The 144179-nt window shown below is 38.2% G+C and overlaps 8 protein-coding genes across 20 annotated transcripts in view; 5 read left to right on the top strand and 3 right to left on the bottom strand.

Annotated features, from left to right (window-relative positions):
• aplp1 (amyloid beta (A4) precursor-like protein 1) overlaps positions 1-5271 on the top strand; it is a 120882-nt gene extending 115611 nt beyond the window's left edge. For 4 of the 6 annotated variants that reach the window (XM_062063177.1, XM_062063180.1, XM_062063178.1 and 1 more), the window contains exon 17: positions 917-5271. In XM_062063177.1, the coding sequence (XP_061919161.1) occupies positions 917-1018 (102 nt within the window). In that variant the 3' untranslated portion in view covers positions 1019-5271. The remainder of the gene's footprint in view (positions 1-916) is intronic. The other 2 variants (XM_062063179.1, XM_062063181.1) reach the window with 1 other exon arrangement.
• A 22508-nt stretch (positions 5272-27779) lies between these two features.
• Positions 27780-55209, top strand: zbtb32 (zinc finger and BTB domain containing 32). The gene is made up of 4 exons (XM_062062235.1): positions 27780-28636; positions 37350-37438; positions 45155-45304; positions 54672-55209. Exons 1-4 carry the CDS (start codon positions 27780-27782, stop codon positions 54932-54934), a joined length of 1359 nt encoding a protein of 452 aa, XP_061918219.1. The 3' UTR covers positions 54935-55209.
• Positions 55210-55369: 160 nt separating this feature from the next.
• On the bottom strand, positions 55370-89763 carry kmt2bb (lysine (K)-specific methyltransferase 2Bb). Of its 3 annotated transcripts, none has more exons than XM_062063184.1 (36): positions 89396-89763; positions 86988-87066; positions 83338-86862; positions 83039-83220; positions 82833-82952; positions 82396-82582; positions 80735-80972; positions 80581-80648; positions 78645-78890; positions 78384-78490; positions 76853-76978; positions 75938-76051; positions 75671-75817; positions 75498-75590; positions 75298-75415; positions 75084-75197; positions 74653-74837; positions 74437-74538; positions 74216-74326; positions 73979-74055; positions 73632-73855; positions 72745-72848; positions 72499-72636; positions 72040-72198; positions 71834-71951; positions 71678-71756; positions 71433-71593; positions 66812-66979; positions 63740-66725; positions 60938-61038; positions 60654-60791; positions 60309-60561; positions 60006-60113; positions 59807-59890; positions 57880-58009; positions 55370-57788 (listed from the first exon to the last, which is right to left on the bottom strand). In XM_062063184.1, exons 1-36 carry the CDS (start codon positions 89699-89701, stop codon positions 57513-57515), a joined length of 11472 nt encoding a protein of 3823 aa, XP_061919168.1. In that variant the 5' UTR covers positions 89702-89763; the 3' UTR covers positions 55370-57512. The 3 variants fall into 3 exon arrangements, with proteins under 3 accessions (XP_061919168.1, XP_061919170.1, XP_061919167.1); XM_062063186.1 differs by having other exon boundaries at positions 78669-78890; positions 89372-89763; XM_062063183.1 differs by having other exon boundaries at positions 89372-89763.
• Positions 89764-98052: 8289 nt separating this feature from the next.
• Positions 98053-100451, top strand: psenen (presenilin enhancer, gamma-secretase subunit). 2 transcript variants are annotated; one of them, XM_062064228.1, is made up of 4 exons: positions 98053-98167; positions 98471-98550; positions 98785-98889; positions 100010-100451. In XM_062064228.1, exons 2-4 carry the CDS (start codon positions 98490-98492, stop codon positions 100147-100149), a joined length of 306 nt encoding a protein of 101 aa, XP_061920212.1. In that variant the 5' UTR covers positions 98053-98167; positions 98471-98489; the 3' UTR covers positions 100150-100451. The 2 variants fall into 2 exon arrangements, with proteins under 2 accessions (XP_061920212.1, XP_061920211.1); XM_062064227.1 differs by having other exon boundaries at positions 98077-98223.
• A 7148-nt stretch (positions 100452-107599) lies between these two features.
• Positions 107600-108923, top strand: hspb6 (heat shock protein, alpha-crystallin-related, b6). Its single transcript, XM_062063194.1, has 4 exons — positions 107600-107753; positions 107842-108004; positions 108177-108299; positions 108374-108923. The coding sequence occupies exons 2-4, from the start codon at positions 107849-107851 to the stop codon at positions 108530-108532; spliced, it is 438 nt and encodes a 145-aa protein (XP_061919178.1). The 5' UTR covers positions 107600-107753; positions 107842-107848; the 3' UTR covers positions 108533-108923.
• proser3 (proline and serine rich 3) lies at positions 108738-122354 on the bottom strand. Of its 5 annotated transcripts, none has more exons than XM_062063190.1 (13): positions 121979-122354; positions 121073-121184; positions 120762-120976; positions 120535-120686; positions 118100-118197; positions 117812-117897; positions 117597-117730; positions 113619-113821; positions 110289-110932; positions 110029-110206; positions 109322-109475; positions 109022-109103; positions 108738-108875 (listed from the first exon to the last, which is right to left on the bottom strand). In XM_062063190.1, exons 1-13 carry the CDS (start codon positions 121987-121989, stop codon positions 108818-108820), a joined length of 2127 nt encoding a protein of 708 aa, XP_061919174.1. In that variant the 5' UTR covers positions 121990-122354; the 3' UTR covers positions 108738-108817. The 5 variants fall into 5 exon arrangements, with proteins under 5 accessions (XP_061919174.1, XP_061919171.1, XP_061919172.1 ...); XM_062063187.1 differs by having other exon boundaries at positions 120762-121003; XM_062063188.1 differs by having other exon boundaries at positions 120762-121003; positions 122202-122350.
• Positions 122355-122417: 63 nt separating this feature from the next.
• Positions 122418-138523, top strand: lin37 (lin-37 DREAM MuvB core complex component). The gene is made up of 9 exons (XM_062063193.1): positions 122418-122800; positions 122971-123046; positions 123117-123167; positions 134997-135026; positions 135140-135225; positions 136346-136506; positions 136834-136965; positions 137056-137129; positions 138220-138523. Exons 1-9 carry the CDS (start codon positions 122767-122769, stop codon positions 138305-138307), a joined length of 732 nt encoding a protein of 243 aa, XP_061919177.1. The 5' UTR covers positions 122418-122766; the 3' UTR covers positions 138308-138523.
• Positions 138524-139531: 1008 nt separating this feature from the next.
• LOC133660077 (chymotrypsin-like protease CTRL-1) overlaps positions 139532-144179 on the bottom strand; it is a 4881-nt gene continuing 233 nt past the window's right edge. Inside the window, exons 2-7 of the mRNA XM_062063192.1 lie at positions 144020-144123; positions 143866-143945; positions 141867-141948; positions 141512-141692; positions 141280-141410; positions 139532-139869 (exon numbers count right to left, since the gene is read on the bottom strand). Coding sequence (XP_061919176.1) covers positions 139708-139869; positions 141280-141410; positions 141512-141692; positions 141867-141948; positions 143866-143945; positions 144020-144123 — 740 coding nt within the window. The 3' untranslated portion in view covers positions 139532-139707. The remainder of the gene's footprint in view (positions 139870-141279; positions 141411-141511; positions 141693-141866; positions 141949-143865; positions 143946-144019; positions 144124-144179) is intronic.

Genomic DNA, 144179 nt, shown 5'->3' on the forward strand with positions numbered 1-144179 from the left:
GGATGGATGGATGTTTGCTTACTTACTACTAAAAGACAAGTTGTCTAGTATGTTCATTATTTTATTGAAGGACAAACTTGCAATAAGAAACATATGTTTAATGTACCCTCAGATTTTTTTTGTTAAAATAAAGCCAATAGTGCAATTTTTTGTGGTCCTCTTTATTTAGAAAAATATCGAAAAGTATTGAAATAATTTGAGTACCGGTGCCAAAATATTGGTATCGGGACAACACTACTGTAGCGACATTGTTATTGTAAGAGCGAACACTGAAGAACTCTTTTTCTAGCGTAGTAACACATCAGCGTGCTTCGGTATCAGCCGTAAAAGCTAACTACGGCAAGAGATAAGCTAGCTTTCACAACAACACGAAACGCGTTTTGAGTTTGTAACGCACAACACTGCCATAAGACAACAATCTGTAGTTACTAAAAAACATGAACCATCATATTACAGTTTCTGTAATGTATATTATCCCACATTTCATGTTCTGTTTGTGACAACGCATGCAGTCTGTCACGATACACGCAGCATGTCAATATAAAATGTGACTCACTCTGACCATCAGCACATTTGCATATTAATGAAGACAGAGATGCAAAATGGACTGCACGCCTTATACTGCTCACTTAACAAACCTTTAGTAAGCCAGGCCCCAAGACGTTTTGCAGTGGGACCATAATGGGCCAAGCGCACTGTGAAAGCCAGAGAAGAGATCGGGCTCACCAAAAATTGATCCTTGAGGCCCCCCACAGGTTAAAGGGGCTTCTTAAATGCTGGCAACCCTTCCTAGTTTGACTGCAAAAGACTTGTCTGTCAGATAACATAATGAGGTGAAAATGTATATAATGTACCATTAATGCGTTGTTACAGTCCTCCTGGTGTGCGATTACTGAGCTTCTTGGTTTGTCCCCAGCAGGTCGACCCCATGTTGACCCCTGAAGAACGACAGCTCACCAAAATGCAAAACCACGGCTACGAAAACCCTACTTACAAATTCTTCGAGCAGATGAACTGAAGGGGGTTGCATCCCGTCGTCACGGCGATGGTGCGCCAACGTCTCCAACCGCCTGTGATGGATCTACAACATTGAGAAAATATCAATCATCTGGATAAGCTCGCTCCTCCCCCCCCCCCCCATAAAATATTGTGACCGGCAGTCGCCATTAGCAAAATGTGAATAGTAGATGAACAATCTCATCTTCATTAGATTAGATCCTGCTGTAGCGTAGAAAATACTCCCATCCAAGCTGAATGGTGCGTAATGCTTTATAATATTTATTTTTACACTTAGATAATCGTGTGTAGGCGGCCTGTTTGTCCTCATTTGAACACCAAACGACTAAGAATAAAATACATTTCACTCTACAAAATGACAAAAAGAACCTACCCTTAATAGCTGCTGTGAAAAAATTGGTAAACCCACCAGATATTCCATCTACCTTACAGTAGGGAAGGGATTCATATGGCCCCATCCCTGGGTGGAAGAGGGGAGGGTTAATCATTTTGCAATGCAGTCTGCTGAAAACGATGGAAAGCACCAGTCTGTATAGCAACTGACGCTGTGGTCAAAGTTGGAATTGCACACAAAACACATTTTAAGATTATTTAACACTCTACTGCCATCTGATGCTGAAGTTTTGTCACGTTTCATGTGTCAGGTAAAGCACGACAAATGGGGCCGAATGAATCCCCTTCCTAGTGTAGTTCCGTTGATTTGTACCGCTAGAAGCTGCAAGAAGCTACTTTTACGTAAAAGCATGACGAGTCGCTGTATGAAGCCGCTGTAATTCTTTGCGTCATTCCCATCACGTCGACACTGTAAATAACGTGGGAAGTACATCCTCCTCGTCGTTGGTGTGTAACAGAGTTTAGCCCATCCACCTCCTTTAGTAGTTCATTGTGCTGTAACGAGAAGGAGAAACATTTTCCTTACATGGCTGATTGAAAACGGACTGTTGTTAAAAAAAAAAAAAAAAATTATAAAATTTAAAAAAAAAAACAGCACAAGACGACACGGTAACTTCTTTCTGAATGTATTTAAGGTAGATGTTGAGATTCCATTTCTTTCTTTCTTTATTATTTATGTCGTTTCCCCGAGTAATAAGGCCAGGTGAGGTCATCCCAAAGGAGGTGTAAAATACTGTAGAGTGCAGAATATTTGTGTCAGTGTGTGTATTCAAGCCTAAAACACAGTACACTTAGATTTAAGTGGTGATAGTTTATCTTTAAGTATTGCCATTTTTGGACTGAGCAACACAGCATTAGCACTCTATAGACGCTTTAATACCTTTTCCTCTTGTTAGCCGCCTGCGTCGTTTTATTATAAAAGACACTTCTTGAGTAGTTTGAAGAAAGCAGGATGTAAAAATAATGCATCTTTTTTTTTTTGTGCAAAAACACTATATGTTGGAGTTTGTGTTTTGAGAGGCGGGCTATGGTTGTGTCACACTGGGTCACAGCTTTTGTATAATTTGTACAGCTATGTTAGTGAATGACAGTGAAGTACTTGCCATGATACTACCACTGAAATCATAGATGAGAATAAGCTTGCCTGTTTATGTTTTTTATTTGTATCGCAAAAACACTGAGGGTCCCCGACTGTAAGACGGAGTGTTAGGGCCACACTAAAAAGAGCAAAGTAGTGCAATAAAATTTGTATTTCATTTAATAGGATGTCTTTACTCTCGCAAAAACCATTTTCTTAGAAAAAGGTTGAATTTTTCACAAGAAAAATAGGGTTGTACTGTTACTACAAAAAAGTCGTAATCATTAAAGAACGTATTACAATTATTAGTACTGTCAATTTTTGATTTTTCCAATGAATGTATTGCTAAATTGGAAATAACTTACAATACTAATAAATTGGAAAAAAAAGTTACAAGAAAAAGTGGTGAATGTAAAAATTCCCACACGCACTTAAACACAACATTCTGAATTACTCTCTCTCTAGCAACCTGCCATATATTTTTTGACTGATTATTTGTTAAAAAAAAGATGGCATTTTATTTTATTTTATTCTTATTATTGCTATGAAACATCCATCCATCCATTTTCTACCGCTTTGTTTAAATCAAATTAATCATACATTTGTATTTTGATTAATCGCAGAAAATTACTTGCGGGCTAAATTTAAATTACTAAAAAAAAAGACCCCAATATTTTCACACAAATGCATAATTGTCAGAATGTTATACAGGAAGATTGTTGAAATGTTTTACTCACAGGTGAAACTCAAAATATTTGAATATATATGTTTGTTTATTCCAACAATATAATATATGACATAGGACCTTAACATGCAACTCAAGATATTGTATGCGTTTGTTTGATACAATTTTGATGATTATGGCTTACAGCTTATGAAAACCTTGAATTGCACATTTCAGAAAATGGGGAGGTTTTCCAAAACTGCAGTCATGATCATCAAAATTATAAAAAATAAAAGCTACACATATCTCACTTTGCATGTAATGAGTTAATATCATATATTAGTTTCAGTTGAATTGCTGACAGGAATTAACTTTTGCACAATATTAAAACAATTATAATAATTTTACCTGTAAATGCACTATATTCATTTGTTTCAAACAAAGTTGCATTTTTCTTGGTACCTAAACGCAACATTCTAAATTACCGTACTCGCTGTCCTCTCAAGCAACCTGCCATGCATTTTTTACCTAATGGTAGTGAATATTTGTTTACAAAATATTTTATTACATTATATTTTGAATAGTGCTGTCAAACAATTACTTTTTATTTTTTTAAATCAGATTAATCAGACATTTGCCTTTTGATTAATCATGATTTATTGCAGTAAATTCCTTTAAATTAGTGCTAAGTTTAAATGAACCCCAATATTTGGACACAAAAGCAATTTTATTTTCAGAATGTCATAGAGGAACATTTTTAAAGTGTTTTACTTGAATGCACATCATTTATTTGTTCAAAACTTGATAACAGTTTTATTTTCGGTACCGTTGGCGTTTATTTTTAAGTGAAATTTGCACCCATGTATGCATTGATTGACGTGATCACTGATTGTAAAGCAACCTGCTCCGCCTTTCAGGAACCATCCATTGTTAAGACAGGTAAAGTGTGGACAAAATAAATTGTGTGATTCATCTGCATTCATACATGATTAATGAGATAATTAAAAACATGAGTAAACGTGTTTACTTTGACAGCCCTAATTATAAAGATATCATATTCAGAATGTGTCTGATTCCCTTTGGATTTATGCTTGAAAAATACTACAATTTCATACAAGTCTGATTTTTTGGGGGGGAGAAAAAATTTTAACTTTTTATTCTCCAAGTAATGACTTAATTCTAGTACTATTTTATTCTTGCTGTGTCCCTAACACTCTTTCATTCCCTACCAGCATTTAGCAGATGTAGAAAGGTATATAACACTGTAGTATTCACATTTATACGTACGTTCAATTCTTCATCAGTCTGTCCCTTATTAAAAAAAAAACACCCCTTGGAATTATAACAAAAAAATAGAGATTTGAATTGCTGCATTATTGCCTTTTACAATGCTGTGTTTTGGATGTAATTATATTGTATTTTTTATTTATACTGTACGTAATAATCAGTTGGATCAAGGGTCATATGCTTTTCACGTGTAACTTTAGGAGCTTGTATAGTACAACAATGACATGTTTAATAGAAATGTGAACTCTGGTCAAGTGTATATACAACCAATTGGCAGCGTCTGGCATTAAGCACAATACAAGCAAATGACTGTGTGAGCTAGGGACGGGCTTTTCACTTAACCCAATAATCAATTATTATTTTTTTAAATACATGTTTAATGGAATGGGAGGATGTCTCTATGAATGTTCTGAACTCCTGTGTTGACTGAGCAGAAGAATGTTGTGAGAATGTAGCTCAACTTCCCATAGTTGACGTAAACAGTGCAGACCGGATCAACAGCGCCTCTGCTGGTCACAGTCATGTACTACACCACCTTTTGCCTCAATTGCTTCAAGACACAATCAATGATTAAACAATCTTTATCTTGCCCCTCCCTGGCTTGCACAGATTTTAAAATGTAAGACACTGATTGTGAACCACCTCTGATAGTAGTAGATTTTTGTTTTTCCATCTGGGCAATTACCAAACACCATGTACCAAAAAGAAGTTGAAAATCTAATTGGAGAAGAGTTGTTCTCTGTTGTGTAAATGTACTTGCAAGCAATCTGAGGCTGTAAAACCCACCACGCTAATTGATGGTATAATAAAAAAAAAATGATTGACCCATAAATTGGTGTCCTTTGTTTTATTTTTTTTACTTTACATTGAGGAAAAGGTGTTTTTTTCTTTTTCAGTGATGCGACATGAACGATGAAGTCGCGGTATAAAATCACTTTGATCTCAGTGCAGTTTAGGCAACTGGAAAATGGCTTACATAAAAAAAAACTGCAAGTCAACTGGAAAAAGATACGTAAAGAATGAGAGAATATTTGTGTTTGAACTACGTACAGAATAAATACTTTCTTGGGTTGGTTGGAAATCAATTGATTAACTTCCATTGTTTAAAAAAAAGGAGCAGAACTAGATATTTACAAGTAATGTACAATGGCAAACATGAAGTCATACCATTCAGAATTGGTCAAATTACTTTAAAAACAAGTCATTAGTAGGCCTGTCAAAAAAAATATGTGTTGAAGGCAGTAACTCATTTACAATGTTGATGTCATTAACAAACTCATGATAAGCCACACTTGGTAAATGGGTTATACTTGTGTAGCGTTTTTCTACCTTTAAAATACTCAAACCCCTTTAACACTATTTCCACATTCACCCATTCACACACTGATGGCGGGGGCTGCCATGCAAGGCCCTACCTACGACCCGTCAGGAGCAAGGGTGAAGTGTCTTACTCAAGGACGGAGGCTGCCATGCAAGGCCCTAACTACGACCCATCAGGAGCAGGGGTGAAGTGTCTTGCTCAAGGACACAACGAACGTGACTAGGATGACGGAAGCTGGGGATCGAACCAGAAACCCACAAGTTGCTGGCACGGCCGCTCTACCAATCCAATACCAAGTAGTTACAGGGGCACTATTGGTCATACCAATGGGATACTGATAATTCAAATGTTTAAATCATTGAATGATTCCAGTTATTGATCACAATTATGATCAGGTAAACCACAGAATGGTGGTATTACACCATGAATTAAATATTTAAATTATTTACTTCTACTGGCTCTGGTTTAAATCAGTTGGTTTTGCCCTGGAAGTCCTCCAGTGTCCAGGGACTGATTTCCTCAATTTGTAAACAATTAAATAAACAACTTTTGGAATCATAAAAAATATAAATCTAATCACTCGAGTAACGACCTTATACTGATATGATACTTGGTATCGTTACTGTCTATATTTGTATCGATCCGCCCACCTTTGCTTACACTCAAGAGCTCTAGCTTGCAGTTATAGCATATTCATGCTACCCATAGGGTGTCCTCCAGTGACAATGATATTTATGAAAAAAATGTAGTTTATTTGCTGCCAATGGAGGCCATTATTACTGACTTAGAAGTAGCTTTGCACTGTGAAGGGACATTGTCGCTGTCAAATTTGGAGGATGCAGCTAGAATGTGTCAACATGCATTATCACGTAATAACAATAGTATTAAAAACTCTATTGCTGAAACTGCCAGATTGATAAAAAGTTATTGTCTATATTGCGCAACCCTACTTTGTGATCATATTTTTTACTCCCAATTTGTGTTACTCTTTTTGTATTCTATTTGTTGGTGGCTTTCAAAACACCCAAAGTCGCCTTACTTGCATTAAAAAAGCATTCACGCCAAAACAAGGCATTAATAATAAGCTAAAACCGTCCAAAATAAAAAAATCTAAGAAAAAATTATATAGTCAAAATAGAAATAGTGTTTAACTTTAGAGATGTTATTGCCTTTTGGGGATGTTTCATTACTTTTCCTCTCACTGTAAATTCACGTATATAAGCACACAATGACAATTTGGTCCATAAACAGTATGTCTATATTCAAAGCTTAATATCATAAAACTGAAGAAAAAACTTTTTTTATCAAAATATTTTAAAATTATGCTTCTTTTTTTCCATCACTGCAAGGAATGCTGAAAAAAGTGCACGCATTTGTCATGTGTTCCCAATCTATTTCCTCAGAACAAAAACTGGTGTCACTGCAAATGACTTCTTGTTGTTGATCTTAAAAAAAACATCTGCAAACATCAAATATGCGCCGAAACCAAGCAGAGCCCAGCACTAACAGTAACACAGGTGAGTAGGCGGCCCCACACACTTCCTCCACAAATTACAAAGAAGTTTAGAAAAAAGCCCAGCAGAGTAGTGGCATTACTGTGAAACAGACGTGTGTGGTTGTACAGTGACACGTTAACATTGTTGCCTCCGGTGGGCATCCGTCATGTCGCTTTGTGGTTCCTCTGAACTTGACAGCTCACAAACGTCCACTGTGGTGAAGTGACTCATATTTACCACGAAGTTGTTCACGCAAGCTTCTCATTTAGCTCACCGCCTCTTTGATTCATTCAAGAAAACAGCTTGAAACCTAGTTTGCATGTTGGGTGTGGCATCTGTTGGGTCAGCATATTTAGTACTTTCAAGGGGAACTGCACTTTTTGGCGGAATTCTACCTATCACCCTTAATCCTTATGTGAGACAAGAACACTAGTATTTCCCTTTTCTGTGCGTTCTAAATAGTGAAAAGGCTGCTAGTAAGAGGCGGCTAAAAATACAGGTAATGGGGATACAATATAAAGCCCTCTAAAAAACTCTTAACAACGTTGTAAATATGTATATAATGTAGTAGCATTCATGATAACGTAATATTTATGGTATTTTTCTCATTTTAAGCATTATTGCAACTTCTTTCCTGGGCACATTGATTTCGCATGGTACATAGTGTAATGTCAAAATTAATATTTTAGTAATCTCTTGTCTAAAACCACAATTTGTGTCTAAGTGTTTGTATATTCCCTGCATTGGTCTGTTTTTTTGTGCTAAGATAACACACTTTAATGACCCTTCATGCATTCTTGGGGCTTGCAGGGGATGTCTCCAAACCCCTACTTTCTCTGTGAATAGGACAAAGATTGTTGTGATGTTGGGAGATAACTAATTTATGTTGTATTTGTCCTTCGTCAAAGGTTACTCTTCAAATGAGTTTATTTTGTGATTAAAAATGCTTGTCCAATGTTTAATCGAAATAATACTGGTTTTCAGGATAAGACACTTTGCCCAACCCCCTCTTGTTCCTCCCCTCTCATTCCTAAAAGCTATAAAGTTCTGGAAGAGTTTTTTGTCTGACTTTTGTCTCATTCTCTCTCGCTTTCTCCTTTGTAATCTGATGTTGAGATCTCAAATAAATACCTAATCAATCAATCATCAATCAACATGTATTTATATAGCCCTTTATCACAGGTGCTTTGATGGGCTGCAGAAAACACAATCACTACGTTTTCATGCACTAAATTAGTCTGATTTCTCAAATAGTTTGTTTTTTTGTATTTTCACACCTACATGTGAAGTCCAAGTGTCCATGTACTCTCTCTAATGCGACTATTGGTCATACGCCATTAGGGATGATGTTTGATAAGGAATTATCGAGTTCGAGCCTATTATCGAATCCTCTTATCGAACCGATTCCTTATCGATTCTCTTATCGAGTCCAGATAGGTTGTTGTATATGGAAAAAAACACACAATATTTGGTTTAACAAAAGCTCACTTTTATTATATAATAAAAAAATTAAATCTAATAAATAAATAAATATTGACTGTTACCCACCTAAAAAAATAAAATAAAATAAATAAATATTGACTGTTGTTACCAAAAGTATATTAAGTGGGATTTTTCAGAGAAACAAATATATACAGTAACACAAAAACAACCTGTCTCTGTGATCACTATAGGTGTATAAATAATAATATAGTGTTAAATAAAATCAGTCCCTCGGGCACAAAACTGAAAATAATACAGCTCTCCAAAAAGTGCACTTCTGCTGCTATTTGACATAACTGTTTGTTATGATGCTTTGACATTTTTGCACTTTATTTCTTTATTGAAAGAAAATTCTATGAAGAGAAAAGTTGTTTGTAAATGTGGTTACAATGCTAATAAATGAAAAGTTAAAGCTAAAAAAAAAGAAATACACTTTATTGAGTTAACATTATTTCTTTATGGGGGAAAAATGTTATGAGCTAGAGAAATAACAACTACACTACCCAGCATGCAACGGGAGTTACGAGCATGCGCGGTAGCCCCGAAAAGTGTTGCATGTTGCCACGCTGTGAAAGTAAATGTCAAGAACTCAGCCAACACGCCTCGTCTGCATTATTTATAATTAGACAGACAACACATATACAGTGTGATTTTGTTTTGTTTACAAGGAAAGAAAAACAAAAGTTAAAAAAGGGAGATATGTTGTATATATATACTGCGGTTGTTTTAAGAACGTTGCGACAGCTGCCGTAAAGGAGGTGCGTTGCTATGTTTCCGGTTGGTCGTAAAAGTGTTCGTCATGTGTTTTACCCTGCTAAAATCTCTCAGTAAAGTTATTCGATGGATTATAGCTTTTGTTTTGAACTTTATTACACCTTGGAGCGCTTTTTCCCGTCCATTATTTTCCTGCTTTCGCTATCTGCGCCTAATGACTGAGCTACGTGACGTCATTTATTGTGATGTCCCACGGAGCATTTTTGGTCGGGACGGGATTCGAATAAAGAATCAACTCTTTTCCTTTACTGTAGTGGTCTCGATAACGGGTACCGGTTCTAAAAAAGGGATTCGAGTCCGAGGACTCGTTTCTTTTCTTATCAAACAACCGGTAAAACCGGTTTCGAGTATCATCCCTATACGCCATGTGCCTCACGTACTTTGGGGGGCGCTTATTTTCTTTTAGCGCGGATAAATGTATTGCTTTTCCGGTTGACCTATGATGTCACACTAGGCATTGGCGGCTCCATACAAGTAAACAGCTGTGCTCTGTAGTAGCTGATGTCAGCTGTAATATCGACACAGATGACAAATATTACGTCTCTAATGGCTATGCTGATTTGAAATAGCAGACAGCATCAAGAAATTATCTTAGCTTGCACTACAAACATGACGACGCTACTACGAAGAGTGTATCGGAGCGGATGCAGGTCCTGTCAAGCTTGTCACTGACAGTTTGGTTATGTTTGGGTTTGCCTCTCTGTTTGTGTTTTATTTCCTGTCAGCGCTCTTATTTTGGTTCCGGTTCCTGCACGTCTCTCTGAGCGCCTGTTTCCCTCACCTGTTCCTGATTGGCAGCCAGGTACACCTGGTGGCAATTGCCAATCAGGCTAATATTTATACCTGCCTCGCCCTCCAGTCAGTTCTTGAGGATTGTTAGCTGTTTGCTGTCTCCTGGTTCCTCGTATCTTGTTTCCTATTTGCTGGTTCCTGTTTGCCGTCTCCAGTTTGCCTGTTTCCTGGTTCCTGATTCCTGTTTTCCTGCATTTTCTTTGAACATTAAAATTATGTTTTCCTGCAACAAGCCTGCTATTTCTGCATCTTGGGGTTCGTCACCAACACTTCCTGACAGGTCCGAAGCAAAAAAAGGCAGAGTTTTTTAGAAAATAAATTTCAGTTGGAGAATCATGAAAACAAAACTTGCGAATGTCTCAGAGTTCATTCAAAAGGCTCCGAGGATTGATGGAAGGAGTTTTAAATCCGAAAGCAGACCGTTTGTGCCACGATCAATACTGTTCTAGATGAGGGTTGCTATCGTTCTGGACTATCTTACCAGTTGTGTGGAATACAGAGTTAATGATAATCAGTTTGGAGTGCACAAATGCAGCGTGAGGTTTGTGTACACTTTATTATTCGCCTTTAAAATACCTGCTTCAAGCCTTCATCTCATTTGTATTTCGTTCTGGAGTTCGAATGAAGCATTCTACATTTCCCGAGCTACCTTCTTAAATAAATCTGTTTTTTTTCTCTCTAATCGATGCACTTCAACATGTTTTGTTCTTTTAATTTGTCAATTAAACAATCTCTTTATTACAAATGTTGCTATGTTTTTTTTTAATGGTGTCTGCTTCCAGGTTATATCCCGCGGGTTGAGACTGGCACATGTGCGATACAAAGGGTCCATGTTGATGATTGTTCTACTCTTATTTTGATCTGGAAATGTGCAACCAAACCAGTCCCGAATTGAAATGTGTCCAGACCCCTGCTGATTTCAAATCAATACATGGGTTAAAATGTGTCCATCTTAATGTGCGCATCTTATTACCCAAGATGGACATGGTCAGAATTTGGGTGAAATCCACAGATGCAGATATTTCTCATTTCTGACACATGGCTATCCAAATCTATTTCTAATGATGACATCAACATACTTGCATACAACGTTCATCGTACGGATAGGCCCAAGAAAGGCGGTGTCGAAGCCATTTATGTAAAATCAAGATTTGATGTAGCAATTGTTTTATCTGAATCTATTTCTAAGCAAATCGAGTTTTCAGCTTTGAATGTGGAAATAATTAGGTCCCTCTCTATAACTGTTGTGGGGTGCTACAGGCCTCCATCTGCCACCAGGGAATCATTATCTTATTTAGAGCATCTTTCAACCAAATTAAACTTTAATGAACTTTTATTGGCCGGAGACTTAAACTGGGACTGGCTGAATGCAGTTTCTGGTCAATTTAAATCCTTCTGTGACTCTATTAATCTTAGCCAGTTGGTCAACCCAACTACCAGGCCAAATGTAAATATTTCTGATAAGTCTACTTTGATTGACTTAAGCCCAACAAATGTCCCTCAAAAATTCCCATCATTGGGTGTGTTCTGCAATGATTTAGCGATTATTGTGTTGTTGCTACCTGCAGGAACACTAAAATCCACAAATGCAATCCGCGTATTACTTGTAAGAGAAATGTTAAATATTTAATGAACAAGCTTATCACCATGATTTGTCTTTGGTTAATTGGGGGCAATTGAGTCTGTTGCCAGATGTCGAGCTGGCTAGGGCATATTTTAAGGAAAGTTTTAATAAGATTGTAAATAAACATGATCCTATCAGGAAATTTAGAGTTAAGGGACGAGAGAACCCTTGGTATTCTCCAGAACTGTCAGAGTCCATCCATCATTGCAATGTGGCAAAGGCCAAAGCCAGGAAAGACAATTCTCCTTCTGATTGGTCTAACTTTAGACATTTAAGAAGTAAATGTACTTTCCTTATCAAGAAGGCTAAATCAGAATATTATTAACAGTCACAACTGAAAACTTCAACAATCCACAGAAATTTTGGGAAGTGATAAAGCCTCTATCTGTAAATAGAAGATCTCAGGCTCTTCCAAAATATGTTTTAAAAGACTCTGTCCCTGTCTATAATAGGACCGAGGTCCTCAATAGCTTTACCAAGCATTGTGTAGCTTCTGGTTCCTTGTTTGACTCCACACAAGCAGCCCCTGTGACTCCCTGCACAGAACCTCCAATGTCTTCTGGAGAGCTTTTTAACGTTGTTCCTTTCACTGTGCAGGGAGCGCATGAAGCGCTCAAAGCTTTAAATCACAGGAAACCCCCTGGACCAGACTTGATAGAGCCATACTTATTGAAAATAGCAGCTGATTATGTTGTACAACTTCTTACGATTCTTTTTAATCTTTCAATCCAAAAGAAATCCAACTTGTTTGGAAGTCAGCTTTTGCTACCCCTTTATTAAAAGGTGGTGATCAAGCTGTTTTAACTAACTACAGGCCAATATCAAATTTGTGTGTTTTGTCAACAGTTCTTGAATCTCTTGTCTGTGATCAACTAAAAGAGTTCCTGTACTCTAACAAACTTATTTCTAAACTTCAATCCGGCTTCAGGAAAAAGTACAGTACCAATATGGCTTCTACAAAAGTGATACATGATATACTTGTTACTCTTGATAAAAAACAATATTGTGCTTCCCTTTTTATTGATCTGTCAAAAGTTTTTGACACTGTGGATCATGCTATTTTAAAGAGTAGGCTTCTTTGTTCGGGACTATCTAATCATGTTGTTTCCTGGTTCACAAATAATTTGAGTGACAGGAGCCAGTGTATTAAATGTGACGGTCTGTGTTCCGAATATTTAAATGTCCACAAGGGGGTGCCTCATGGTTCAATATTAGGACCCCTCCTGTTCATCATGTATATTAATTAATGAATTAGGACAAAATGTGTCTGATGCTAATATACATTTTTACACTGATGACAGAATAATTCACTGTTTTGTTTTGAACCCTGCTAAAGCTGTAGAATCTCTGCAGAAAGCTTTTGATGTCGTCCAGCACACACTTCTGCAGCTAAAACTAGTCCTCAATGCTGGAAAGATAAAACTAATGTTGTTTTCAAACACTAAAAATGTTCCTCAAACTATCCCCATATCCCACTCTTCAGGGAAATGTCATAGAGGCGGTAAAACATGTAAAAATACCTCGGTATTTTGCTGGATGACTGCCTGACTTTCAAGCCCCATACAGACAATCTTGTGAAAAAAGTTATCATGTGGCAATTTTGACAGTGACTTTCCAATGTATGCTCTCACTGGGGCCCCACATTGGGGCCTGTGCACGTTAACACTGGAGTCTGATAAAGATCACATGTGATTTGTAATCCAAACAGTCAGCTGTAAAAACCAGTTTAAAAAACCTGATTTGGCCCACTTTGGCCTGCAGTGTTAACGTAGTCTTTGACCTCCAGGTCTAGAGTTAGCCTTCCTTTGCTCCCTGGCCGATAAATCGTTGATGACTTCAAACTTTCCTTTTTCCTTTCTTTACTTATTTATTTTGTATTCCTTCTTCAAATATTGTTTGGTGTTAACTGGTTCAGCCTTCACTCTTTCTCTGTATTCTCCCAACCTTTCGTTATCAATTTTTTGTTTGTTTTGGCATGTTGGTGTCTTGATTCTTTCTCTTTGAACTCCACAATTACATATAGAAACCAGCATTACATTAAAAACATGATTATTTGCTTTAAATAGATGATTTACACTACCCTGCGATGAGGTGGCGACTTGTCCAGGGTGTACCCCGCCTTCCGCCCGAATGCAGCTGAGATAGGCTCCAGCACCCCCCGCAACCCCAAAAGGGACAAGCGGTAGAAAATGGATGGATGAATGGATGATTTACACAATGATTCTTGAAGAGAATCTCTTATTTCAAGACTTTGTGTACCCATTATTTCAAAATGGTAGGATTAAACTACTTTCCATTTCATTTTATCACAACCGAAATGATCATGTCACCATATATAGAGAACATACAAACTCTCTATTCATTGAATCTAAAATACTGAAATTCCACGACATAGTGAATTTGCAAACAGCTAAAATTATACACATAGCAAACTATAACCTGCTACCCAAGAACATACAGCAATTATTTTCAACTAAAGAGGAGAAATAAAATCTTAGAGAAAAATGTAATTGAAAACATTTGTACGCATGTACAACACTTACGACCTTCAGTATATCTGTATGTGGAATTAAATTATGGAATGGATTAAGCAAAGAAATTAAACAATGTACTAATATGATCCACTCCAAGAAACTCTTCAACGTTAAAGTGTTTACAAAGTACAAAGAAGAAGAACCATGATAAACATTCTGAATTTATCTCATCCATCCATTCATTTTCTCGATAATCTTATTTATCTCACCATATGAAATATAACTTACTTCACCAATTATTATTTATTTATTTATTTTTATTGTTATTACTTATGAAGTATATTGTGAATACATTGCGAACAGGAGGTGAACAAAAGTTTTAGCAACTGCTATGCAAAAGAAAAGGGGTAGGATTAAATAAGCTCTGCTTCTTCCTACTCCTTTTCGAACATGTTGAATAGAGAAACTGGAAATTGTGATGTATCATGTTGTATGCTTGCATGTTCGAAATAAACTCAAACTCAAACTCAAACCACCAAAACGTTATATTTCAATGTGACAATTCTAGCTAATATGGCCCATAAGTTATGGGCCATAACTAAATAATGCTAGCAAGCAAATGGATAGCAAACACATCTTTAAAGAGTTGAACACTCATAAAAACGTAATATTTAGCATAAAAGCTGAAAAAGTTTACATAATTGAAGACAATATATGTTCGGCCGTGACAGTTTTTAAAGATACACACTGATTTTGGAACACACTTACTTAAAAACTATAGTATTAAGTGACTTACCATTCAGCCATGAGGAGTAGAAAACTAATGTCACTTCCTGGTAAAAAAAAATCAATAATTAGGGGTGTGGCCTAAATTTAGAATCAACCACGCCTCTAAAATTATTGAGTTTCGGTAGTGACATAAAAACTGAGGACATTTTTGAGCAAAGTTTTTAATTAAAAAATTAAACCTACAATAAATCTGTCTTTCAACCTCCGTTTAAACTTACTCATAAAGATATTTTAAAGCATACCATTGAAACAAATCTAAAAAAAGGTTTTAGGCGGTATTTTCATAAATTGAAATTTAGCGGTCACGATATGGGGGAGCTACTTCTCAATACAAAGTACCCTATAAAAGATCCATCGATCCATCCATTTTCTACCGCTTGTCCTTTATGGGGACGCGGGGCGTGCTGGAGCCTATCCCAGCTGCACACGAGCGGAAGGCGGGGTACACCCAGGACAAGTCGCCACCTCAATTTTGTATTTATTTCTGTTATCACTATCTCAATTAATGTCCTGGGTTTGAAACAAATCAAACTATAAAGTAGTGTTGTCTCAATACCAATATTTTGGTACCTGTACTAAAATTATTTCGATACTTTTTGGTACTTTTCAAAATAAAGGGGACCACAAAAAATGGCATTATTGGCTTTATTTTAACAAAAAATCTTAGGGTACATTAAACATATGTTTCTTATTGCAATTTAGTCCTTAAATGAAATAGTGAACATAGTAGACAACTTATCTTTTAGTAGTAAGTAAACAAACAAAGGCTCCTAATTAGTCTGCTGATGTATGCAGTAACATATTGTGTCATTTATCATTCTATTATTTTGTCAACATTATTAAGGACAAGTGGTAGAAAATTAACTATTAATCTACTTGTTCATTTACTGTTAATATCTGCTTACTTTCTCTTTTAACATGTTATATCTACACTTCTGTTAAAACGTAATAATCACTTATTCTTCTGTTGTTTGATACTTTACATTAGTTTTGGATGATACCACAAATTTAGGTATCAATCCGATTCCAAGTAGTTACAGGATCATACATTGGTCATATTCACAGTCCTCATGTGTCCAGGGACATATTTCCTGAGTTTATAAACATAATATAATTTTTTTTTTAAACGAAAGATGTGGTAATGCCAAAAAATATCGACGTAATCATAGTAGTATCGACTAAATACGTGCTTGTACTTGGTATCATTACAGTGGATGTCAGGTGTAGATCCACCAATGGCGTTTGTTTACATTTTGACGTGGTGAGCTACGGTGTGTAGTGAAGCATGTTTAGCTATTCCTCGTCCTGCAGGGATGATACTTGTAAGAAACGTACTTTATTTGTCGCCATGGAGGCGAGGATTTGTGATTTAGAAGTAGCTAAAACACTGCCGACGGCGGATGGACTTTAGCCACTAGCTAGCTAGCTATGTCCTAAAGCACCTCTTCCTGAGGGCGTTTCAGTGTTATAACTTCACCTTTATTGTTAGTTTTTAAGCTAAAATGCGTCCGTTCTCCCTTTTCTGTCTACGCACTGTGTCTGCTTGTAAGTACTCCGTGATTGTGTGCTGCCGAACATGCTCGTCTGCTCGTAAACCAGCAATGACACGACGTGACGACGATGCGGGCGCGGGGGGTGGGGTGGTTTTTCCGGTACGTTTCAGAGGCGGTATAGTACTGAAAATGATTCATTAGTATCGCGGTACTATACTAATACCGGTATACTGTACAACCCTCCTATAAGGTAAGTAAAAATGCATGTGGTTTATTAAACCCTTTTTTTGGTTGAGGGACAACCAAAATATTGCCCAATATACGACTGTACTTGACTGTAAATGTAGTGTTCAACATAGAGGAGTGACCTACATACTAGAGTGGCTGCCTTCCCTAGTATAACATACTGTACCTCTACTGTGCATTATACATCTTTTCTTTTTCCATCTGCTGAGAAACTTAATTTCATTTGATTTGTGTTTGAACAAATAAACAACTATTGAGCAAAGAAAAAGTGCACCAAAAACAGTATTTGCTCATTAAAATGTTTAAAAGTACCATTTGTCCTAGTATTTACAGCGATGTTCACATATCCATTTGTTCTTACATGATTAAACAACTTTCCGGCTGCAGTATGAATGAATGAGGTTATTTTATTTTTAAAATGTCTACGTTCGACACAAAGAGAGAGGCACAACGTGTTCTGCCATCCAGATTCTAAGAAGACTGAGCATCTCAACAACACCTTTTTACCTCAATATGTAACATATGGAAAAGATGTTGCAGCCTCTTCTATTTTTAGGCATGGAGTGACGCTTAACCCGACGTATAGAACCCCCCCCACCCGCCATAAACTCATGTGTGCGTGTTTCCTGTCACAGATTAGCATCTTTCAAGTGGTTAGGTGTGACAGCACAGACTGTTCATGTAGTGACCAACAAGTGATGCTCCACAGGATAAGGTTTCTCACTTTGGACTAATTGGGTCACTTGATCAAAGAAGCCATTTTGCTTCGCTCTAAAAGTGAATATTTGCCATATGAATTGTATTATTTCCTCAAATAGTCTCAACTGTGGAGTGAACACACTGCAAAAAGTCAGTGTTCAAAAACAAGAATAAAAAATACAAAAATTAGAGGTATTTTATTTGAACTAAGCAAAATTATCTACCAATAGAACAAGAACATTTGGCTTGTCAAGACTTTCCAAAACAAGTAAAATTAGCTAACCTCAATGAACCCAAAAATACCTTAAAATAAGTATATTCTCACTAATAACAACTGTACTACTATATGAGTACGTATTTTCTATTGTTTCATTGAAAATAAAACAGCAAAGCACCATTTGGCGATCATCTGTTTTAATATGAGACACAATTGTGTCAAAGTCATGATTTTTTTTTTCATGCTTGAAATAAGAAATTATTACCGGTACTTTAAAAAAAAGTAGTTTTAAACTTGAGAGTGTTGATGACAGGCTTTGCAACAGTTGCTATTCTAGTTTCAAGCATGTTTTATTCAATATAGGTCATAAAATCTCAGCAACAAGCTATAATATCTTACTGAGATCATTTAGGACCAAAACCCTTAAAACAAGTAAAACACTCTAACATAAAATCTGCCTTGTGAGAAGAATTATCTTATCAGACAGAAAATAAGCAAATATCACCCTTATTTGAGATATTTAATCTTACTTAGGTTTTAGTTTTTGCAGTGCAAGGCATGTATTTTGAGGAAGGAATTTATCCAAAAGTAGATAATTGTGCAAATGCAGCTGGCCATGCTTTTTTGGGCTCTTTGTTTATTATTGGTTTCTATCAGTAATGCAGTGCAGTTGTCAGGGGCATACTTAATCATTTATGGGGCCCTCCACATACCAAAAGCAACATGGTAATTTACAATTTTGTTAGAAACTACCATGGAAGCTGCACATTAAAGCTTGCACAATGAGCATCACAGATCCTAATGCTTTTAATGTAATTTATAGGCAGTTAGGAACATCAATCAACATTTACTTAAATGCAAGCCATTTTTAGGAATTTAGTATTTTGTGAGAACAACTGGATCAGATGTGGCGAATCGTGCTATTATTGTGAAGGCTGGAAGTGTGTGACTGGTGTGAAAAAGACAGCCGTGTTTGAACGAGATGAGACTTTTAAAAAGTCTCTTTTGAGTTCCTACCAGCCAAACTTACACTGCATTCTACCCGAAGGGATGTAATGGTATCAAAGCTCACGGTAGGATATTATCACGGTATTAAGGGGAAAAAAAGGCTTAAAAATGTTAAAGTGTGTAAAATGTGAGAGTAATGTTTAGGATAAACACACCTACTGTAATTGAAGACAGGCATATTTAAATGTTCTAATCATATTTATTACTACTTACATGTTTGTTGAAGTGCGGATAATTGTGCAGGGACATACACTGTTTCAAGCAAATAATAAATACAACCTACAGTTGAGTGTTTTTAAAGTGACAAGGTAAACATCCAGTGTAAAGCAATAATGTTTACTTTTACTTTCTGAGCAGCAGTGTCCTCCACAGTGGACATGTTTACATCAGTCTGGGAAATGCTGTTTCTTAGAAAAGTTAACTAACAAATTAACTTTGAATAATGTAAATACCTCACAGACTATTGTTTTAGCTTTGCTGGCTTTAAATATATTTTCTGGTTGACAGTTTATGAGGAGGCGACTTGTCCAGGGTGTGGGCTGCCTTTCGCCCGGGTGCAGCTCGAGAGGCTCCAGGCCGTCCGCGACATCGAGAGAAACAAACATGGGTGGATTGAGGATACATCAAGTAGTTTTTCAGTTTCATGGAAGGATGTTTGGGTACATTTTTAGTATATATAGATAATCCGCTCAAGTCACACTTGAACAAAACGTCACATTTGAGCAAAATTCCAAACGGAACGTTTGGAGGAAGTAGGAAGGAAGGCAGGATTATTTTATAAATATCTTTGCATTGCCTCCACAGTTTGTTTTCAAATTCTCGGGACTTATGTAGATCCCAAATACACATAAGCAGGTACCATCAGGCATAGGCGCCGATCCGGAGCACCCACGTGGGATTGATGGCAATTTTCAATCTTTAAAATCATTTTTGAAAAATCAATCTTGTTGTTGTTAATTTTGTGGCGAGTTTGGTTCGTTTTACATAATAAAAAAGTCACAAATCATCCATCCATCCATCCATTTTCTAACGCTTATCCCTTTCGGGGTCGCTGGAGCCTATCTCAGCTGCATTCTGGCGGAAGGCGGGGTACACCCTGGACAAGTCACCACCTCATCGCAGGGCCAACACAGATAGACAGACAGCATTCACACACTAGGGACCATTTAGTGTTGCCAATCAACCTATCCCCAGGTGCATGTCTTTGGAGGTGGGAGGAAGCCAGAGTACCCGGAGGGAACCCACACAGTCACAGGGAGAACATGCAACATGCAAACTCCGCATATATAATTAACAAAGTCTAACCAAGACTTCGCTGTGCCCAGTAATGTACTAATGATACGATCGTCTTGACTTGGATCACACTATGCATGAGCGAATGAAGTGCATACTTATACAACAGCCATACATGTCACACTAAGGGTGGCCGTATGAACAACGCCAACACTGTCATAAATATGTGCCATATAGTGAAACAACACTAAACAACAACTACAAACACATTTTGGAAGAATATTTGCACCGCAACACAACATAAACACTACAGAACAAATTCCCAGAATTCCCTGCAGCACCAACTCTTCTGTGACTACAATATAAACAAACGCCATTAGTGGATCTACACATGACATCCACTGTAATGATACCAAGTACAGGAGCGTATTTAGTCGATACTACTATGATTACATCAATATTTTTTAACATCACAAAATCTTCTTTCGTATTTTTAAGATGTATATTATGTTTATAAACTCAGGAAATATGTCCCTGGACACATGAGGACTTTGAAAATAACCAATGTATGATCCTGTAACTACTTGGTATCGGATCGATACATAAATTTGTGGTATCATCCAAAACTAATGTAAAGTATCAAACAACAGAAGAATAAGTGATTATTACATTTTAACAGAAGTGTAGATAGAACATGTTGAAACAGAAAGTAAGCAGATATTAACAGTAAATGAACAAGTAGATTAATAATTCATTTTCTACCGCTTGTCCTTAATAATTTGACAAAATAATAGAATGGAAAATGACACAAAATGTTACTGCATGTGTCAGCAGCTAAATTAAGAGCCTTTGTTTGCTTACTTAGTAATAAAAGACAAGTTGTCTTGTATGTTCACTATTTTATTTAAGGACAAACTTGCAATAAGAAACATATGTTTAATGTACCCTAACATTTGTTGTTAAAATAAAGCCAATCATGCAACTTTTTGTGGTCCCCTTTATTTAGAAAAGTTTAAAAATTATTTTGGTACCGGTACCAAAATATTGGTATCGGGACAACACTAGTTTCAACCCAATTTTATTGGTTTGTTGTTAGCCGTTAATGAACCAGTGAGAGAGAACAAGAACAATTAAGAGGAGGGACTAGGACAAGCCAGAGGAAACTCCTCTCACAAAACACTGCATCCACCTTGCAGTCACAGACGTGATGCAAGACTGCCAGAGCGAAGAGACTCACCTCAAGTAAGTGCCAACCTTCACACACATATTGTCACCATGCTGGTCTCATAAGCGCCTATGCTATGTTCATGTCTTGAGACAAGACCTTAGCTCCACCTGCACAATCAACTGAGATACAATGCAAGAAATGTCCTTTTTTTGCCTTAACTCTCAGTATGATACAGTGCAGCTACTCCAATGAAATTAGTTTTTCTAAAATCATGTCTATTTTTGCAAAGGCACAATGTTTGATAAAACTGAGTATAAATGAAGTACATGCTGAAAATGTGTCAACTAGAAAGCAATGTCAGCAAAATCACTCGACTATAGAGTTGTGGTCGCAAGTTATTTCCTGCGGCAGAATAAAATACAATACAAAAAGGGGGGAAGTTCGTGCTTGTTTTTGTGTTGACGTGACCCCAAAAGTAAATAAATTCAAAGCAAACTCAATATTTCATAGGGATTTATCAACAAAGTATTTAGAAGGGGCTATTTGCAACTTGCTCAATCAATGTTTTTTAAACTAGAAAATATAACAACAACACCACCAGGTAGTTTGTCACTTTCACTGGTTTAACAGAACAACTGTTTCACTATTACTATTTGAATTAGATAAAAATTGCTTGTCGGCCCAAGAAATTTGTCTGGCGTTCTGACTCGTCACTCACCGCTGTCCCATACACACGTAATCGCAGCGAGCGTGTGCACAAAAGCAGTCCAAAAAAAGTCATGTTGCAATCTTCTTGTTGCTATTATAGAGCAGTGGTTCTCAAATGGGGGTACGCGTACCCCTGGGGGTACGTGAAGGTATGCCAAGGTGTACGTGAGATTTTTTTTAAAAGTCTGTCAAAAAGAACTGTGAAAAGAAATGCAACAATGCAATATTCAGTGTTGACAGCTAGATTTGTTGTGGACATGTTCCATAAATATTGATGTTAAAGATTTCTTTTTTTTGTGAATAAATGTTTAGAATTAATTTCATGAATCCAGATGGATCTCTATTACAATCCCCAAAGAGGGCACTTTAAGTTGACAATTACTTCTGTGTGTAGAAATCTTTATTTATAATTTAATCACTTGTTTATTTTTCAGCCAGTTTTTAGTTATTTTTATATCTTTTTTTCCAAATAGTTCAAGAAAGACCACAACAAATGAGCAATATTTTGCACTGTTATACAATTTAATAAATCAGAAACTGATGACATAGTGCTGTATTTTACTTTTTTATCTTTTTTTTTTTCAACCAAGAATGCTTTGCTCTGATTAGGGGGTACTTGAATTTAAAAAAAAATCACAGGGGGTACATCACTGAAAAAAGATTGAGAATCACTGTTATAGACAATACACTCAGTGCCGCACCTACACTGATCACGCAGTCCGTGTCGGGACCCACTATCCGTGGGTAGCCCCGTTTTGCATATAGAAATGCATGTAAAAAAATCAATAAATGAATGACAATGACAATGCAGTGTTACTGCAAACCTATTCCTCATCATTTCCTGCTCCGTCACTGATAATAATATAATGGCAAATTTCCCCACAAATTCCCATTGGCCCCTGCGGTGCGCAGCATTAATGCTTGTATTAAAAGGCAGGGTAACACTTTAGTATGGGGAACACATTCACCATTAATTAGTTGCTTATTAACATGCAAATTAGTAATATTGGCTCTTAATTAGTCATTATTAAGTACTTATTAATGCCTTATTCTGCATGGCCTTATTATACAACCAGTAAGCCATTAACCAAGAGTCTTCCCTCAATAACGTCAGAATTATTGCTTATTAGTAACCCTAACCCTAACCCTTAAATGTTCCCCTAGTGTCCAAATAACTCCAAATTAAGTCTTAGAATATGTTCTCCATACTAAAGTGTTACCAAAGGCAGTATTACTGGCTTCAGAACTTCAGATCCCAGTCGGAGATTAGTGAGAAAGGTTTGAAAAATTATGATTATAAAATATTTTGAAGGATTTATTTCCCAAGAATTAGTTTTACCACAAAACATGCATCAAATTAAATTGAAGTTTGCTTAAAAACAAATATAACAATTGTTTCACATACGTAAAAAAGGTGTGAACATTTTTTATAACTTCTTCTTAGGGCCCCAAGTCGTGCATACACTTAATGATAACCAATGTTAGCTAGCCAAATCACTATCATTAGTTAATAACACACACATCTAATGCTCATGTATTATACTGTATACGAGTGTAGTTTGCAGAATTATGTGCTAAAAGTTGGAAAAGGCCAGGATATAATGTTTACAACATGTTGATAAGTTAGCACCACAGATTTGAATATGCATGATAATGTTAGAATACAAATCTGCAGAAAAGTGTGGTTGTACAATATAACAAATATCTCTAGTATATAAAGTAGACGAGTAAAAGGTGTGAAATGTAAAGGGCAGATTTTTGATACATTTTTTTAAAATAATCTATCAAAATATATTCATACATACTGTGTAATGAGTTTACTCATGTGATTAATCACAAAATCATATTGCATTAATCATGTATAAATGCAGATTAATTACAAAATGTATTTAAACCGCACATGCACTTCTACCTTCACCACACATGCTTACCTGAAAGTCAAAGTTAAATTAGGCAACCAGGTAAACCTGTAACTAACTATGATTAATCCGAATTCAATAGTGTGATTAATCTGATTTTTTTTAAAATAATTTGACATACATATTATTTACACACACATATATATATATAACTGTATACATATGAAAATATAACACTACAAAAAACTTTCCATCGCTACATATTTTTACAGCAATGCCAATTTCAAATATTATTATTCCAATTATATACTATTTTTATATTATTTTTGTACTAACAGTGTTAGGCTTAAATCAAATCTCAAACATGATACATTTGCATTTACATTGTGCACCAAAATGTTTGAGACACCTCGCAAAAAAAGTTGGGTGAAGTTTATTTATTTAAGTACATGACGGTTCCATTTGCACAATTTAGAATGCCTGAAAAGGAGTAGGAGGAAGCAGAGCTCATTTATATATATCATAGTGGCATTTTAAGGTGCATTTTGAAAGGTATTAATTTGATCAGGAATGGAGGAATACACTACAAGAGAGCGATTTTAAAAACCGGTGCAATAAATTGCAGTAGGGGGGCAGCTAAATGTCATGTTGTTTCACATTTACTTTTCATTAGAAGTCTGAAAGGCGCTTGCTTAAAGAGTGTGACCCATCACAAACTGTATCATCATCATAAACGCTCATGAGGCTCACAACTTTGCAAGTACATTTTACATGCACACTCTTACAATAAAGGGCACCGTAAATGACCACAAAGTATGGTAGTGTCTCATGATTCATTCTACATTGATGCTCTGCAAATGTTCTACTGTCCTTGGGTTGAGTCACACTTTAGTACACTGTAAGGGTTTTGTGGCTTTACAGCACGTATGTGAGCACAGAATATGAAATCTCCACACATTGAAATGTGATATCAGATATACAGTAAGTGGCAGTGAGACCAGCACACGTATTCACAATGCTGGATGAAGGTTTCAAACCCAACATCAAATGCTTGGTCTTCAGACGTAGCTATAATATTACATTATAGTTATTTATTTGTATTTATTACAACAAATATATTCACATTTTTAAACCATCATTTCTAGTAATGCAGTTATTCCAAATTATTTACAACATTAAATAACTATTTGAAAAACTGTCTTTCGTGGGTTCAGAATTTGCAAGTTGTTGTTTTTTTAATAGATTTTTATATTTAATACAGAGTTGTGATACAGCACGCATATAGGAGTGACTGGCATGTGTATCCCGATTTTTGGCCTAGCAACATATCACTTTTGTACTCGTATTTATTTTTGTAATGTTTTAAAACAAATCCCAATTTATTTGTGTTGAGAATAATAACAATGAATAATAATATAATGGTCAGTTGAAGTTTCTTTCGAACATGTATAACATCTTAATATGTTGCCTGCTTACACTGTTTATTATTATATACAAGTACTGATATAGTCTATATGTATTATGTTATTATAATGAAGTGTAATATAATATTTAAATGTAGGGTGCAGAGAGTATTCAAGATTCATTAGCTTTAGTATGAATTAAAAAATATTTATTTATTTATATTGTTCTATACATATGTATATATATATAAATATATATATATATATATATATATATATATATATATATATACACACACATATATATATACACACACATATATATATATATATAAATATATATATATATATATATATATATATATATATATATATATATATATATATACACACACATATATATATACACACACATATATATATATATATATTATACATATGTATATATATATATATATTAATAATATATATATGTATATATATATATTTATATATATATATATATATGTATATATATATATATATGTATATATATATACACACACATATATATTTTTTATTTTTTTGATAGTTTTTTTGTTTTTTTTGTTATTATTTTAACAAAAAGGTCTGTGTCCAAACTTATCCATAGTTTTTCTCCATTCAATCATGATTTGTCTCCAGATATATAATTAATAGATCATATTTAAAAGATTTTAATCTGCGCACACACACACACACACGCACGCACGCACGCACGCACGCACGCACACACACACACACACACACACACACACACACACACACACTCACACGCACATACACACACACACACACACACACACACACACACACACACACACACACACACACACACACACACACACACACACACACACACACACACACCCACACACACTTTTTTCCCTTTCAATAGACTTTTGCCATCATTTTGTTGTGGTAGTCAATTATAGATTATTTTTCCTAAAAAGTTGTTTTCATGTTAAATAACATGAAAATAAATCATTATCTTCATTATTATTTTACCAAAAAGTTATATGTCCATAATTATCCATGTTTATATACATATATATATATATACACATTTATATATGTATACATATATGTGTATATATATATATATATATATATATATATATATATATATATATATATATATACATATATATATATATATATATATATATATATATATATATATATATACACACATATATACACACACACATATATATATACACACACACACACACATATATATATATATACACGCACACAAAAAATATCGAGAGAGACAGAGAGAGAGAGAGAGACTTTTTTTTCCCTTTTCAGTAGACTTTTGCCATATTTTCGTTGTGGTAGTCAATTATAGATGATTTTTCTTAAAGAGGAAAAATATATATTGTGACAAAAGATTTTTTGTCCTTTCAGTAAATGTATGTATTTTGGCCATCATTTTTGTTGTGTTACTCCATTATACATGATTTTTCCAAAGAAGGATTATTCATGTTAAATATTAAAATTTAAATGTCCATTTCATTCACAGGTGTACAATATACTGGCATATTCAACAGTACTCCAAAACCAAACAGGTCGTAAAAGTCCTTCATTTTTTAAAGGGCATAAAAACATTTGTTGAATATTTCTTTTTTTGCTAAACTCTCTTAATCAACTTCAGTCTTTAACAAAAATAACAAACTTGTTATGTCTTTTTTTCAATTGTTTTCTAGCTGTCGCTGTCAAATTAGTATTTTTTTTTAAACCAAATTAATCACACTTTTGAATTTGGATTAATCATAATTTATGACAGGTTGTAACTCACTTGCATAATTTAACTTAAAGAAAGACCACAATAGTTTGACACAAATGCAATTATTATTGTCAGAATGTCATCAAGAAACATTTATTTTAAATACTTGACTTAAATGTACGTATTTATTAGCTCAAAACTTGATAACAGTTTTTTAAAGTCCAGTCAGGGTCTATTTTGGAGCGAAATTTGTCAGGGAGTCTCTTGACTAATTTTTGCACTCCCGTGATTTATCTGCGTACTGTATATACATGAATACCACAATCATTTTGACTGATTAGTAACATGAATTAACACGCTATTTTTGACAGGCCTCATTTTAACCCTTTGACGGCTTTTTGATCAGGTTTTTAAATTAGTATACCTTTGCATAACATGAGTTAGTTGACCTATTTTAAACCTGTGACATTATCTGATCAAAAGGCCTTCAAAAAGGGTCAACATTGAAAAAAGAAAAAATACAAATACATTACATATTTGATATTTTTGTTTAGGAATGAAGTTTATCGAGAAATATGAACAAAAAAAGAAAAGAAAAGAAAAAAAAGTGTTCCTAAATGTTTTTGCACCCTTTATAATCTTAAAGACTTTTTATATCCTGTTTGACTTTGAAGATAATTATGATCGAATGTCTTTAAAGGGTTAACCATGTAATAGAAAAAACACATGGAAAACAACAGAACATATTTTTCTTGCTTCTTTGTGTTCTCAGATGCCTAAGAACATTTACAACTCACTTCAGAAATGATCCGACTCAACAACACCCAATTTTTCCACTTCCTGCACCGGGCCGATGCCTTACGTCGCTCGGGTTCACTGTGTGACGCCGTCATAACTGTAAACCATCACACTTTTCGGGCTCACCGTCTGGTGCTGGCTTGTGCCAGCACCAGACTTGCACGGAAACTCGATCAAGAAGAGACTGACCACCAGGTCCAATGCACACTGGAGGACATCTCACCCAGAACCTTCCAGCAGGTCCTGGACTTTGTATACATGCAGACTTTGGAGGTGTCTGTGGACGACCTGCGCCGGCTACTCGCAGCTGCTCGGACGTTGGAGATGTGGCCGCTGGAGGAAGAGTGTCAGCATCACTTGGACGCGCTCCTGCGCGAGACAGAAGAGGAAGGCCAAAGACTACAAAAGGGAAGGGGCAGCCATGATGAAGCAGATGTAAAGAAGAAGAGAAGAGAGGAGGACAAACTCCAAGACGAAAGAAAAAAGTCAGCCACCACTTTGAGCAGAGACAGCGTCATCACCAGCTCAGTGTCCCACATGATGCCTTCCTCTTCTTGGACGTTCCCAAGCCACATGTGGAGCTCGGTGAGCACCCTGAGGCGCATAGCAGAAAACTACTCCAACTTCATAGCAGCTCAGCCCTCTGCAGCGCACGCCATCACGCTCCCTGACCACGTCATACACATGCAGGACCCCCGATACACCAACGCAGCAGCTGCTCACTGCTCTGCCGTGGCGAGCTTGCACGCACGCTACACACAACATCACTACACTGCCTCCGCAGGGATGGCGAGCAGCACCAAGCAAGAGCTACACGCAGGAAAGAAGGCCAGACTGAAGGCAGACAAGAACATTGAGTTGAGGTATGTCTCCTTTCAAAAACTGACTACTATCTTAGAGGGAGGTAACATTAGGAACATTTCATATAATCCTGACCAAAATGATCAGGTTATCATTAATATTGCGATATTTATTGTTGCTTAAAAAGTACTTAAACAGACACTGAAATATTTTAAAGTTAAAAAGTTAAAGTACCACTGATAGTCACACACACACTAGGTGTGGTGAAATTTGTCCTCTGCATTTGACCCATGCCCTTGCTCCACCCCCTGGGAGGTGAGGGGAGCAGTGAGCAGCAGCGGTGGCCACACTCTGGAATCATTTTTGGTGATTTAACCCCCAATTACAACCCTTGATGATGAGTGCCAAGCAAGGAGGTAATAGGTCACATTTTTATAATCTTTGGTATGACTCAGCCGGGGTTTAAACTCACGACCTACCGATCTCAGGGTGGACACTCTAACCACAAGGCCACTGAGCAGGCAAAGACCAAGTTATTATTTTTAAAATAACTAAAATAAATAGACACTGCTAGAAAAAAACACTTTTTTGTATGTTTTGTATTTCTAATGCTTCACTGATAGTGTTTTAGGCCTCGTTCACACTACATGTCAATTCCGATCTATTTTCCCATATGCAATGGAAATAAATCGGATATATATGCAATGTGTCCTTAATGTCGCATTCATCCGACCAGAACGTCAACAAAAAGTGATAAGCGTTAAAATTATTCGCTAAAATAGATGGGGACAAAATAAATCGGTGACTACGGAGCAGAAAACAGGTGAACATAATACTGTGTAGGAATTCATGTGAAAGTTCCATCCCTCCTGTCTCCGACTGCTCGCCCACAGACACGTTCTTCAAGCAGACATTGAAGGAAAATATCCCATAAAACTGCCAGAGCCAAAATACTTGTCCTCTTAATATTCTAGGTGTTGACTTTGATTGCACAAAATCTTTGAAATTGCCATAAATTGCCATAAATGCGCCAGTGCTAGAGCGGAAGACACGTTTACTTCCGTAAACACTGCAGTGCATGCGACGTCATGTCCGCATGCTGGTCAGATTGCATTCACATTAGAAATCGCATTTTTCTATATTAATTCCTTTTTCTGCTAATATCCCATGTCTTGCTAGGTAGACTTTTTGCAGCATTATCACACATGCCCCATATGCCCAACAAACACCTTATCAAACATCACAAACAGATAAAAATACGCCTTCAAACACAACTTTTTAGGATTATATAGTTTTATTGCAACTATTTTGTTTTTTCCATAGGTTTGGCTCATTTCTTTAAACATAAATTACATTCTTAAAACCCTAATGGCCTAATCTACTAAAGTGTTGTGTGTTTTAAAACTAGGGGTGTCAAAATAACGAGTTAACTCATTTGGTGTATCACACAAAATTATCGTGTTAATCATTTGTGAACGCAGATTAATCAAATAAATGATTTTGAGTGTTCATGTTCCTTTTTTAACTGGATGGTTACATGAAGGAAGACAGGTTTTGTATGGTCAGTCATCAGATTTAAGCAAATAAATGATGTGTTTTCAAATAAAACATTTAAAAAATGTTCCGGTAGGACATACTGACAAAATTGCATTTGTGACCAAATATTGGGTTCTTTATTTGGCAGCAGCTTCTGGAGAAAACCTTCACCATGCTAAAAATAGGTTCTGTTGTCGACATCAGTGTTGCTTAACCATAGAGTTGGGGCCCATTTTTGGGCCGCGAGCGCCCCTCTAGAAATATGTGCTTCTCAACTGTGGTCTGTGTGGTCCACAACCGTACACGTTTGTAATACACTTTTCCACCACTTGTGGCAGTAATGACAATTTCAGACAAAAATAAGAAGTCTGGGGCTAAAGCCATAAAGAAAATTCTTAGAGGGGAACTGCACTTTTTTTTTTAAAACTTGGCCTATCGTACACACATCTTTTTTTTTAGGGTCAGAAAAATGATAAAACAGGGTTGCAAAATGCGGTTAATTGGAGTCACCGTTAGTCTTCAAAGCACTCTAAAATAACATCATAACCCTCCATCAAAGTTTTATATACACACTACAAGTATATGTATAATGTAGTAACGTTCATAACAATATGTAATTTGTTCAATATTTACCATATGTTGGTCATTTTATGAATTACCGGAACTTCTTTCTTCAGCGCATTTATTTCTGTTTCCGTAGCAGATAACTTCCGACCTCCGGCAACAAATGTGTGTTCCTACTTCCCGAAAAAAACGAGAGTGTTTTTTTAGTCATGGCAGACTTTGTAACAGACGACAAAGACGACTATTTTTTTAGACAAATGAGGATTCACAACCTTATCTTTATGAAGCTGAATATACGGACGATGAACTGCTGCTTATAGAAGTGAGCACGAACAGAGGCTGAAATGTTGGAGCAGATGGAAGCCAAGAGAGTGTGGTGGCATGCTTTGCCGGTATAATTGTGGAACTTGGAGCAACATAAATGGAGTGCTTACCCAAAGTCAACATGAAAAAACTTCCCTGGCCCGCTGGACCAAACAGACAACTGTCCATCTACACTGCAAAAACTAAAATCTAAGTAAGATTAAATATCTCAAATAAGGGTGATATTTGCTTATTTTTTGTCTGATAAGATAACTCTTCTCACTAAGCAGATTTTATGTTAGTGTTTTAGTTGTTTTAAGGGTTTTGGTCCTAAATTATCTCAGTAAGATATTACAGCTTGGTGCTGAGATTTTATATTGAGTAAAACATGCTTGAAACTAGAATATCAACTGTTTCATAGCTGTGTCATCAACACTCACAAGTATAAAACTACTTTTTTAAAGTAACAATTTCTTATTTCGGCATGGAAAAAAAAATTTATGACTTTGACACAATTGTGTCTCATATTAAAACAGATGACAGCCAAATGGACTTTGCTGTTTTATTTTCAATGAAACAATAGAAAATATAGTAGTACAGTTGTTATTAGTTATTAGAATATACTTATTTTAAGGTATTTTTGGGTTAATTGAGGTTAGCTAATTTTACTTGTTTTGGAAAGTCTTGACAAGCCAAATTTTCTTGTTCTATTGGCAGATCATTTTGCTGAGTTCAAATAAAATACCTCAAATTTTTGTATTTTTTATTCTTGTTTTTGAACACTGACTTTTTGCAGTGTAGAGACTCACTTTAATATTGATCATGATACATGCAACACGTCATGTTTGCTATTACAACTACAGTACATATGCTGTCGAGCGAGCTGTGTACAAACAAAACATGAAATGTGGGCTAATACTATACAGATATTTTAATATGATTGTTCATTTTTTTCACTCAGTACAGATTGGTGTCGTATCGCAGTGTTGTGCATTACAAACTCAAAATGGATTCAGATGCTGAAGTAAAAGCCATCTTACTTCTTGCCGTGGCTATCTTGCGGGTAATCCCGTAATATGCCGCCCCAAGACGATGTGATACTACGCTAGAAAAAAAGTTCTTCAGTGTTCGCTCTTACAAAAACAATGTCGCTGCAGCTTGGTTATCATACAGGTTATGCATTGTAAATGAAGTATTTTTGGATGCATTTTTAAAGTGATTTACAGGCAGAATAGATTGCAACCATTAGCTGCATTGCCAGCCACCCAGAACGAGATGATGTTTACAAGTTAGAATGCAAAAATGAAGCGCAATAATTATGACTAAAGAGAAAATGGATGGATGGGTTGTGAAGCTGTATTCTCATTGAAACTTAAATCGTATGGACAGTTTATTTAAGAAACAACAATTTTTAAATTATTATTTATTTAGATATAATTTATTTTAGCACTGTGTGATTGTATGTAATGTATATTTATTTTTCATTGTTTTATATGACTCCCTTCCTATGCAGTATATTTGATTAGTATTTATTTTTGTAAAATCTATGCCTTCATAATAACCTTTGTGATTAATACATGGTTTTATATCATTTGACAAGGTTTATCCTGTTAAACTGTAAGCAGGTTAGAAATAATTGTATAACATTTAAAATAAATAATAAAATCATTAATCCAGTGTTAAAAATTGTAGTGGGCCCCGGGCCCTGACGTCAATAAGGTTAAGAACCCTGGTCGAGCTCACACTTCATTTGAGCCCAAAAAAGTTTTTACATATACTTGTGTGCTGAATGCCAACATGACAAAATGCCACAGATTGGACCATATGATGCCATAAATGTGACGGGAAATTAAGTGTCTCCATGGTGACAGCCAGTATACGTGCAAAATCCTCATTTAATTAGGGCGGTCTGCACCACTTTTGTACTTGTTGTCAAATGTACACACAGTCTTAGCAGACCACATGCAACACGCCCACCAACATTACGCACAATTTTTGCTTTTTGTCGAGCTAAGAGAACACGGAAGAGTAGCCTCAAATTTAAACATCACACTTGTTCCTTAAACAGCCAAAAAAATTGCAACTATTCTTTTTTTACAGACATAAATTAACTGTGAACTGTAGCTGTAAATATAGCTGAAGTTTCACCACCAATGCTTCTTCAGTATTAGGAGAAATATAATCTTAGAGATTTAATTTAAAACGTTTGTATGCAAGTACAACACTTAAGACCTTCAGTATATCAGTATGTGGAATTCAATTATGGAATGGCTTAAGCAAAGAAATTAAGCAATATACTAAAATGATCCACTTCAAGAAACTCTTCAAACTTAAAGTGTTTACAAAGTACAAAGAAGAAGAACCATGATAAACATTCAGAATTTATCTCATCCATCCATTCATTTTCTAGATAATCTTACTCATCTCACCATATGAAATATAACTTACTTCACCAATTATTATTTATTTTTAGTGTTATTACTTATGGAGTATATTGTGAATAAATTGAGAACAGGAAGTGAACAAAAGTTTTAGCAACTGCTATGTAAAGGAAAAGGGGTAGGATTAAATAAGCTCTGCTTCTTCCTACTCCTTTTCGAACATGTTGAATAGAGAAACAGGAAATTGTGATGTATCATGTTGTATGCTTGCATGTTTGAAATAAACACAAACTCAAACTCAGTGGTTGCAATCATGGACAGCACCTGTCAGGTAACTAATTAAACTGTTTGATTGATTATACTATGGGTGTGAAATGCTTCCTTCGTTACAGTTCAGGTTTCACCCGACTGTCAATCACTGTTATTAGTTTGTCAAATGTTTCAAGAGATTGATAAATGGCATTCATGTTGTTATGTTCCTTTGTGCATGTGATGACTTATACAATGTGACGCTGACAGGATTTGGAGAGAACAACGGTTTGGATCAGGGGTGTCCAATGCCGCACATAATAAAATTACCAGTACAAAAAAACACATACAAAGTGGAATAAGAGCGCAAATAGTTGTAAAGTTATAGGAAAAGTTGAAATCTTACTAAAAACTAAGGATGCAGAATGTAATTATTCTCAAACCAATAATGATACAGATGACTTACTGCTTCTCAACGATACAGATAAATTAATTGTTCGTGGGTTTTTTTAAATGTCAATTTAAATGTAGTTTGTGTACACCTATCTTTGGACCTTGCTTTGGGGAAACTCCTATTGCATCAGGTGTGTTCGTAGGCTTTCAAAACACCGTCATAGTGATGCTGGTGTTTTAGGTGGCTGGTATGTTTTTTTTAAATTTCTCAGATTTATCGGTGTGATGTCATAATTCCTCTCATCAGCATGATATTTATCAGCCCAATATTTATCATGCACGCTTTTTAATAACCTAAGTAATAAAAGCTGACATGCACCCTGTGTTTTCTCTCTTGAAATATATATATATATTGTATTTGCTTTAAAAATAAAACATTCATTTATTTATGTGTTTATTTGACAGAGACAGTACAACTAAACAACGCTACCCATAGATAACCAATGTCAAAGAACACTAGACTTACAGCCACAGGCTAATTTGCAACCCTCGTCCCTGGTTAGGCTTTTAAAGAAAAGTTGAGAAAAGTGACAATCACATACAAAAAGATTAAGACAAAAACACATTGAAAATAATTGGCCCCATTTGTCCACACTACATTCAGTTCTAGTGCTCACACTTCTGATTTTCCTTGAGCCACTTTTTCAGTTTTGTGGAGAAAAGTTTAATGTCCGACTGTGACTTCAACTCCAGTGGCAAAGAGTTCCACAGAGTTGAGGCCCTCATTGAGAACGCAGACTGACCCAGGGTCTTCCGTCCTCTTTTCACTTTACAGCTCCCACCGACTGCAGCTGGAGTCTGCACACCTTCACTACTGTATCTTTGTCTTTCTTGACACATCACATCAGGGGCTAATCCATTAAGACACTTAAAAATAGCTTTTAAAAATGAGAAATGTATAAAATTATCAAAACTCATCATGTTATATTTTGAGTAATAAGGCAGTGATGATGCTTCATTGGTTTTTGATCAAATGTCTTTAGTGTAACGACAACGGAGGCTTCACTACACATTTCGTGGCCTGTCCCCAGACCATGGCACAGTAACACACATGGGATAAAATCATTGCATGCATGTAAACTTGTGCAGCTTAAACAGATAAATACAGTCTTATAAGCCTGAAACAGTTTATATTTATTTTTATAATACGGCCATTAAATTTTAGCTTAGGGTCCAAAATAACACCCAGATATTTAAATTCCTTTACCAAAATGGCCCCCATATCTTGTAATTTTTCAGTGTGCGGCCCACAGTGGAAAATGTTTTGACACTCTTGTTTTAGATCAACAAGATCTATTCACTTGGAAATTGTGTTGAATGTATGTTAACTATCGCGCACCTGTACTTAATCATTTGCAAGTACGTACAAATACATTTGCAATTTGCTTAAATTATTGTGAAAGTTGATTCCCTTGTGAACAATTGCCAAGTGGTTTGGGGTTTGTTTGTGTTATTTTCAAAAGGTTCTGTTTCAGGAAATGAGCCAAACCAATGGGGACAAAAATGTAACGGTACAATTATAATGTACACACAATCAGTGGTCTTTTTTTTTGGAAACTATTGCTTTTCAAACTTTTCAGCTAATTGTTTTGTAAGACACTAAAATACTATCATTATGACAATAACTTTCTTTAATTGTACACACAATAAGCTGTAATTTTTTTTGGAACTATTACTTTTCAAACTTTGCAGTTAGTTGTTTTGTAAGGCACTAAAATATGATGACAGTCACTTTCTTTGGAGCAGAAGGGTTCTGAAAACAGCAGGATAAGAACAGGACTTTTTTTTAACATAAACTACATGATCATTATCAAATTATTATTATTACAATCGTAATTATTATAATTACAATCTGGGTCATGTGGATCAAGAAAATCCATATTGCGCAAAGTTTTTTCATACATGAGATATATTATTACAATAGACCTCTATATAAAAAAAACGATCACCATTATAAAAAGAAAACGCCAGCAGCACCAAAATGAATCAATTTCATTTGTTTTAATTAGACCCTTAAGTCATGTAGCGCTTATTGGCCATCCTTTCCATTGCCTTCGGTTTCATTTAAAACATTTGATTCATTATTAGCTTATTTTCCTTGCACAGTTCTTCATCTTTCCCCTAATTTGGTTGTATTCAAAGAGATACCTGACTCATCAACATGTGCTGGTGCCCCCGTTCATGTTGCGCCATTTGTCAGAAGGAACAAAATAATATTATTGAAAGATGTTGATTTTACCAACAAATTTAAATCTCTTAGTATATGGCATTCAAAATATGTCTCTTTGATGTGAATAATTTCTTTGTTTTGATGCAAAGTGCAATGTGTATTGTTCTGCACAGTGCAACGTAATAGCGTTGTGTGTGCATGTGTGTGTGTGTGTGTAGAGGGGAGTCCCCCATATTTCTCCCCTCCTTTCTGCAAATCAAGTTTTCCAACCACTGAAACTTTGTTTCAGTTAAAACCGGCCATTTCTACACTCTATAACAGTGGTTCTCAAATGGGGGTACGCGTACCCCTGGAGGTACTTGAAGGTATGCCAAGGGGTACGTGAGATTTTTTTTAAATGTCTGTCAAAAAGAACTGTGAAAAGAAATGCAACAATGAAATATTCAGTGTTGACAGCTAGATTTTTTGTGGACATGTTCCATAAATATTGATGTTAAAGATTTCTTTTTTTGTGAAGAAATGTTTAGAATTAAGTTCATGAATCCAGATGGATCTCTATTACAATCCCCAAAGAGGGCACTTTAAGTTGATGATTACTTCTATGTGTAGAAATCTGTATTTATAATTGAATCACTTGTTTATTTTTCAACAAGTTTTTAGTTATTTTTATATATTTTTTTCCAAATAGTTCAAGAAAGACCACAACAAATGAGCAATATTTTGCACTGTTATACAATTTAATAAATCAGAAACGGATGACATAGTGCTGTATTTTACTTCTTTATCTCTTTTTTTCCAACCAAAAATGCTTTGCTCTGATTAGGGGGTACTTGAATTAAAAAAATGTTCACAGGGGGTACATCACTGAAAAAAGGTTGAGAACCACTGCTCTATGATACTGTTGTTGAACATTATGGGGTGAAATATTCCTATAAATGTGATTTTAGGATCTGTATTACAGACCTGGGCAATTATTTTGACTCCGGGGCCAATTATAAATATACATAACCGTGATTAAGAAATTAAGAAATCTTTAACATCAATATCATTTATCATTAATATTTTTCACAGATAAAAATGTACAATGACAATATTTTTCAAAGCATATCTTCTTCACAGTTACCCGAATGTGCTGCGAGTTGACACAGTTAAAGCCTGCACACACCGCAGAGATGCGGTGCAGCCGGAGTCAGCCTCCTCACCAGCAGGTAACATTGTAATAACAGATACTCATGGATTGTGAAGACTCATCAATAATATAAATGTAACGCTTTCAACAACAACAAAAAAGACAGCACTTATCGTGACCTCTAACCTCAGCGTTTACACGCTATATGCAATGGAAAGTGTTAAAGAGAGTTGTGTTTAGAGAGCAAGGATGCAACATGTGGTTTATAGCGAGACAGCTAAAGTACAGTATGTCCTGCTTGTATTTGTTGTTCGGAACCAAAAAAGAACAATACACAATCATGCAGCCCTGCGGTATCATTATAACTAATGCTTGTTCTATATGTTACTAAGACACTCCACCTTCCACATTGTTGAAATATTTGTTTAGACTAGCATACTTGCCAACCTTTGACCTCCGAATTCGGGAGAATGGGGGGGGTTTGGTGGTAGCGGGGGTGTATATTGTAGCCCGGAAGAGTTAGGGTTGCAAGGGATTCTGGGTATTTGTTCTGTTGTGTTTATGTTGTGTTACGGTGCGGATGTTCTCCCGAGATGTGTTTGTCATTCTTGTTTGGTGTGGGTTCACAGTGTGGCGCATATTTGTAACAGAGTTTAAGTTGTTTATACGGCTACCCTCAGTGGGACCTGTATGGCTGTTGACCAAGTATGCCTTGCAGTCACTTACGTGTGTCAGCAGAAGCCGCATACAAAATGTGGCCGGCATGCTGTTTGTATGGTGAAGTTGTACAGGACGCTAAAGGCAGTGCCATCACGGCACGCCCTCAATATTGTTGTCCGGGTGAAAATCGGGAGAAATTCGGGACAATGGTTGCCCTGGGAGATTTTCGGGAGGGGCACTGAAATTCGGGAGTCTCCCGGAAAAATTGGGAGGGTTGGCAAGTATGGTTTAGAGACAATCACATTTTTCTCTAACATCTCTGCTGAGCGCAACATGGCGCTTATCTCAAGAGAGAAGTCCTGCTGCTTTAATTTGAACAACTTTGTGATACAGTTTGACACATTGTGTATGATTATATGATTACTGTACTCTTTTATTTATTGAGGCACCCACATTTTGGGGGAAATGTGAATAGAATTAGAATAGAACTAATGCAATGTTTCAATGTTTTATTTTGAAAAGAAAAACAGGAAATAACAAAAAAGCTTAGCTTAGTCTCTGCACTTGTCCAATCTAACAGATACCCTATACCAGCGGTCCAATAATTTAGTACCGGTACCAAAATGTATATCGATACTTTTCCAAATAAAGGGAACTAGGAAAAATGTCAATATTGGCTTTATTTTAACAGAAAATCTTACAATACATTAAACACTCACAGTCAAAAAACTATTTTACAAGGTTAAAATATATATTAAAAGGCATTAAATACATTGGGCTTTTCTTGTTGCACTCAAAGAGCAAATTACAATTTTCCATATTACATATAGTCTATCATAATCAAGGATTAGGTTAGAATAGAACAGAAAGTTTTACTGACATTATATAGACTTAGACTTCCTTTTTATTGTCATTCAAATTTGAACTTTACAGTACATAAATCAATTGCTTCATGATTTATGGTTGCCATTCTTGGTCTGTGCTTTAAGAAAAATACAATTATTAATTAAGTACTAAAACAAAACTATGAAGAAATGTACACAGTTAAGCCATATAGCACAGTGGTCCCCAACCACCGGGCCGCGCAAGAAATAAAATTAAAAAAAACAACTAACTAAAATCAACATAAAAAACACAATATATACATTATATATCAATATAAATCAATACAGTCTGCAAAGATACAGTCCGTAAGCACACACCCCCCAGGTCCGTGGGAAAAAATTTCAAGCATTGACCGGTCCCCAGCTACAAAAAGGTTATATAGCAGGTAAAACATTTATCAAAGACAAAACAGAAATTGTAGGAATTTGTTACAACATTTTTTCATTTCACTTGCATTAGTTGGACGCTAATTGGGTGGTCTTAACTCTGCTAATATTTGGCTTTAAGTCAAACAGCTGTGTGCACGTCTACGTATCTACATATTATGTATCTACATGTGAAGTATGTACATATTATGTATATACATGTGATGTATCTACATATTATGCACTACATGTGATGTATCTACATATTATGTATCTACATGTGATGTATCAACATATTATGTATCTACATATTATGTATATATGTGATGTATCTACATATTATGTATATACATGTGATGTATCTACATATTATGTATCTACATGTGATGTATCTACATATTATGTATCTACATGTGATGTATCTACATATTATGTATCTACATGTGATGTATCTACATATTATGTATCTACATATTATGTATATACATGTGATGTATCTACATATGTATCTACATGTGATGTATCTACATATTATGTATATACATGTGATGTATCTACATATTATGTATCTACATGTGATGTATCTACATATTATGTATCCACATGTGATGTATCTACATATTATGTATATACATGTGATGTATCTACATATTATGTATCTACATGTGCACAACAGAGGAGCTGGTTAACTTATGAGTAGCGTATTTGTATTTGTGAGAATGGCAAGGTGTTTGCTAAGTGACGTCAGTGAGTGAGTGGGCGAGTAAAGAGAGAGAGAGAGAGAGAGAGGTAGCGGTGCACGGTGCAGTACAGTGATGAACGGGTTCAGTTGTATCCTGCAAAACTAATAATAAAGCTACCAGATTGCCACGAATCGGTGGCCTCGAATTCTGACCAGAAAGCAGAGCTTAGCAGACCTATCGACTGGTAAGGTGAAGGGTGTTACCCCCGACGAAAACATCGACTCTGGAAGTAATTTTTGTTTCATCTGACCACAGAACTTTCCTCCAGAAGGTCTTATTTTTGTCCATGTGATGTCAGATGAAACAAAAAGTGAGCTGTTTGGCCACAATACCCAGCAATATGTTTGGAGGAGAAAAGGTGAGGCCTTTAATCCCAGGAACACCATTCCTACTGTCAAGCATAGTGGTGTTAGTATTATGCTCTGGGCCTGTTTTACTGCCAATGGAACTAGTGGAGTAAATGGGACAATGAAAAAAAAGGATTACCTCCAAATTCTTCAGGACAACCTAAAATCATCAGCCCGGAGGTTGGATCTTGGGCGCAGTTGGGTGTTCCAACAGGACAATGACCCCAAACACACGTCAAAAGTGGTAAATGAATGGCTAAATCAGGCTAAAATTAAGGTTTTAGAATGGCCTTTCCAAAGTCCTGACTTAAACGTGTGGACAATGATGAAGAAACAAGTACATATAAGAAAACCAACAAATTTAGCTGAAATGCACCAATTTTGTCAAGAGGAATGGTCAAAAATTCAACCAGAAGCTACCAAAAGCGCCTTGTTGCAGTGAAACTTGCCAAGGGACATATAACCAAATATTAACATTGCTATATGTATACTTTCGACCAAGCAGATTTGGTCACATTTTCAGTAGACCCATAATATATTTAAAAAAGAACCAAACTTTATGAATGTTTTTTGCGACCAACAAGTATGTGCTCCAATCACTCTATCACAAAAAAATAAGAGTTGTAGAAAGTTTAGGAAACTCAAGACAGCCATGACATTACACACACACACACACACACACACACACACACACACACACACACACACACACACACACACGTATACACACTATATGTACATACACATACATACAGTATATGTACATACACATATACTTACATACTGTATGTATATTTATACATACATACAGTATATACATACGGTATATACATATATATATATATATATATATATATATATATATATATATATATATATATATATATATATATATATATATATATATATATATATATATATATATATATATATATATATATATATATATATATACACACACACACACACACACACACACACAAACATACATACACATATATATACATACATATACTGTATGTATACTGTATACCGGGTATAAATATACATACATACATATACTGTATATATATATATCCATCCATCCATCCATCCATCCATCCATCCATCCATCTTCTTCCGCTTATCCGAGGTCGGGTCGCGGGGGCAGCAGCTTAAGCAGGGAAGCCCAGACTTCCCTCTCCCCAGCCACTTCGTCCAGCTCCTCCCGGGGGATCCCGAGGCGTTCCCAGGCCAGCCGGGAGACATAGTCTTCCCAACGTGTCCTGGGTCTTCCTCGTGGCCTCCTACCGGTCGGATGTGCCCTAAACACCTCCCTAGGGAGGCGTTCGGGTGGCATCCTGACCAGATGCCCGAACCACCTCATCTGGCTCCTCTCGATGTGGAGGAGCAGCGGCTTTACTTTGAGCTCCCCCCGGATGGCAGAGCTTCTCACCCTATCTCTAAGGTAGAGCCCCGCCACCCGGCGGAGGAAACTCATTTCGGCCGCTTGTACCCGTGATCTTGTCCTTTCGGTCATAACCCAAAGCTCATGACCATAGGTGAGGATGGGAACGTAGATCGACCGGTAAATTGAGAGCTTTGCCTTCCGGCTCAGCTCCTTCTTCACCACAACGGATCGATACAGCGTCCGCATTACTGAAGACGCCGCACCGATCCGCCTGTCGATCTCACGATCCACTCTTCCCTCACTCGTGAACAAGACTCCGAGGTACTTGAACTCCTCCACTTGGGGCAGGGTCTCCTCCGCAACCCGGAGATGGCACTCCACCCTTTTCAGGGCGAGAACCATGGATTCGGACTTGGAGGTGCTGATTCTCATCCCAGTCGCTTCACACTCAGCTGCGAACCGATCCAGCGAGAGCTGAAGATCCTGGCCAGATGAAGCCATCAGGGCCACATCATCTGCAAAAAGCAGAGACCTAATCCTGCAGCCACCAAACCAGATCCCCTCAACACCTTGACTGCGCCTAGAAATTCTGTCCATAAAAGTTATGAACAGAATCTGTAACAAAGGGCAGCCTTGGCGGAGTCCAACCCTCACTGGAAACGTGTCCGACTTACTGCCGGCAATGCGGACCAAACTCTGGCACTGATCATACAGGGAGCGGACCGCCACAATCAGACAGTCCGATACCCCATACTCTCTGAGCACTCCCCACAGGACTTCCCGAGGGACACGGTCGAATGCCTTCTCCAAGTCCACAAAACACATGTAGACTGGTTGGGCAAACTCCCATGCACCCTCAAGGACCCTGCCGAGAGTATAGAGCTGGTCCACAGTTCCACGACCAGGACGAAAACCACACTGTTCCTCCTGAATCCGAGGTTCGACTATCCGGCGTAGCCTCCTCTCCAGCACACCCGCATAGACCTTACCGGGAAGGCTGAGGAGTGTGATCCCACGATAGTTAGAACACACCCTCCGGTTCCCCTTCTTAAAGAGAGGAACCACCACCCCGGTCTGCCAATCCAGAGGTACAGCCCCCGATGTCCACGCGATGCTGCAGAGTCTTGTCAACCAAGACAGCCCCACAGCATCCAGAGCCTTAAGGAACTCCGGGCAGATCTCATCCATCCCCGGGGCCTTGCCACCGAGGAGCTTTTTAACTACCTCAGCAACCTCAGCCCCAGAAATAGGAGAGCCCACCACAGATTCCCTAGGCACTGCTTCCTCATAGGAAGACGTGTTGGTGGGATTGAGGAGGTCTTCGAAGTATTCCCTCCACCGATCCACAACATCCGCAGTCGAGGTCAGCAGAACACCATCCTCACCATACACGGTGTTGATAGTGCACTGCTTCCCCTTCCTGAGGCGGCGGATGGTGGTCCATAATCGCTTCGAAGCCGTCCGGAAGTCCTTTTCCATGGCTTCCCCGAACTCCTCCCATGTCCGAGTTTTTGCCTCCGCGACCGCCGAATCCGCACACCGCTTGGCCTGTCGGTACCTGTCCGCTGCCTCAGGAGTCCTATGAGCCAAAAGAACCCGATAGGACTCCTTCTTCAGCTTGACGGCATCCCTCACCGCCGGTGTCCACCAACGGGTTCTAGGATTACCGCCCCGACAGGCACCAACTACCTTGCGGCCACAGCTCCAATCAGCCGCCTCGACAATAGAGGTGCGGAACATGGTCCATTCGAACTCAATGTCCAGCACCTCCCTCGTGACATGTTCAAAGTTCTTCCGGAGGTGGGAATTGAAACTCTCTCTGACAGGAGACTCTGCCAGACGTTCCCAGCAAACCCTCAAAATGCGTTTGGGCCTGCCAGGTCTGTCCGGCATCCTCCCCCACCATCGCAGCCAACTCACCACCAGGTGGTGATCGGTAGAAAGCTCCGCCCCTCTCTTCACCCGAGTGTCCAAAACATGAGGCCGCAAATCCAACGGCACAACTACAAAGTCGATCATGGAACTGCGGCCTAGGGTGTCCTGGTGCCAAGTGCACATATAGACACCCTTATGTTTGAACATGGTGTTTGTTATGGACAATCTGTGATGGGCACAAAAGTCCAATAACAAAACACCGCTCGGGTTCAGATCCGGGCAGCCATTCTTCCCAATCACGCCTCTCCAGGTATCACTGTCGCTGCCAACATGAGCGTTGAAGTCCCCCAGTAGAACGAGGGAATCACCCGGGGGAGCACTCTCAAGTACTCCCTCGAGTGAATCCAAAAAGGGTGGGTACTCTGAGCTGCGGTTTGGCGCGTAAGCGCAAACCACAGTCAGGACCCGTTCCCCCACCCGAAGGCGGAGGGAAGCTACCCTCTCGTCCACCGGGTTGAACTCCAACATGCAGGCTCTGAGCCGGGGGGCAACAAGAATTGCCACCCCAGCCCGTCGCCTCTCACTGCCGGCAACGCCAGAGTAGAAGAGAGTCCAGCCCCTCTGGAGAGACATACATATACTGTATATATATATATATATATATATATATATATATATATATACTGTATATATACCGGTATATATATATATATATATATATATGAATATATATATATATATATATATATATATATATATATATATATATATATATATATATATATACATATATATATATATATATATATACATACATATACTGTATATATATATATATATATATATACATACATATACTGTATATATATATATACTGTATACATATATATATATATATATTTATATATATATATATATATATACATATATATATATATATATATATATATATACATACATATACTGTGTATATATATATATGTATATATATATATATGTATATATATATATATATGTATATATATATATATATACTGTGTATATATATATATATATATATACTGTGTATATATATATATATATATATATATATATATATATATATATATATATATATATATGTATATATATATATATATATATATATATATATATATATATATATATATATATATATATATGTATATATATATATGTCAATTTCCATGATATTCCGCATTGAACAGTCAATGCTGTTTTTATTGGCCAATGCCGTGATGCCGTCAATGCGGAAATCCAAAAGTTGTATGGCACAATGGTAACTTAATATAAATAAAATAAAATTTTCTCACCTACATCATTTTAAAACTAAGATATGCAGTGTCAGGAAAGTAAACACAGTGTGCTGCAACAGGATGCTGACTCAAATCAGCTTCATGCATCACAGCTGGTTTACCTGTGGCAATATATTACCGGTATTTACTACATTAATAATTATGATGTGTTCCCCCTAAATATTTTACATGTGCAACTTTTTTTTTGCCTGAACAGGGGAATCATGTGCAAGGTGTCGACTCTTTGGGAAAGATCCCCAATCCAATGCACAAGACCACAGAGGAGAAAGACAATACCAGTGCCAACACTGTCCCAAAAAGTTTAGTCTAAAACATCAACTAGACACACACCATCGAGTTCACACAGGTAGGTGATGCTTTAAAAAGGCAAGTAAAAATCCAGCAAAAAAAAAAAAGTGCATGTTGGGGGATGTTTTGCACGGATTTTGATGATTGATTGATTGATGTCAGTTTATTTTGAACATGAACACACTTACAGAATAATAAATCAAACATAATTTCATATAATTTCTCTTTACATCATGTACAAATTTACACTACTGCGCGCGCTCTGACGTCCCAGAGCCAGCTCCAGCTTGTGGTGCCCAAGACGAGACTTAAAACCAGGGGAGACAGGGCCTTCTCTGTGGGCGGCCCTAAGCTCTGGAACACTCTGCCCCTCCATGTTCGACTGCTCCCACAGTGCAGAGTTTTAAGTCTCGTCTTAAGACCCACTTTTATTCTCTGGCTTTTAACACTACGTGAGTTGTGTGGTCCTCTGTGTTTTTAAATTTAGATTTTTATTTATTGTTTTAATTGGTTTGACCCTTTAAAATCGTTTTTTAATCATCAGAATCAGAAATACTTTATTAATCCCCAAGGGGAAATTAAACCATATTTATTTTTATATTGTTTTTATATTGATTTTATATTTATTTATTTTTTGTTTTTATTCAGTCATTGGTGGAGCTAAGGATAATATTTGAATATTGTTTTTAATATTGTTGTGCAGCACTTTGGAAACATTTTTGTTGTTTAAATGTGCTATACAAATAAAGTGGATTGGATTGGATTGTACGAAAAGGAGCTGGAAGACGCAAAGCTTATTTAATCCTAGCCCTTTCCCACTTCAGAGCGTTTACAAATACATATGTTCATTTACTGTCTTCTTTTTGTAACACAATGATATCAGTGAATGATTAATACAGCAGTTCTTGCAATAGATAATTAAGCCATTCATGATTAACAGACTGAAATGGAGAATATCCTGTTTTCAATAAGGTTGAAGGTATTTCTCATAATTCTGATCCTTGTACTTAAAGCACTTTTCATTTGGACAGCATCTTAAACTGGATCATATCAGTACATTGTTTACCTTCTTTGCTTAATCCATCCCATAGTTTAATTCCACATACTGATATGCTAAAGGTCTTAAGTCTTTTATGTGCATACAAATGTTTTAAGTTTTTTTTTCCCTCTAAGGTTATAGTTCTCCCCTTTAGTTGAGAAGAATTGTTGTACATTCTTGGGTTGCAGGTTATAGTTTGCTTTGTACATCATTTTAGCTGTTTGCAATTTTACCAAATCATCGAATTTCAATATTTTTGATTAAATAAATAGTAATCTCTATATCCAACACTATGTATCAATCTAACTTATCTTTTTTATAACACAGTTAGTGAGTGAAGTGCACATTTGTAGTTGTTTCCCCATATTTCTGCACAATAACAGCAGTAGAGAATATGGAGTGATTTTTGGTCTAGAACATGTTTTGCTTTGTTCATTATTGAAATATTTATTGCCACCTTATGTTGCATATTTTTATATGAGATTTCCAGTTAATTTTATAGTCTATTATTACACCCAGAAATCAGATTTATTTTACCCTTTCAATGTGTACTCCGTCTATTTGTATTTGTGTATGATTCTCTTTTGTACTGTTACCAAATATCATTATTTTAGTTTTACTGAGATTCAAAGATAGTCTGTTTTTGTCAAACCATATTTTTAGTTTGTTATTTTTTTCTGTTATTATTTGTATTAGCTTCTGTGTGATCTCTCCTGAACAAAAAGCAGTTTTGTCTTCTGCAAACAATACTAACTTTAAGTCCTTTGTAACTTTACAAATGTCTTTTATATAAAAAATAAACAATTTTGGTCCCAGTATTGATCCCTAGGGTACACCACAAGATATATCTACCGGTAGCTGTGTTGACATATTTTCACCTATGGCCTCCTGTTGATTAAATAGCTTCTTACCCAGTTCAATACCAATCCTCTGACGCCATATCGTTCACATTTTTTTTAAATCAAAATATCATGATGAATTGTGTCAAATGCTTTTGTTGGATCCATGAATACTGCAGCTGCACATTCTTTAGCATATTTTGCATTGGTCATTTCCTCTGTTAATTTGAATAATGCTATCGATGATGGGTCAACTCAACTGAGCAAGATCTAAAATTGAGGAAGGCACTTGCATGGAGGGCCCTGAACGGCATGACCAGTGTATGGAACTCCAACCTCCCCCGCCAAATCAAACTCAGCTTCTTCTATGCGACAGTTGAGTCCGTTCTCCTCTATGGCAGCGAATGCTGGACCCTAAAGCCAATCCTGGAGAAGTCTCTGGATGGATGCTACACCAGGATGCTGCGTGCAGTGCTTAGCATCAACAAGAGTGCGCACGTAACCAACAGAATCCTCTACAAGGGAATACCAAGGGTGAGCGAGAAGATTGCTGTAAGGAGAATGAGACTAGCAGAACACTGCCAAAGGCATCAGGAGCTGCCAGCCAGCAAATTGGTGCTGTGAGAACCAACACATGGGCATCGGTCAAGAGGACGTCCCACACTAACATACGTGGACATACTCAAGAAGGATGCAGGAGCTCAGAGTACCAAGGAACTGGCGAAATGTATGGAGAATCGGGATGACTGGAAGCAACGATGGAAGGCTTGTCTGAGGACGACCTAGAGATGTTGAGATATTTGCTTGAAATCCATTATGGTTCTCGGCGAGCGTTCCACTTTGGTTGAGAAATTTGTCTTATATGTTATTGAATAGTTTTCCATGATTTTGGAAAATTGTGGCAGCAGGGAAACAGGTTTGTAGTTGGTAAACTGATATTTGTCTCCATTCTTCTAAATTGGTACAACTTTCGCTATTTTAATTTTGTCTGGGAATTTGCCTGTTAGTAATGATAGGTTGCTAATAAATGCTAGAGTTTGTGAAATGTCTTCGATCACTGTTTTTGTCGGTATCATATCTATTCCGTGACAGTCGGTTGAGGTCTTGGATTTACATTATTTTTTACAATTTTGATAATTTCTTCTTTTGTCGCATTCTTAAGGAACATCGAGTCTATGGTCTCACTCAAGTCCTCAACTGAACCATCATCTACATTTTGATTTTTTTTGTTCCAGATTTGTTCCGATATTTACGAAGTAATCATTAAATCGTTCTATTTGGTTCATATTGTAATTTTTTGTATTTCCATCTGGAAATTATTGGGGGTTATTTTTCTTAGCACCATTTTAATGAGGATGCTCCATGTTGCTTTCATGTTGTTTCTGTACTTGTTTAATAATTGACTGTAGTATTCTTTCCTACATGTTCGTAGTATGCTAATTAGCATGTTTATATATTTCTTATACTTATTTTCTGCGTCTATAGATCTTTGTGGTATAAATATTCGATAAAATGTATTTTTTTTGTTACAAGCATTTTTCAGTCCTTTTTCATGGTTGGTTGTTTTTCTTGTGCTTCTTACTAAGTTCTTTCCATGGACAATGTTTATCATTAAGTTTTAGAAAAGTGTTGAAAAAATTCCCATATGCATCATATACATTATCTTCATTGTACACATTGTCCCAACTTTGTTTTCTCAGATCCTTCTCTGTGCATAGTGTTTGAAATGTCTTTTTGCCAATGTTCTTCTTCCTGTAGTTCCCATCGTAAATTGTAAAAACTGGCAGATGGTTGCTGATGTCAGTTGTTAGCAGTCCACTTGCTGTCTTATTATCGAAGACATTAGTAAAGATATTGTCAATAAGCATAAGCACTGTGACTCGTTATTCTGCTTGGCATTGTGATTTGGGGATACAAACTCATACTATACATTGCGTCTGTGAAGTCATCAATGTACTTTTGCTTATTAGGGTTCAAGAGATCAATATTGAAGTCTCCACATAAGAAAATTACTTTTTGACTGATTTCATTGAAAGTTCCCTTAATCCAGTCTTCAAATCCTTCAATACTTGAGTTAGGTGACCTATATATACACAACTGATCAATAAATTGTTGCTTCTATCGTGGTCATACATTCTGAAATACTGCCAAAAGCCAGTGACATGTTTTTTACCACCTTGTAGTGAATGTCCATCACATACACCGCAACTCCGCTTCCATTCTTATTGACTCTATTAATGTAATGGAGTTTGTATCCTTCTAGTTCAAAGTCCATTCCTTTTTTGTATCCACCCATGTCTCTGATACAGCGATAACTTTGAAGGTTCTTTAAATTGTTCCAAAAATGATTTCATATTGTTGAAATTATCATACAAGCTTCTGCAGTTAATATATATAGTTTGTTGTTGGAATTAATGTTGGCGTTGTACTGTACTTATGTATACAAACCCCGTTTCCATATGAGTTGGTAAATTGCGTTAGATGTAAATATAAACGGAATACAATGATTTGTAAATCCTTTTCAACCCATATTCAATTGAATGCACTACAAAGACAAGATATTTGATGTTCAAACTCATAAACTTTATTTTTTTTTTGCAAATAATAATTAACTTAGAATTTCATGGCTGCAACACGTGCCAAAGCAGTTGGGAAAGGGCATGTTCACCACTGTGTTACATGGCCTTTCCATTTAACAACACTCAGTAAACGTTTGGGAACTGAGGAGACACATTTTTTAAGCTTCTCAGGTGGAATTCTTTCCCATTCTTGCTTGATGTACAGCTTAAGTTGTTCAACAGTCCGGGGGTCTCCGTTGTGGTATTTTAGGCTTCATAATGCGCCACACATTTTCAATGGGAGACAGGTCTGGACTACAGGCAGGCCAGTCTAGTATCCGCACTCTTTTACTATGAAGCCACGTTGATGTAACACGTGGCTTGGCATTGTCTTGCTGAAATAAGCAGGGGCATCCATGGTAACGTTGCTTGGATGGCAACATATGTTGCTCCAAAACCTGTATGTACCTTTCAGCATTAAAGGCGCCTTCACAGATGTGTAAGTTACCCATGTCTTGGGCACTAATACACCCCCATACCATCACAGATGCTGGCTTTTCAACTTTGCGCCTATAACAATCCGGATGGTTCTTTTTCTCTTTGGTCCGGAGGACACGATGTCCACAGTTTCCAAAAACTATTTGAAATGTGGACTCGTCAGACCACAGAACACTTTTCCACTTTGTATCAGTCCATCTTAGATGAGTTCAGGCCCAGCGAAGCCGACGGCGTTTCTGGGTGTTGTTGATAAACGGTTTTCGCCTTGCATAGGAGAGTTTTAACTTGAACTTACAGATGTAGCGACCAACTGTAGTTACTGACAGTGGGTTTCTGAAGTGTTCCTGAGCCCATGTGGTGATATCCCTTACACACTGATGTCGCTTGTTGATGCAGTACAGCCTGAGGGATCGAAGGTCACAGGCTTAGCTGCTTACGTGCAGGGATTTCTCCAGATTTTCTGAACCCTTTGATGACATTACGGACCGTAGATGGTGAAATCCCTAAATTCCTTGCAATAGCTGGTTGAGAAAGGTTTTTCTTAAACTGTTAAACAATTTGCTCACGCATTTGTTGACAAAGTGGTGACCCTCGCCCCATCCTTGTTTGTGAATGACTGAGCATTTCATGGAATCTACTTTTATACCCAATCATGGCATATCAGTATGATCAGTTAGAATGCTAACTGTTAAAACATATTGGTAGAATGTGGGGATGTAACGGTATCGTAGGTGTTGCAGTTTCTTCACGCGTGACGGCAAACAAAAACTTGGTGTATGGTTTTTTTTCTGGCGCTTCAGCTTTTATAATTCTTTTTTTTTTTTTTTATCATTCCAAATGTATGCTTTGATGTGACTATGGGGAAAACTAAAACTAAACACATATTTAATTAAATTTCTCTTTGGTCCTTAATAAAAACAAAATGAATAATTTCCATATTAAGAAAACATCATTAATAATGTTAAATAAAGAAAATCAGTATATTATTATTATTATTACAATTATTATTATTAATACACAACAATTAATGAATAAATATTACAAATAATTAATTGGATATTTTACCAAAAAAATGCAACTAAAATGAATAGGACATGTTCTCTGCATGTACAAAGTAAAGGGCAATTTACAACTTTATATCCAGGGCAGCCACTGGCTAAATTGGGGCCCTGAGCAGGATTTTATTTGAAGGCCACCCCAACCCCAACCCCGTTACATGATGTGTTCACTTTTTATTTATGTGAAACATATGAAGGTTAATTTGTTTTTACGAAAACTTTTTTTGACACTGAATTTATGTAACTGAATATTTTTGTGTTTTAATTTTGTTAAGTTTTAATTCTTATTCAATGAAAATTGTAAGAAAAATTCTGTTAACACACAATCGATCGAACTTAATTTCCCGGAATTGGGTCTTGAGTTTTCAAGCAACAAATATTTGTGCACTACATTTTTAATACACTATATTTCTAGAGATGGCCGATAATATCGGCCTGCTGATATTATCGGCCGATAAATGCATTAAAATGTTATATCCGAAATTATCGGTATCTGTTTCAAAAAGTAAAATTAATGACTTTTTAAAACGCCGCTGTACGGAGCGGTACATATCCGGTAAAACGCGGACGTTGCGTCTCCCAGTCAGCTGCGTCTCCCCTCTCCCCTATCCCCTCTCCCACACACAACACAGGAGTTGCAGCACGACTGCAGCATGAGAGTTTACTGGCGACTTTTGATTATCTTATCAAACCGCCGCGAGCGTAGCATAACAACAACAAGAGAGTGTTGTTGCTGGTGCTGTAGCCGTGGCTAACAAGTGAGCTCGCTCGGTGACTGACTAACGACACCATGTCTATGGTTTGGGATTATTTTAAAGTGTGTCTGACGGATAAAAAACTGGCAATTTGCAATGACTGCAAAAAGTTGGTTATGCGAGGAGGAACCAAGATGTCTTCCTTTAATACGAGCAATTTGATCTAACACCTCTACAAGAATCATAAGGAGATACACGATGAATATAAGCGGAAGATGGATGAAAAGCAAACACCGAAAAAAAGTAGTACCACACAGTTGTCGCTTAAAGACTCCACCGAGAAAAAACAAAAATACAACAAAAAACACCCCAGGGCGAAAGCCCACGTTGTGGTCAGGGACAACGCATGCAGTATGGCAAAAGCTACGATGGAGTTTGGTGTGGCCAGTCTGCCCTGCATGGCGCACACTTTGCAGCTTGCAGTGAACGGAGGAGCATTTCAGAAGCTCTGACTGACTGATAGGCCACTTCAAGCACTCACCACTAGCTTGCAGCACATTTAAATGATAAATGGGTTATACTTGTATAGCGCTTTTCTACCTTCAAGGTACTCAAAGCGCTTTGACAATATTTCCACATTCACACGCACATTCACACACTGATGGCGGGAGCTGCCATGCAAGGTGCTAACCAGCACCCATCAGGAGCAAGGGTGAAGTGTCTTGCCCAAGGACACAACGTGACTAGGCTGGTAGAAGGTGGGGATCGAACCCCAGTAACCAGCAACCCTCCGATTGCTGGCACGGCCACTCTACCAACTTCGCCACGCCGTCCCGTGTTACTCATACAAATACCTTAGAGCAGGGCAGGTTGAGCCCAGTTTATAATTTCCTGTTATACAGTATGCCAGGCAGTCTTGCACTAAAGGAGGACTATGTTATTGTTTACTTTATTAATCTAGTATACTCTGGACTGAAGCTGTGTGCCTTCATTGTTTTTGTAGCTGTTGTTTTGAGGCATGTTTAAAAAAAATATAAATAATAATGCACTTTGTGAAAGTCAAAGTATAGTATTTCTCATAGTTGTAGTGGGTATCAGGATTATCTCAGTGAGAGCATGTCCCAAATTCCAAGCTGCTGTTTTGAGGCATGTTAAGAAAAATAATGCACTTTGTGACTTCAATAATAAATATGGCAGTGCCATGTTGGCACTTTTTTCCATAACTTAAGTTGAAGTTGTTCTCTTATTTTGGAAAACCTTGTTACACTGTTTAATGCATCCAGCGGGGCATCACAACTAAATTAGGCATAATAATGTGTTAATTCCACAACTGTATACTGTATATCGGTATCGGTTGATATCGGAATCGGTAATTACGAGTTGGACCATTTTGGATATCGGCAAAAATGCCATTATCGGACATATCTATATTTCCATCAACTAAAGTTTAACAAACTCACGTATATACGCTGATTTCACTCACAATTTTGTATTTAATGAAATTGTTAGCATAACAATACAGTATACAAAATAGAAATGCAAAGAATTCAGTTAGTTACATACTGTAACTTGAGTCAAAAAAAAGAAGCTTTGGCAATAAAGACACAAATTAACCTGCATAAAACGATTTAAAAACGTTTAAAATTCAAGCCCATGTGGTGATATCCTTTACACACTGATGTCGCTTTTTGATGCAGTACCGCCTGAGGGATTGAAGGTCCGTAATATCATCGCTTACGTGCAGTTATTTCTCCAGATTCTCTGAACATTTTGATATTACAGACCTTAGATGGTGAAATCCTTAAATTCCTTGTTATTGCTCGTTGAAAAATGTTGTTCTTAAACTGTTCGACAATTTGCTCACGCATTTGTTCACAAAGTGGTGACCCTCGCCCCATCCTTGTTTGTGAATGACTGAACATTTCATGGAAGTTGCTTTTATACCCAATCACGGCACCTACCCATTCCCAATTAGCCTGTTCACCTGTGGGATGTTTTAAATAAGTGTTTGTTAAGTTAAAAGTTAAAGTACCAATGATTGTCACACACACACTAGGTGTGGTGAGATTATCCTCTGCATTTGACCCATCACCCTCACCCCCTGGGAGGTGATGGGAGGAGTAAGCAGCAGCGATGGCCGCGCCCAGGAATCATTATGGTGATTTAACCCCAAATTCCAAACCTTGATGCTTAGTGCCAAGCAGGGAGGTAATGGGTCCCATTTTTATAGTCTTTGGTATGACTCGGCCGGGGTTTGAACTCATGACCTACCAATCTCAGGGTGGACACTCTAACCACTAGGCCACTGAGCAGGTTACTAGGCCAAAGAGCAGGTTTGATGAGCATTCCTCAACTTTCTCAGTCTTTTTTGCCACTTCTGCCAGCTTTTTTAAAGCATGTTGCAGTCATCAAATTCCAAATGCACTAATATTTGCAAAATAATAAAGTTTTACAGTTCAAACATAAGTATCTTGTCTTTGCAAATATTCAAATTAATATAGGTTGAATAGGATTTGCTAATCATTGTATTTTGTTTTTACTTACGATTTACACGTGCCAACTTCACTGGTTTTGCGGTTTGTAGATGATCTGTATAAAGGGAAGGGCAGCCCTGATTATATCACATTAGGTCATCCAGACACATTAACCTCTAAACCCCTATTGGAAATATTTGTTTTGAGCTGCCATTTTAAAAATTAACACACCTCTTGCATTCTGCATCTTTTATTTGCTCCAAGGTGAAAAACCCTTTGAGTGTCGTCTGTGTGGTCAGCGCTCTCGGGACTTCTCGGCCATGATCAAGCATCTGCGGACTCACGGTGGTGCATCTCCATACCAATGCACCTTGTGTCTGGAGTTCTGCAGCAGCCTGGTCGCCATGCAGAGGCACGTCAGGAGCCACCCGTTGCACGACTTCCCCCAGGACTGGAGCATCAGCAGCACCTACCTGTACACATCACATGCGAGTCAACACAGCAGGAATAATGCGGGAGAGTGTTAAAAAGACTCTTACCTTTTTATTCTTCTTGGGACAAATGTTTTACACACACCTCACAACACAGTGAAAATAAACATTTAAACAGCCTTATGTATAAACATAAGGTCACAGTATTGCACTGAAATCAGCTTTCTATTATATATCCTTCATGTTTCAGTCTTAAATAACAAAAGGGTTAGTAATTTTACTTTAATTTAGTTGTATTAAACAGTGATTAACACCTCTTTATACTTGATGTATATATTTCAATGTGCCTGTGAAGTAAACAAAAAGTTTTTGGATGGATGAAATTATTCACTGAACATTATTCCTTGTGCAAAACAGTCAAACAGTGTCACTCAACTTTGAAGTACAAGGTGCACATGATATGACTTGAAATACCACATTAGCCATGGATTAAAAAAAACAATAAAAAAAACATACATAAATGTGATGAAACATTTCAACATCTTTATTTAGGCAAATAACATTATAAATAAAAAAAAGTGCATAGAAAAAATTAAACCGGTTTAGAAATACGTATACAAATATTTACAAACTCAGGGTTTATTTGTACATGGTAACAAAGACATAAATTTAAAGATCACATTTTTTCTCATTTTTGTCTTTAACACTTACTTTAAAATAACCCTACTATATATATATATATAGATATATATATATATTTATATATTTTTGTGTATAATATAACATAGCTTTCTGAACAGATTTGGGCAATATCCACTGGATTTTTTTTTTTTTTTTTTTTTTTTTACAGGTTTGACCAGAGCTTTGCATCCTTCATTGCAAACACACACGCACCTAAAACAACACAAACAGACATACTCGCAAACATACACCAGCTCTGCAGACATTAAAACAGAGTTATCCTCTGTTTTTGCATCAGTATTCCCAAACATCTGTTTAAACAGCTGAGGTAGAATCCTTGCAATGAGTTGGGAGTGACTCTGTTTTTTGTTGTTGTTGCCAGCCAGGTGATTGACACTAAATAATCTGGGCTCCATCCCAGTGATTGGACATGCAAAATGACAGATTTCAAAAGTAGAAACAAATATGATCCCATTGAAAATATGTTTGGAGAGATAAGGTACAAGGGGAGGGAAATATCATCACGAGTTTAAAGAGGCAAACAGTGCTTGCTTTTAATTCTAAGACCGTCAGTTATTTACCGTGACATCAAAAAAAATTAAATTAAAATAAAAAATATTTAAAAATACCTAATTCCAAACAATTCCGGTCACAAAAAAGGCCATGAATGTATGACACGATTGCTTCAAAGGAAAAATTCAAGTAGATCGGTGAAACAAAGGACATCACTTGTAAACAAAAGGGCACTACAAATGAAGCTGTACATCCGCCACCATTTATACAAAGAGCAAACTTTCCACCAATAAATGTAAAAATCAAAAATTTGAATAAATATCACGACTCATTTCTTAACAGTGTGAATTCAATTAACCGTATTAATGACAGTACTTAACATCGACTAAGAACAACAATTCAATATAATTTTTGACTTAACGAAGGCTTGTGATCCCAAGTGCTGCATCTAGTGCGCTGTTCACAACAAGCCTGGTGCAGGAGCTAAATGCACACGCTCAGTGGCAATTTATACCAGCACTCTCCCTGATTTAGAATTCAACAGTAGCAGGAAATTTGCAAGCTGATAATTTACGAGGGCCACCAAAAAGTCCTATTGGAATCGGCAACCAGCAGCAACCACGGGCGGAATAAAACATTAACTTTAAAAATTGGGATTCATTTCTCTTACTTTTTGGTATGGATGGGTTGCTACATATTCTATGCATCAAAAAATATAGTTCTCAAAGATGCATTTTTTGTTTTCAATTTTGAACCTAAAACAGAAGGCGATGACTAAAACAAAAGTTAAGTACTGCTAGAGTGCATTAGTTTTAACATAGCAGGGCAGCCAAACAAACCCTGATCTGGTAGGACATCTCAGTCAAAGATGTTAAATAGACAGCAATGTTAGCACCATGGTTAGCTTCTGATTCTGAAAAAAATAATATAAAATCGATAAAAGAAAGTGTCCACCATAAGAGAATGTAAAATAAGGTTAAGGTGAATATATGGCTCAAGAACTGACCTCACCACAACACAAATGGGGCAATAATGTGATTACACAGGTGCTAAAGAAAGATAACCCCTCCTCCAGAAATTACTAAATTATAAGGAATCTGTCAAAGCAGAGTATTACAATTTCAGCAACAGATAAGGCTTGACATATGTCGAAGAAATGTGGTTGGGGTCATCCACAATGAACTTGGAGCCCCTGCCCGAACATCATACTGCTTTAGAAATCATTGTGTTCTCTCGTGTGGCGACCCTGCTGAACCAGGTGTATATGACAAGGCAGCCTTAAGGGGAGCTTTCAAACACGTGTCAGAGTCAGATATGCTCTTCTGGTTGCCCGCACATCGAACACTGTCAACTAGTCTCCGTAGTGGCTAATTCCTATGCTGTGCTTAGTGCCTTCCACATTTTGGAGCTCCATCCAGTGCCACCTTAATTAAAGGCTTTCTAGTTAACGAGATTAATTCCGTATCAAACGAGCGATCTCTCAGTTGAGGAAGCGCCGACATCGCCGCGCCCCACAGTTACAATTGAGCTTGTTGCTGGCGTCCTCGATGGGAAACTTGTAATCATACGTGAGCTCCTCTCCCCTGTAGATCTTCCTCAAAGCGAAGATGACGATATGCTTGCGGCCCTCAACATTGATTACTCGCGAGTAGCAGTTGGGCTCACACGAGTGGTTGATGAATCTTGCCGCGTTGCCGTGCATGGTTGCGTCCACCACGTCAAAATCGTCGATGCGAAACATGTAACAGCCAATACCCTGACAAAACAGAGCAAAACATAAGGATTTGGTCTTTTTCCCTTATTTACTATACATAAAGTGAAACAAAAAAAAGTAATGGAAGACCGACCTTGCCATCGTAGTACTTCTCCCTTTTGTCAGTGAGCACAGCTCGAATGACAGTGCCAGCGTACTCAATCACCATCTCGCCTGCTTCAATGTTTCTCTTGCAGAAGAGTCCACGCCCATGGATAGCAGACCTATACCATAGGAGGGTGGGGGTGTCAGGGATCAGATGATCTCACCGTAAAACAGTCTGTTGGAGGTAGGACTTTCAACGCCTAAGAAATATGTAGCCAAAATGTCCACTAGAGGTCACTGTGGCTTAAAAGGGTTTAACTCATTATTTGCATGGGTTTGAGCAAGTCAAAACATTTATTTGAATAATGTTTCAACAATAATGGCAACAGTGCCAATAGAGCCAGGCAGCCTCAAGTATATACACCCACCACTTTAGGGAGGGCAGTGTTTTAAAAAAGCAGATTTTATCATTTTGTCTTGGCAAAACAGATAATCTTGCTGATAAATAAACATTGATTGATTGATTGAAGTGTAATGTTAGCACTTTAACTCACGTTGCTAAGCTAGTGTTAATGTTTGTATCCTCCCGTTCCACTCCTAATGTTATGTTGTTGTTTTTGATTTATGGCATTCATTATGTTTCACTAGGCATGAGAAAACTGGCTAAAACTGCACTGATTGCATCATTACCTTTGCTCAGAAAATTGTGTTTTTGTTACCTTAAGCTAGCCTGTTTATTGATTAGTATCCGGGCAACGTTTTTCAAATTATTTTTAAATATCCATCCAACCATTTTCTATAATACATCTTGGATTTTTTTTTTAAATGACAGGTAGGTAAGGTTAATTTTTTTTTAATAGGGATGTGCCAATTGATAGGCAACCGATCAGTATCGGCCGATTTACGTGAAAAAGTATACGAACGCCATTGCGGATTAATGCCTTTTAACGTCGACCACAAATGCAGATGCTCTCTGGCTGACATAGTTTTTTTTAAAGTCCCTGCACCGACAAGTAGCAAGCAGCTAATTACGCATCTCCATTCAGTGTGGAGCCGTCGAAACATTACTAGACAAAAATATTAATGTAGATCGGACTGCCGATATTATCGGCTGATAAATGCTTTAAAATGAAATTTCGGAAGTTATCGGTATCGGTTTCAAAAAGTAAAATTTTAACTTTTTAAAACGCCGCTGTACGGAGTGGTACACGGACGTAGGGAGAAGTACGAGCAGTTGCGTCTCCCAGTCATACTTGCCAACCCTCCCGATATTCCCGGGAGACTCCCGAATTTCAGCGCCCCTCCCGAAAATCTCCCGGGGCAACCATTCTCCCAAATTCCACCCAGACAACAATATTGGGGGCGTGCCTTAAAGGCACTGCATTTGCGTGCCCGCCCAATCACATAATATCTACGGCTTTTCACACACACAAGTGAATGCCAAGCATACTTGGTCAACAGCCATACATGTCACACTGAGGCTGACCGTATAAACAACTTTAACACTGTTACAAATATGCGCCACACTGTGAACCCACATGTCCCAAATTCCAAGCTGCTGTTTTGAGGCATGTTAAAAAAAATAATGCACTTTGTGACTTCAATAATAAATATGGCAGTGACATGTTGGCATTATTTTCCATAACTTGAGTTGATTTATTTTGGAAAACCTTGTTACATTGTTTAATGCATCCAGCGGGGCATCACAACAAAATTAGGCATAATAATGTGTTAATTCCACGACTGTATATATCGGCATCGGTTGATATCATAATCGCTAATTAAGAGTTGGACAATATCGGAATATCGGATATCGGCAAAAAAGCCATTATCGGACATCTCTAAGTAAAACCAAACTAAATATTAATACATTAAAAAAATTAAATACAAACGATCAATAAAAAATACAAACAAATATCAAACAATAATCATTCTAAAAGATTAACATTATTTCGCAGATTAAATTCAGAGCTGACCTGTACACGCCGACAGCTTCTTTCGATGTCCTTTCCAAGTGTCTGAAGCGCATAGCCATTGGCAACTCCAAACTAGTGGCCCGTCTAAACAAAAGCCAAAAATAAAATCAAGTCCTTTTTTCAGCAAAAATATCAAGTACATTTCCAGTTATAAGCATTGTCAAGGAAAGTCAGGCTAATGTTTTAAACGTAATCTGACCTTGTGGACTTTAAAAGAACATCGTCTTCCTCATCGTCATAAGGCCCAATGTCGGGAAGCTGCCTATGCTGAGATGCCAGGAAGTTGAACATGTCAAATGTAGACTTCCTGTTGAAATAAAGTGTTTGAGACTTGAGTTAGTATTTTATTTAACTCATACTCGAATCTCAAAACCAGCGCTTTGATGTGGTTATTTTTAAAATACTGCCATTGATCGGCACGTAGGCTACGCCAAAACTTGTGCACACACAACTTTTGTCCTGTTGAATTCTGTAGTTCATAAGCAGCTTCTTGTGCACAAACCTAAGGTATAGCTCCGACCGGGCACAGCCAGTGGAATTGACAGGCAAGTCATCTTCCGGGCTGAACTGCTTGAAGAAACGGAAGAAGTGAGGTTGACAGTGTTGTGCTCCTTGAAGTTGCTCCAGCAAGAAGACCACAGCATCGTGGACCAGACCAAGCATTCGGGCGCCGGTCATTCTCTGAAAAGCCAGAGGTCTCAACTTTGCCATTGCTCGCGCTTCCTGAACCCCATCTATTACTGCTTTCCAAGCCACTAGAGGTAAGGATGAGAATGTAGTGTGTCAAATAACAATCCAACTAATGGGTAAGTTGATTACAAAAATCAACACACTCTATGAGACTCACCCTCAATAGTGTCTGCCTCGACACTGAAGCCATCATCACTGCTTATCTCGAATCGCAAGTGTGGCTGATCTTTGTTTTGTAAACATTCTTTGTCATCATCAGATGTTGATGATTCATCATCTGAGGTGGAGGTAGAGCCTAACAAAGGACAATTGACTTATTCTTCTCGCTTAACAACAAACTATAAGTTTACAAAAAGTTATTAAAAACTAATTGTGCATACAAAAAGGAACACATACAGTAACATAGCAAAATATGAAAAAATTAACAAATAAAAAAGGTACCAGAATATTTCTTCCAGTCAATGAGAGTGCTGTGTCCCACTGAATCCCAAGCCTGCTGCTTGCCATGTTCACCCCAAGGCAGACCATCCCACGGTTCAGAACTGAAAGAAAGGACATGAGTGACTGGACTGTACTGGACATGTCATCTCTTTGCATTAATTAAAACCAAATTTCATATAAATAATGTGCATGGTAGGCACATAGTCCTAAAATGTGCTTTTTAACAGATTTTTCCCATGCTATTGATGCTGTTCATCATTTACACTGTATTTCCTTATTAGAAGAATTGCAGTTTATGTACTTAGCTGCAGAGACTACTTGACATCTAACAAGGCAATTATTAGAAGACAGGTAACAGAGCAAATGTAGCGAAACCTCACGAAATTTGGCAAGCTGGAGTGGGGTAGATTAATCAAAACCATACATAAAAGTAAATACTGTGAAGCAATCACAAGGGATATGTGTTTTGGTAGGTACTGCTGTATTGGTTAGCAGATTTTCGTGTTATCATTTCTCTAAGCACTAACCTAATGATTGCTAAATGTAATTGTATAGGGAAATCCGGTTTTGTATATATGGTAGATTATCAAAATTAATGCTTGTTTGCCCCAGAGGAGAAAAACAAAGAGGTCTTTTTGGGGTGACAGTGGATGACATGAATGGCCATTAAGTAAGACGTTGATTATACCTGAAAAAATACAGTGTACAGCAGAGGTGGGACCAAGTCATTGCTTTGCAAGTCACAAGTAAGTCTCAAGTCTTTGCCCTCAAGTCTCGAGTCAAGTCCCGAGTCAAGACAGGCAAGTCCCGAGTCAAGTCCAAAGTCAAGACTAGAAAGTCTCAAGTCAAGTCCCATGTCCTGCATTTTGAGTTTCGAGTCCTTTCAAGTCCTTTTAACCACAGACTAATATTTTTACACAGATTGTGTATGCTTTTAAGACGCTGTATTTATTTATTAAAACAAGTGCATTTGAAATTGCAGGAAAAAAAATAGTGCTGACATTGCAATTCATAATAGCACTATTAACCAGTCATTTTAATAGTTTAAACAATTTTAAACATTTAACTCATTCCTTTACAGAATAAACACATTTGCAAAAACCAACATTAACATACTATTGGTTGTATTTTATGACAATAACATTACCACAAAGTTGAGAAGGAGCAAAGATCTTTAATATTTGTATGTGAGAATCACAAAGAAATCTTCTGGGGGAGGATGACGCCCCTAAAGGGGTTTGGTTTACAAACTTTCAGCCCCACCTAAAACAAAATTCACCAGCCGCCACTGATTATGATGCATTCTCATTTTAGGCAAAGTATAAGACAATACTTTCTTAACAGTATAATTGTAACCAGGAATAAGTCTTCAAGTAACAATATTCAAATACTAACATTGTTGGGTAAGACAGCATTTGGTTTTATTCTGAATCCAGTGAAACAGATTGGTGGTTTTAGCTGATATAAAGACTTTCAGGTGTTTATATATGTTTAAGTATTTGGCAGACGCTTTTATCCAAAGTGACATACATAAAAAAATAGATATAAAACAATGACTGTAAACATGATCATTTAAGGGAAGAATGTAATACAAAATATCAATACAAAGTGTCAAGACAGAATAAACTCTCTGCTGCTGCAGCAACAGAGTTACAGTCTATAGGTCCCTAAAATATATAGATATCTAATGTATTCATACATTGTTTATGTAGGATATACGCATGTATATATAATCTAATCATATTGTTTCTTCAACTTAAAAATAGCTGACCGTTTTTTTCCCCCTTCTCTGGGATTATATTCCCAGTTTTGATCTCGGACGTCTGGTCACTTATAGCGTATAAGAATATTATATTACTGTTAAGCAAACTATGAATAATAAAAACGCCAAAACATTTGTCCGTTATCATAGCTACACGTATGACAAAAAAACGTGTGAAAATCAGTGGTATTCAGTGAGGTAAGATGAATTAAATTTGCTGACAGTTCATTGCTCCTGCCAAATGAATTGCACTGAGTGGAGCGGATCACCACTCCAAGATGGCGGCTCCGCGTCTCGTCTGCGCCAGTAGGCAGTAGCGCTCAATGCTGCGTACCCTTATAAGATGTCTATGGTTATAACGTTAGCAGTGAGTTTGCAGCCTCACTGATTTAACTACACAGCAAATAAAAGTCATGTTACTTAGCCAATAAACGTTATCTTACATTCAAAACTTACCCTTCTTTGTGCAACTTCAAATGTCGAACGAAGTTGGAAGTTGTTGCGTCTCCGTCTGTAATATTCGAACTGCGTGATTTGCATACGGCAATTCGTTTTTTGTTGACCAAGTCGTAGTTTTTATACCCGAACGAAACCAACTTTGGCATAATTGTTTCTCACTGCCGCATTGTTTGACAACTCATGTTCGGTGGTTGTCCTGCAATTGGATTGGATGAGAGCTGTGTGATGAAAACAACATAGATTTAATTTGATTGGCTGTTGTACTGACAGCACACACGCTGACACGCAGCACACACGCTTACAGACACAGACGTATAAAATGAAAGATACGGAGCGCTCCCAAATAACTTTTTAAGGTTTGGGTTTTGGGGAAAGTAGCAAGTCATGTCAAGTCAAAAGCCTCAAGTCCAAGTGAAGTCACAAGTCATTGATGTTAAAGTCTAAGTCGAGTTGCAAGTCTCTTTACATTTTGTCAAGTCGAGTCTAAAGTCATCAAATTCATGACTCGAGTCTGACTCGAGTCCAAGTCATGTGACTCGAGTCCACACCTCTGGTATACAGTACATGAAAAATAACCTTACTCTGAGCTTTCAAAATCGCTTAGATGCTCCTGCTTCAACTCATCCAAGTTGAGTACTCCTTTGACAGTTGGAGCCTTGATGCGAACTCCAGAGGCCCTGCTGGACGCACTCGGAACGTTTGGCCGGTGGTTCTCGTCCTCACTGGTCAGTTCAGAAGGAAGGAAATCCACTTTAGACTTCTTGGTAACAATACGGTCTGAAAGCGAAGATACTCGCTTCATGCGGACATGAGTGCGAGGGCAGGAAGCAGGATGAGGTGCTGGTTTGGGACATGGTGCTGGAGATTCAGGTTCAATGAATAGGCCAAGGGGCAAAACCACAGAGGAGGGGCTAAGCGCCCGAAGCCCGCTCAACTTGGGGGTGTAGTTGCTTGCCATTGCTTGGTTGATAATTGCTTCGGCGCTCTCTGCAGGAGATATGTTAGAACTCTTAGGTGACAAAGTAGACTGCCCAACAGTCTTGGATGACTTGGATTTTTTCGACGCACTGGATTCCTTTTTCTTCTTTGGCTTGTTCTTTTCTGGAGCGGTTTCATCTTTGGGTGTTTTTGCAGTTTTCCTTGGCTTTTTTACATTAACCGATGACAATGCCCCATTGGTATTGTGAGTAAGCAGCTGGGTAATTGTGGTGGGATTCTGATCTGGAGGAGTAGCTTGCCCGGATGTGGTTGACATCATGTTTGTAGCAGGAGTTGGAGAAGACAGGTTACCAGCTGCTGCTAGCGTGGCTGATAGTGCATTGCTTTGCAAAAGACTGGCAATCTGAGTGACGCAGTTAAAGGATGAGGAATTTGGATTAGGCAGCTGAAATGTGTTGCTCTCTGGGTTCTTCACAAAAATCTGCCCAAGACGGTTCACCAACAGGACATGCGGAGTAGGGTCAACATTTGGACCTCCCACTTCCTTCACAGTAAGAATGGCGTGGCCAGGCAGAGCCTGTGACAAGACTGGATGCTGAGGTTCTAAAGTGGGTCTTGGTGTACAAAAGTTAATTGAGATTGTGTGACCAGATGAAGCATTCTTCTGTGTGGATGAAGTGCTGTAGCCATTTAACATTATTGGGGCTGAGGTGGTTTGGATTGAAGCAGGGACAGTTGTAGTGAGTCCAGGTGGAAAAGTTACTGAAGCATTAGAAGAAAGAATGGTGACCGCTGTTGAACGTAATGGCTGTGTTTGTGTGGAGTGCATGGGTATTGAGATGTTACCAAAGATTTCTGGTTGAACACATGTTTCTGATAGCAATGGATTATTTTGAGGTGACTCATTTAACAGAGTCTGTGTCAGGTCTCCAACAGGACTTGGGGTGGTTAGTTTGGTAGATAAAGAATCCACTTGAACAAAAGCTGAGTCCTGTGATGAGGTTACTGGATGTAGTGTAATACTTGAGACTGTAGGTTGGGTGAAACCAGGCAAACAGGAATACATCTGCACAGATTCTGAAAGTCCATGAGAAGGGCATTGCACATCTGTTGATATTAAGGGGGAGGATTGAAGAAAACCCTGCAGCGAACCCTGAGCATTGTCAGCTGAATCTGCTAAGGAAGGTTCCACCGAGTTACCAGTTAGATGATTAACTAACACAGTACAGGCCTCAGCTGAAGACACGTGACTGCTGTCAGATTTTGGAGGTTTTGAATGTTCAGCCTGCTGGGACTGGATTTGTGTGGCCTCTAAAATAGCAACCATCCCTCTCAAATGTGGGGCTGTGTCATGCGTCTCAAGAACAATTGGTATTCCAGAGGCAGGTTCTAGACAGGAACTCTGTAAACTCCCTTCAGAAGAGGACTTTTTAGTCATCTTTGTCAGTAAGTCCGGCAGACCTTCATTTGTAGGATGCATATTTTCCTGCTTTGTGTCAGAGCATTCCGCGTTGAGTGGAGGGACCAAACCCATGCCATTAGGGTTATGGACTGCAGATAAGATGCTCACAGAAGAGGACTCTTTGTGAATGTCTTTGGGTGACAATTTGGGGGTCTGATTAAGGATTTTAGGGACTACACTGTTAGTTAGGTTCTTGGCTGGGATCAGAGATTTACCGGAAGCCCGGACTTTCTGGGAATCATCACTTGTTGAGATGCTTGCATCACTCTCTGTTCCGTCATCTACACCATCAAGTTGAGCCACGCTCCGGGAGGAGGCAGATGTGGGAGACTTGGAAAGATCTTTAGACCCTGGACAGCTAACAATAGTGCGTGAGAAGTCAAAATAATGCTCCATATCATCATCAGAGGAGGTGTTCTCCAAGTCAGCCCTGCCTGAGGCTGCTGACCGTGGCAAACTGGCAACAAGGGACTTTCTTTTCTGTACTTCTTGGGCTCTTCCCCAAAATTCCTCTTGATCGTCTCCTTCCACCACTATTTGTCCGCCACAGTTCATAGCCACAACTTCATTTAGGAGTGTCTCTTCAATCTCCTGGCCAAGAGCCACACTGGAATCCTTGTGGAATGGATTGTAGGGAAATTCCCCTTCATCCTTCTGTTCACCACCCTGGGGTGAAGTGCCATTTGCTGGAGAGACATCTTCCGGCTCTGGAGATGCTAAGAAGTTGTGCGGTACCTCAACAGAATCGGATTGGCCTAGATCGAAAGACAATCTAGTCCTGGGTAAATTCTGTATTGATGAAGACAGCGACAGACTTGGAGGTGGAAATGTTTCTGTACTGTCCTGCCAGGGAGACTGAGGAAAGAATGACGAGGCACAATGGGTCTTTGCGTTAACAGTGCAACGAACTGAGGAAGCACTTCTGCCCCCAACTGGACGGGCTGAATTTATCAGGTTGTCTGAACTAGCACTTGGAAACAGCGGGGAAGTGGAAATGGAAGCTTTCCCCGCACGGTTTGTGACTGGTCCAGTTGGGGGGCCCAGAGGAGGAGACATGCTACCACGCAGGCCTGCTGTCTGTGAGTGAGGGTTGTGGCGCCTAGCCCTGCGGGTCTCCTCCAGATCGCTTACTGTTAGTATGTGGTGAGGTTTTGTTGGGATTGCTCCTAGAAAGAAAAACAGAACTAATCAACACATTCAAACCGGACTTTATACTATTCTCATCAAAAGTACATAAAAATCAACACTTTACCTGGCGATGGCAAAGGTCTGGACATGCCTCCAGCTGGTCTCCTGGTTTGAGGATAGCTGGGAATCTTTGGCTTTATCCCATGGTCTGATTTTGTGGATGGAACCCTGACAGGCAGTTCCTCAGGTTGAGGATGTGATTCTGATGCATCGGTCTTTTGAGACTCAGATTCTAATTGGGAAATGCAATACATTAATTGTGGTATTCAAATATTTACAGTGAGACCAAAGATTTTGACAAAAAATATTGCAAAAAATGTGTCTCGGTTTTCCTACACTGTCTTGAATATTATCTATTCGTCCACATATCATTCTGCTAAATGAGAGCCCAAAAAAGGCATCCATGCGTTGGTGACCAAGTCTCTGTGAAGAATAGATAGCTGTTCTTGTAGCGTTGGGACACTATAGACAGATTTAATTCAGGGAATCTTTTAATCATCCTTACTAGGTGCATGTGGCTGGTTTATATGTTCATAGCACTCACACAGAACAATTTAAAACTCTATATCATTCACCTTTTTTCCTCATAATAAGCACTGGGCGCAGTGCACTGACGGGACGTTCAAGTGTGCTGCATATTTCTGGTTTTGGGGCAACCTGTGCTTTTTTCTATTGAATATGGCTTTAAAATAACGTTCCGGTACTCAAAAGTTGCAAAAGCCATAACTTTTAAAAAAGGTGGAGTAACACTACTGAATCCAAAAAAGAACTCGAGCAAAGTACAAGGGCATCATCTGTTACAATATGATTGCCATGTAAAAGTTCTTAGCTAACACAGATTGCAGGAGTAATTTGTAGGGATGATGTTCGAAACCGGTTCTCCCGGTTGTTCGATAAGAAAAGAACCGATTCCATGGACTCGAATCCCTTTTTGAGAACCGGTTTCCGTTATCGAGGCCACTATATTAAAGAAAAAGAGTTGGTTCTTTATTCAAATCCCTGGGAACGAATCCTGTCCCACAGGAAATGCCCTGTGGCACGTCCCAGGAAATGACGTAGCTCAGTCATTAGGCGGCAGATACAGAAAGCAGCAACAGCAATGGACCGGAAAAAACGCCTCAAGGCATGGCTTCATTTTACAAAAAAATACGACGAGGAAACGGCTATCTGCAATTATTGCCAGGCTTCGCTCTCATGTAAGGGAAGAAGTACAACAAGCATGTTGAAACATGTTCAGGCTGCACATAACTTGGAGGTTAGAGAAAGGTGTCATGGAGAAGCAGCGACAAAGCACGCCCCTCTTCAACCTGCAGCGCCAATTCCAGTGATAGTGCTATTGAGTAACTAACGGTAACTGTTGCCGGTTAATTTCCATATCTGCTCCCTCGTAGCCTTTAGGCTAAAATAACGTTACCTCGTACGTCAATCCAGGATTGCAGTAATGTTAGCTAGACTAACGTTACCTAAGCATAGTCAGTGGCCTTTTTGTATGCGTCTGATAACGTTAACGTTATCTTGTAGCCTACACCAGTGGTCCCCAACCACCGGGCCATGGCCCGGTACCGGTCCGTGGATCGATTGGTACCGGGCCACACAAGAAATGAAATTTTATTTTTTATTTTTATTTTTATTAAATCAACATAAAAAACACAAGATACACTTACAATTAGTGCACCAACCCAAAAAACCTCCCTCCCCCATTTAGACTCCTTCACACTCATTCGCACAAAAGGGTTGTTTCTTTCTGTTATTAATATTTCTGGTTCCTACATTATATATCAATATAGATCAATACAGTCTGCAGGGATACAGTCCGTAAGCACACATGATTGTACTTTTTTATGACAAAAAAATAAATACCATACCATGGGTAACAACAGTCAATATTTATTTATATTATTACATTTTTTTAGGGGGGTAACAACAGTCAATATTTATTTATAATTTTTTTTTTCTTATAAAATAAAAGTGAGCGTTTGTTAAACCAAATATTGTGTTTTTTTCCATACACAACAACCTATCTGGATTCGATAAGAGAATCGATAAGGAATTGGTTCGATAAGAGAATCGATAAGGAATTGGTTCGATAAGAGGATTCGATAATGGGCTCGAACTCGATAATTTCTTATCAAACATCATCCCTAGTAATTTGTATGTTGCTTTGTTTTTTACCATGTAAAATTGTAATTTTACTTTATAAACGTGGAAGTACAGATTACCTGAATTGACAATATTTCTTTTCGAAACAGGCATTCGGTTTTCATATGATTTGGTTTTGGATGGACCTTTTGGAACAGATAAATAACACAAACCGAGGTACAGTCCTACTGTGAGCCTACTGTGTAACTCATATCCTGAAATATATTTGTTAAATATCACAGGGTTCCTACAGGTATCAGTAGATCTAATGTAATGCTTTTTAATGCCATTTTTAATGCGACTTAAAAAATTATTAATGCCCACGTCCAAATCCCTTTGTGGGTATTAGATTAGTATTAGTATTAAATAGTCAACATCTTGCAATTGTCTGTATAAACACAATTGTCAACATTTGACAATGATAATCTTGAATAGTTGAAAAATTTACACAAACTGTTACTATCTAGTGAATTCAATTTGGCTCACAAGACTGTTTCATCTGATAATGTATTTCTATTTATCTATTGTTCCGCAGTAGTATCCAGTGTTCTGACTTTGTGCATGGCTGTAGACATTAGCCAATTAGAAGATTCCACTTGTCAATCATCACACTGTACCTTCAATCAAAATTATCAAAGGGGAACTGTACTTAAGCCCTCTAAAATCATAGAATTCTGATTTAATAGATCAATATAAAATACGTAGAAGTCATTTTCCAAATGTTATCTCCTAAAACATGCTGTAAAATTGAATATCCTCTAAAGGTATGAGTTATAATAGCCACAAACTGGAGGATTAATTTTTAATCGGGATACAAAATAAATAAATAAAAGATTTCATGGAATAATAAATACACATCATACTAGGAATACAAATGATGCATGTGTTTGGAAATGGATGATTGATTTATGCATTTAAAAAAAATACATGTCATGGAATGATATTTAGAAAAATGCCAACAAAAATAAACTGAGTCAACTTAACATCTTGAATAGATTGTATTTTGCACCCTCTCAAGTTGTTTAAAATAGGTACAGAAGATAGCAAGTTATGAATAAAGTGTCAGGCAGTTGAAGGAAACCGTATTCATTCACTGTGGGAATGTTAGAAAATTTAAGCTGTGGTCGGTTGTGAGAATTGCCTTGTTTGACCATTCTAGGCCACCGTAGTTCACAAGGGTGCCTTCTCAAGAGAGTTGCTAATGTTAGCTACGTTAGCTCATGTGTGTTGAACTGGAGACGGCTATAATAAAGGAGTTGTGTATGAAACAAGCTCAGCTTCCCTATTAACATGACATGGTGTAACAGTTAAGGACTACACGCCTACAGTGACCAAAAAATGGTAAAGTTTGGGCCCCCAGAGCCGTTTTGATTTTGCCGTCTAGTGCAGTGTATGCTATGGAGGCAGCGCTTTTCTCGTTTTGGGACCTTACAAAAGCTCTTGTATCCAGTTTTAAAGCCAGAGCCGAAGAAAAGAAACATACAGACAGACGTAGCGATTTATCAATGACCGCAAAGTTCTTAAGTTAATTTTCATGCATCGTTTGATGGATTGATGTATTGACTATTGGCCTACAATTGTATTACATTTTCATTGCCTCTGGACATTGCATTTACCGTATTTTTCGGATTATAAGTCGCAGTTTTTTTCATAGTTTGGCCGTGGGTGCGACATATACTCCGGAGCGACTTATGTGTGAAATTATTAACACATTACCGTAAAATATCAAATAATATTATTTATCTCATTCACGTAAGAGACTAAGCAAAATGTCAGCAATCGTCACACACACGTCAACCAATAAGAATTCGGCGGGGGAGGGTCATGGCAGAAGTGCATTGTGGGTCATGGGATGCTAACTGCTATATGCTATATGCTACTGCCGTAGCTATTAAAATGGATCATTTCTACATTGGCGGTAACTTATAAAAACTGAACAAAAATGGCACCGAAAAGGAAATCATATACTGCAGATTACAAGCTGGACGTAGTGAAATATGCAGCAAAAAACGGCGATTGAGCAGCAGAAAGAAAGGACGCTAGCGGCGCATACCAGGAGCGACAATGAGGAAGAAGATTTCATCGGATTTAGCGATCAGGAGTGACAGATTGTTTGGTAAACGTATAGCATGTTCTATATGTTATAGTTATTTGAATGACTCTTACCATAGTATGTTACATTAACATACCAGGCACGTTCTCAGTTGGTTATTTATGCGTCATATAACGTACACTTATTCAGCCTGTTGTTCACTATTCTTTATTTATTTTAAATTGCCTTTCAAATGTCTATTCTTGGTGTTGGATTTTATCAAATAAATTTCCCCTCAAAATGCGACTTATACTCGAGTGCGACGTACATATGTTTTTTTCCTTATTTATTATGCATTTTCGGCCGGTGCGACAAATACTCCAGAGCGATTTATAATCCAAAAAATACGGTAATGCTTTTTAGTGCCATTCAAGGCCTTAATTTTCACAAAATCCATTTAATGACTTTAATTGCTTTTTAATTCCCCACGGAAACTATGTATCAAGACACGCACCTGGTAATGCACATGGGTTGTGCTCAATGGTGTGATTATCTCCTTGGTCAGGCATTTCTTCATCAGGTTTCTCTGGTATTGAAGGTTGAACTTCGCGGACTTTGCATGTGTATTTGCATTTTTGCACTGGATTGACCGTGCTCCAGTACCATCGTGAACACCTATGGACAAAGAAGGTGGGCTTTAAAAAGTGCTGTTCATGAACTTTAACATTAATAAAGTCAACACAAACAAAGATAACTTACTGAAATCCCACAGGAAACAACTTTCCTTTGTTGGCTGAAAGTTCTGACAGGACACCAAGTTTATCAATCTGTAGTGATCCTGCATCGAAACAATATGAAAAAGTTATCAGAAACATGTTGTAAAATATAAAGTAAAGAATAACAGTGTAAACTTACCGATCATGACATTTATTAACTCAGGCTCCAGTCCAGTTAAAAACTTCCTGCGGAGGCTGATGCCTTCAAAATCCACATACACTCGTCGATTGACTTCGAACTCTTGACCGGTAATCACCTTAACAACAACATGAAATTCATGTCACAATAAAGCTCAAACCATGTTAACCATATTATTTCAGAATGAAATGGGAGACAACTGCTACCTTTCCACTGATTAGATGTTTGTGTTTGTGGCAGTAGACCTTCTTATCCTCCTGGAACACACAGTGACGGGAGCGGGCACACATAAAGTGATAGTTGCTCTGACAGGAAGTCAAGCAGCAGCCTACTGTGGCGCCCGGCTGGTTGCAGCGTTCACAACGCTATAAGGAAAACATAATTGGTGGAGAGAAAATATTATTGGAGTTAGCAGCAATATTTAGAAAAATAATAGGAGCAAAAAGAGACAGATGAAACACTATATTGCCAAGCAAACATAATAATCAAAAGGTAAATCATGGCAGCTCCCGCCATCAGTGTGTGAATGTGTGTGTGAATGGGTAAATGTGGAAATAATGTCAAAGCGCTTTGAGTACCTTGAAGGTAGAAAAGCGCTATACAAGTATAACCCATTTGTCATTATCATTTATCATTTAAATCAATGTGTGTAGCAGATTACAAACCATCAAGCGACCCCTTGTGACCGCACTGTGTACATGTAGTAGAGAGCCATCATCCTCTTCAAACACCTCTGCTGACCATAGACTGCAGTTGACATGTGCCCACTCATTTTGGCCCAGGTACAACAACCTACCGGCGTCCTAAAAACAAAAACAAAATTTAACATAACTGTTAGTAAGAGGAATATTATATTTACAATGGTATCAGTGTCATCGTCAGAGACAATGTGTGTTATATGCACTCTTTACATTAGGTTTACGTTCTCCGTATTTTTGGCACAAGGAGCACTGTCTCTCATCATCTTTCGACCAACCAGTGTCTGGATCTGCTTTCTGCAGGCGTCCTTTTTTGCCTGAGTATATGGAACAAACAGTAACTTAAAGAGAAACAAGTTCAGATTTCAAGCTGCAAAGGATTTAAGTAATACGTCATATACTGGTACTTAAATGATAACAAAGTAATACATAAAAATAAAAAAATACAATCCACCAAAAAATTTCTTAATTTTTCCTAAAATACTGAACATAGAAAACATGAAAAAAAATGACTTGCTTGTTGATACTTATAATGCAGGTGGCTGAGTCTGCATTCATTTAGCACCAAAATAAGGGACCAATAGCTTATACTTTTTTTGGTGTGGTTACTACTGTTTACGTTGGTTTTGGTGTCCATTCCTGGTTGTCAACCCCTCAGCCTCCTGTATTTATTCATTCTGAATCATCAGAATAAACTATTTGTTTCATTTAAAATATTTTGGTAAATGTAATCTTATTTCTAAAAGGTTTATGTAATAGGAGCAGCTTTTTGTTGTGGAAAATGTGTTGATCGTTATGTCTGATATTTAATGGATGCTGACAAATACCGTTTGCCTTGTCAATAGGAAATCATGTATGTGGAAAAAGATGCATCAATAATCGCTTGTAATAATCGTTTATCGAATAATGGAATCGTGAGGTGCCGTAGTCCACACTGCATTTATGTTTGTTGCATTCTGTTAAAAGTGAAAAAAGATGGCTCCAGACTTTTATTTTGTAGAAGAGGGGCCAAAATAGCTCTTTTGATAGTTAAAGTTGGCGACCACACTCAGAGATAAATGCACATCTTATCAGCTCTAACCTAGCGTTGAAAATCTTACCTTTCGATTTGTGCCTGAAATCCCTGCGGTTCTTTGTGTGGTTCCAGCTTGTTGGCTCTGTAGACATTGGAGTAGTCATCTCTTCTTTTGTTTCAAATAAAGTATGTTCATTATCCTCTTGTAGGAGTTCCAGAGGAGACCTTGATAGGAGTTTGTTCCTCTCTTGCCACTGGGCATAAACATGCTCATGGGTGGGAGGATGAACAGCATGTGACAGCATCCCCCTACAATGAATGAATGAGACAGACATTTAAACATTATCCACAAGCAAGCAGTAAGCCTAAGACACATACTTCACCAGCAATATACAGATGAATATACACCTAAACCAATGAACCATCACTCACATAGGCAGTCCTTTAGTACGGGGGTTCCACACTTTTGGGTCTTGACTGTTAAACCAATTGAAGACTTCTTCAAGTAGCTTCAAATAAAAAAATACTTCAGTTAATACATTGCCAAAACAATGAGACATCTTAGCTACCGTAATTGTCATCAATTTGTATGTATTGAGGGGAATCAGATGCTGTAGAAATGCTGACCTATCACTGTTCAACTGTAAGAATAAAGAGACAAATAATTACCTTTAAATAATATGAGCGTGCCAGTGCAGTGGGTCTTTCCTCTTCTGGAAGGTCATCTTCTTGTTCAAGTCGCTTTCGTACCACTTGAACCACATCTTCATGGAACATTTTCTAGAGAGAGAAAAAAAATAGTTGCAATTTATGACACATTTAGAACCAGGTTAGTAAACATTTATCCTTAAAGCTCTCATATTTTTATTAAGATATGTGTGTGGACTCACCAACGTGGTATAAAGGCCTTTGTCAAACTTCTTGCCTACAGCTCGAAGGTCACAGGCTGGTTGTCCTTCTATTCCACTGTCAGGGTCCACTGACTTTTCACACTGCAGTAGAAACAATATCCTTTGTGACAAACTGTATTTGAAAATTTCTATTTAAATGTAATTCCAAAAAGTCCCAGAGTAATACTTTTTGACCTGTTAAAAGAGGGCACTCACCTGTGAGCAGGTAACAAGATGCTGGGTGAGGGTGGAAGACAGCAAGCAAGCTAGAACTTTCTCCACCCCGGATCGAAGCTCGATGTAGAGAAGTTCTCTCCAGGCACTGGGCTGAGTCACACTGCATGGCCGACAGGAATACACCACACTCTCTGGTAGACTGGACAGGATCTCATACAGTTCATCTGAAAATATGTACACAGGAAGGAAGAAGTTAGAAGATGTAATAAACTGTGTTCACATATATTTTAGCTTAAAATATGGTAGCTAAAAACAGAAAGAACATCCCTTAAAAGGAAAATACCATATTAATTACAACAGCTCCATCTACTATATGCTTGGGGTTTACTTTTTTAAAAACACTGTCTTGTTGGGGGCTATATTAATTTTTATTGCAACACTGCAGAGGCACTGACCACACAGAATGTTACCTGTTAGATCCTCACACTTGGCATGTACCCAGTGGTTACATGTGCCACACTGCATCATCTGACTGTCATAGTCATTGTCCTCATAGCACTTGAAGCAAATTGGGCAATAGTTACCTGATGAGATATGTCATTTAATTAAAAACACAACATTTATGTAATAACATGTGACAAAATACCTCAATACGCAGCTTCACATGATAAAACATCTCCTCACCTAGTTCATAGAGATTTGAACAGTCTGGACATAGTCCTTTATTGTGGTTCCAGTCTATATCCCAGCTCTTTCCTGGCGTGACCCCACAACTCTTACACCTGATGCATGTCATACAAACCTGCAGGGACACCATCGCATATATTTTTATAAAATATAAACATGCATGACTTTGGATTTTAAAAAGGCAAAAAGAAACCTACCCACGCCTTCCTTTTCTTGTTTTGTTTTGGATAATTTGGTCCGAGACAGGAAGCGTGATAGCAGTTCTGACATCTTTCACACTGCAACAATGGCTGAGAGAGAACATTTCAACATGACAAGAGAGAATTCGCTCAACTTCTAAAACTAGTGACCCCAAAAAAGGTGTGCGTACCTTTGACTGCTTGTTTTTCTGGCCACACACATGGCAAAACTTGCAGTGACGACAGCACCAGTTTTCTTTGTTTTCCACTGAGGGGCGCTCCACCTCTTCAAGGCAAAACCAGTGGAAGGGCTCACAGCACACTTGGCAATGCAACATCTGAAAAAAAACAAAAAAAAACAAACTATAATAATACACAGCATCTTAGCAGCAAAACATGGAATAAATACTTTTTCCATTTAAATGTTAACATATTTGTAGCAAAGGGGAAAAAGGTACCTCATGTTGTCCTTTACTGGCACAGAGGAGGCACACATACGGTGGCATGTTGGGTGCAGAGGTCAAGATACTTAAACCACCCATGTTCCACACATTCTCCAAGGTACAGTCCTCCTGACAACACATTTAACAAAACGACTATTCAAAAAAAAATTGCAACTTACAAAAAGTTAGATATTAGGCATTTAGGTGAAATTTCAGGATGAGCCTAATATACACTAACAATACAGATTAACTTAATGTGTAAATATTTTAAATACGAGTAATTTCTGCACAACTTTCTATTCTTTAACAATCAGCTTAACAGCAAAATTCGCAATAATAAATGATCAAATAATGTGTTCAATAAATGATCTTTTTGCCAGTTGAAACATGCTGATGTGACATTCCAAGCTCAGTGGCTACTTGGTCTCATTATGTCAAAATGTGAACAGCATGATTTAGATGAGTGTAAGTGTTTAAATTGAACCAGGAAATGTATTGGTTGAATTATGGATCACACCGCTTTTGTGGATTTTACTGTTCACATTCTTGTGTACTGGAACATTGAACAGTTGGAGCGTTTAAAGGTTTACTGCAGGTCAAACTAGATTCACCTGTAAATGATATGGTGCATTTTAACCTCAACCTGAAATGTCACCAAAACCTGAATACGGTAACCCTAACTTTTGTGAGCAGAGTATTTACAAAGTTAATGCACTTCTTTGGGCTTATATAACAATTGCATGATTCGTTACAAAATGTATTAACAGCACTTTTAAATTTATATTTACCAATACATTCAAAATTGGGTTGGGGCAAATGTTGGCACAGTAGAAAATACTTGATTTCTAAACAGTTAATGTTCTCTTAGACTTGTGATCAAACTTGGGTGTACATTGCTATCTTATATATGCCCACAAAAAAAAACTTTACCTTGAAGTCAACCCGTATTTTATGGGTGGGTTTGGAAGACTCAACCTCTCTCTGCTCAAATCCATTAGCCAAGGCAGCCAGGACACTTGGTGGGGTCTCCTCAAAAGAAGCCTGTGATGACATACCCTGGAAGTAGCATAACTTGAATGTGAGTTGAAAAGTTAAAGGGAGACTGCACTCTTTTGGGTGAGAATTTGCCTATTGTTCACAATCCTTATGAAAGACATGACGACAGATGGATTTTTTTTCATGGATTCTAAATATAAACTAAACATAAATAAAAGTCCACTTACAGTGGAGCCAATGGGAGGTCCTCTAATCCGCCCATAAAATCCAAAAGCGCCAACAATACTCCATTTCCATTTTGTGACTTTAATATTAACCATGTATTAGTGATATTGTCATTATAAGCGCTAACGCAGACAAACTATTTGTAGCTGTGCTGTGATAACAAGCTTGTGTACAATTTTGACATGATCGACTTACAAGGTTTTTCCTTGCTTCCTTGAAGTTTATTGAAGATCATAAATCATGCCTCCCACCTGGAAAGTAGATGGCTGAGGACATATTCCGACAAGTGGGTACAATTTGACAGCCATTTAGGACCCGGAAATGGCGTGAACGACACGAAAAGATGCTTGGTCGCCCTGCACCCCACCCCATTTCTCCGTGAGGATTATCAGACAATCTTCACCAGTCTGTATCCTAATGACAGCAGACCTTATACAGTAAGTGATATCGTATCATGTTTGTTGGCTCTCATGATGTCTGCAGTGATTAATAATCAGTGATGAAGAAAACATTTTTTTTTACATTTTTTTAAAGGCAAACGTGATGCGTTTTTTAAATTAACGTGCTGCATATGCTTACAATGATCAAAATACATATATATCAAAAGTTATTCTAAATTTGCCTATTACTACATTACATATATACTTACATCATGTCTATAAAACCCTAATTGAGGTGTTTGGATGTTTTTTTAAAGGCTTTGTAGACAGAATTGAGCGGCGCTCATAGGCTCCATTGTAAGCAGACTTTTGACCGCATTTATTTTATATTTAAAATGCATAAAAAACTAACATCCATCGTTTTGGCGCTCATAATTGCAAACAATAGGACATATTCCAAAAAAGTGCAGTTCCCCTTTAAGTCTGCAAATATTCCTGTCAGGAACATTAGATTATGCTTTACGTATTCTCCATTACTTTGGCATCCAAATGCAACATATATTTAAAGATGTAAAAAAAACTAACTTACTGTCGACATCGAAGAAGCAAATTTGAATGATATTATTCCAAACTCGGGTTGATATTTTACACATTAATGATTACTTGATTACCTATTAGTAATAGATGACTCATTGTATATTAGGTATGTTGACTTTTCAACAAATGAAAACTTCAGTAAATGAGAAATGTAAAGTCAAGGTGACAGTAAAAAGGAAACACAAAAATGATGGAGCCAAAGAGGGGACAAATACAGCCCTATCAACAATATTCATCTTGAAAGTAATCTCAGATTTACCAACCTTATCAGGTTTACGTCGAACAGATGGCACACGGTGTGAACAGGATTTTCGATGCCGGGTCTCATCATCTGATATATCTCCAAGGAATCCGTCCAGTGAAACAAAGTCTTTGCGGGACAATAATGAAATAAAATATTAAGGTTAGCCATGTACAAGCGCATCAACACACTCAGCGGACTTCAAAATTCATAGTGACATACTGAAATGACAGAAGAAATTGATACATCTTATTTACAGGCAGGACTGATGCAGCTAATGTACCTGGACTCAAACGAGGTCCGTTACCTCTCTTCTTTGCAGGTGACGCTGAGCTGAATGTCTTTTCATCCAGATCGGAATCATAGTCCATCAGGTCGAAGTAGACACGTGGTTTCACGACACGCTTAGGCTGCTTCCTCACAGATGGACTGTCCCCATGGAGACCAGACGGCGAGTCTGCCACGCCCTCTATCCCTTCATCATTACTTGAATGCCCGCCACTGAAAGAGGGTCGCCTTCGTTTGGAACCTTAAACACAAAGACGGTACAAATTCCTGATTTAAATACCGTATTTTTCAGACCATAGGGTGCACCGGATTTATAAGGCATACTGACGGTGAGCGGTTCTATTGAGGTATTTTCCATACAAAAGGCACACCGGATCATAAAGCGCATTAAAGAGGTCACATTATGATTTTGTTTTCAACATTTAAAACACTTTCTTGTGGTCTAAATGTACCATGTAAAGGTGGTTCTTTAGTCAAAATGTTGATTAGATTATGTTTTACAGACCATCTTCAAGACGCTTTCTGATCGCCTCTTCAGGATGTGCTGTTTTGTGGGCGGTCTCATTCACGTGGCAGCATCTTTGTTGTACCAGTAGCTTTTAGCGCTTTCATAGCGAGTCCACTGACAGATATACACTACCGTTCAAAAGTTTGGGGTCACCCAAACAATTTTGTGGAATAGCCTTCATTTCTAAGAACAAGAATAGACTGTCGAGTTTCAGATGAAAGTTCTCTTTTTCTAGCCATTTTGAGCGTTTTAAAGGGCTTTATAAATAAAGTTGGTATGGTATGGTATGGTTTAATTGACCCCACAAATGTGATGCTCCAGAAACTCAATCTGCTCAAAGGAAGGTCAGTTTTGTAGCTTCTGTAACGAGCTAAACTGTTTTCAGATGTGTGAACATGATTGCACAAGGGTTTTCTAATCATCAATTAGCCTTCTGAGCCAATGAGCAAACACATTGTACCATTAGAACACTGGAGTGATAGTTGCTGGAAATGGGCCTCTATACACCTATGTAGATATTGCACTAAAAACCAGACATTTGCAGCTAGAATAGTCATTTACCACATTAGCAATGTATAGAGTGTATTTCTTTAAAGTTAAGACTGGTTTAAAGTTATTTTCATTGAAAAGTACAGTGCTTTTCCTTCAAAAATAAGAACATTTCAATGTGACCCCAAACTTTTGAACGGTAGTGTAAGTTATAACTGTACGCTAGTATGTATTATAAATGGCAACAGTGGAAGATGCATGCCCCACAACAACAGGGTAGAGAAAAAGAAAGAGCTTATTGATGCGGGCTACAGTGGTGCACACGCGCAAATTTTCGGGATTTATGCAGATCTCATATACACAACAGCAGAAAACGTTAAGTAAGAAAAGTTGCTTTAGCATAATAGGTCAGAACCAAACACCAGACAATATGTCACCAAGCCATTTTGGGGTCCTTATGTACACACCATAATAATAGCCGTATGTTGAAATACAGCACATCTGACTACGATAGCCGTAATGCGCAGACAATCCATTCAGCAGTACGGCTTCGTAGCTAACCAAAGTTGTACTAAAACATTTTGACAGATTTTTGAGCGCCGTGTGTAATGTTCTATATTCTTAATGAAACATCAACGTTTTAGTCTTGCCAGCTTGCATCATTATTGAACATCAGGCATCAACTTGCAGGCCACACGGATCTCTTATGCGTGACTGTCATCTACTGGTCACAGTTATCATTACACTATATGCCAAAAAATTGCTTCGAGGTCGGTGAGCACAACCAGAATTAATACGTACATAAGGTGCACCGGGTTGTGAAGCGCAATGTTGATTTTTTAGACAATTAAATGATTTTAAGTGCGCCTTATATGCCCAAAAAAACGATAATTTTAATTTCGCAGAACATGCAAATGGGGGGGAAAATAATCACCTTTGGGTACTGTTCTTCCACTTATGCGTCGTGCTTTTCTCTCTTCGATCTGATCACATTTCTTGTACCTTGTGGGTCAAAGAACACAAACCTATTATTTGTGAAGACTAGTAAGCTACATTTCCTAAACAGGTTGTCTTATACAATAACTTACACGCAGCACTGTCGCTTGGTGTTGGGACCACCAAACTTGGGTTTGTCAAGACAGTTGATGCAAGTCCCACAATCCTCCTCATGATGACAGCCTTTGCATACACCACACCTCCGAGAGCGGTAACCGAACGGCCCAAGTCCTTTTCGTTTTATGAAACTCGACGCCTTCTTGACCTTAGTGACTTTTGAGTCTGAGAAGTCGGGGCTGTCCGATTCTGATTGAGAGCCATCTGCAATATCTGGAACACATATTCAAGACTCATTATCATTTTGAGGTTGACAGAATGTTAAGAAGAATGATTTGCCTTTTAAAATAAATTGCTGGAGTTTTGCCTGGTTCATGTTGCAGTGAAGTTAATTTAAAGGGACCTATGATGATTTTTATATTTTCTGATTTCCAAATGTTACAATGTTGGATACTCGTACATTGCCAAAGTGTCTAATCATAAGGTTGATGCATTTGGGCGGGAGCATGCTCACAGTTTTGGATGACGGTTTACGTTGTGTTTTGCGGTCTTTTTTTCAGCAGTGGGTACAGTGTGACGTCACAGTGTAGCGGAAGTAGAAATTTGGTCATTGCTAATACATGCTCTCTGCAAGACCCCTTCTTTCTGCTCTGCTGCCTGTAGATTCCTTCTCGTTTCATACTCTCTTGCCTGCTCTGTTGTCTATAAAATAAATACGTCTGTGTTTATTGGCCCACAACATTTTACACAGGACTGTTTTGTCGACATGGACCACTAAGTGCGAAGTATGATTAGCCGCTAAACTCCGAAGGAAAAAACGGCACCATGGCAACAATACAACTTGGTTTGAGGAAACACAAGAAAAGGGAAGATACAGATACATTATCGTGGCATGCACACAATATCACCGACGTGCAACATGCAGTGACATAAATGCTGGCTTCTTTATGCTGATCTGTACCAATCCGAGAGGGGGCAGGTGTGACCTGTGAATCTATATACTGTCTATTTTCGACCATGACTGGAAAAAAGACCTGTGATGTTCGTCTTGAAGATATACATCACTTTCAAAATATATATTTTGATACTTTTGATGGAATCTGGGAACGTCTCCACACATGAAGAGTTTGCAGACAGTGAAACAAACGGGTTATAAATGTGACTGTGGAGCAAAATTCACACCAAAGCATATCTAATACATATTATCTTGACTAGTGGTTCTCAAACTTTGTCCACCAAGTGACACCTCAGAAAACACTTGGCTCTCCAAGTACCACCATGATGACCAACATTAAAATACAGTAGCGTAGTAGGCCTTAGTATGCACATAGTATGCACATAGTTTGAACAGTAACACTGTGTTTGAATATAGGAAAATTAAACACTGTAATTTAATCAAATGATTTTTTTGGCGTACCACTAGATGTAGCGTGTGTACCACTACCACAGTTTGAGAATCACTGATCTAGACCAAAAAGAAGTGTGATAAATGTAGATTAGAATAATCATAGGTCCCCTTTACTTAGAAAAACTAAGCATGTGACATTGTATTTGCAATAATTACCCATCAATCCATTTTCTACCGCTTGTCCCGTTCGGGGTCGCGGGGGGTGCTGGAGCCTATCTCAGCTGCATATGGGCGGAAGGCGGGGTACACCCAAAGAAAATCAGGATTGTGACTGTCATTTTCACCTACCCTTTGCGACAGCTGAAGGAGAGATGCCTGTTCTTTCGTGCAGAGGCAGAGCGCTGAGCCTGGGAATGTCATCTGGTACCAAGGCCCGAGGCTGTCCAAGCACCACGGAAGCGGCTCTGCAGACGTGCTTTATGCGTGGACCTCCTGCTTGGCGAAACTCTTGGCACAGCATGGAGATGAGCTGCGGCTATAGACAAGACACAAACAGAGCAACATGCTCAGCCGCTGAAGGAATTGTAGAACGATGATGTAATTGACTGTAATGGGAATAGTTTAGATCAAATGCAGGCGCATATCAGCATACTGCATAGGATTTGTGTGCTTCATTGTGCTTATTTTAATCTACAGACTAGTCAGATAGGGGTAAAAGGCTAAGGAAAGAGGATATTTAGGTAGATCGATTGTTCTCTGCAGGCTTTATTGATTCATGCACTTACTTGTCCTTGAGGTGGCTCTGTCTTGATTGGAACATCGGTATCAAGCTGCACTCTTTGCTTCCTTTTTTGTCTCTTAGAGGTCAACTTTCTCGATCGGACACCAGTTGGGCCAGATAACAGCTACGGAGAAAAAAACAAGGCATCTGTTTAAGAAGGTTGTATTTGTATTTAAATACAACTCATCCTTGGTGACGACATGATCCTACCCCAGATGACTTCATCTGTTTCTGCTGGTCAATTTTCATGAGCTGGGCTTTGGCTTTCCTGAGGAGGTTCAACATTCTTTTATTGGCACCAGTAAGCCGTGCCCTTTGCGAAGCTCCTTTCCCCACAGATGCAGGATAGTCGACTTCGCCTGCACTTGACTGCTGTTCAGGCTGAGGCTCGGCTGTGGGTGTAAAGGAACACATGCCAGTTACACATCACATATTTTTTTTACATCAGTCACAAAATAGAAATTCCTTAGCTTTTTATAACCAAGGAGTGTTGATAAAAGTGCACGTACCTGAGTGAAGCTTGACACTCTCTTTCTCGACTAAATCCTCTTTATCCGCACTATGAAAGGTGAGCAACCCAGACTTGGTATCTTTTATGCAAACCTTTCTCACAACTCCAGGTGAGTCAACGTCTTCTATCTTGAGCTTGGATTTTTCCTTTGCACTGTCTGTGCTGCGTTGCCTCAAACTAATGCTCATGGCCTCATCGTCAAGTCCTTCCGCTAAGTCAACAGGTGGCTGCAGAGTTTTGCTTAAACCTTCCATTTCTGCTGCACTTTTGCTTGGGGGAAGTCCTTTGTGCAACTTGTTCAGTCGTTGATAAATTTTAAAGTGTGCTGCTTGCTTGTTCAACTTAAGGGGTGACTTCTTTTTTTGAGCATCCAAAAGGCCAGTAGATAGACAATCTCTGGGTTTATCAACCGGTAAAGATAAAAAGAGATCTTCACATTTGTCCTCGGGAGTTTTGTCCAGTGTAAAAATGTCCTCAGTCAACTCTGGAGGCAGATCCCACTTGAAATTGGAACCCTTCAGAATAGAGCTCTTCTTTTCCTCTTTGTCGCTTTTTGTCTCCGTAAAAAGGTCAGTTATGTCGGCGGTGTCATCCAGGTCGTCAGATGAAAACAGATCCAGATCCAACTGAGCCTCTCTCAATATGTCCTCCTCGTCGACAGGTAGGATGGGGGAGATGGCTCGGCCCGGCTCGTCATCTTGCCTCTTACCAGTGCGTATTTGCAAGCCTAGTTGCAAACCTTTCTTTGGGGAGTTCCTCCGTGGCAACACTGACATTCCAACATCATCCATAAATCGTTGTGGGGTTTTGATCACTCGAGAGGATCTAGCACTTACAACGGGCATTATGAAGTGTTTTATGTTTTTTACAAACTTTGTTTTGCCAGGCGGATGGTCACCACCATCTGGTCGTGACCCATCCACTATCGAGTCAGTTTCTTCCTGTTTCAAACTGTCGCTGTCTTTGTCAAGCCCTATTTCTATCAGCGTAGAAAGGATAGACTCTGGGCTTTTAGAGTGTAACTTAATACCAGAAGGTCTCTTTTTATATTTTTTATGCACACCGACTAGTTTAGTATCTGTACCAACTGTGGGAGAAGCGCCTACTTCTGATTGGATGGAAATGTCAGCATCCTCTTCAATTGTTCCCTGACTTTTTGATTTAAGTGGAGCAAACTTTCCATCCGTGTTCCTGTGTTTGTGCTTCTGACGCTGTCCAATTAAAATTTTCCGCCTCTTTTTTACTTTTTTCCTGGATTTCTTTGGTAAACACAAAGTGTTTGGGTCACTTCCTTGACTTTCTAAAGGCACCAACTGCTGACAATCTATTAACTGGATGTCTGTTTCCTCCTTTACCGATGCTGGTTTCTGCTCTTCCTCCACTGATACAGTGACCTCATTTTCCTCAGGATGCTGGATGCTTTCTTCTACGGCCTGGAGCTGGACATTTTCTTCTACGGCCTGGAGCTGGACATTTTCTTCTACGGCCTCAGGCTGGACGGTTTCTTCTACAACCTTAGGTAGACTTGCTTCTGTTTCTAAAGCTTGACTATCATCCTGAAAGATAGACTCTGTGCCAGCAGATTCAACAGCAGCCAACTCTACATCAACGGTGCTTTTTTGAGTAACAGCAGCCTTTTTCTTTTTAGCGGACCTCCTTTTCCCTGATTTACTATTTCGATGTCTCCTAGGTTTCGAAGGCACGGGCAATGGTTTGGTCTCATTCATTTGTTGTCGCTCGACCTCATTCTCTGTCGTCTTCAGCGGAGACACTTCACCAGGCACCGGTAAGGGATCATCTGTTACCTCTGTGGAATCCTTCGCAGGAATATCAGAGGCTTTATTGCTGGTTTCCTCTGAGGACTTTTCAGGGAGAACATGCGCACTGGACCCATGAGCAGGAGATTCAATTTCCACCTGTGGTGTTTTTTCCTCCACAGGACTCGTTCTGGACCTCCGCTTTGTTGGAGTCGTCGTGGGTTTACGTCGCTTTTTTTGAGGCGACTCAAGGCTTGCCGTTCTGCTCCGAAGTTTTCTGGTGGGCTGGACCTCCACATCCAACAAAACGTTTTCCTCTTGAGCTTTATTGCCTTCTTTAGGAGCATGGTCTTTATTTTCAGGCACAGGGCTGACTTGCTGAACCAAAAAGGATGCCTTGGACTTTTTATGTTTGCCAGGAGAAGAAAGCTTTTTTATCTGAAGAGGTGGGACTTTCCCACACTCCAAATTTTTGACTTCTTGATGACAACTTTCATTTTCGCCTCCTGCTGTAAGTTTCTCTTGCAATGTGGACTTTTTCTCACTGGTCATATCAGCTTCTTTTTGGCTCTCTTTCTTGTAGCTTTCTGTTTTATTACTCTCCGGTGGAACGGAGTTGTCTACTTGTGAAAGATGTTCTACTACTGTCAGACTGGTGTCGACAGCACTCTCACATAGAACGGGCAGATCCACTTCAGGTCCCCTGTTTTTTTGAGGTTTGACTATGCTTTTAGCAGGCTGGGTCTGACTTCCTAATGTAACTAATGATAAAGTCCAGATGAATTTTTTCCGCTTCTTTTTTCGAGTTGACATTTTCCCGCTGGAGTGTGTGTCATATTTGGGGTTTTTGATCCTTATCAATTTTAAACGTGGGACCCCAGCTTCCTCGTTCGACGGTGACCCGTCACCAGGTTCCACAGATAAATGATCTGTCTCTGTGGAGGATGAAGAATGGTTATCTGGCACTGAAGTATCCTTCTTGTTAAGCCTTTTACTTTTCCTCTGTCCAGCCCTTTTCAACAAGCCAACTTTTCTGGACACTTGTGGCTTTGTATTGAGAGTGGACTCACTTTTGATGGGATTTTCCGGTTCAGCAGCAAGGTTTGAGACAGGTTTTAGGAGTGGGTTAGTGACTCTATTACTTCTCCGAATCACTTTTCGATTGGCTTTAGAGTCTTTTATTAACTTTGCCTTTGACTTTACAGCCTCTATCACAGTGTCAGATTGATCAGGTGACTTCTGGTCCTCAGCAACAACTTCGGTAGCAGGCTGGCAGGGCGATATTCTCCCCTTTGAAGCAGATCGTCCGCGTCTTCTGGCAGGTAAAGTCCCCACACCCTTGTTGTGTGCAGCCTCCTCATGCGGTTCAGCTTTTAATTTGACATGAGCGCTGGAAATTTGTTCAGCCTGAATGATGTCGACTTTGGGCTGCTCCTCAGCTTCTTTTACCTTCATTTTCTTGACAGACTTTTTATGAGGCTCCTTTACAGTTCTAGTTTTCTTTTTAGCCACCAACTTTATAGTAATCCTCGGCGTTGGTGACAGCGCTTCACTTTTCGTCAACTCCTGAACCACTGTGTTCTTGCCTTTAGAACGTTTCCTGGAACCTTTAGCATTCTCCGATTTGGAAGATGCGGTATGCTTCTCCTCCGCCGAGTTTTCATCTTTCACAGGATCAGGTGGACACATAGGTACCTCCTTGGCTGGCGGAATAGGCGATACCTTTGTCGCACTTTGACGTTTGGATTTTGTATTGACATCCTCACCTAAGTGAACAAAACATTGTAAAATATCATACAATTTTGAGAGGAAATAGCATTTTAATATTGAATTGCAACTTGTTCATATGTAATTGTAACCCTATGTGGGTTGAGTTGCTTTTTTTTTTTACCTTTGGAAGGGTTATGCCGAGACCAGGGCGCTCCTTTGGAACGTTTTCTCTCGGCTACAAAACCTCTGAAGTCATCGCCCTTAAAACAAAAATAAGCAATTAACACACACAACAAATTTCACATGATTGTGCTTGGCCAGTCAGAAGAAACATGGCTCAAATATAAATTATTACACAACATAGTAACTTCAAAAATAGACTAATGGGTGCCCCAAAAAGTGTCAAAACTGCCATTCAACACGAATTAACGCCCAGTGTAATAGTTATGTGTACAATACATTGATTGAAGCTTAATTAGATGTTTATTATGATTAGGGCTGGGCGATATATCGATATACGCGGTATATCGCGGGTTTGTCTCTGTGCGATATAGAAAATGACTATATCGTGATATTCGAGTATACATTCTCACGCAGTTGCTTTTAGCTGCGGACATTACACTACAGGCTCTTCCCACTCTTTTTTGTCTGTCCTTCTCATAGACAGCGAGCGCCCCTTCTTACATACGTCACATACTGTCACGTCATACGTCACATACGTATACGCCCTCTCCCACCAGAGAGGTAGCAGCATGGCTTAAGTTAGCTGTGGTGCGAGTGGTAGTACGAGAGAAACAATGTGCGAATCTGGTAACAAACGAAGGAAGAATTAATTCCCAGGAAAAACAGCAGGGGGTCCATCGTCTGGCGGTGGTTTGGCTTAAAGTGGGAATATGTCAAACAGACAACCGTAATTTGTCAAGTGTGGGGAAAAAGCATTGCTACAAAAAGTAGCATTACTGCTAATATGTAGCATCATTTGAAAAGTCACCTGCTAGAGAATGTAGAGTGCTTACTCCGCATGTCAACATCTCCGTTCTGTGCCACACGCCCACACCATCAAAATGCAGAGGCAAACATTTCCAGATCAACACCGTATGAAAAAAATAGTCAACAAAAGAGATAACGTCCGCAGGAACCTACCACATAGCAAAGGAGGTACACAATTTGATTTCCTATTAAGCAGATAATTTCTATTTGACACTTATTGAAATATCTTGTGTGACATCATGTACAAAAGTGCACTTTATTTGTTTTAAACTATTGTAGTGGCGTTCTGTACAAAAAGTGCACTTTAATTTAGTGTTGTTTTGATTTGTCATCTTAGAGACATCATGCACAAAAGTGCACTAATAGCTTGTTTTAAAATGACTGAAAATTTTGCACTTTCTGTTTTGGAAATGAAATGAATGTTTGTGCCACTGCTTAATAACTGTTTAATAAATACAGTGTTGGTCAATTGATTTAGTTGTGATTTCCCTCTCTGCATGAAAGTTTAAAATGAGCATATATTAATGCAGTATGAACAAGAATGTTTTAATGTAGACACATAGAATCATCATACTGCTGTGATTATATGCATCAAGTGTTCATTCAAGGCTAAGGCAAAATATCGAGATATATATTGTGTATCGCGATATGGCCTAAAAATATTGAGATATTAAAAAAAGGCCATATCGCCCAGCCCTAATTATGATCATCACAGTGGTTGTTTACATTCTGCGGCAGATATTTAATTCAGATAGTACTTTAGTGACAAATCCATCAAGTGCCTTAAATTAGTGAAAATGTGTTGAGCAGCCCCAAAACAATAATTAAAGGGCCAGTGTTGTCCTGTGAAAACCAAAAGTTCCAAGCAACAGTATTTACATCTGTATGTTGTTGCATTTCTAGCAGCATGTCAATGAGAAAACACAAGTCACCAGTTTGGCAGTACAGTACTTGCTAGCATGTAGCCATACCCTATGTATAACACACTGAAATAAACTCTAAACGTGTCCACAACATGAGTGTTATACGAAGTATGTAATAACGTTACACACCACATGGTCTTTTTTAAAGAAAGACACAGATTTTCAGAGTGAGTAACCGACAACAGTTAGCAGCGTAGCTAGTGGCTGTGCGGGGCAAGGGTGCTAGCCTTCCCGTTCTTTGTGTTCGCTACTATTAGCTGCCAGCTACTCTGGCCCGATAAGGAGCGGGCCATTCGACAGCTAATTGCGATCGCTGTTTACAAATTGGCGTACTCACTCACTAGCTTTAATTAAATATTCAACATTTAACGCCGCGCAGTGATACTGTACGTAACTGTGCGACAATTAACACAGACGCGTTAAAGTTACTGTACTTTTATTGTCCGGACTGTATTTGACAGAGCGACTCACTAAATGTCATGAAAAACTCCGCTCGGCTAACATTAGTTAGCATGTTAGCATATGAGGATTAGCAAGGGGGATGTTGACATTTCTCCATGGCACCGATAGACACATTTTAGAAAGCACTCATTAGTACACATTTAATAGTGTGATCATGTGTGTGTAGAAAAAATAAAATAAGGATACTAACTCCTGAGTCGGGTTGGGACCTCACCTCTTCGCTCCCACTAGAGCTGTACCCAGCTTGGCCAAGGGTCTTGTGGCTCGCTTCTATTCCGAGTAAGCGCAAGTGAGACTGGTCTTCGTTTAACGATACCACCAGGTTTGAGGGCCTGGGCCCTCCGCAAGTCACATCTTCGCCTTCTAAGCCTGACCGTCCGAGTTGCCACCGCTTCTCAGAGCGCAAACGACTGCGAGATGACCAAGGCCGACCGGGGAAACGACCTCTGGCCGTGGCGGTTCCACCTTGGCCTCCTCCGGCAGCCGCGGTTGCTGATCCGCATCCCGCTGCCGCCATCATTGCTTCAACAACAACACACACACATACGCACACACGGACGGCTAGCAGCTTGCGCGAGGACTGGCAAGAGGGAAGGCGCGAGATGGGCGGGGCGATGGCGCAATGCCTCACGGGAACACTAGTTTTTTCATCAGACGTGACTCCTGGAGGGTTACGCTCTGTGGACATCTAGTGGTGGCTGTAAGATTTGTTTGTTTGTAACTTTTATTAGTAGCTTGCACAATAAATCCAAGTTCACACATATAAACATTTTCTTTACAGGGAGTTTTTTTTTCGTGTATTAATTATATCGCGGGGTTGAGCAACACCGTATAGTTGCCCCTCGCCACATTGCACTTCAAATATTGCGGCTTCACCACATAGCAGACATATATATATATATATGTACATATATATATATATATATATATATATATATATATATATATATATATATATATATATATATATATATATATATATATATATATATATATATATATATATATATATATATATATATATATATATATATATATATATATATATATGTATATATATATATATATGTATATATATATATATATGTATATATATATATATATGTATATATATATATATATATATATATATATATATATATATATATATATATATATATATATATATACATATATATATATATATATATATATATATATATATATATATATATACATATATATATATATATACATATATATATATATATATATATATATATATATATATATATATATATATATATATATATATATATATATATATATATATATATATATATATATATATATATATGCACAGTACAGTACATATTCCATACAATTGACCACTAAATGGTAACACCCGAATAAGTTTTTCAACTTGTTTAAATCGGGGTCCACTTAAATTGATTCATGATACAGATATATACTATCAGATATATACTATCATCAATGATACAGTCATCACACAAGATAATCACATTGAATTATTTACATTATTTACAATCCGGGGTGTGGAGAGGGGGGGGGAGTAGGTTTGGTTGTTATCATCAGTCATCAACAATTGAGAACAGAGAAATGGATTTTGGAACAGTGTAGGTCTGACTTGGTAGGATATGTACAGCAAGTAGGAGAGAGAGAGAGAGAGAGAGAGAGAGAGAGAGAGAGAGAGAGAGAGAGAGAGAGAGAGAGAGAGAGAGAGAGAGAGAGAGAGAGAGAGAGATGGAAATAGAGAGAGAGAGAGATGGAAAGACAGAGAGAGAGCGAGAGAGAGAGAGAGAGAGAGAGAGAGAGAGAGAGAGAGAGAGAGAGAGAGAGAGAGAGAGAGAGAGAGAGAGAGAGAGAGAGAGAGAGAGAGAGAGAGAGAGATCAGAAGGCTTAAGAAAAAGTATCTGCATTTGATTGTTTACATTTGATTATTAACAATCCGGGGAGGGTGTTAGTTTAGGGTTGTAGCTGCCTGGAGGTGTACTTTTATTATACAGATATATACTATCATCATAATACAGTCATCACACAAGATAATCATCAGAGTATATACATTGAATTATTTACATTATTTACAATCCGTTAGGTTTGGTTGTTATCATCACTTCAGTCATCAACAATTGCATCATCAGAGAAATGGACATTGAAACAGTGTAGGTCTGACTTGGTAGGATATGTACAGCAAGTAGTGGACATAGAGAGAGAGAGATCAGAAAACATAAGAAAACGTATCTACATTTGATTATTTACATTTGATTATTTAGGGGAGGGTGCTAGTTTAGGGTTGAAGTTTGTCTGGAGGTGTACTTTTATTGCGGTTTTGAAGGAGGATAGAGATGCCCTTTATTTCACACCTGTTGGGAGTGCATTCCACATTGATGTGGCATAAAAAGACAATGAGTTAAGACCTTTGTTAGATCAGAATCTGGCTTTAACGTGGTCATAGTGGAGCTCCCCCTGGTGTTGTGGTTATGGCGGTCATTTACGTTAAGGAAGTAGTTTGACATGTACTTCGGTATCAGGGAGGTGTAGCGGATTTTATAGACTGGGCTCAGTGCAAGTTGTTTTACTCTGTCCTCCAACCTGAGCCAGCCCACTTTGGAGAAGTGGGTAGGAGTGAGGTGTGATCTGGGGTGGAGGTCTAGAAGTAATCTGACTAGCTTGTTCTGGGATGTTTGGAGTTTAGATTTGAGGGTTTTGGAGGTGCTAGGGTACCAGGAGGTGCATGCGTAATCGAAAAAGGGTTGAACGAGAGTTCCCGCTAGAATCCTCATGGTGCTTTTGTTGACCAGAGAGGAGATTCTATAGAGAAATCTTGTTCGTTGGTTGACCTTTTTGATTACCTTGGTTGCCATTTTATCACAGGAAAGATTAGCCTCTAGAATGGAACCTATTTAGGTGACCTCATCTTTCCTGGTGATAACAATGTCACCCACTTTTATAGTGAAGTCATTGACTTTCTTAAGGTTGATGTGGGACCCAAACAGGATGGATTCTGTTTTACCCAAGTGTATGGATAGCTTGTTGTCAGCGAGCCAGGTGCAAGTTCTACAGAATTCAGCACTGAGGATTTTCTCCACATGTGACTTGTCCTTGTCTGATACCAGCAGGGCAGAGTCATCCGCAAACAAGAACAATTCACAGTCGCTGTAAGACTGTGATGGTTTGATACAAGATTAAGTTAAAGTACCAATGATTGTCACACACACACAAGGTGTGGTGAAATTATTATCTGCATTTGACCCTTGATCACCCCCTGGGAGGTGAGGGGAGCAGTGAGCTGCAGCATTTTTGGTGATTTAACCCCCAATTCCAAACCTTGATGCTGAGTGCCAAGCAGGGAGGTAATGGGTCCCAAGATGGACATTGATGTTACCTGCACCTTATGTAGTAACATGCATCCAGAGACTATTTACTACCTGTTTTGGACTTGTGAAAGCACTCGATCACTATGGCAGCGCATCAGTCATTTCATCCAGGACAACATTCATGACAAATGTGTGCTTTGTTTTAAAGTTAAGTTAAGTTAAAGTACCAATGGTTATCACACAAACACTAGGTGTGGTGAAATTTATCCTCTGCATTTGACCCATCCCCATCACTATAAAAAGTGGGTGACATTGTTATCACCAGGAAAGATGAGGTCACCTACCTAGGTTCCATTCTAGAGGCTAATCTTTCCTGTGATAAAATGGCAGACAGCAGACAGCCAGACAGCAGCTTTATTTGTCCATTCTTAACATGTACAAGACACATAAGAACTGAAATTACATTTTCGGCACAACCCCGCTAAGAGCAGACATACGTTACAGGGAGACAAGACGGGACCGCCAACGGATCAGCCACTTACGGCGCTCCTTAAAAAGGTGGGAAAAAGGTGACATTGGGAAAGGGGGAAGAGTAAAAAAAATATCAGTCTGAGGCTGGACCCTCAGGAGTGGTCCAGACTGAGTCCGAGGAAAAAACCTCACATAGCATGGCACACATAAACATGGTACATGTAATCACAACAACTCGCAACAGAGGAGGAGAGATTTAGGACCCTGGAGGCCGGCTGCCGCTATTAAAGCGCTACTCAGCCCCCACAACCCCGGAGGAATTAAGCAGTGGTGAAGGCGTTGATTTGGGGAGGGGCGTGTGCGTGCATGTATGCCCAATTAACTTGGGTGAGATGTTGAAATTGTCTTTATGGACTGAGGCCGATCTCAAGAGTTCAAGAGTTCAAGAGTTCGACCCAGGTGCTTTTTGAAAAAAAAGGAAGGTTAAAAGCGTCCATCTTTGAGGAGTCCTCAGGGGAGTTTTCAAACAGCCTGTTCCTCAAGGCCATTCGAGGGAGTCAAATCGTAGATTAAGATGTTTTTTCTTCGAGCAGTCAAAACAATGACATTCCTGCTCTGTGTGCTGGCTTCAACAATTCCAATTTATTCTTTCTCTGCGAACTTCATCAAGATGGTATCCATTTTACGATTCAAATCAGCAATCGCTCCCGTCTGTGATCCCACAGCACGACCCAATCCTTCCATTGCGTTGAACAGCCTGTTGGCCCCTTGAGTGGCTGCCATCGTCTTCCGAATTTGACGATACACCAGAGCAATGCCCAGCCCAATCAGCAAATGCCCTGCGATCAAAGCTCCAAATAGGTAGATGTCTTCCACGTCCTCGATGGAAAGGACTGAGAGGCACATGATTCTCCAAGTATTCCAGGAATCTCTCACATACCCCGCAGCAATGGTTCCATCAGGGCAGCCAGGCTCTCTCGAACCTCTTTTCCTTGTCAAAAAGACTGTGTCAATTGCGTCGAGAGTCCTGTTGATCAAATTCATTTTGATGTTTAGATTTGAGGACAGCTCAAGAAAAGAGGCTTCAAAAAAGCTCAGACAAGACAAGGACACAAGAGAGCAAGCAGGGAAGGAAGAGCAGGGAAAAATGTGACCACCCTCACCAAGAGGCAAGACAGAAAAAAAAAAAAAAAAAAGAAAAAAAAAAAGGGTTGGCAACCAAGGTAATCAAAAAGGTCAACCAACGAACGAGATTTCTCTATAGAATTTCCTCTCTGGTCAACAAAAGCACCATGAGGATTCTAGCGGGAACTCTCGTTCAACCCTTTTTCGATTACGCATGCACCTCCTGGTACCCTAGCACCTCCAAAACCCTCAAATCTAAACTCCAAACATCCCAGAACAAGCTAGTCAGGTTAATTTTAGACCTCCACCCCAGCTCACACCTCACTCCCACCCACTTCTCCAAAGTGGGCTGGCTCAGGGTGGAGGACAGAGTAAAACAACTTGCACTGAGCCTAGTCTATAAAATCCGCTACACCTCCCTGATACCGAAGTACATGTCAAACTACTTCCTTAACGTAAATGACCGCCATAACCACAACACCAGGGGGAGCTCCACTAACCACGTTAAACCCAGATTCCGATCTAACAAAGGTCTTAACTCATTTTCTTTTTATGCCACATCAACGTGGAATGCGCTCCCAACAGGTGTAAAAGAAAGGGCATCTCTATCCTCCTTCAAAACCGCAATAAAAGTACACCTCCAGGCAACTTCAACCCTAAACTAACACCCTCCCCGGATTGTAAATAATCAAATGTAAATAATCAAATGTAGATACTTTTTCTTATGCTTTCTGATCTCTCTCTCTCTCTATGTCCACTACTTGCTGTACATATCCTACCTAGTCAGACCTACACTGTTTCAATGTCCATTTCTCTGATGATGCAATTGTTGATGCTGATTGTTGATGACAGAAGTGTTGATACCAACCAAACCTAACCCCCCCTCCATATCCCACACCCCGGATTGTAAATAATGTAAATAATGTAAATAATGTAAATAATTCAATATGTATACTCTGATGATTATCTTGTGTGATGACTGTATTATGATGTTAGTATATATTTGATAGTATATATCTGTATCATGAATCAATTTAAGTGGACCCCGACTTAAACAAGTTGAAAAACTTATTCGGGTGTTACCAGTTAGTGGTCAATTGTACGGAATATGTACTTCACTGTGCAATCTACTAATAAAAGTTTCAATCAATCAATCAATCAATCAATCAATCAATCAATCAATCAATCAATCAATCAATCAATCAATCCCTTGCTCACCCCCTGGGAGATGAGGGGAGCAGTGAGCAGCAGAAGGTGGCCGTGCCCAGGAATAATTTTTTGTGATTTAACCCCCAATTCCAACCCTTGATGCTGAGTGCCAAGCAGGGAGGTAATGGGTCCCATTTTTATAAATACAAGATGGACATTAGGGCTGTAAATCTTTGGGTGTCCCACGATTCGATTCAAAATTGATTTTTTTTTCAATTCAACACGATTCTCGATTCCAAAATGATTTTTTCCCGATTCAAAAGGATTCTCTATTCATTTAATACATAGGATTTCAGCAGGATCTACCCCAGTCTGCTGACATGCAAGCAGAGTAGTAGATTTTTGTAAAAAGCTTTTATAATTGTAAAGGACAATGTTTTATCAACTGATTGCAATAATGTAAATTGGTTTTAACTATTAAATTAAATATGAAATATTTTTATTGTATTTTTATTATATGACTTATTTTATCTTTGTGAAAATATTGGACACAGTGTGTTGTCAAGCTTATGAGATGCGATGCAAGTGTAAGCCACTGTGACACTATTGTTCTTTTTTTTTTTTTTTTTAAATAAATGTCTAATGATAATGTCAATGAGGGATTTTTAATCACTGCAATGTTGAAATTGTAACTAATATTGATAATGTTGTTGATAATATTCATTTTTGTTTCACTACTTTTGGATTGTTCTGTGTCGTGTTTGTGTCTCCTCTCAATTGCTCGGTTTATTGCAGTTCTGAGTGTTGCTGGGTCGGGTTTGGTTTTGGAATTGGATTGCATTGTTATGGTATTGCTGTGTATTGTTTTGTTGGATTGATTAATTAAAAAAAATAAAAAAAATAACACAAAAAATAATTTAAAAAAATAAGAATAAAATCGATTTAAAAAAAATGAGAATCGATTCTGAATCGCACAACGTCAGAATCGCGATTCGAATTCGAATCGATTTTTTCCCACACCCCTAATGGACATTGATGTTACCTCCAACTCTAGCCTAACCCCCCGCCCCCCACCAACACCACATCCCACCTCCCCGGATTGTAAATAATCATGCTTTCTGAGCTCTTTATGTTCACCGCTCGCTATACATATCCTACGAAATGAGACCTACACAGTTACAATGTCCATTTCTCAGATGATACAATTGTTGATGACTGAAATATGCTGATAGCAACAAACTGACCATGGCATTACTGTCCTCGATTGGCCTGCCAACTCCCCTGACCTGAACCCCATAGAGAATTTGTGGGGTATTGTGAAGAAGAAGCTGAAACGCACCAGACCCAATAATGCAAATTAGCTAAAGGCCGATATTGAAGCATCCTGAACATCCATAACACCTCAGCAATGCCACAGGCTGATTGCCTCCATGCATGCCACGCCGCATTGATGCAGTAATCCGTGCAAAAGGATTCCCAACCAAGTACTGAGTGCATTAATTGACATTTTCAAATGTTTGATTTTGTTTTGCTGTTATAAATCTTTTTTTTTACTTGGTCTGAGGAAATATTATAATTTTTTGAGATACGATTTTTGAGTTTTCTTAAGCTGCATGCCATAATCAGCAATATTAAAATAATAAAAGGCTTGCAATATTTCAGTTGATGTGTAATGAATCCAGAATGTATGACATTTTTGTTTTTTTAATTGCATTACAGAAAATAAAGAACTTTATCACAATATTCTAATTTTCTGAGCCAGTCCTGTATTTGTACCATGAATTGATGAACGTGGACCCTAACTTAAACAAGTTGAAAAACTTATTCGGGTGTTACCATTTAGTGGTCAATTGTACGGAATATGTACTGTACTGTGCAATCTACTAATAAAAGTTTCAATCAATCAATCAAAACCTGCACCTTATGTAACATGCATCCAGAGACTGTTTACCACCTGTTTTGGACTTGTGAAAGCACTCGATCACTACGGCAGGGCATCTGTCGTTTCATCCTGGACAACATTCATGACAAATTTGTACTTTGTTTTAAAGATGTGCTATTTGGATTTACACTGTATGAAAAAAATTTTTTTGTCTGTCCATCTGTGTTGGCCCTGCGTTGAGGTGGAGACTTGTCCAGGGTGTTCCCCGCCTTCCGCCCGAATGCAGCTGGGATAGGCTCCAGCACCCCTTCGACCCCGAAAGGGACAAGCGGGCGGATGGAAAACATTTTTTAAAGGGAATTTTATCTTTGCAACCTTATTATACTATTGGCTAAATTGTATATTCATAAATGTAAGTTTCTCAATACCCGACCTGTTTTTTGTGCCTTTAAAAAAGAATTAGAACTCTACTTTAAAACACTCTCTACCTCTAACAACCAAAAAGCTGTGAAAACTATGATGCTCTGTTCCAAATTTGGATTATTTACGGAACTTGTGTGAGACTATGGCTTTACATTTTGTTACATATATATTTTGCATTCTATTCTAGTTACTTTATTGAGTTTACAACCGCCTGGCGCTGTTTTGTACTGTTTTTTTGTACTATTTGTGTACTTGTTTCGATTGTTATTATTTCTTGATTGTATGTAAATATTGCATATTATTAATAAAGGTTTATAAAATTGAAAAAAAAAAAAAAATCAAGTGGTGACTGTTGAACAATGTAACACGAACACATAATTAATTTATTAACTCATTGTAAATAAAAACTGAAAAAAATGTAAATTTCATTTGTATATTTATGCAGCATTTGTGAGTCGCTGTACTGTCCTAGGAAACGTGTGACGACTGACAGCCATGACGCTTTCTGTCATACTCCCAAACACTAGATGGCGATATGCGGGTTTAGTCGGTACACGCCTAACCAAGGATGCAAAGAAGTCACACACAAAGACGGGAGAAGTAGGAAGTAAAGGAACTGGTTTGTTGCCATTTATTTTCCAAACAACGTTTTCCAGTTCTTGTTATAAATAACCGGTAAATTATACATTATCTATATTACAATATCATAAATAAGCAAACCGTAGAGTAGCATCGCCTTGAAATGCCAGAGATATGCCAGTATTTGATTAGGTTGTGCTCGAAGTAGTCGGAGGCTACGCTAGCGAACGAAGATTGTTTTGCAAAGCAATAATACTTTCGTCATTTAGTGTTAATGTCGTTATATTCTCACATCAGTTTGTCAGGTTACCTTGTATGTTGAGATTGTTCCTGTCTGTCACAGAACATCCCACATATTCACAATGAACCTGGAGAGACTTCCAAACGAGGAGAAACTTAACCTGTGCAGAAAGTATTACTTAGGTAAGAGCAAAGACACACACAAATAATAGATATAAGAACGAAATACATGATGTTAAACAATAATGTGTGGAAACTGAAAGCAATTAGGCAGTAACGTCCACACCACTTTTTCCTTAAGTCTATATATATGTTTAACGCTTTAGCTATTTAAACTTAATTTTACTGAATATATTTGTTATTTGCTGGTGCGGGGTACTGTTCAGTAAATTGTGTTAAATTATTTTTTTCTCGCAGGTGGATTTGTCTTGCTGCCATTCCTGTGGCTGGTCAACGTGGTTTGGTTTTTCAAAGAAGCTTTTTTTAAGCCAGTCTACACCGAACAGCTCCAGATAAAAACATGTGAGTGCAGTAACTAATACTAACTTAGTAACGGTACAAACAATAAATTCAACCTCAATGTAACTAATAACAGTGTAGTTCAGAGGTCACCAACCTGTAGTTTGCAATCCACCAATCAATCTTTGAGATTTTACTGATAGATCCCAAAAATATTGGGAAAAATAGATTCATAATTGCATCAATGCCTTGCTCCTTGGAGAGTGACCAACAGATCTGCAAACAGGCATGCATTTTGTTTTTTGAATAAACACGTCTATGCTCTTTGGGTACACATTTTGTTCGATTTCGCAACTTTAATATTTGACTTCTGCACCACCGTATGCTACACCTGTTTGTCATGCACACTTGTTGCGCGATGTGCATAGCGCCAGTTCGAACAAATCCTTGAGCTGACAGTGATGCGGATTGTTAAAACTGACTGTAATATCGTATTAAGTAATTCCAGCTGCAATAACTCCTTTTCCTTCGATTACCATAATTTTTCGCAATGGGAAGCTGACAAGTTAAATATTGCTCACAGAGGGGTGTGCAAAGTGTGGCGTAAAGGCTTTTTTTGTGCCGGTGACGTGTTTTTTGGCTCGTGTAGAAATAAAATTAAACAGAAAAAACTCCAGGAAAATTTGAAAAAATGGAAGAAAAAGGCATAATGATACAATATTGATACTAATAATAACACACATTTTTGTCTTTAAATGTGTCTCTTTTTTAAGCCTTTCTATCAAATTAAAAAGAGTATCTAAAAATATCATGACGGGTGGTAGATTATGTCATGGTCCATTTCCGCTATCAGGTATCTCGGGCTCCAAAAGGTTGGTGACCACTGGTGTAGATGAATGTGTTACATTGTAACTGTTGCGTGGTTGCTGTTCTGCACATTTGTTGTCTCTTATGTAGTGGAAAACCATCAAGCCAAAATTATAATATGAAACATGTCTTGTGAGTTCACCATTTTAGTTTGTAATGTATGAACAAACTCATATATATATATATATATATATATGTGTATATATGTGCGTGTGTGTGTAATTATTGTATATTTAAATATATATGTGTGTGTGCGTGTAACTATTATATATGTAACTAAAAATATATGTAACTATTTTGTTTGCTTTCCATGTAGATGTGAAACGCTCTGCAGTGGGATTGCTGTTGTGGGTGGCAGTACTCACCACTTGGATCACTATTTACCAGCATTACAGAGCCGAGTGGGGCGAAATGGGGGATTACATCTCCTTTAATATTCCACTGGGCATTCCTTGAGCCCCTTTATTTGACTATAATACTTATTTTTCTCCTTAAGATGAATAGTGTGTTCAATAATTCCTACTGGGTGTATGTGTAAAAAATTAGTTGGTTAAAGTTACATGATTTAGTTTGTTCAAGACCAATTGTTCACGCAAGATATCTTAACTTTTGGCAAAAGTGTATTTAGGTTCATGTTTGAAAGTAGTCTGGTTCTACCTTTTGTTATGGATGACTGTTAAAACACTTTTATTTCAAATTCCAATGTGTTTTTTTTCCCCACCCCAAATTAAAACAATGACATATATGTCAACATGTTCTGCAGCAGTATTTTGTTGTTTGAGTACTCCGTCATTATCTTTTCATGGCTCAACAGTGATTTATGATATGGACATGCACATATTCTGCAGTGCAGCAGTGGTCCCCTCAAGTCTGGGGAATTACTGGCGCCTGTTGTGAAACCCAATACCTTAATCCCCTTCTCCCCTTCATATGCCCCCTCAAACCCCACTGTCCTATTATCCTGTATGAGTCATAACATAATCAGTGCCAAATTTAGTCGGTCCAGTCAAAGCTTAGGTGACAGCTTCCACATTACTTAAAAGGGGAGCATGTGTCTGCCGCACATGTGACCGCTGACTTCACACCATTGTGCACAGAAAGATTCAGAAAGAAGGACGTATTCTTCATTAAAAACAGAGGACAGTTCCTAGATGAAGTTTTCTAATCATGGACATAGTTCACCAAAATGTTATATAAGTACATTGGGATGTTATGTGCATTTGTAGCTCGGTCTGTATGGTCTATGAATACAGCTTGAATCAGGCGTGTGCAAAACTTTTTCCACACTGAAAAATCTAAAGAAGCGGGGGCCATTTTGATATATTTTAAGTACAAAGTCAGTAATATACATATAAGAAAAGAAAAGCCTGGATGTCATCCAAAAACATGCTCTAATGAGGACATGGTGGTAGGTGGGTTAAGGTGAGCAAATCTAGTGCTCTTTTTCTTCAACTCATGTCGTAAACTTACCCTGAGCTCTTTGTAAACAAAAATGGCAATGATCATTTGGGAGTTCTTCATTGTTTCAGAAGACATTTTGCATGGTAATTTCACTAAATGTTAGGCAAACATTACGCCAGGAAAGAATAAAAATCATGCTTCAACACATCAAACAACCAGCCACGTGAATGGCCAGCATCACAATGACAGTGTTTTGAAAGCCTATGTAGCCTATGCTAAAGAAGTTGCCACACATGCCATGACTGGCCTCATTAAGGACCAGATCCGGCCCGCCGGCGTCCAAAATCCAGCCTGCGGGAAGTCAAGTTAAATTATAATTTTGTTTTTTTGTTATTTTATCTGTGCTTTCTAATCCATTTTGTACCGCTTGTTACTCTCAGTGTCTCCTAGCCGCTCAGGCAAATCATATTGTCTAAAAATGCATTTTTCCATAGATAACGTGACATCAAGTGCGCACTCTTTCAGTCAATTAGTGTGCAAGGAATATATATATGTATGTATGTATATATGTGTGTGTGTGCGTGTGTGTGTGTGTGTGTGTGTATGGATGGTTAATTTTTTAACCCGATGCGGCCCCCGAGTCAAAAAGTTTGGGGACCCCCTGGTCTAGAATAGAATAGTGTCACAGTGACTTACACTTGCATCGCATCTCAAAAACTTGACAACACACTGTGTCCAATATTTTCACAAAGGCAAAATAAGTCATATTTTTGGTTCATTTAATAGTTAAAACAAATTTACATTATTCCAATCAGTTGATAAAACATTGTACTTTACAATTATAAAAGCTTTTTACAAAAATCTACTACTCTGCTTGCATGTCAACAGACTGGGGTAGATCCTGCTGAAATCCTATGTATTGAATGAATAGAGAATTGTTTTGAATCGGGATAAAATCGTTTTTGAATCGAGAATCGTGTTGAATTGGAAAAAAAAAATCGATTTTGAATCGAATCGTAACCCCAAGAATCGATACTGAATCGAATCGTGGGACACCCAAAGATTCACAGCCCTAATATATATACATATATATATATATATATATATATACATATACACACATATATATATACAAATACACACACACACATATATATATATCAGAATCAGAAATACTTTATTAATCCTCAAGGGGAAATTAAAATTTTCAGCACAATCCCATTCAAGATCAGACAAACATTACACGGAGATGGAACAGGATCCCTGACGGGTCTGACAACTTCCGGCGACCCTTACAAAAAAAGGTGAGATACGTATCTCACCTTTTTTTGTAAGGGTTTGTATATACACACACCTGTACAGGTGTGTGTATATATATGTATACATACAGTATACTGTATATGTGTGTGTATATATATATATATAGTACATATATGTGTGTATATATATATATATACACACATACAGTATGTATGTATATATATATATATATATATATACACACATACAGTATACATGTATATATATACACACATATATATATACACATTCATGTGTATATATATACACACACACACATATATATATACACACATATATATATTTGTGTATATATATACATATATATATATGTGTGTACATATACACATATATATGTGTGTGTATATATATACATATATATGTGCGTACATATACACATATACATGTGTGTGTACACATACATATATATATGTATACACACATATGTATACACATATATGTATATATATATATATATATACACACACACATGTATATACATATATATACACACATATGTATATACATATATGTATATATATACACACACATGTATATACATATATATATACACACATATATGTATATACATATATACACACATACATATATGTATACTGTATATATATACACATTTTTATATACACACACACACATATATATGTATATATACACATATGTATATACCAGGGGTCACCAACGCGGTGCCCGCGGGCACCAGGTCGCCCGTAAGAACCAGATGAGTCGCCCGCGGGCCTGTTCTAAAAAAAAAAAAAAAAAAATTACATCTGCATAGAAAAACACAAGATACACTTTCAATCAGTGCATCAACCCAAACAACCTCCCCCATGCACACTCATCCACACCCACTCACACAAAAGGGGTTATTTCTTTCTGCTACCAATATTCTGGTGCCCACAACATAGACAACACATCTGCAAGGGACACAGTCCCTGAAGCACACATGATTGTATAGGCTGCTGGTCCACTAACATTTTCATTAATTACTATTTTTTATGTAATTATTTTTATATTGTTTTACTTTCTTTTTTTTCTCCAAGAAAATGTTTTTTATTTATTTATCTTATTTTATTTTATTTTTAAAAAAAGGGCCTTATCTTCAACAGACCAGGTTGTCAATGAAATTAGATTTGTTTAAAGGGTTTTTTAAACCAGGCCCAGTCCAGGTAATGTCCAAGCCGGACTCAGCAACACACACCTTCATTCATGTACACAGAAAAAAATTAGGGAACACAACAGATTGCATATAATTTATAAACAAAATAAATTTTCAAAATAAGCATTTATGTACAGTCCAGATTATGTCCAGGTCACTCAAATTAGGGAACACAACAACAGATATCATATAATCTATAAACATAATTATACTTTCAAAATAAGCCTTTGAGGACTTCTCATCTTTTTTTTAATGTTTTTTGGCATCATTATCGTTTTCAACCATGTAACTTTCTAAAATTAGAAAATACTGAATAAATGTTTTAAAGAAAGTAATACTAAGTGAATATCTGTTTTTGGCCTTAAAAATAAACATTTTACAGAGTACTATAATTAAATTGACTAAATCGTGATTGTCAATGAACTCTCCTAAAATAACAGAAACCACATTAAGCTTCATAAACACACCAATCCTTAAACACATTTTTTCAACTTCCACCCAAAACAAAGACACAATATGACAATACCAAAACAAATGCAGGGTGGATTCAGGCTCCTGACAACAAAATCGGCAATCATCTGACTCTGTCATATTCCATAATTTTAACATTTTCCCTGTGGGTAAGAAGTTATAAATAATTTTAATTTGAAAATAACGATTTTGCACATCGATAGTGGTTTTATAGATTAGTTTGAATATGGCATCCCATGGCAACGGGCAGTCAAAAAAGTCCTCCCATTTTCCATTTGTGTTGTATGAGGCAGCCTTCAAAGATTTCTTTATTAAATAAAAATTATATATTTTTCTATGTATTTTAGTTCCTTTTTGCCAACTAGAATTTCTTATTAGAGGTTTACAAACTAATAATTTAGTAGTTCCATAATTAATTATTTGTTTCCATCTTTTCCCAATTACTCCAGTTAGTTGATAAAATGAAAAGGTTGAGCAAGCATCACCATACATAGCTCTAAATTCATCATACTTCATAATTTTACCATTCTCATTGATAATATCATTGACAAAAATGATTCCTCTTTCAAACATATTTTTCCAAAAGAAAGGCTTTCCATCTATTACAATATTAGAGTTCATCCATATTAACTGCTGCAAAATATCGTCTCTTTTTTCTGGCACATAAAATTGAAAACACCACTATGAGTGGATTGTTTCCTTTATGAACCCCGCCATGTTTCCCAGCAGACTCTCTGGGAGGGGATCACTTGTAAAAAAGGATACCATTTCTTTTGATACAGTACATGTTTTTTGTCCAACAGGACATTTGTGTACCACTCAATGTTTAAATACATCTTTGGAACAATTGATGCTTTTAAAGACAGACACATAGCTTCAAGGTTGAGAAGTTTCAGGCCCCCATATTCATACTCTTTGTACAAAACCTTTCTTTTAATCTTTTCTGGTTTGCCGTTCCAGACAAAATCGAAGACCCTCCGCTCATAAATCTTAAAAAAGTTTTGTGATGGAGCTGGTAATGACAAAAACAAATAAATAAATTGAGGAATAATTAACGAGTTGGCAATAGACATTTTACCATACAAGGTTAGGGATTTCCCTTTCCATAATTGCATAATTTTGTCCAGCTTTCTTAGTCGATTATCATAATTTACTGAGCCTAGATCTTCCAGATTTTCTGGGACAACAACACCAAGTATGTTAACTGGTCCATCTGTCCACAAAACAGGGCACTTTGCATTCCATTCGAAAGGACGTTCCCTTTAGATTTCCGATCCTTAACATTTTACATTTATCATAATTAAGCTTAAGGCCAGATTGCTGTGAAAATATGTCCAAAAGATTAAGAAGGTTCCGCAAACAATGAGGAAAAATCTTATCTTTGTGAATCAGCCTTTTCTGACATGAACTTCACCAAGAACAAACACAGAACACGCCTCACTGATGCACATCTGCAAGACTCACTCAGAGTTGCAGTGTCAAGTTACACACCAGAGCACAACACAGTAGTTAACAGCATGCAATGCCAGGCTTCCCACTAACTGACAAAGAAACAGATAACAGATTTGGTGTCCAGTTCAAAGTGTGACATGATTTAAAAATTTGAGAGTTTACTTTTGTATTTTACATGAGTTATTATTTGTACAAACATGGTGCAAAGTAATTCATTATTTGTTAAAAAATGTTAGTGGCTAGCTAGTTAAAATGGGATATTGTGATTTCACAAGACTGTCTTAGAAGTGATCATTTGAAAATGTTCAATTTGAAAAATGTGCACTTAGAGAAAATATAAAAATAAAGTGTTGCATATTGATATTTATCTGTTTCTATATATATTTATTGTGAGACATCATTAAGATGATCAGTGTTTCCACAAAGATAAATATAATTAATTATTAATAATAACAGAGTTAAAGGTAAATTGAGCAAATTGGCTACTTCTGGCAATTTATTTAAGTGTGTATCTAACTGGTAGCCCTTCGCATTAATCAGTACCCAAGAAGTAGCCCTTGGTTTCAAAAAGGTTGGTGACCCCTGGTATTTACACACATATATATATACATACAAACACATACATACATATATATGTGTAGCCCTTAATCACAAGTGTCTCAAAGGGCTGCACAAGCCACAATGACATCCTCGGCTCAAATCCCACATCAGGGCAAGAAAAACCTCAACCCAATGGGCGTAACGAGAAACCTTGGAGGGGACACCCCCAACCCTCCCTGGGTGACCAGTGCAATGGCTGTAGAGTGGACACGGTTAATAATGACAAATGATGAATTGTTTCAATCAGAATCAGATTTGTTGGCCAAGTATGTTTAACACACAAGGAATTTGACTTGGTAGACTGTGCTTGCATTAATTAAATAATTTTTAAAAAGACCCCAATATTTGGACACAAATACAATTTTATTGTGAGATTGTCATCCAGGAACATTTTTGAAATATTTTACTTGCACGCTTCCGTCAGTCTACCCCAGGGCAGCTGTGGCTACAAATGTAGCTTACCACCACCAAAATGTGAATGTGAGCGTGTTAAGTATCTAGTTGATAGAAAAGCGCTATATAATTCTAATACATTATTATTATTATCACTACATGTATTTGTTCAAAAATTGATAACTGTTGTATCTAGTTTAGTCAGGATGTATTTGAGTACCATTTGCCAGTGAGCATACTAGTCAGTCTCCCTATAATCATTTTTGTACTGATGTATGGATTGACCTGATCACTGACCTTACAACATCTACTGTTAAAAAACGTGCAAACAAAATAAATTGTCATTCATCTTTGTATATACATGATTAATGTGGTATTTTTTTGTGATTATTCACACGTTAGCTTATTTTTGACAGTTGTAATATAAATATGTAAAGATAATTGTATAAGATGTAAAAATAGATTCGCTCAGGAACTCAATCACTAAATATACATTATACATTGGAGTAAAGGGATAAACATTTGTATGTGTAACTGCAATACAGATTGATATGTAAAACCACTAGCACTTAACAATTACCATAACGTGTTATCAAACCAAACCCCGTCATAATATTTTAATACAACCCTTTGTCTATCCCACCTGTTATGTGACACCAATCACTGGTCCAAAACTTTCTTCTCGTATGTACATCTACTCACCATGAACCTATTCTAAGCTATAATAATTAAGGAGACTTTGTGCTAATAACAAAAGAATGTTTTGACTTGGTACACTGACTTAATTGAGGACGCAAAAGGGTGGTGGCCCACGTGCACTGACATGTGTTTGACACGCCCCTGCTGTCTGTCCCTGTCTGTCTGGCTTTATTGGCCAAGAGGGGTCATCACTATGTCTTTTGAACTTATTTTTGGCTATGGCTACTTGAAAAGGTTTGGACTGATGGCTTAATCATTGAGGTTTTGTTCATAATAACAGCACAATTATCCCTGACACAACAGTTTGGAAACAGATGATGATGTTAACATTCATTCAGCAGTGAGCCTGTGACAGCTGCTTCAGTCCCCAAAACAAACTGTCCCGCTGCAAGAACAGCCTCCCAAGGGTACGCATGATGAGAACATAACAGAAGCAAGGTGCCCCTATGAATTCCCCCATTATGCAACTCTAGTATAAAGCCAAGCTATGCTCAGCAGCCTGAAGTCACACAGCCACTCACATTCGCCACAAGGAACTTGATACTCTGACAGCGTGCTTCGGAGAGAGGTAGGCTGTGGCCACTGAATGACTTACACTCTGCCTTTCTGCTGCCACAACTGCCTTTAAAGTTCTCATCCATTTTCCCTCCTGTCAGATTTAAAATGGATTTCATCCTGCCACACACTCTCCCGGTTGGTGATATCCAATGGGAGAAGATTTTACCCCCTCTTTTTCCTCGTCTGAATGGGACACATGGACAATACAACTGGACGCCGAAACTCCTAATCCCAGAGAATGATAGTAGCAGCGCTGCCGAGGTAAAACTGTTTGTTTACTAATTGGGTTCAACATGGTTGGAGTTTGTGAGTTTTAAATATGATTATTGGATTCACGCTGAAGCTTGTCGTGTCAATGTCAATATTTGATATTTCTTATTTAATATTTTATTACTTTTTTAAAGTATTTAACAATGACGTCAAATGTTGGCAGGCAACATGTGACGATAATGGATTCACAGTACAAGTGGACGTCAAACACTTTGACCCTGAAGATCTGCTGGTCAAAGTGACAGGAGATTTTATTGAAGTACAAGGAAAGCATGAAGAAAAAAAGGTGGGTCTATTGCTGCATTTCAAGTTATGTTATCCACGCTCTTAATAATGTATTTCCTTTTTATGTTCTTTTAGAAGGACGGTCCCGGGTTGACAACACGGCAGTTTAATCGTCGCTATCGAATTCCAAAGGGAGTGGACACCATGGCTTTGGAATCAGCCATTTCTCCAGATGGCGTCCTTATCATATCTGCACCCTTACTGGACACAGACAAGTCCACATCTCTGACCTAATCCTAGTACTACTCAGCAAGCCGTTCTCATAAATCACACAGTAGTTATGTTCTAATGCGGTCTTTGAGGTTTGTAAATATTGTTCTACAATTACCCATCATTCTTTCATAAAGTTTCATGAAAATGCACAATGTGTAAATATCCAGTCGACAATTTAAATTTTATGTAACCTTTGTATCATGTGGTTGTGAATAATGCACCTATGCATATGTCAAAATGTTTTATTATACATGTATTTCTGCGATAAATACAATATTTCCTTGCAAAAGTAAAGATGAAAAAGCATCATGTTGGAGAAACTTCTTGTGTAATCAGAAATTTGTACGCCATAGAGTTCACTTCACTGAAAAAAGAAATAATAAATGCAACATTATTGCTCATACATTGAAGGTTTTATGACTAAGTAAACTAGATTACTTTGAAAAATGTCAACATTTTAAAAGCTTGAGAAGAAAATGTCTTACTGAGCTTTTTTGTTCCTACTTTTACCTGATCTGCTCCTTCACCCATTTTCTCTGTGTGCGAAGGACTTGTAGTAAAGGATCATCTGCAAACTCTATCTCATCCGAATCTGAGAAGAAATAACCCAATATCAATTCAGAAAGAGAGAGTCAAATAGTATAGCCTGCTCTAAAAAGGATGGTTATCTGTTTTTCTAATTAAATCTATTACTGAGGCACTAAACTGTTTTAAAATGCAAGCGGGTTACAGCGGCCCATGTGTCAGAAGATATGGTTCAGAATTAAGAGTGGGTTAAATGTTGAGTGTTGTGTTGACCCCCCGGCTCACCTTCAGCCTCTTGGAGCAGCTGAGACATGACCTCCAAAGAGTTGTGTGTGTCGCAAGGTGGATGTGAGGATTGAGAAGGTGTTGGGAGCAATGGGACAGCTGCAACTTTTGCAGGAGACGACTCCGTCGGTGGGAATAAGACCTCTGAAACAACCTGCCATGATCCAATTAAAACATTTTAATGTTTAATATCTACGTTAGGATGAATATTAGTAGTAAGATGAGCAATCACACATACTTATGACTTCGATCTTTAATATATTCTTTATGAGCGGTATTCTCTTACAGGGTTAGGGTTATGGTTAGTCTGTCACTGCGTGCCTTCATCCAAGATGCACACTTTGGGTGGAGTGATCCTTAAATGTGGGCGTTGCAGGTCGAGTCTGGCCTTCCGCGTATTTAAAGCATTGATGATATCAAAATGATCACCCTTCCAGTATAGTAGAGGAGAGTATGATCTACAATTGTAGTTTGTTGTGCTTATGAATCTTAAATCAGAAAGTTGATTTGGATAAAATGTTACCTTCTTTCAGTTTATCTAGTTTACATTATATTTAATGCGTGAAATAATTTGATTTTTATGAGATTATTTTTTAAGACCTGGCCCTGTGCAAGTGTTTGATTTCATGATAAGGTTAACACAGTGACATATGGAGACATTTTTGTGTAGGTGGTATGCAAAACATTCCCGTTGTGCACATGCTCACCTGTTCTAAAGATTGCTGAACTGGAGAAAACGGTGGTGTATGGTTGTCCTCTTTTTTGCGAATCTCCTGCTGTTGCTGCTGTTCTATCCGTGACTTGTTCTTTAGTGGAGGTTTCTGATGCGCAGAACTCTTGCTTGTGATGTTGGGACTGTCAGTATTTTCACTACGTTCATTACGCCTGCAGGTACAATTACGTTAAGCATTCAGTGTACGTTGAAAATGGTCATGTATATCATTGTGTACATGTGTCTGTATTTTACCTTGCCGACTTTTTCTGCTTTCGGATAGCCCCATCTGTCTGACTTTCTCCCAATTGTTTTTTCTGGGCCTTGTCCTTTGTTGCCACTTTAGTCCCAATACAATCTCTTTCTCTGGGCCTAGAATGACAACCTCCTTTTATACATTTATAAGAAGTGACACTCTCTAAAGGTCGAGCAGGAGAACTTTTATCTAGAGGGCTTAAAGGAAAGCCACCTTTCACAGAACAAGAATGACTTCCTACTTCCACAGGTATAAAAATATGGCCTCCATTTGTGGGTCTACAAGTCCAACCCACTTCTGTAGTTATACAAGAAGCAGGAGGTGGTGATGCAACATGTCTATGAGCAAGCTCCTCCATGTAAGCATCTTTAAAGTTTCCAGACACTTGTGTTTCTTTGCTTGAGGTTTCTTTTTGTTTGTGTGAACTTCCTTGCAAATTGCTACTGGGAGACAATGAAGGACAAGGAAAAAGATCACAGAGTTGATGCATATGGGCAGGAACACGTGCAAGAGACTCTGGACGGGGGACTGAAGAATCAGACACAGAAAATGCAGCCGAGGGTTGATGTCCATGGGTTTCTTTGGTTTCCGGCTGGGGAACAGCTCCTTGTGTGGGCTCAGTGCACTGAACAATTTGCTGTTGCTATAAATGATACAAGGTAAAGAAAGTGGTAAATATGACATTTTTTACTTTCATACCCCATAATGAAAATTAATTAACCATGAAAACACTTTAAAAAAATCACATGTACAAAAGTATTTACAGCATTTGCTTAATACTTTGTTGATGCACATTTGACAGTCTTTTTGAATACGATGCCACAAGCTTGGCAGACCTGTCTTTAGGTATTATCGCCTATTCCTCTCTGCAGCACCTCTCACGCTCCATCAGGTTGGATGGAAAGTGTTGGTTTTCATCCAAGATGTTTCATTTTTTACTTTCATACCCCATAATGAAAATTAATTAACCATGAAAACACTTTAAAAAAATCACATGTACAAAAGTATTTACAGCATTTGCTTAATACTTTGTTGATGCACATTTGACAGTCTTTTTGAATACGATGCCACAAGCTTGGCAGACCTGTCTTTAGGTATTATCGCCTATTCCTCTCTGCAGCACCTCTCACGCTCCATCAGGTTGGATGGAAAGTGTTGGTTTTCATCCAAGATGTTTCTGTACATTGCTGCATTCATCTTACCCTCTATCCTGACTAGTCTCCCAGTTGCTTCCAAAAAAACATCCCCACAGCACCATGCCACCACCATGCTTCACTCTAGGGATGGTATTGGCCTGGTGATGAGCGGTGCCTGGTTTCCTCAAAACATGACGCCTCGTATTCACGCCAAATAGTTCAACAGGGCTCTGCAGGTATCAAAAAGTTAAATTTAAGACTTTTTAAGACCATCCATCCATTTTCTACCGCTTGTCCCTCTCTGGATTTTGGGGGTGGCTGGAGCTTATCCCACCTTGATTATAATGAAAACACTATTTCATCTCTATTACGGACAAAAAAGTACAAAGACAAAGGAAAATCAAAAGACCAGAATGAATTATAAGTATATGAATTAATTCACTACTCTTTCACATTGGAAAACAAAATGGTTAAACTAACTAAATACTGCAGAAACCGCTATAGTAAATTAATTGAAAACAATTATAGCAAACATAACAGCCTCTCTATGAATGTAAAATAACAGCCATTTTTCAGATTTGCCATAGAACTGTTTTCTTGCAAAAGGTGCGGTGTGCGTCATATCAAGTTTTTTCATGTAACAACAACCAGAACATCAGCAATGGTAGAGGAAAGCACAACAATATATTGTCTGCTAAATGGTTAACTTTTGCTGTATTTTTGCCGCTTTCAGAATTGAGCAAACAGATGAAAACATCCACAGTACTACTACTGTATCTGCACAAAGTTGTAAGAAAACAGAGAGTGCAGGCAAAGCAATTGTCTAAAAAGAAAGAAGCCGATTATGGCTTCAAACAGAGGTCTTAAACACATTCAACATTTCCATTCACCTCTTTGACCATGCATTAAATTGATCATTCTGGAGCCACAAATCGTTGAACTTGCACTCAGAGCCGGCTTTCCCGACATGCGAACCTGAGGCGCCATCCTTTGGAGGGGGCGCCAAATTGCAGAATGTAAAAAAATTATAATTTAATAACTTAAATACGTAAATAAAATGTATGTACAACGCACACTCCGTACACTTAATTAGAATGTTGTCTTTGAAGAAAATAAACATATGGCCTATGATGTGCCGCTACCGGCGCCATGAACCTGACTGATCTACTGCTGTGCCTGCTAATGCTGGTGAAATGCGACGTCACGTTTTGTGGTTACATTATAGCTTCCTCAAAAATCAAAACATTTAAAAGCAAGACTGAAGTTTATGTATGTTTTAAATACAAGTAACGTTAATAGATTTTTAAGATTTTTCAAAATCGTATTTAAATTTTTTTATGAGATTTTAGGAGAATTTTATACATTTTAAGGCCTTAAATTCAAATTGTTGGATTTAAGACTTTTTAAGACCCCGCTTATACCCTGTTCAATGCTTGTCACATCAGACTAGAGAATTTAGTTTCTCATGGTCTGAAAGTCTTTCAAGTGCATTTTGGAAAACAGGCCTGATTGGTGAACTGCTGCTCAGATGTTTTTTTTCTGGAAGCTTCTCCTCTCTCCATAGAGGAATGCTGTAGCTTTGAGAGTGACTATGGGGTTCTTAGTCACCTCCCTGACTCAATTAAGATGAATACAGAAATATACAGTCATCCTGGATGACAAAAAGGAATAGGCAAAGAGGAATGGGCAAAACTGCCTAAAGATAGGATTACCAACTTAGCTGGTGGCATCGTATTAGAAAATACTTGAGGCTGAGATTGCTGACAAAGGTGCATCAACCAAGTATTGAGCAAAGGCTGTGAATACCGTACTTACGTACATAATACTTTTTTAGTTTTTTCATTTTAATACATTTTCAAAATTAAAATAAAAACTTTTCACATTATCACTATAGGATATAGTGTGTAGTTTTGAGGACAACAATTTATTAATTTCATTTTGGAATAAGGCTGTAACATAACAAAATGTGAAAAAAATGGAAGCCCTGCTAAAAAAATTCTGAATGGACTGTATAAGCTAATTTCAATTGATCATGAAGTATGTAAACATTGACTTGGCAAAGGGCTTTGATTTATTGTTGTTTGTAAATTCATGTATATTGTGATTTTGTCTTGAGTTGGAAAACATTTGAGAAACCCTGCTTTAAATTGTGCAGGTGTATCTAATGCCCAGTAAAGAAAGAATGACCCCTACCTTGTAAGGCTGCTCGTTTCCTGAGGAAACGGGTAGAGTGGAGTGAAAAGAGGACAGAAGAAGTCCGGAAGTTTGCTGAGACTGACATAGCTTGCTGGCCTGTTCCATCTTTCTGCGAAGACGCCACTGGAAAAGGATGTCCTCTTCCGGGTGTGTAGGAGGCGCAATTGATTTAGTGGCAGTGAATCTTTGGAGGGGCATTGCTGCAAAGACCAAAATATACAAATGACACAGACATACATTTTACATTGTAATGCATAAATAAGATAATTTGTATACTTAGCCCTATGGGTCAAAACACAAATATTATAACTGTAGCCAGAGCGTTTTGTTTTTTTTAACCTAAAACACAGGCGTTAATTGGAAGCAGGCAACGCTTGAAGAGAGGCTGTTATTTACCGGTAATTTTTTAACTGTATTAATGCTGTCTAGTGCATGAGAATGTGGAAAGGACAGTAAAGAGGTGCCTCAACCTGAAGAGTGTTTTAAGATAAGAGCTCTCTCTAATTGTTATGCTTTAAGTTGCAAACAAACATTTAAGTTACAAGCATCCCCGCCATTAATTGGCGAAGCGAATGTCGGTGAACCCCTTAAGATCCGACCAAAACATTTAGTTTTACTCACTAAATAGTTGGGAAATTTGACGATTTGATTTGGAGGAGTCTGATTTGACTATCAACCTAGCAGTCGAATCGTCTGATAATAATATTCCCTACCCCCTTGTTAATACCTGCTGGTACAGCAAATGTGTAGGGAGGATACACTGATGGTGTTCACCATGTCTCCTTTAAATATTACAAAAATATTTGTGTGTGCAGACAAAATGGTTTTAAGAGAGTAAGAGTTCAATTTAAGTTCTGGCTGTCACTTCAGACTCCTTCAGAAGGAATTCTGGTTCCTTTAAAATCAGTTGGGGTGTTTAAACTTCCCACATTTCTTATTGTATAAAATCTATTTGTCTGCAGACAATAATATTTTACGAATAGTGTGGGGAGCATGTTTCTTCCTGGGGGACGTGATTGAGGGATCATCGGGACGCTACACTGTCGGACACGGAGCTCGCCGTGACATCGAATTGAATACGGCCCAGACGCTGGGATACACCGCCTCGCCCCGTAGCTGTGACTCTCTCTGCTGGTTCACATAGAAATACATTCTCATTACTTTTACATCCTTAATTTAGTCAACTTTGATGTCTTCTTGGCACTGCACCAGAGCCGAGGCCCTCGCAAACTGTTGGTTGGCCTTTTTTTGATGTGGAAAAAGTCATGATCTTTGTTTAGTTCACTTTACTCTAAGACTGTATTTATTTTATAATTACCTTTCATTAACTTGAAAATATGCATGTATAAAAGTGTTAAAACACATCCGTGTGAAGTTACTGATACCTATTGACCAGTCAGTATACACTACTACATGTTCTCATCTGTTTATTTCTCTTAAAGAAAAACACTATACATGTTCTATTGTTTTTACAGTGGAACCTTTACAAAATCCTCTATATGCAAACTTTTCAATTTACAAACATTTGGATCAAGCTAAATGTGTCTCTGTGTGCGAACCATGTCTCTGTGGACCAACGCTTCATTCAGGCACATGCAGGCATGAAAGAAGGGCGAAACGTTGTTGGGCAGGCAGAGCCTTCCACTTTACTTGTGCAGGAGAAGTCATGTCTCAACACTCCAGCATGTGTGCCTTTTCTTTTTTTTTCGGCTTTTGACAAGTTTTTTCCATTTTGCTAACTCAATAATACTCCTAAAAACTAAACAGGTAAGGGTAGAAAGATGAAGGGGGCCACTGTGGAGTTTTAAAAAAGACCATTTGCGAGGAGTACATTCATGGCACTTACAAGCATGAGCACAGCACAGCACAGTAAGTAACCACATCAAGTTTCAATTGTTATGAAGCCGGTCTTTTCTGGGAAAAGATGCCAAAACAGAAGACACTATCTTTTCTTTCTTTACAAAGCGGCCCCTCACTCTTCCAGAGCACAAACATGCAGACACGTACGGCTCTCCTCTGCCCCTCGCCCCACCCTGTTCCTTTTTCCCTCCTGTCTGCTCTTTTCTCTTTAGTTCTATGCCGTTGTTAATGTGTGTGCATTATACCTTTTTTTAATGTTTATTTTTGTAGCAATATGGTTGCTGAAGATAAGGTTTTGTGTGATTTTGTTTGTGAGAGGGCACCATTATGACTTCTGTGTGTGTGCGCGTGTTGGCAGAGCAGAGCATACAGCCAATTGTTGTTGTTTTGACTTTATTATTACATAGACAGTTGATCCATCAGTCCCTTGTTATGTTTGTTTGATATACAGCAAGGTGTTCAAAGAGTACAAACCTTCACTAAAATGCGGACTTTTGTCGAGGCTGGAACACATTATCCATATTTACATTGTTTCTTATGGGCAACTCTGCTTAAATATACGAATGTTTCTATTTCCAAACCATGTTTAAGAACCAAATACATTTGTGAATCAAGGTTCCACTGTATTCATCCATCACTTTTCAACCGCTTGTCACACAGACTCGCGGGGGGGCTGGAGCCTATCCCAGCTGCACTCGGGCGGAAGGCAGGGTACACAATGGACAAGTCGCCACCTCATCACAGGGCCAACACAGATAGACAGACAACATTCACACTCACATTGACACACTGGAGACAGTTTGTTACTTTCAGAAAAAAACACAAGATAAATTCAACTGACTGTTGACGAAAAAAAATCTAAGGAATTTGATTCAACAATGACAATTCTTAGTCGGAGACAGTCCTACTCGCTAGCAATAACTTATAGCTAAAGATGGACATAACTTTTGTTTTTTCACGCATGGAAAGGAGGAAAGTGTGTGTGAAGAACAGTGCTCAGAAGAAGAACTGTATGATGGTCATTGAATTAAAGAAAAAAATAATCAAACAACAGACCGCACAGCAGCCTTGGCAAAGCAGTTGAAGCATAGTACTGCTAGACTGCACCATATATAAGCAGAATGAGTCGATAACGCCAGCTAAAGATGTTAAAATTATTTTTGAATAGCAACATTTATCCATGAAAATATAGAGAAGCTTCTGGTAGTGTTTTGACAGCGAAGCAACTTCAAGGCGATAAAGTCCACTCTCCAAGGTAAATGCTGCATATTACTTCATTCGTTAGGAGTGAATTCCAATTTACTGTTGATCATACGACGCTTCTTATCTAAAAGGTTGTTTTTTCTTTTTAAATGCATGCTACATGTTGAAATAGAGATGTTTTGGGGGGCCAAGCGTCAATTAAATTTATTTCAATTCTTTTCAATGAACAATGTTGATTTGAGATACACGTGTTTTGAGTGAAGAACTCCGTCGTGGAACCACTTAAGCTCATAAGTTCAGCTACTACTGTATAAAACCAACAATAATAGTGGTGATTAGTTCATTGTAAACAGTACAGCAAGTGTATCACATGAGTTTCACACCAACAGCTAAATAGTTTTTCAAAGTGCGTGCAAAGGTAGACAAAGCTGCTGCAGCCTGATTACTCGTGATACTTTAAATGCAGCCTCTGCCATCTTGTGAACTTAATAATAACAACATCAGGAGGTTGTCGACAGCCACAGCTAAGATTGCCAATGTTTGTAGACCTGAGGCTAATTCGAGACCTTGCCAATTACTTGTGTACAGTGCATCCAAACTTTGAGTGCAATATAATGTTTCACCTTCCAGGAGGCGCTGAGAAACAGAAATGCCTAAGTCAATGGGAGAATACGTCCAAGGTCAGAATTGACTGGGAACACCCACATTTAGGCTTGCTCCACCCAAAGTGTGTAGATTTAAGTCAAGCGGCAGAATTCTGCGCAGCCAGAATCCACGTAGTTGCACACTTTTTTTCACTTAAGCCAACAACTATCTGGATAGAGGCGTATCTCGGCATTCACAGAATGCAAGTTTACACAAGGAAGCTCTAAAAAAAAGACAACAAAACTACTGCTACAACTCATGTCTTACCAGCTGTAGATGTTATTGTGGTGTTAATCAAAGGTCTGTACACTGGCTCAGCTATATTGACTGGATAAGAGGGCTCATGTCTTCCCAAGCCATCTGAACTGGCAGGCATCAATCCCTCACTGAGAACATTTTCACTGTAAAAAACAAAACAAAACACTAGCTAATGTTCAACTAAAGGAAATAATTATGACACTGTTAAGAATTTCTCTGCAAACCCTCTCTGCAGAAGTCTCCTGGTCTTTTCTTGAAAGTGAAGTAGCTCCGCAACCTCAAATTCACTCTGACAACTGTCAGATAAAACCTGAGGATAAAAAAATGCACTGAATTCAAAGTGAGACATTTCTCTTAAGTTGTGTTTGCTCTAAAAACAAGTCACCCAGATATTCCATTCACAAGGGCAGGCAAATAAATCAGCATTTTCTCAAACATATTAGCCCCGGAAAACATGGATTTTATGGCATGTCAAGGAAGGCTTGATTGTGGATAATTCCCAGTAAACTTACATATGCGTCCATATTGTAGTCTCCTCTACATGTTGAAGAATTTAAGTCTTCATCAAACTGACGTGTTACTGAACCGAAGAGCTCTCGTCTGTGGTCATCTGCATAATATGCAAAAAATTGTATTACAAAGTGTGGCATATTTTTTACATTTAATGAAAATAAAATCACTGCTCTAAATCTCTCTAAACATCCATCCATCTTCAACCGCTTATCTGTAATCGGGTCGCAGGGGCAACAGCTCCAGCAGAAACCCCCAGACTTCCCTCTCCAGAGCAACATTAGCAACTTCCTCCTGGGGAATCCCGAAGCGTTCCCAGGCCAGAGAGGAGATGTTATCCCCCCATCTGGTCCTTGGCCTGCCACGGGGTCTCCTCCCAGTGGGACGTGCAATGAGGACCTCCCTAGGGTCAGTCGTGAGGCATCCGCACGAGATGCCCGAACCACCTAAGCTGGCTCCTTTCCAAGCTAAGGAGCAGCGGCTCTACTCCGAGTCTCTCTCGGGTGACTGAACTTCTCACCCTATCTCTAAGGGAGATGCCAGCCACCCTTCTGAGGAAACTCATTTCGGCCGCTTGTATCCGCGATCTTATTCTTTCGGTCATGACCCACACTTCATGACCATAGGTGAGAGTAGGAATGTAGATAGCCCGGATAGCTCGGTAGACCGAGAGCTTTGCCTTCTGGCTCAGCTCTCGTTTCGTCACAACAGTGCGGCAGAGAGACTGCAATACTGCCCCAGCTGCTCCGATTCTCCGGCTGATTTCCTTCTCCATCTTTCCCTCACTCGTGAACAAGACCCCGATATACTTAAACTCCTCCACCTGGGACAGAGTCTCGTCCTCTACCTGGACTGTACAAACCATCGATTTCCTGCTGAGAACCATGGTTCTCTCAACAGTTACTGCAATATTCTCGCCAAAAAAGACGGTACACTACTTGCAATGTGTTGGAAAATAAACTAAAACTTACGGTCGACTTTAAACTTTCAAAACATGCACAAGATTGTCTGTAACTTGTAGACGACAGAGTAAACACTGAACAATAAGGCATAATTATGATAAGACAACCTTTGGTGTTTGTTTACCAATGCAGGCATGTGTGTGCATTGGTCACATGTGTAAATATGCCAGCAGATGAAGCACACTGTTTGTTATGATAAATAAAGTAAATACACTCAGCCTAAATTCACACTTTAGGAATGAAGAATATATTGAAAATGACTTGAATAGGCATATCACAGTATCTCACAAAAGTGAGTATATCCTTCAACCATTTTTACAATAGTCCATATTTTCAATGGAGACCACTAGAGATTAAGCTTGTATATTTTTAGAGTACTCAGTGTACAGCTGGTATGAAAAATGTAATTTATTTAGTAACATAGTCTTCAGCATTAAGGATTTTTAACCGTGATGATTGTTTTCTCTTATCATGTTAAGGCTGAGATATATTTTTAAGGGGTGTGCTCAAAAAATCGATTCAAAACCAAATCACAGTTCTTATTTATTCTGATTCTAAGTTTATTCATAATATTCAAAAATCTTATTTTTTAAAGAATCCATTTTTCTAAATGTTTTTAGGCCATCTTGCTGCAAGTATACGTCACACGTAAGCAACTAAAATAAGTTTTGTAACCTGTAACCTGTTTTTTGAAAATGTTTTATTATAATTACTGTACCAAATAATACATTGCGAGAATCAGTTTGAATCGGGAATCATGTTGTATTGAATCGTCAACCAAAGAATCATAATCGGATTGAATCGTTAAGAACACCCAATGATTTCAACCTCTTATCATTTTAAAACTCTTCTTTGCAGTAATACATACACATGTATTTTGTTGCGCTTGAATAAAGCCTTATTTTGCCAGTTTTTGTGTGCCATGTTGATCAGATGCTTTTCTCAGTGTTTTTGTTTATATTTGTTCATTAATTACGTTTTCTTCCACACATTTCCCTATTATAATTACAGAGGAAAAATTCTAACAATTTATTGCAACTTTCCCATTCTCACACAATTTTATTGCACCAAACATCTAAAAAAAGCTGTACTTTCCATTGCAATGTTTGGGAAGAACCGTGCCTGCGAGATCCCGGGGAGACTAGTAAATTGCTGTCAATGTTCAAAAATATTTTATTTTAAGATACAATAAATGCATGTTTTGTTAGCTTTGTTGAAATCATGTGCTTTTGGGGGTAATGGTTACAAAAAACACTGATTAAAAATGTCATTAAATCACAAAGGGATGTAATAATGAAAAAATAAGCCTTAAAACACTGCAACTTTTTGAAAATGCTGCCATGAAAAATCCTGGAGAGACTGTTTAGATCACAAAGATTCTTTAGACCATTCTCTTCCTTGTTTGAAAATTACACTTATTTAAAACAATCGATTAATTCTGAATAACGGTTATAATGTCTATGTCTGGAACATACCTATGTGTGAGGTTTTAGTTGGTGTGGAGCTGGGCGGTAAAGATGAGGAAGACAGCCGCCAAAAAGGCGTCGTATCCCCTTCAATGACAGACGACATCTGCTGGCGCTCCTCTCGACTCATCGGATGTCCATACCGAAAGCGGTCAATGTATCTGTGAGGACAATGCCTATTAAAATCACTATTATATATTTAAATATCCTCCAGCACATATTTGTGTGAATCGTACGTATCCACTCGTGAATGCTGTTGCTGTCCGAGACGAGAGGAAACTGTAGCTTCTTGAGCCCTTGAAGACAGCATCAATATTATATCTGTATCAGATAAGGTTGAAGAAGAATCTTTGTCCATGGAGATTCCAGATTGAGCAAGAGAAGGCTGTCGTTTTTCGGTGGTCCATTGATCCCCATGTTTCTCAGGCCTGTGCACTTTTGGATTGTCTTTCTGGTTGGAGAATACAGGAATCAAACTCTGCAAAGAAGGAAAATATTGAGGCTGCAAAAACATATTTCCAGAAATATATATTGACACTTGATTTACAGCTTTGTTCCTTTTGTCCGGTAAGGCTTTATGAGGAGGTTGGCCGAAGGGTGCTTTCCCTGTTGGAGGTGATGCTGGTTGCGGGGTTTTCAACCTTGTCATCACAGAGTTCCTAGAATGACACAATCATTGATTGTTGAGTTTGAGTTTATTTCGAACATGCATGCATACAACATGATACATCACAATTTCCAGTTTCTCTATTCAACATGTTTGAAAAGGAGTAGGAAGAAGCAGAGCTTATTTAATCCTACTCCTTTTCCTTTACATAGCAGTTGCTAAAACTTTTGTTCACTTCCTGTTCTCAATTTATTCACAATATACTCCATAAGTAATAACAATACAAATAAATAAATAATAATTGGTGAGGTAAGTTATATTTCATATGGTGAGATGAGTAAGATTATCTTGAAAATGAATGGATGGATGATATAAATTCAGAATGTTTATCATGGTTCTTCTTCTTTGTATTTTGTAAACACCTTAAGTTTGAAGAGTTTCTTGAAGTGGATCATATTAGTACATTGTTTGATTTCTTTGCTTAATCCATTCCATAATTTAATTCCACATACTGATATACTGAAGGTCTTAAGTGTTGTATGTGCGTACAAATGTTTTAAATTACAGTTTTCTCTAAGATAATATTTCTCCTCTTTTGTTGAGAAGAATTGTTGTGTATTCTTGGGTAGCAGGTTATTGTTTGCTTTGTGTATAATTTTAGCTGTTTGCAAAATCACTATGTCGTGGAATTTCAGTATTTTTTAATAAAAAAATAAATGGTTTGTTTATTCTCTATATCCAACATTATGTATTATTCTAATTGATCTTTTTTAGTAACACCGTTAATGAATGATTGTCACTGTGAGCTGTGGACAAAAACAATCACGTTTTTTAAATGTATCTTACCTGGATTTCATGTCAGATTATGTTTACACCTGTGATTACTCATCACAGGTGGTCCAAAAAAAAATTCCCAGCAGAAAAAGTTTTAAAAGAAATAAATGTGATTTTAAGATACCATCCTTTTGAATCCCAGCGAGTTTTAGTGACATTTACTTGGTTACAGTACGGTAACTTTAGCCACGTTATCTACTTGCGCCTCAAGACCACAAACTGCACGTTAACTCACATATTACTCCCAGGTGTAGCTCTTTAAACATACATGTTTCCTTCAAGTCTTCAACTTTAATAATTCTGAGCTTTTAACTAACTCGTTTGTCGTCAACAACGTTCTCGACAAAAATAAACTACCGGTCGTTATCGCGCAAAGACGAATAACCAATAGAAACCGGCCTTGTAATGATAGACCTGGCAGTTGTCCAATCACAGAGAGTGTTGTTGTTTCCAAAGAACCAATAGGCAAATAGAAAAAAGGCAGCGCGCGGAAGAGGAAAGTCTGCCGAGTGCTATGGCTAACATGCTAAGTCTTATGAACGTCAGTGATTCAGTTATTGAATAAAACCACAACTGTAGTTTGTATTTTTTAATGCATTGTATGGAACAGGCGGGGGCTTCTGTAGCATTAGGTGACGTCGGGATAGTGTTGTGTAGCAAAATCGTCGTCGTACATTGAAGCTAACATTGTGACTTGCTAGCTGCTTTGAAAGGGGCCACTTTTTGTTAAGCAGCAGCGGATCCGAACGTCTGGCTTGTCGCCTTATAAATTGGTTAGCTTAGCGTGCATTAATAATATTATGCATCACGTCAAGATCAAGACCGAACGGCCAGGTAAGACGTGGTGTAGTATTACATTTTATTGCTTCGGTATGTGTTACTTCTGTTGTACCCGGAGGACGATACACATGCAGATTTGGCCACAACCTCCTATTTTACTAGTATAGTTGCCGTTTCGGAAACCTGCACGTTTTATATTTGGTTTAAACTTATTTTCCTTGTAGATGCGGACGGGACCGCTGCTCGCAGCCGACTGGATGACATTTTAAAGGGACTTGTGGAGAAGGCTGAAAACAAAAGGTTTTTACCGGGGAAGTTAAATTATACAAAGTACTTTCTATACGAACTAACTCAAATACATTTTGACCAGGGATCAAAATGACAACGACTCTGGAAAAATATCGGTGGACACAATTACCAAGTAAGTACAAAGTAAGTAAGAATGTTAATGACAGTAACGAATTGCTGGTTTGCAACCACGTGACCTATTGGCACTTCCGGGTGTCAGGCTGGTCTAGTGCAGTGTTTTTCAACCACTGTGCCGGGGCACACTAGTGTGCCGTGAGGTATTGTCTGCTGTGCCGTGGAACATTTTGCAACTTTACCTAATTGGTCCCAAAAAATATTTTTTTGCAAATCAATAATTATAATCTGCAAATAATGTGCCGTTAACGTCTGTGCTGTATAGAGCTCGGCAGGTTAACCATGTAATACTCCACGTCAGTAAGTGGCAGCAGGTAGTTCATGTCGGAACGTGTCGAGGATGGTTTGTCGTGATCACAATGTGCAGAGCACATCGGCGTGCAGGTAAAATGGTATACAATGGTTAAACCAAAAATGAACAAAAGGGAGAGGAAAAGGCACTGAAGCTTAGGGATGGCTATGCAAAACGAAAGCAAAACTGAACTTGCGCCGAGGTAAACAAAAACAGAATGCTGGACGACAGCAAAGACTTACAGCGTGTGGAGCGGAGATGGCGTCCACAAAGTACATCCGTACATGACATGACAATCAACAATGTCCCCCCAAAGTAGGATAGTGTACGCACAACTTAAAATAGTCTCGATTGCCAACACAAAGCAGGTCAGGCAATAGCACTCAAAGGAAGGCGTGAAGTTGCGACAGGAAAACAATCAACAAAACAGGAAGGAAAGGTCACCAAAATAACAGCGCAAGACAGGAACTAAAGCACTACACACAGGAAAACAACAACAGACTCAAAATAAGGCACAACGACCTGGTGGAGTTTCATTTTTGAACCTTTTCTGCTGGTGGTGTGCCTCCGTATTTTCTTTATTAAAAAAATGTGCCTTGGCTCAAAAGGTTGAAAAACACTGGTCTAGAGCAGTGTTTTTCAACCACGGTGCCGTGAGATACAGTCTGGTGTGCCGTGGGAGATTATGTAATTTCACCTATTTGGGGTCAAACATTTTTTGCAAACCAGTAATTACCGTAGTCTGCAAATATTTTGCCGTTGTTGAGTGTCGGTGCTGTCTAGAGCTCGGCAGAGTAACCGTGTAATACTCTTCTATATCAGTAGGTGGCAGCCGGTAGCTAATTGTGTTGTAGACGACGAGGATTTGTCGTCGTATCTAATGCTTAAACCAAAAATAAACAAAAAGTGAGTGCCCCTAAGAAAAGGCATTGAAGCTTAGGGAAGGCTATGCAGAACGAAACTAAAACCTAACTGGCCATAAAGTAAACAAAAACAGAATGCTGGACGACAGCAAAGACTTACTGTGGAGCAAAGACGGCGTCCACAAAGTACATCCGAACATGACATGACAATCAACAATGTCTCCACAAAGAAGGATAGCAACAACTTAAATATTATTGATTACTAAAACATGGAGACTGTTACAGGAAAACACCAACAAAACAGGAAAAGCAACCAAAATAGGAGCGCAAGACAAGGACTAAAACACTACACACAGGAAAACAGCAAAAAACTCAAAATAAGTCATGGTGTGATGTGACAGGTCGTGACAGTACACCTACTTTGAGTCAAGAGCTATAGTGATGCATGGTTGATTATGGTTTAAAGTCGTATCCAACAATTGCAACAACGACTTTTTACTGTCAACTGAGTTTCGTTTTTTTAATGATTTCTGCTGGTGGTGTGCGTCCGGATTTTTTCAATAGAAAAAAATGTGCCTTGGCTCAAAAAAGGTTGAAAAACACTGGTCTAGAGTCCCATTAAAGCCTAGTATATAGTTGGTATCACGACAAGTGACTTCTTCCCGGAAGTGAAAACCAGTGGTGGTTGACCAAGCTAAGATGGCTGTTGTACAGCAAGCAGCGTGCGGAGTACTCAAGGGGCCTATATCTTCCTGCAAAAAGCAGATATGAGCAAAAAAATCAAACCATGCAATGGAGTTATTAAGTCGGACGCGTTCCCAGGCACATCAAACAATTGTGTTCCAGACGCCATTCCACACAACAAAACAGATGGAAATTTGGAGCATGGAGGTCTACAACTTCTTTATGTGTGGTTGGGTAAAGGAAGTTAGTATCAAGACTCTCCGGATAAACATGCATTGTTTTTGGTCGATTAAGGTGCATTTAAGGTACCAGTAGAGTGGGGAAACAAGTTGCTTCTATATTGAAGCTATTATCATATATATCTGATTTATGATACCAAAAGATGTCCATAGTTTGCGAATGAATAGATATGATCAAAATAGTATCAATCCCATGGAGATTCCCAAGCCATTTTGAGAGGTAATGAGGAAGCCAGACACTTCCTCGTATAACATAGTAGTAGGGACCGCAGAAACCTTCCCCACCAAAAACAATGCAAATCGTGCAGACTTTGTGAGAGCCAACAACGATTACTTTGGGAAAAATTATGATCTATAACCTTATACTGTTCCCTTTGTTTTGTATTGTTTTTATACAACATTTTTAATCAACCCAACAAAACAACACACAATAATACAATTCCAAACCAAACCCGGCATATATATATATATATATATATATATATATATATATATATATATATATATATATATATATATATATATATATATATATATATATATATATATATATATATATTTATGTATATATATATATATATATATATATATATATATATATATATATATATATATATATATATATATATATATATATATATATTTATGTATATATATATATATATATATATGTATATATATGTATTGTTGCGTTGACCAGTCAGTCAACTTAAAAGGGGCGGGGTAAGTGTGGGAAAAGGGACGTCCAGCGGAAGAAGCAACACAGTCACCCAGGTTTTGGCATCCACCTGAGCCACCCGCTCCTAAGGTCAAAGTTACCAGGCCTTCGGTGGTGATGTCATTAGCACGCACAGATGTGAGCCTTTGAAACACCACCGAGGTGGGGTGGTACTTTAGGTGCTACAGAGGGTGTAGAGGTAGTTAACGCCCTCTCAAGGACATTAATTTTAATAATTCCTTTAGCATCTGTATCAGTCAGGTCAAGCCCCAAAACAACATAAAAGGGACGATGGGCACAACTTACCAGAGTATGTTGTCTGCATCCGACACCAATGGTTCAGGGTTGAGTCGTAACAAATATAGAGGTTATTACCACGGTAATAGCTATTGTGTCCCCCGTAATTAATCACACTGCACAGGTCAAAAATAAGTCTTGCTATCCCCTTTGACCCAGTCTATTTAAAGTCCGCTGTATGTTCTTAGACACTTGTCAGTCACTGTCGTCAGGAAGGATGAACTGAGACACAAAGACAGTAGAACACGCCCAAGCACCAGTCCGTCAGGGAACACTAGTCGGGTGTAACATCCTGCCTTTCGTATATCAATATCAGAGTAATTTAAGTAACAAAACGGGGATAAACATCAAACTTTTCACTTAATGTAACGACACAGATATTTATGCTGCAAACAAGCAAGAAAAACTAAGAAACATTTAGCATACTGGATTGGTCTCACACAAGGATATACAATATAGAAGTTGAAAAGAGTAATGTAGGTAGAAAATCTCTCTCGTCTCCTGGGCTGAGGGGCAGATGTTGTGGCGATGTCAGCAATGACATCCCCTGATGATCTGTCAGGTTCTTCAGCTGTAGTGCAGAGGGAGAGGTGGTACCAGGTGTCCCCTCCACCAGCCAGTCGAAGGGCGTGGGACGTCCGTTCCACGACCTTGAAGGGACCAGTCCACCTGAGCTCTGTCCACTTGCGTTTGATGACCTTGATCTTGACCCTCTCAGCGGGCGGAAGGGAATCTGTACAGAAGAACTGGCACACAAATTCTGCAATTTTTTGTGTAAAATACCATTTTGGTTTTACGCTGAGTCCTCCTTCCATGGGGGGCTGCTGGTCCTGTGAATGGCTGACCTGTATGCAGCTCATAGGGTGAAAAACTCAAAGGGCGGTAAAACAGTTTTATTCACGGACCTTCGAATGATCATTAACACTAATTGCAACATGTCAATTCAATTAAATTTGGTCTGTGCACAGATTTTAGCCAATTAGTTTTTGATCTTCTGGTCCATCCTTTCAACCTTACCTTGGGACTCAGGATGGTACCCCAAACCTGTGTTCTAGTCCGAAAGCCTTTTCGACCAAGGCTAAGTGAGTATTTTTTTTAAATGGTTGCCGTTGTCTGACCTAATCTTTTTGGGGAAACCATGTCGGGGTACTAGGTCATTCACAAGTCATTTAATTACTGATATTGCATCCTCTTTTGAGGTTGTTGTTGATTCCGGCCAACCACTGTGATTGTCAACACAAGTCAGTACGTACCTTTTCCCTTGTACCGTATTGATCATATCAGTGAAATCAAAGACTATACATGGTTCACCCTCACCTCCTCCATATTCTAAATTTGATCTATTACACTACTATCGATGTGTAAAATCGTTATTTTCAAATTAAAATTAGTTATAACTTCTTACCCACGGTAAAAACGTTAAAACTATGGAATGTGTCAGAGTCGGATGATTGTCGATTTTGTTCCAAGGAGTCTGTATCCACCCTCACTCACCCCCTTCTGTTTCTGAAAAAAGGACTGTGTTAGTCATACTATCACTTTCAGAAACATCTAAGAAAAAGGTCAGCTAATAGTCAAGTAGCGGAGGACAGGTCATGTTTGAGGTCAATGATTGTCTCTTTAGCCTCTATGGTCCACTGGGGGGTGTTGTTAGGGTAGGGGACCCCTTAGCAATATCACAATTAACTCAAACTCAACTAAACCCTAGCTTTTATGTAACTTATTCAATATGGTGAAAGTAACAAATATGCTTATATTTATATTGTCACAAATACTAGAAAAATGTGGCGAATGCTTTAGCAATAGTATTTTGAAATTTTACCACACCTGGTGGCCCCAATAATTCATTAAGTCAAGCTCATGTTGTAGAAAGTTGAATGATGCAGACACGTTTGTTACTGAATACTTTCTATCAGACTTCTGTCTTGACGACTATGTGTATGTAATGAGCAACTATAATTATTTGATATGCTTAAATGTGTAATGTGTCGTTTTAGCTCAGCTGTTGTGTAGCTGCTAGCTCCTCGTAGCCTACAGGTGTCTAAAGTGCAGCCCATAGTAATGTGTTTAACATCACTATGGGCTAAACCTAATATTTTGAAAATGTGGTATTTGGGTGTCGGTGTAATGTTTGGCAGCTACGCCGTGTCTTATCATTGAACCTAAGTTCTTTGGTTTTGTAGGCGAGACAGAGAGCAAGGGAACAATGTGGGACACTATTGTGTCCATCTTATACCATGCTAGCTGTTGCAAAGATAGGTCAACATGAGCAGCCACACCTTGAGTTCCAACATATATAAATAATCATAACATATGGCGACTCGGGTGGCAGAACACACGGAAGCATCTCAGTCAGTCAGGGTTTTCACCGTTAGAGCAGTTGGATGTCAGCGATTCCTGTTGTTTCAGGCTGTGGTATGAGCTCATGGAGTAGTCTTGGTAGTGGTGTCGCAGCTGGGTGGTTCAGCCGTCAGGTAACACCAGGAATGTTCCTTCTTTGCGATTTGAATGTCAGGGTACAGTCTGTAAAGGAGGTCCAGCAATCTGAACTGGAAGTGGTTTGGTGACAGGTAACCTTCTTGTGACCCCAGGAAAGCCTTCGACCTTTAAAGAGGAAGCACACAGTTTTTTTGGTACCTCTGCATTCAGAATCGAATGGGTGGCTGATAAAATTGTCCGTTGACACTCATGTCCAGCAGGGGTCCTGTCGGTACTTCCTGTTGCGGCTCCTGATGTGGGCGTCCTCTTACACGCCTTCGTGTTCGTTTGTTGGCACGACGGAACCTTTCCTGTTCGGAAATGTTCGGACAGTCACGACTCCAATGACCAGGCTGGTCACAGCCGAAACAGTGTCTACCCCAGACCGGCTTTGAAGCATCGTGTTGTCCACCACCCGAGTCCAACCGCACGTCTGTTGAGGATTCTTTCCTCCACCTGTTGGAACTCAAAAGCAAGGTCACCCACTGCTGAATATACCCTAGCTGATCTTTGACCTTTTGGTTCTTTTAACCTTTTATCTTCAGCGATCTGTAATTTAAGTAGTCGTTTCCTTGTTGCTCTGTCATTAGCCCTATTTTGCATGGGATGAATAAAATGTCCTGCCATATATTGTTTTTGGGACCGTGTATATCAGGGTTAACTTTGTCCAAAGTGTTTGGCCAAAGGTTCCCTCCCGGAGGTACAGGTGGGAAAGCAAGTTCAACAATGGCTTGCATGTATGCATCGGCAAGAGTCTTATATTGTAGTATGTCCGAAGTGTTAATGTCATGTGTCAAAAATGTCTGCCGGAGAAAATGGTCAGACGTGTACAAGGGGTTAATTTTCGGAGGCAGGATTAATTTTAGAGGGGGCGTGTTAATACCTCCTTCTCTTGTCACTGGACTAGGGGGCGGTGTCCTAGTCAAAGTCTGGGCGGGTCGTTTGAATTGTCTTGCGCATGCGCGGCAGACAAAAAACCAATCAGTTCATTCTGTCATTAATCATCGTTTCTTTTGCTGCATTTCGTTTTTCCACGTAATCCCCGTTTACTTTTATCATACGCCAAACTCTTAAATTATCTCCCTGCGCGCACACACACACACACACACACACGAGCACGCGTAAGCACTCCCGCACATACACACCCACACACTCAGCAGCACACACACACACGAGCACGCGTAAGCACTCCCGCACACACACGCTCACACTCAGCAGCACACTCTCTGCGTTTCACTTTACCATAAAACTTCCAGTTACTTTTTTTTTTTTTTTAATTTTATTTTACCAGACGTTTGAGTTCACGACTTTTCGAGTATTGTAAACTCCCTCTTAACCCTTTCAAGGAACGTTCTCCTGTTTTTTCCTTTTTTTTTTTTCAGTTCTTTTTTGTCTCGCCCCGCGGCCTCCATTGTCACCAAAAGCACCTTCAATTGATCATTGAACGGCAGCCAATCATCACATTTTGCCCCGCCGCCATCACATTTCTGTTTGTCACACTCCAAGGCCACTGTGTCTATTTCTTTACGTTTTAGTGTCTTATCACACTGGGATCTTTCAACCCGTTTCCTTACGTTTCAGTGTCTTATCTCACTGGGATCTATCAACCCGCTTCCTTACGTTTCAGTGTCTTATCTCACTGGGATCTATCAACCCGCTTCCTTACGTTTCAGTGTCTTATCTCACTGGGATCTATCAACCCGCTTCCTTACGTTTCAGTGTCTTATCTCACTGGGATCTATCAACCCGTTGCTCTTTTAGGCGGCGACCAACTACCCAGGGTGAGCCACACCCAACTATTAGTTCACTCGTCAATGAAACTGCCCGTCACGGTAATCGAGACACAATGGCCTGAGTTGACCACTTATTTACAATTTTAATGCAATGGCAGGCTCGGCAAAAATGCAATCAATCTATCAAAATCACCAATCTGTGCCTGGGATTAAAAAACAGTGTTTGACTTACAGACTTCAGGACAGACTCCTAACGCAGATTTTATCTAAAAAGAAAGGTTCTGCTTACCTTGAATTGGCCAATTGAGTCTGTCCAGAAGATTGCAAGAAGTCATCAATCAACAGCGTGCCATCTCGGACGAAGCCCCCAAATTGTTGCGTTGACCAGCATTCCTCCAAAGGGGAATTCAAATTGCTAGTCTCTCCCAGATTCTTTTTATGGCAATACGCTGATGTTTATATTCAATCTCCAGGCAATAGTTGGTATTTTGTAGTTTATTCTCAAAGCTTAGAGGACAAACCTGAGACCAACCCAGCACCCAAGCGTTCCATAGCCCGGTCCAGATCGGTCTACCAAAACTCCGGAACTCCTGTCTACTTCCTCCTTCTCCTGTCCCCCCCCCACCTGCTGTTTAGACTACTCCGAGTTATCTCTACTCTGACACATTCCAATCTAGAAGTCCAACACCTTACTATGAGACTCAAAAGAAGGAAGAATACTAGCTATTCTTTATATGACTATAGGAGTTTAGAAAGAAGTAACACTTAAATATGGATATGCTTCCAACAGTATATATATTTAAATGAACAATAGTGTCACAGTGGCTTACACATTTTCATTATCATGAGGGAACTCTCCTGAAGGAATCAATATCAATAAAGTACTATCTATCTATCTATCTATCTGGCCTGGCACACAACATCATGGCTTGACTACTGTGTCAGTACAACTGACGCACACGCCACTATACGTTCTATGGAGATTGTGTATGAGGCCTCTATGAGCGACCATATTCCATTCATATTAGATATTAAGTTGGACAGTCTCCCTGAGTTGACCCAGGAAGTTAATAGCCTGAGGGCCAAACTAGACTGGTCTAAACTCACAGATGAGGAAGTGCTGTTTTATTACAGGAGAACTGATGCTCTTTTAAATAATATGTCTCTTCCACTTGATGAAATTTTTTGTACTAATCTTAACTGTAATGATATTAATCATATAAAATCCCTTTGTGTAATGTATGACTATATTGTCAAAATCCTGTGTGAAGCTAGCAGTTCTTATGATACATGCACGAACAGGAAATCCAGTGGGAAGCCAGGCTGGAATAAACATGTTCGAGTGCATTACACTGCGGCTAAGGAAGCTTTCAGTGAATGGGTTCTGGCTGGCAGACCTAGACTAGGTCCAGTACTAGATCGTAAGAAGCTAACACATTCTAGGTACAAATCTGTCATTCGAAATGAACACACTATGAGAGCTGACTCATTGGCTGAGAAACTCCTTAACTGCAATATCAGTGGATTCTGGAAAGAGGTGAAAACATTGAACCGAGGCAGTATGCCTCTGCCATGCACAATTGAGGGTGTAGCTGGAGCTGATAACATATCCCAGCTAGCTGATAATAAAGCCAGTGGCCCTGATCATATAACTGCAGAACACCTGAAACATGCAAGCCCCAGAGTAGCGGTCCTGCTTTCCATCCGTTTTACAGGCCTGATGTCACACGGGCTGCTGCCTGACTCCATGATGGCTGTCACTCTGGTGCCGGTCATCAAGGACAAGGCAGGTAAGGTGGGAAGCATGGAGAATTACAGGCCTATTGCACTTGCAAGCATAATTTCTAAAGTTATAGAGAGAATTTTATTAGACAGCTTAAGCGTTTTTCTTACCACTGCTGACAATCAGTTTGGTTTTAAAACTAAGCATGGTACTGACCTTTGTATCTATGCATTAAAAGAAGTTATTTATATGTATAAAGGAAAGAACTCCTCAGTTTTAGTTGGCTATATTGACGCATCGAAAGCCTTTGATAGAGTCAACCATAAGACACTGTTTTTAAAACTGAAAGAGAGGGGGGGCGTGCCTGATAGTATAATCAGAATTCTGTCATATTGGTATGCTAATCAGAGCATGCAGATCAGATGGGGCGGTAAATGCTCAGCAACATTTAAGGTTGGGAACGGGGTACGCCAGGGGGGAATTCTCTCCCCTGCCCTCTGCAATCTGTATATGAATGACCTATCTGTACAGCTCAATACATGTAGAACCGGATGTGTACTTGGTAATACTGTGGTCAATCATTTTATGTATGCGGATGATTTAGCCATCCTTTTTGATTGATTGATTGAGACTTTTATTAGTAGGTTGCACAGTGAAGTACATATTCCGTACAATTGACCACTAAATGGTAACACCCGAATAAGTTTTTCAACTTGTTTAAGTCGGGGTCCACTTAAATTGATTCATGATACAGATATATACTATCATATATACTATCATCATAATACAGTCATCACACAAGATAATCACATTGAATTATTTACATTATTTACAATCAGGGGTGTGGAGGGGGGTGGGGGGGGTGGGGAGGGGGGATATGGACATCAAGTAGTGGACATAGAGAGAGAGAGAGAGAGAGAGAGAGAGATCAGAAGGCATAAGAAAGAGAAAAAGTATCTGCATTTGATTGTTTACATTTGATTATTAGCAATCCGGGGAGGGTGTTAGTTTAGGGTTGTAGCTGCCTGGAGGTGAACTTTTATTGTCTCCTAGCAGTGCTGGCTTCCAACAGCTGCTGAATATATGTATAGATTATGGTTTAAAATATGATGTGAAATATAATGCCAAAAAGAGTGTCATCATGATATGTAGAACAAGAGAGGACAAGGACCTCTCTTTTCCTTCATTCTATCTGTCAGGACAGGCGCTGAGTGTGTGTGATAAAACTAAGTATCTGGGGCACATCATTACTGATAAATTGGGTGATGATGATGACCTATACAGACAGCGGCGTATGCTGTATTCCCAAGCCAACATGCTGAGAAAGACATTTTAATATTGTACATATGATGTAAAGATAAACTTATTCAGAGCCTATTGCACTCCTGTATACTGCCCCCCTGTGGGTAAAGTATAAGCAGAAAAGCATACAGAAACTGCAGGTTGCTTATAATGACTGTATGAGGCTTCTCCTGGGAATTCCAAGAAGCTCCAGTGCAAGCCAGATGTTTGTTAGTTGCTACGCAACATTATGTATAAGTTTATGTGTAGGGTATTTGAGTCTGAAAATGACATAATCTCTGTGATAATGAACTCTGGCCGCAGTTCTGTTAAGTACTCATCTGGACTGTGGAATCATTGGCACACACGTTTGTATGTCAGAAACTGACATTTGGGTTTTATGTTTTTATTGTTTTTATGTTTTATTGTTTTGTTTTGTTTTTAATGTATGTTTTATTGTTTTGTTTTTAATGTATTATATTTTGTTTTTATGTTTAAATGGATCTTAAGGTCTGCAATAAAGATTGATGATGATGATGATATCTATCTATCTACACTTGCATTACATCGCATAATTTGACAACACATTGTGTCCAATATTTACCACAAGGATAAAAATAAGTCATATTTTAGGTTCCATCCATTTGTTTAATATAACCATTTTGTTATGATGCATATTGAAGGAAATGCATTTTTATTCTTTAATTACACGTTATTAAATTGATGCAGATCACCAAGAATGCAAGTTTGCATTGTCATTGAGATGTTTATATATTGTAATGTGATTGCTTCTCTTGTTGTTTTCAATCATAACTCTTTTATTCTCTGACAACAAGAGTTTCCGCAGCTTCCTGACACTTCATACACAACTTGCTATCTACTGTACCAATTTTAAACAGCAGAGAAAATGTAAAATACAATATATTCAAGATCTTAAATTGACTCGGCTTATTTTTATTGCTTCTAAAGGGCTTATTGGCATTTTTCCAAATATCATTGCATGATATGTCTCTTTCTAAAACGTTTAAGTAGATCATCCATTTCCAAACATATGCATGATTTGCATTCCTAGTATGATGTTCATTTATTATTCCATAAAATCTTTTAATTAATGTTTTAATTGTATCCTGATTAAAAATTGTATCTTCCAGTTCAATGCTGTTAAAAGTCATACTTTCAGAGTAAATGCATTTCTTTACAGTGTGTTTTTAAAGAGATACAATTTAAAAATTATTTCTGGGTGTATCAACTAATTCATTGAACGGTTTAAAGGAGTTTACATGAATAATATGATGAGGTTTAGCAATACCTCTATCTTTCCACATGGTCCATTTGACCACATTTTCATAAATAATAATATTCTGATTGTACCAAAGAGGTTGATTCATGACTTTTTCTTGCAACTGTATTTTCAGTAAAAAAAATTGCTGAATCATACTAAAACCGGGGCGTATGAAAACCGAAGTACAGCAAAAGGAAGATATGTTTTTCCATTCACAACCGTTCTTTTTGTTTATAGAGAGTTGTCCCCATCATCTACTGGAAAAAGGTAAGGGTCTGCATGCTTATATCCTACAAGCTAGTTGCACTGCTGCATACACACATTATTTGTGTATCTTTCTCTGCTGCAAATTTAATTATATCTCATGTTGATATCCATAGGCCATCTGCACGACTCTCACAGCATCGGCGGAAGAAGCGAAAGGAGATAGAGGAAACCATTTCGGAGAGCAATACACACAGACAAAGTAAAATTAATGTTCTTACTTGTAGGAATGAGAATCCAAGTGTTTCAATTCCTTAGACTGATTTGCCAGTTTTGTGAACGATTCTTTATCGATTTCTGTGGGCGCGTGTGATGTCAACACGCGTGACGCCGAATGGCGGCAAAAAAGAGTTATTAACTATAAAGAATGACAACATGGCAACTTGCAATATTTGCAAAGTAAATATTACATCAAAGGGAGGAAATACTAAAATAAACATTATTTAGCACCTACAGGATGTGATGACTTAGAATTAAGTACGTTTTTTTTATCCGAGCTGAAAGAGAATCTCCAACAACATAGCACATCGTCTGTTATACAGCAGGTAACTAACTAACACTGCCTATCATGTTATAATAACCTGCTATTATTAACTGTAAATGTGAAATTAATGCTTCTCATGCATTACATGACGAGACAGCATCTGGCTGGCTGGGAGGCTGCACACCTTCTCCCTGTCTGAAAGGTGTTCTCCACAGCTGGAGACACCATAATTAGCCAGAAAGATTTTGTATCCTTCCTAAAAAAGAAGATATGCTTATTTTCTGTGAAGTAATTGTTCTTAGTTGATGGTTGCAGAATTGCACAATGCAGAGTTCAATTGGACTTGACTTGTATTCGTCACTGGCTAATGTAGTTTTATGCTCTTTTGAGTGGTCAGCTCCTATATTCTTTAAACAGATAAATGTATTTTCTATTAGAAAAAAAGTCAACATGTATTACTGAACATTATTGTGTGATTGCCACAGAGTACTTTGTTGTGCAGTGTTTCTGTTTATTTCTACAGTAGAATGTTTCATAGTTATTTAATTTTCAAAACAAATTTTTTTTTTATGGCAACCCCCTGTCATCTCTTCAAGGAGCCCAATGCTTTGGGCCTCGTAAGAACTCATTGTTGTGTTTGTACACTTGTGTTTCTTCTAAACTAAACAAAGTTGATGATAATCAACCGGTTCATTTGACTATTTCTTTAAAATCATAAACGATACAAGAATTGAAAATGAAATCGGAATCGTAAAAATCTGATCAATTCCCATCCCTGCTTGCCTTCTTTTAAAATATTTTTTTAGCATGAATAACTTTCCCTCTTTCTTTTATCCAGATGCTTACATTATCAAATTGTTCGATCGAAGTGTGGACTTGGCTCAGTTCAACCCCAGCTCCCCTCTTTATCCTATTTGTCGTGCCTGGATGAGAAATAACCCCGCAGTCCGAGAGCCCGGTGAAGGATACCCGAGATCTCCAGTCATTCTCGAGGAAGAGGTGAGTGAGGTCACTCGCTTATGTGAAATAACTGTGTTTCAATTTTTACTATTCTACTAAGTGGTTCCACCTGTCCAGCATCTTCTTGCAACCCACCAGTGCCACAATTCGGATTGCAGTCCTGTGGAAAAAAATGGTCACTTTAAAATATGACAGTGCAGAATATTAGTCAGGTTTAATGATGGACACAGTGTAACCCTCAAATAGAGTATTTCATTTTAGTATGTTTTATATGGTAGAAATTGTTGTTCAATCTAAATTAAGCAGAGACAACTGGACATTTTAGCCGTTCAACAGTATGACTAAATGTAACTTTTGTACTTGCAGGTTCCAGACATGATCAATGGCAAAGAACAAAATGTATACAGACTCCCTCCTCCAACAGCGTGTGCCGTCAGCACGTCTGGTGAACCTGTCAATCTCAGGATTCCACCTACCGAAAAGCCTTCAGTCACCAAGGTTTTTTTTATATATTTTGGCACATGGAAATTCATATAATTCTTCATGTACGCGCGCTAGCAATTATTAACATGTTCTCCATTTTTGCAGTTAACGGATTCCATGCCTGCATCAGATTCCATCATTAGTGACCACATGGAGCGTTGGAAAAAGATCAGACAAAAGTAAAGCTACAAAAATAAAGACTCCATTAGTTAATCAATACCCAAGTAGGGATGGGTACCTGAAACATTTAAAAATGAGCTGATTATGAATACTGTGCTGTTATATCTTGTCTAAATCGCTTGTGCCTCAGTGAGAAGCTCCTAGGTTCGATTCCTTCTGTGTAGTTTGCATGTTCTCCCCTTAACTGCATGGGTTCTCTCCGGGTACTCCGGCTTCCTCCCACCTCCAAAGACATTCACCTAGGTATAGGTTGATTGACAACACTAATCTGATTTTGAAATGTTGTCTATCTGTGTTGGCTCTGCAATGAGGTAGCGACTGCCTTCCTTCCGCCCAAGTGGAGCTGGGATGGATTTCAGTCCGCCCGCGACCCAGAGAGGGATAAGCGGTAGAAGATGGATGGATGCATATATAGTAGACTTTGCAAGCAGTTACAATTCCTAGACCTTAGATAGCAGTAGTGTGTAGGCTATGGTGTGGTGCCTAGCTGGGAGTAGTCTTTGCTATAAAACTTAGTGTGCCATTTGTGTCTTATGTTGCACCCGAAAAGTATTTATACTGTAAGTATTGTACTTATTAAACACTTGCTGTTTGTTTGTAACGGGCATCTTAGTTGTAGTTTTCATTGCCCAATTTGGTGGTGTTGAAATTGCCATGTAAAGCTAATTTTGGAAAAGTGTGGTTCTTTTTTAGGTTTGAGCATTTTCTATCAGTCATACTTGTATTGAAAACTGCTACATTACCAAAAGGCAGTTTGGCTGAGTTTGCTCTGAGTGCTGCGTAAATTATTGTTTCTTCGCCTGTATGAGCCGATGTTTAATCTGTAATGGGACGTGACATAATGTGCTGCTATGTTATCAGAATTGGTGTCATTGGATTTTACGTGAATCGATACCCGGTAGTACCGCCAGAATTCTGTCAGTGCCTAAAAAAAGTACCAAATTTGTTACCCATCCCTACACCCCAGTGTTAAAATGTGTGATGATGCTGAACATAAGCTACACTTGATGGTAAAGAGGTGTTTCCTCTTCATATAAACCTGCATTTATTGTGTCCAACTTTAAAATGACACCTTTTTGTTTGTTTTAGATGGAAGGAATGCTCCAACAAAAACCAGTTGCGTTACAGCGAGAGCATCAAGATCCTGAAGGAGATGAAGGAGCTCTATGATCACTAGTTTACAATGCTGCAAGTCCTCACTAGCATGGACACTATCGAGTGTTAAATTAAACTTTTATCCTCATTTATGCAGAACAATAGAACCTTAAGCCTTAAATAGACCATATTTTCTATGCTAGACAGCAATTTCCTCAGTGGGGGATATTTGGTGTGGAACAGTTTGCATTTGAATACATAAAATTGTTAATTGTTGACAATTTCCTGGTCACTGAGTGTTATGTTATGGTTTAACTTCCATATGCATTCAAATCAAAATGTCCCCTGAATGTTAATCAAACATTGTATTTGCTTCTAAAACCACATGCTTTAAATATACAGAAACTACCAATCCAAAAAAGAGGTACTTACAAGCTTATTGCACTAAAGTGATACATTTAGCAATCATTTTTTTCAGTAAATCTTAATTGATAATAGTATAGAAATACATGTTAAATATACTCAGCCATTATTGAGTTAAACACTGGAGAGAAGTGAGTTGCAAGATAATTGTGTTTGCCAACAGTCAAATGTGGCGGTCTAGCGTGCAGGGCTGCTGCCTGATTTGGGAATGAGGACATGATCCTCTCCTTTGGAAATTGGGCTGCATGGTAGATATCCAACATAATAAAGAACCCAAATACAAGATGACAAGTGTCTTGCTGAGGAAACTGAAGATGGTGGAGTGGACAAGTATGTTTCTATCCCTGAAACAAATTGAATAAGGTAAATGTTCTCAACCTCTTTACTTTTTGGCTCATTAACCAGAGTTGCACGTTTCATATTCCTTTCTGCAGTTATTTGTGCAGAATATAAGGAAAATATATTTGCTCTATTACATTTATTTGCAGGTCAAATGTAGTGACTTGTTTATATCCAGCAGATGGTACCATTATGAAAGGTTGTCATTACAGCTAGTGAATGTGCCAAACCCTCACTGAGGCGTCATTTACCCATCACTAATGTTGCTCTTTGAGAATATATATTACAAATGTGGTTGCTGAAATGTGAGTGTACTCATGAAATGGTGTAGTCAGTCAGTGATATACATGTTTGGATATCTGTACACTGTTTACAGACTTAAAAGAAAATCAGTTTATCATAAAATATTAATGTGTACTTTAGGTTCTTTCTCATTGATTCTGCCAAATAGAGGTAAAGGATCAATGGACAAAAAAACGCTTTTACATGCGCATGCTGTAGTATGTCACCTCTCAATTAAACCAACAGAAATACAAGACAAGTGTGAAACTTGAAAATGTCATTTATGTGCAACAATTTGCAAATGCACAATTTCGACGTTAGTGATGAGTGACTACCATTACTGCCCGATAAAATACAATAGCTACATCTTTAAGACAAGGAGGATTTAAGAAATTAATGGAGATGCGTTGGCACTAGTTTGCAGAGATGGTTTGCAGTTTAATTTGAGGCAATGGTTTTGTCGATCCAGCTGCGCAGGTAGGACACACGGGCGTACACAGCAGGAGTGCGCACGTTGCAGTTGGAGGTACCCCAGGACACAATACCCACAAGGGACCAAGCGCCACTAGTCTGGCACACCAGGGGGCCACCGGAGTCACCCTAGAAAGGCACAAATATGATGCTTTAGTAATTTGCATTGGGACATAAAACAACCAAGCCCTCATAAGTAATTTGAAATCACTTGATAATAATGATCTTAGATTAAGGCAGAGGCATTTCTAAACAGAAAAATTGAAGGATGTGGGGGCCCAACTTTTATATGTATGATACATTAAAAATGCAAAAAAAAGCAAACAACTTTAACAGAGATATCTGAACAATCTACAAATCTATTGTGGTATACACGTCAGAGCAAATTATAGTAGCTCAATAATCAATAGTTTTTTATTTTTACAATACATTGAGAGTTGAGATGTGCTGATTCTCGTGAAAAAGTATGTAATCGCCATTGCCAATAATGAATGCATTTTAATGGCGATCACAATTGCCGATCACGTCTGGCTGACATTATATTTATTTGTAGTCACCTGGCTGACAAGTAGCTAGCAGCTAATTGTGTGTGGAGTCGGTCCTCAGTCTAAGCTAATAATAATCACTTCCATTATAGTAAATAAACCTGATTTTATTTATATCTTGAGTATCATTGTCAAGTAGCATTAACACTGAAGGACAAGGCAGAACATTTTTATACACAGAAAGAGAATAAGGAACTAGTTTAAATATTGTGTTGACATTGTTAAACTGTCAATAGCACTCACCATAAATAAATTGAAAAATGCACAGTTATTACATGTGATTGGTGTCGGTATCGCCGGTCTCACTCATGGATGATCGGAATCAGCAACATAAAACACCGATTGGAACATCCCTAATTGAGGGCCAATAAAGATGAACTGCTTAAAGAAAATGGCCCTCGAGCTGCACTTTGGACACCACTGGATTCCATCCATCCATCCATTTTCTACCGCACGCTTAATATTATAAAACAATGTATATGTGTCAAATTCATCACCAATTTTCAGAAGTAATGGTATTGTCTGGAAAAAAAGAAAAAGTACAACTTGGAGTTTGTCAGCAAATGTCACGAGACTTCAGCTCAGCAAAAGATTTCCTCCACTATTGTTTACTTTGTCTTTGGCTTTGTTCATGTTTTTTGTTCTGCCAACAAACAAAAAACAAATGATGGTGATGGCTCTGTTGGTAGAGCAGCCGTGCCAGCAACTTGAGGGTTCCTTGTTCGATCCCTGCTTGTGCCATCCTAGTCACTGCTGTTGTGTCCTTGGACAAGATACTTTACCCACCTGCTCCCAGAGCCCCCCACACTGGTTTAAATGTAACTTGGATAATGGGTTTCACTATGTAAAGCGCTTTGAGTCGCTACAGAAAAGCGCTATATAAAAATATAATTCAATTCATGGCAAAGAGGACAAGTGTGTCAATAACCACAGGACAAAATAGCGATATTTGTCACATAGGAAAGAAAATAATTAAATGGTATACTGTATGTACCTGGCAGGAGGAGACTCCAGAAGCACCAGCACAGATCATAGCATCACTGATTCTGTTGTAACCCCAGTACTGCTTGCACTGAGTTGGGGTGAGCAGAGGCAAGGAAGTCTGCTGGAGGTAACGAGGGCTCGCTGGGAACACAAAGCATTGTTTTAACTCACTACATATACTTGACTTGGCCCCTCGTGTCTTTGTATCCAATTCCACCGATTGTGTTTTTTATGAGACTTACAGGTTTGGCCGGTCCTGCCCCATCCAGTGGTGACACACTTGGTTCCATAAGGGATGTTGGTGCTGGAGCTGGCCAGGCACACTGGAGCCACGGTGCTGCTTGTCTGTACTGGGGAGGACAGCTTCAGAAGGGTGATGTCATTGTTGAAGTTCTGGGAATTGTAGTAGGGATGCGAGATGGCCTGTTTGGGAGGGGCGACAAATAAAGCGCAAGTCAGCATCTCAGTTTTGCATGAGCATCGCAATCATTCTGGACGTCAGTGAAAAAGCTCAAAGACTCAAGAATTTCAAAACTCAGTTTACAGTGGACATCAAATTAATTACTTTTTGTAACGCTGTCTCAACTCTGAACTTACCCTAGAGATGGTCTTGACCTGAATTTTCTCCATGTTGGATTGACGATCGTGCTCGCCCAGGATCACACGGTGACTTCTGGGACTGTAGAAAATACAGAATAGATTCCTTAACACATGGTCAGTTGTAGTACTGTAGTGTAGTGTGCATGATCAGAATCATGATAGTATCTAACCCAGTTTAATCATTGGGGCAGTTATGAGATGTCCCTATGAAATCTGCCTGGAAACAAGTGGCTCCACAGATTAGGACAGATCCGGTATTTTAGAACTTAATTTAAATAATTTTGTTGCTCAACATTGCTGATTCTTGTAGTATTTGTAAAAACTTTGAATTTCAGTCTAATTTATAATTTAAAAAACCCCATTCGTGCTGTGTCTCGTATGTTCGAAGTTTTATCCTTAAAATTAGGTTTTCCTTGTCTCTGTCGTTAGAAAGTAGGTAGTAGCACCACTGATAATGAGCATGCCCCCCCTGTGGGGCTGCAATGATTAGTCAACAATGTCAAGGTTTGTTATTGTTGATGCATCGCTTATTTACATTTTAATTGATATACCGCCAAGAAGTTATGTATTTGATCGTGCAATTTACTTTTTTGTACCTCTAAGCTCCACCTGCTCTTCAGGGTTAGTCAGGAGGCAGAAGAAGCTGAGTCACTGAAGATAAGATGGAAACCCAAACACTATAAAGTGTGGCAACGTTTTATTAAAAATCAGCATGCATTATCAGTGACATGTCAACTTCAAAAAGCCGAATTTGGCTTTAGCCAGCGGTAACTTAATTAAGCATTGATTATATTATTTTTGTGGTATTTATAGAACATGTAATTGTAATTCTAGCGGCTCTTTGCCGACAGAGCGGATATACAATGACGTTCTTAAGTAGCGTCTAACGTGCACGTATGTTACTTACATATTTAATTGATGAAATCTATCTTCACTAGAAATAATGTTCTACCATACACTCTAGTTTTTGGTAAATATAAGCACCTAAATGGTTAGCCAGGCTGCTAACTTTAAATATTAGGCATGGGTGGATCGATCCAAATTCCAATTCCTATAGTATATTGATTTATATTGTTTTCTAATTATTACAAAACATTTTTTGTTGTTTACAAACAGTAATGGTATCACAAACCCTATAACTACGGTACTTGGTATTGTATTGATAACCAAATGTGTAGTATTGACCAATGCTTTTAAATATAAGATATTTTCATGTTTACATTTCTACAACTTGTGGTATATATTAGCAGCTAAAGCAGGATGTTAATGTTTTGACTATGATAAAAAAAATAATGTTCATGTTTACACCTTTAATCCTTTATGTAAATAATGTCGTTAAGCTTATTAAGCTTAACTGACAGTACGGGATAACAACAAGTTTACCTATTTGTGCAATATTAGAATATATGTATATATATATATATATATACATATATATATATATATATATATATATATATATATATATATATATATATATATATTACTACTTTGTTGTAAATGACTGCATGCTACTGCAATCGTGTAATTTCTTCAATGTGGGATGAATATAAGTCTATCCTATCCTTTAAATGTGTTTGCACTGAATGTCATGTTTACTGAACATCTTGCACTTTAAGTCTTTATTCTTATTTCACTTTGGTAATACACCTTGCGTAGTAAATTAAAACCATAGGTCCTAAGTAATTTATGTTTCATTTGTTACAATTTACTAGAATAGATTTTAAAAATGAGCTAAAATCAAGTTGAGGACTCAAACATGTACGTAAGATCATATAAGAAATAATTGTTTGACTAGTCGACTTAAAATAATCGTTGCTGCCTTATTCACTTAAGTGCCTTGAGGTAATTCTATTGTGATTTGTTGCCATATAAATACAACTGACAATATGACTAGTGCTGTATAGTTTTCTTGGTATGGAGCTATTTTATTTAATGTAATTACGTACAATTAATAGAGATGAATAGAATACAGACCCAATGGAGAGTTACTTACGATACACGGCAGTGAGCAGCAGTAACCACCCAATTCTGGTTAATGAGGGATCCGCCACAGAAGTGGAATCCCCTACCATCCTAAAACCGAGATTATTTACAAATATTTATTTATTTTGATTTGGATTAGTTTAGAGTGGAGGGATGGTTGATACCTGAAGTGAGACCTGCCAAGGCCAGGACCCAGGGACAGCAGTCTCTCCATTTACAATCTTGTTGTATCCGCTGACTTTGGGGGGGATTGAAGGCCTTCCGCATCCTGACACCCAATGACACCATCAATTGAGTACAAAATACCCAATAAATAATAGTAAT

Source organism: Entelurus aequoreus, linkage group LG11 (genome assembly GCF_033978785.1).
Source record: "Entelurus aequoreus isolate RoL-2023_Sb linkage group LG11, RoL_Eaeq_v1.1, whole genome shotgun sequence".
In the NCBI taxonomy this organism is placed as follows: Eukaryota; Metazoa; Chordata; class Actinopteri; order Syngnathiformes; family Syngnathidae; genus Entelurus; species Entelurus aequoreus.

Bases quoted from the DNA above. Each gene is read 5' to 3' on its own strand.
- zbtb32 (XM_062062235.1), top strand. From the start codon at position 27,780: ATGATCCGACTCAACAACACCCAATTTTTCCACTTCCTGCACCGGGCC. The intron at 28,637-37,349 runs GTATGTCTCCTT...TCTTCTTCACAG, and splicing joins GACAAGAACATTGAGTTGAG to TTACCCGAATGTGCTGCGAG. The intron at 37,439-45,154 runs GTAACATTGTAA...TTGCCTGAACAG, and splicing joins GTCAGCCTCCTCACCAGCAG to GGGAATCATGTGCAAGGTGT.
- kmt2bb (XM_062063183.1), bottom strand. From the start codon at position 89,701: ATGATGGCGGCAGCGGGATGCGGATCAGCAACCGCGGCTGCCGGAGGA. The intron at 80,973-82,395 runs GTAGGTGAAAAT...TATGTGTTCCAG, and splicing joins TCCTTCAGCTGTCGCAAAGG to ATATTGCAGATGGCTCTCAA. The intron at 59,891-60,005 runs GTCAGATTACGT...GCTTTTGTTTAG, and splicing joins GTTCTTTTAAAGTCCACAAG to ACGGGCCACTAGTTTGGAGT.
- psenen (XM_062064228.1), top strand. From the start codon at position 98,490: ATGAACCTGGAGAGACTTCCAAACGAGGAGAAACTTAACCTGTGCAGA. The intron at 98,551-98,784 runs GTAAGAGCAAAG...TTTTTCTCGCAG, and splicing joins GTGCAGAAAGTATTACTTAG to GTGGATTTGTCTTGCTGCCA. The intron at 98,890-100,009 runs GTGAGTGCAGTA...CTTTCCATGTAG, and splicing joins ACAGCTCCAGATAAAAACAT to ATGTGAAACGCTCTGCAGTG.
- hspb6 (XM_062063194.1), top strand. From the start codon at position 107,849: ATGGATTTCATCCTGCCACACACTCTCCCGGTTGGTGATATCCAATGG. The intron at 108,005-108,176 runs GTAAAACTGTTT...AAATGTTGGCAG, and splicing joins ATAGTAGCAGCGCTGCCGAG to GCAACATGTGACGATAATGG. The intron at 108,300-108,373 runs GTGGGTCTATTG...ATGTTCTTTTAG, and splicing joins GAAAGCATGAAGAAAAAAAG to AAGGACGGTCCCGGGTTGAC.
- proser3 (XM_062063187.1), bottom strand. The intron at 113,822-117,596 runs GTAAGACATGAG...TGGTCTTTGCAG, and splicing joins CACAATAACATCTACAGCTG to CAATGCCCCTCCAAAGATTC. The intron at 110,207-110,288 runs GTAAAATACAGA...TTGTACCTGCAG, and splicing joins AAGCAGAAAAAGTCGGCAAG to GCGTAATGAACGTAGTGAAA.
- lin37 (XM_062063193.1), top strand. From the start codon at position 122,767: ATGCATCACGTCAAGATCAAGACCGAACGGCCAG. The intron at 135,226-136,345 runs GTAAAATTAATG...TCTTTTATCCAG, and splicing joins GAGCAATACACACAGACAAA to ATGCTTACATTATCAAATTG. The intron at 137,130-138,219 runs GTAAAGCTACAA...TGTTTGTTTTAG, and splicing joins TGGAAAAAGATCAGACAAAA to ATGGAAGGAATGCTCCAACA.